This window comes from Malaclemys terrapin, chromosome 4, assembly GCF_027887155.1.
Source record: "Malaclemys terrapin pileata isolate rMalTer1 chromosome 4, rMalTer1.hap1, whole genome shotgun sequence".
Taxonomy (NCBI): domain Eukaryota; kingdom Metazoa; phylum Chordata; order Testudines; family Emydidae; genus Malaclemys; species Malaclemys terrapin.
Genome location: NC_071508.1, coordinates 115982550 through 116126728, shown reverse-complemented (window position 1 = coordinate 116126728; position 144179 = coordinate 115982550). Strand labels below are relative to the sequence as shown.

General features: G+C 44.9%; 2 protein-coding genes and 2 long non-coding RNA genes across 5 annotated transcripts in view; 2 read left to right on the top strand and 2 right to left on the bottom strand.

Annotated features, from left to right (window-relative positions):
- The window catches only part of STON2 (stonin 2), a 116093-nt gene extending 77323 nt beyond the window's left edge, over window positions 1-38770 (top strand). Inside the window, exons 5-7 of the mRNA XM_054024854.1 lie at window positions 20718-22556; window positions 31103-31305; window positions 33370-38770. Coding sequence (XP_053880829.1) covers window positions 20718-22556; window positions 31103-31305; window positions 33370-33453 — 2126 coding nt within the window. The 3' untranslated portion in view covers window positions 33454-38770. The remainder of the gene's footprint in view (window positions 1-20717; window positions 22557-31102; window positions 31306-33369) is intronic.
- A 17670-nt stretch (window positions 38771-56440) lies between these two features.
- LOC128835402 (uncharacterized) lies at window positions 56441-62592 on the bottom strand. The gene is made up of 2 exons (XR_008444646.1): window positions 61408-62592; window positions 56441-57026 (listed from the first exon to the last, which is right to left on the bottom strand). It is a non-coding gene; the product is annotated as an uncharacterized LOC128835402 (long non-coding RNA).
- On the top strand, window positions 58119-100497 carry GTF2A1 (general transcription factor IIA subunit 1). Its single transcript, XM_054024863.1, has 9 exons — window positions 58119-60631; window positions 68299-68400; window positions 73298-73496; window positions 73884-73948; window positions 78211-78286; window positions 81968-82101; window positions 82552-82869; window positions 93058-93147; window positions 95937-100497. Exons 1-9 carry the CDS (start codon window positions 60602-60604, stop codon window positions 96042-96044), a joined length of 1122 nt encoding a protein of 373 aa, XP_053880838.1. The 5' UTR covers window positions 58119-60601; the 3' UTR covers window positions 96045-100497.
- LOC128835403 (uncharacterized) lies at window positions 97327-115890 on the bottom strand. Of its 2 annotated transcripts, XR_008444648.1 has the most exons (4): window positions 115486-115890; window positions 114490-114559; window positions 103340-103442; window positions 97327-97415 (listed from the first exon to the last, which is right to left on the bottom strand). It is a non-coding gene; the product is annotated as an uncharacterized LOC128835403 (long non-coding RNA). The 2 variants fall into 2 exon arrangements; XR_008444647.1 differs by lacking the exon at window positions 115486-115890 and having other exon boundaries at window positions 114490-115388.
- Between the last annotated feature and the right edge of the window lie 28289 nt (window positions 115891-144179).

Genomic DNA, 144179 nt, shown 5'->3' with positions numbered 1-144179 from the left:
CCAGCAGCAGCTGCTGTTCTTCCTGCCCTCAGCTGGGAGCCTGATTACAGTTACTCCGGTACTGGTGACTGGACACTGTCTGGTCCCTTTTCATAGATTATAGGACTGGAAGGGACCTCGAGAGGTCATCGAGTCCAGTCCCCTGCCCGCATGGCAGGACCAAATACTGTCTAGACCATCCCTGATAGACATTTATCTAACCTACTCTTAAATATCTCCAGAGACGGAGATTCCACAACCTCCCTAGGCAATTTGTTCCAGTGTTTAACCACCCTAACAGTTAGGAACTTTTTCCTAATGTCCAACCTAGACCTCCCTTGCTGCAGTTTAAACCCATTGTTTCTGGTTCTATCCTTAGAGGCTAAGGTGAACAAGTTCTCTCCCTCCTCCTTATGACACCCTTTTAGATACCTGAAAACTGCTATCATGTCCCCTCTCAGTCTTCTCTTTTCCAAACTAAACAAACCCAGTTCTTTCAGCCTTCCTTCATAGGTCATGTTCTCAAGACCTTTAATCATTCTTGTTGCTCTTCTTTGGACCCTTTCCAATTTCTCCACATCTTTTTTAAAATGTGGCACCCAGAACTGGACACAATACTCCAGCTGAGGCCTAACCAGAGCAGAGTAGAGCGGAAGAATGACTTCTCGTGTCTTGCTCACAACACACCTGTTAATGCATCCCAGAATCATGTTTGCTTTTTTTGCAACAGCATCACACTGTTGACTCATATTTAGCTTGTGGTCCACTATAACCCCTAGATCCCTTTCTGCCGTACTCCTTCCTAGACAGTCTTTTCCCATTCTGTATGTGTGAAATTGATTTTTCCTTCCTAAGTGGAGCACTTTGCATTTGTCTTTGTTAAACTTCATCCTGTTTAACTCAGACCATTTCTCCAATTTGTCCAGATCATTTTGAATTATGACCCTGTCCTCCAAAGTAGTTGCAATCCCTCCCAGTTTGGTATCATCCGCAAACTTAATAAGCGTACTTTCTATGCCAATATCTAAGTCGTTGATGAAGATATTGAACAGAGCCGGTCCCAAAACAGACCCCTGCGGAACCCCACTCGTTACGCCTTTCCAGCAGGATTGGGAACCATTAATAACAACTCTGAGTACGGTTATCCAGCCAGTTATGCACCCACCTTATAGTAGCCCCATCTAATTTGTATTTGCCTAATTTATCGATAAGAATATCATGCGAGACCGTATCAAATGCCTTACTAAAGTCTAGGTATACCACATCCACCGCTTCACCCTTATCCACAAGGCTCGTTATCCTATCAAAGAAAGCTATCAGATTGGTTTGACATGATTTGTTCTTCACAAATCCATGCTGGCTGTTCCCTATCACCTTACCACCTTCCAAGTGTTTGCAGATGATTTCCTTAATTACTTGCTCCATTATCTTCCCTGGCACAGAAGTTAAACTAACTGGTCTGTAGTTACCTGGGTTGTTTTTATTTCCCTTTTTATAGATGGGCACTATATTTGCCCCTTTTCCAGTCTTCTGGAATCTCTCCCGTCTCCCATGACTTTCCAAAGATAATAGCTAGAGGCTCAGATACCTCCTCTATTAGCTCCTTGAGTATTCTAGGATGCATTTCATCAGGCCCTGGTGACTTGCAGGCATCTAACTTTTCTAAGTGATTTTTAACTTGTTCTTTTTTTATTTTATCTGCTAAACCTACCCCCTTCCCATTAGCATTCACTATGTTAGGCATTCCTTCAGACTTCTCGGTGAAGACCGAAACAAAGAAGTCATTAAGCATCTCTGCCATTTCCAAGTTTCCTGTTACTGTTTCTCCCTCTTCACTAAGCAGTGGGCCTACCCTGTCTTTGGTCTTCCTCTTGCTTCTAATGTATTGATAAAAAGTCTTCTTGTTTCCTTTTATTCCCGTAGCTAGTTTGAGCTCATTTTGTGCCTTTGCCTTTCTAATCTTGCCCCTGCATTCCTGTGTTGTTTGCCTATATTCATCCTTTGTAATCTGTCCTAGTTTCCATTTTTTATATGACTCCTTTTTATTTTTTAGATCGTGCAAGATCTCGTGGTTAAGCCAAGGTGGTCTTTTGCCACATTTTCTATCTTTCCTAACCAACGGAATAGCTTGCTTTTGGGCCCTTAATAGTGTCCCTTTGAAAAACTGCCAACTCTCCTCAGTTGTTTTTCCCCTCAGTCTTGATTCCCATGGGACCTTACCTATCAGCTCTCTGAGCTTCCCAAAATCTGCCTTCCTGAAATCCATTGTCTCTATTTTGCTGTTCTCCCTTCTACCCTTCCTTAGAATTGCAAACTCTATGATTTCATGATCACTTTCACCCAGGCTGCCTTCTACTTTCACATTCTCAACGAGTTCCTCCCTATTTGTTAAAATCAAGTCTAGAACAGCTTCCCCCCTAGTAGCTTTTTCAACCTTCTGAAATAAAAAGTTGTCTCCAATGCAGTCCAAGAATTTGTTGGATAGTCTGTGCCCCGCTGTGTTATTTTCCCAACATGTATCCGGATAGTTGAAGTCCCCCATCACCACCAAATCTTGGGCTTTGGATGATTTTGTTAGTTGCTTGAAAAAAAGCCTCATCCACCTCTTCCACCTGGTTAGGTGGCCTGTAGTAGACTCCTAGCATGACATCTCCCTTGTTTTTTGCCCCTTTAAGCCTAACCCAGAGACTCTCAACACTTCCGTCTCCTATGTCCATCTCTACCTCAGTCCAAGTGTGTACATTTTTAATATATAAGGCAACACCTCCTCCCTTTTTCCCCTGTCTATCCTTCCTGAGCAAGCTGTACCCATCCACACCAACATTCCAATCATGTGTATTATCCCACCAAGTTTCAGTGATGCCAACAATGTCATAGTTGTATTTGTTTATTAGCACTTCCAGTTCTTCCTGCTTATTCCCCATACTTCTCGCATTTGTATATAGGCATCTAAGATACTGGTTTGATCTTTCCTCCCAGTTTTGTCCTGACTCTCCTTTCTCTCTGCCAATATAGCCCACACTCCCTCTCGTTTCCGACCCATCTCCCCGGTCTCCATGTTCCCCACTTACCTGTGGGCTTTGCTCACCTGTCCCCGTCGAACCTAGTTTAAAGCCCTCCTCACTAGGTTAGCCAGTCTGTGTCCGAATAGGGTCTTTCCTCTCCTCGAAAGGTGAACGCCATCTCTGCCTAGCAGTCCTTCCTCGAATAGCATCCCGTGGTCTAGGAAGCCAAAGCCCTCCTGGCGACACCATCTTCGCAGCCAGGCATTCACCTCCATGATGCATCTGTCTCTGCCCGGGCCCCTACCTTTGACAGGAAGAATTGAAGAGAATACCACCTGCGCTCCAAACTCCTTCACCCGTACTCCCAGAGCCCTGTAGTCACTCTTGATCCGCTCAGTGTCACACCGCGCAGTATCATTTGTGCCCACATGGATGAGTAGCATGGGGTAGTAGTCAGAGGGCTGGATAATCCTCGACAATGCCTCCGTAACGTCTCGGATACGGGCCCCCGGCAGGCAGCATACCTCCCGAGATGAAATGTCAGGGCGACAGATGGGCGCCTCCGTCCCCCTCAGCAGAGAGTCTCCGACCACCACTACCCTACGTTTCCTATTCGCAGTGGTGGCAGCAGACTTTCCAGCCTTAGGGGTACGAGGCTTCTCCTCCTTTACTGTAGGGAGTGATTCCTTCTTTCCTGTGTCAAGAAGAGCATAACGGTTACCTATAACCACGGCAGGAGGGTTCGGAGCAAGGGTGGAGCACTGCCTGCTGCCAGAAGTAACCAGCTGCCGGTGTCCACCCTGAGCCATCTCCTCCTCCACCAGTGGTGTATCAGCAGTCCTGTGTACTGGGACAGCTACCTCAGCTGTCTCCACATGGACACTGTCGAGGAATTGCTCATGGATACGGATGCTCCTCAACCTAGCCATCTCCTCCTGTAGCTCTCCCACCTGCTGCCTGAGAGATTCCACCAGCAGGCACCTCTCACATTGGATGGTCCCCCCAGCCTGGATATCAGTAAGTGGAAATTGCAAGTTACAGTCTTTGCAAAACCACACCAGGATCTGGGTAGAGGCATACATGCTTAGGCACTCTGTCTGGCTACAGGCACAGGTGGAGGAGACAGTAGCAGTGCTGGCACAGGTGTTGCGGGTCTTCCTAACCATCGTAAGCCTCCCTCTGTCAAACTCCCGTCTGCAGCCCCCTGTCAGCTGAAAGGGTTGTTTAAGCGAAAAGTTATGAATGTAGTTGCTTTATAGGTATTAAGGGGAATCAAGAGAAAACAGATGGAACTGGCAAGGGACCCTCGCCCCCTTCCTGCTCCCCTTCCAAACTCCCTTGCGAAACTCCCTGTTAGCAGCCCCTGGTTGCAAAGCTCCCTGGTCGCTTGTGCGCTGCTTTATAAAGCCCTGGCCTGTATGAATGCCCCGCCCACTGATGAAGGCTCAGCCACTTACCAGAGGCTTCTAGCTTTCAAACCTTCCAACTGCCAGCCACAGCACACGGTCCTTCAAACAACCAAAACAAACAAACAGACTGACAAACACAAGCTCAGCTCACAGCAAGTAACCCTCAAACACAAACAAACACACACTACAGACAGTCACTTACCCCAAAAGGGTGCTGTATTGCTCCTCCTTCACCTGGAGAACTCCCTTGCGAAACTCCCTGTTAGCAGCCCCTGTTCGCAAAAGCCTACTGGACGTTACTGCCTAGGTTACCATCAGGGCCTTTAGGTCAGCTAGATGTGTGCCTCTAAATGCTTTGTTCCCAAGCACAGTGGATTCATGGGGTGCCATAAGCCAGGGCTAGTCTGAGTGGGAGAATTGTGGAATTCTGTCCCAGAAGAGGTTAAGGCATGAGGCTTGACACCTGAGTGGGTGTCCTCAGAGAAACCAGGAAGGAGACAGAGGGGCAGCTAGTCCTGTAACCTGGACAGCTTCCACCTGTGTTGAATTACAGGTCCCACTCTTGCCAGTGTAGATGCAGCAGAGTGAAAGATATCTATCACTAACTAATGTCCATGCTAAGTCAGCACCATCGCGATGAGAGATTAGGAGGGCTTGGCTTTGCTTTTTCTCTTCTTCTGTCAGTCCCTATCAGTCATGTTCCCTCAGAGCAGCTTTCTGCCTACACAGTGTGAAAGCCCCAGGAAGGCACTTGCTCAGTGACAGGCTGCAAATCCTGCACTCTTAAGGAGGCCCTGATTGGGAGAGAGCCTCACAGGTCAATGGAGAGAATCCTCCTCTTCCTTCAAACTGCCTGCAGGATCACTGCAAAGCAAGCACAGATGGGAATGCCATTCAGACCTGAGCTCAGCCGTCCAGATATCCAGACTGATCAGGTCTTTTAAGCTGTAACTTGTGTGTCTGCAGAAAGCAGCAGTGGACAGTTGACTCTTCTTCCATCAAGGCCCATTTATGTATTTTTCTTTCTTCTTGGCTCAGAGGAAAGAGAGGATTGTGCCAGCATAGAGTGCTGCCTGTTGCCTAGACCTCTGCTGCTGTCTGAATCCCCAGGGAGAATAGAATGAGAACCCCAGGCTAAGACTCCTGGCTAGAGGGAGGTAGGGCAGATGATCTCTACTATTCTGTCATCCCTCTACCTGTGCAAAGAGAGAGAGATGATTCCCAGTTATGGCTGGGGGAGGGGCATATGCAGGGCTTCTCTCTTCCCAAGGGCATGGCCCCTGCCCACCCTACTTCTGCTCCCACCCTTCTTCCCTCTGGGCACTTTCTCTGCCCTTCTACCCTCCCTGCCAGGAATGCTCCCCTGCCTCTAGACAGAGTTTCTTCTGATCCTGCATCCAACCCTTGCCCTTACAAAACCTGCTGCCACCACAACACAAAGATAAAAACACCCAGTACTCGCGCTGTCACTTTCCCTGGTGGGGCTGCACTGGGGCTAGGTCAGCAATGAGAAAAGTGCTAGTGTAGACAAGGTCTTAGCATAATAGCCCATTAGGAGCTTGAGTTCTCTTGCCATCACTCACCTGGGACCAGTCTAAGTTATATCTGGGATGGGTCAATTGTCAGCAGCTGTCTTTGTGATTGCAAACTGTTGTGGGTGTCTCGTTTAATGGATTGGACTGCTGGAAATATTCTAGACCAAATTAGTCACCACAAGGCAGCATACATTTGATTTGAAGGATGAAGTCAGTTGTTTGAGAATTGAGTGCAAGTAACTTGACAGTGTTTGTAACTGGGCTAAGTGAGCCCCAGTTGTATGGCATAACCTGAGTGGAAAGTGTGTTAGGTAACTTAGATTGTAAATTCTTTGGCCAGGGATTGGGCCTTACCTATGTTCTGTAAATTGCAGTGTACATTTACAGTACAATATAAAGGTTTTGGCAATAATCTTGAAAATTTCACTGTTACATTGGTCTTAATGTACCACCTTCTGGCCAGTTTATAGAAACGCACTGAGTTGATCTACAGAACAAACTGGATACTGTGCACTCTAGGTAAATATGGCAGCCTGTGAACTGATCACTCAAATTGCAAAATGAATAGAGAGACACTAGTAACTAGCCAGATTAACGGACAGACAGTTCTGCAAAGCTGTACACCTGAGATGGAGTTCTAGTGCATGCAGGAGTCTAGATGGAGAAAAGAGGGAAAACTGCTTTGGAATAGTTGGTGCAGGTCCAAAAGAAACCACACTATTATTATTACACAGTCTTGTCCCTGTTGTGGCACTTGACTTGGATACTTATGCTTGAGAGAGAAAATCCACCAGTATTTCAACCACAAGTTAATGTGCTAGCTATAGAAATCACTGGGTGAAAATCTATGATGTGTGTTATGCAGGAGGTCACACTAGATGTTCATATGGCCTTAAAATCTAGGAATCTTTTAAAAGCATTAACCACCTTGTCCCTGAACTGGGTGAACTATGGGCTTGTGTTCACCAGAGGGATATAAATTCTACCATGCACTAACTGCCCCATGTGGACCCTGCTGGTGCACACTACAAGCTCTCCAGTGTGTGTTTTAATGTAGTACTGTTTGAAATGGGAAGCTTTTAGTGCATGCCACCAGCATCAATATGGGCCAATATGGGTGACACGCTAGTGCACGCTAGAATTTACACCTCTGTGGTGCGGACTAATGCACTAGTAGACAAACCCCCAGTCTCATTTGGAATATGTAACTAAAATAGTAAATTTGATTAAAGGGTTTATTTGAAACTCTCCTTGCCATGTATCTTGATCTTTTGCTGCAGTCTCGGACAGACTGTTCTTCAGAATTATATTTCAAAGTAGTTTGTGTGTCTTTGCTGCATCATTTGCATTGGTTGATTAGTCATTGACCAAGAAATAAATTATTTTAATTTGGTGGGTTTGGGTTTTTTTGGCTTGGTTGGATGTTTCTGTTTCACTATAATCCATGTTGAAAACATTAGTGCAACTTCCATATATTTGTACAAAATGCATTATGAAATGTATTTGGAAAGTAAATTTGCTAAATATAAAAATCTCTTTTAGGGTTCTAGTTTGCTGGATTTTGTATCTTATAAATGTCATTTTTTTTAAGGCCAGTAAGGACCTCATCTGACCTCTTGCATAGCACAGGTCATAGAGCTTTGTCTATTAATTCCTGCATCCAGCCCATTACCCTTATGCCCAGAGCATGCTCCCAGAAGCAACTTGAGATGAGGATCAACATGGGGGCAAGGTGAATATCATGGTTTATAGGTTATTGAGATGCTACTTTGTGCACTCCATGGTTATTGCTGAATTTAGAGTTCTTTATCATGGCGGACGGCTTACCTTCTCAATAAGCACAACATAATGAAAATAGTCATCGTTATTAAACTTAGATGTGCAGGAAAACTGTAAATTACAAAACCAGCCTTGTGTTCTGAAACCTTTTCTTTAACCATGGAAATATTCACCGGGTTGTAATCAAACTGTGTTCTGCTCATTGACAAACCTTTGATTTTGTTAAATCAGTATCCCCAGCAGAACACAGACAAAACACAAGCACCAGAAAGGAAGAAGAGGAGGACAAGGAAAGAATCTCTGTTACTATCATATGTGGGTGGTTGGTTGGTTGTAATGTTGTTTCAGGCCTGCAGCTGTGACAACTCCCTAGGGCAGTCTGATGTTGGTCTATTGAAGATAAGGTCAAGCTGTAATTCTGAATCAGAGATAAGGTCTAGTTGTTGAGAAGCACTTCCCTTCTCTTTTCTGGTAGCAGAAACTAGCAGACACTATGTTAGATAAGAAGATCAAGACCAAATTTGGGACTGGCTAGAGCAGGGGTCCCCAATGCGGTGCCCGCCGGGGCGTCTAAGTGCGCCCGCATACTGGCCAGCGGACAAGCATCCGCCAAAATGCTGCCGCCGAGCAGCGTCATCCAGAGGCGTTGCCGCAGAAATGCCACCGATTTTCAGTGGCATTTCTGTGGCGACGCCTCTGGCTGCCGCAGCTCGGTGGCAACATTTCAACAGTGACGCCTATTGATGTTGCCGCTTGTCGGTGGCATTTTGGCAGATGCTTGTCCGCCGCCACAGTCTTCCGTGGCTCGTCGTCTGGCGCCCGTGTGACGAACTGGGACTGTTCTCACGGTGGTCTGTGAATGCTGACAGGGGAGTGTGCTGGGATAGTCTGCATTGCAGGATGGGATCTGCCCGAGGGCGCATACCTGAGTGTGTAACATGAGAACCCAGGAAGGGGTTGAAGGGGAGGCGACTCCTTAGCCCGGGAAACTGAACAAAGGCTGTGGGAGGGGTCGCTGAAGGAGAGTGCTGGAAGCAGGCAGGGAGAGAGGGCTGGGAGGCAGAGATGGCTCTGACCCCCCAAAGGGGGGTGGGCTGGCATGCCCTGGGACCCCAAGCTGGACCTAACTGAGGGGGTCCCTGTTGTCTGTGCCTGCAAGACCTGTCTTGGACTGTATTCCTGTCATCCAAATAAACCTTCTGCTTTACTGGCTGGCTGAGAGTCATGGTGGATCTCAGGAAGCCGGGGGTGCAGGGCCCTGAGTCCCCCAATACTCCGTGACAACTGGTGGCAGCGGTGGGATGTACTGCACCCCGTGGATGGCGCTTCCTGCGGTAAGTGACTGGGGAGCAGTAAAACGAAGGGGGATTGACGGGGACCAGGCCGGCTGAAGAGTGGGAGAGAGACGGTTATTACCCCTGGGAGTGTGTGACCAGCGAGAAGGACTTTTGCAGTAACAGGGTCCCCCGGGGGGATCGCAGCGAGTGGTCCCAGGGGCGGAGGAGTCTGCAGCTCGACCCTGGCAGAGAGGCGGTGACCTCGAGAAGGGCTGGCACACTAGGGGTCCCCCTGGGAACTGTGGGGAGCTGTGAGCACACAGGCCGGTGAGTGGCCAGCAGGAAGATGTATGCCAAGCGGCTTAAGAGCGACCTGGTGGAGCTGTGCAAGCAGAGGCGGCTGCGCATTGGGAGGCTCACCAAAGAACAGCTCATTGCCCAGCTGGAGGCGGAAGATCGCGCGAATGAACTGATCCCTGTGTCTCAGGGAAGCAGCCTGGCAAATGCAGCGCAGGCACCAGTATCTGTCCCAGCTGGGAGTGGTCAGCCGGCTGCTGAGGGCTTCCCGAGACCCCTCCTTCCTATGCCTAGGGGAAGGGTGGGGAGGAGCCCAGCAAATACCGAAGGCGCCGTGACCCCCCCGGCCAGCAGGGGGTCCCCCCGGCGAAGCCCGCCGGCCAGCAGAGGATCCTCCCGGCGGCGTTCGGCATCCGGGGAGCGGAATTGGCTGGAATGGGAGAAAGAGCTAAAACTGAGGGAGCTGGAGGATCGTGAACAACAGAGACAGCATGAAGAGAGACAGCGTCAGCATGAACGGGAGGAGAAAGAGAGACAGCATCAGCGTGAAGAGAGACAGAGACAGCATGAACGGGAGGAGAATGAGAGACAGAGACAGGAGAATGAGAGACAGCGTCAGCATGACCTGGAACTGGCGAGATTGAAGGGCGGCGAACCCCCGGCTGCGGTGAGTGAGGGGGGACCCAGGACTGCACAGAGCTTTGATAAGTGCATCATGGCCCCATACAAGGAGGGGGAGGACATGGATGACTTCCTGGAGGCCTTTGAGACGGCCTGCGAGCTGCACCGGGTTGATCCCGCGGACAGACTCCGGGTCCTTACCCCCTTACTGGACCCCAAAGCCGTGGCATTGTACCGCCAACTGGAAGAGGCAGAGAAAGGGGACTACGAACTATTCAAAAAGGCCCTGCTACGAGAGTTTGGGCTGACTCCTGAGATGTACCGGGAAAGGTTCCGGAGTCAGGATAAAACCCCTGAGATCTCATATCTACAACTAGCCGCCCGCATGGAAGGATACGCCAGCAAGTGGGCTGATGGGGCCCAGACGAAGGAGGACCTGGTCAAACTGCTGGTACTGGAGCAACTGTATGAGCGGTGCCCATCTGACCTGAGGCTGTGGTTGGTGGACAGAAAGCCAGAGAACCCGCGACAGGCAGGCCAGCTGGCCGATGAGTTCGTAAAGAGCCGGTCAGGAGATAAAAGGGAGGAGTCCCAAAGGAGCAATCCCACCACAACGCAGAGAGAGAGTCACCATGGGACCTCCCCGTGGGAAAATACAGAAAAACCCCATCAGAGGGGAACATCCGGCATCAGGACCATCCGACCCACTCAAGGGGACCCATGGGACATGGGCTGCTACCACTGTGGCCAAAAGGGCCACATACGGGCCCAGTGCCCCAGGCTCAGGGACAGACTGAGCAGGCCGAACCCACAGAGGGTTGACTGGGTAGAGACCCAGCCCGGCGAGAGGCAGCATTCCCAGGGAAGGGGGGCTGGCAGGGTACCACCTGCTAAGGAGGGAGGAGAGCCCCAGGCTAGCTTCTCTGGGGGGCCAGATGCTCCGGATTCAAAGTTCTCCGTTTACAGGGTTGGCGCGGGGCTGTCCCTGCGGAGCGAGTGCCTTGTTCCCCTGGAGGTGGATGGGAAGGAAGTTTATGGTTACTGGGACACAGGCGCAGAGGTGACACTGGCCCGGCCCGAGGTGGTGGCCCCAGATCGGGTGGTGCCCAACACCTTCCTGACCCTGACCGGGGTGGGCGGGACCCCATTCAAGGTTCCCGTAGCGAGGGTACACCTGAAATGGGGGGCCAAGGAGGGCCCCAAGGACGTGGGAGTGCACCACCATTTGCCCACCGAGGTGTTGATGGGGGGGGACCTAGAGGACTGGCCCAGCAGCCCCCAGACCGCCTTAGTTGTGACCCGCGGTCAGAGCCGGCGAGGGGCACTGCGCCCTGGCCTTGGGGGGGGTGCCTTGCCTGAGGCGCGGGACCCTAACCTGGTGGGGAGGGAACGCCCAGGGACGCGGCTCAGGGAGGCTGCAGCTTCGGACCCAGCGGGCGAGAAAGAGCAGGTGGCCATCCCCGTCCCAGCTGCTGAGTTCCAGGCCGAGTTACAGAGAGATCCCTCCTTGCGGAAGATAAGGGACCTGGCCGACCTCAATGCGGTACAGACCATGGGACGAGGTGGCCGGAAAAGGTTCCTGTGGGAGAAGGGGTTCCTGTACCGAGAATGGGCTCCCCCAGGGAAAATGGAGTCAGGGGGGATCAGAAGGCAGCTGGTGGTACCCCAGAAGTATCGCCGCCAGCTGCTGTGCCGGGCCCATGACATTCCCCTCTCAGGGCACCAGGGAACCTGGCGTACCCAGCAGAGGCTGCTACGGAGCTTTTACTGGCCTGGGGTCTTTGTTACTGTCCGACAGTACTGCGGATCCTGTGACCCCTGTCAGAGGGGGAGGAAGGCCTGGGACAAGGGGAAAACAGCTTTAGGACCCTTGCCCAGCATAGAGGAGCCTTTCCGGAGGGTGGCCAAGGTTAAAAGGGCGGCTCTGAACCAAGAGAGCCCAAAGCACAGACCTCCAGACTGGAGCGCTGGGAGAAGACCACAGCCCAGTTGGAGCCCCAGAGGTATGGGGGTGGGAAAAGGGCGCAGGCCGCATAAACCTTCCCACATGCGAACTGCGAATGCCATCAAGCACCCCCGACCTAAGGGGGGGCGTGAAACTGGAGGGGCCTGGTGTAATTCTCACCAAGGAATGGGAGGGATGCGGGGGCATCCATGGGAACGGGGGTAGGTTCGAACTTCCCCGGGTCACTGGCTAAAGTGACCCTGCTCAGTTCGGTCTCGAAGGGGGGAGAGATGTGACGAACTGGGACTGTTCTCACGGTGGTCTGTGAATGCTGACAGGGGAGTGTGCTGGGATAGTCTGCATTGCAGGATGGGATCTGCCCGAGGGCGCATACCTGAGTGTGTAACATGAGAACCCAGGAAGGGGTTGAAGGGGAGGCGACTCCTTAGCCCGGGAAACTGAACAAAGGCTGTGGGAGGGGTCGCTGAAGGAGAGTGCTGGAAGCAGGCAGGGAGAGAGGGCTGGGAGGCAGAGATGGCTCTGACCCCCCAAAGGGGGGTGGGCTGGCATGCCCTGGGACCCCAAGCTGGACCTAACTGAGGGGGTCCCTGTTGTCTGTGCCTGCAAGACCTGTCTTGGACTGTATTCCTGTCATCCAAATAAACCTTCTGCTTTACTGGCTGGCTGAGAGTCATGGTGAATCGCAGGAAGCCGGGGGTGCAGGGCCCTGAGTCCCCCAATACTCCGTGACAACTGCAGATCCCATCCTGCAATGCAGACTATCCCAGCACACTCCCCTGTCAGCATTCACAGACCACCGTGAGAACAGTCCCAGTTCGTCACAGCCCGCCAGACGAAAAAGGTTGGGGACCACTGGGCTAGAGTATGTTGGGAAAATCAAACAAACACCATGGCCTGCATTCTATAGGCTTTGACACCCATTATACCTGAACATCTGAGCAGACAGAGAAAAAGAACAAAAGTAGCTCTATGCCTTGCATGACTGAGTCAAAGTGACTTCCATCTGAACCTGAGTCCCTCTGCAATATGAAGAACACTCCGCATCAGGAAGATTATTTTAGACATATACTACATTATTATTTCTATAAATGTTCTGGCTGCCTATCCCATAGGTAAGAGAGAGAAGGTAGGTGAGGTAATATCTTTCATTGGACCAACTTCTGTTGGTGAGAGCGACAAGCTTTTGAGCCACACGGAGCTCTTCTTCAGGTCTGTAGCTGTGACACTCGGAATACCTTTCCTAGACCTGAAACTAAATTGTTCTAACTTGGGTGCCCAAATTTAGGCACCTACATTAGTGGCCTGGTTAAGCACAGTGGAATTTCATACCAAACCTGCAGCAGTCTTAATCTGAAATACTGAAGAGTCCATTCCCTGCAGTGGGCTAATGACTACTTAAGTATGGTTCCAATATGTGGATTAATGTGAATTAATCATGACAATTCTCGATAGAAGTAAAATTGCCTAAATGGCTTTTCCAGATTAATATCAGCCCTGTTTCAAATACAGGTGAATTTCATAACAGATTAATTTCATTTGCATTCAGTAAATTGAGCACTAACTTCCTCGAGGTTTGCTTCATTTAATTTTAAATGTAAGACATCACCCAGCACAGTAGACTCTAAACTGGAGACCAAATACAATTAAACTTTGGGTCAACATCCCATTGCTAGATTGCAGCAGCCCTAAACCCCCAAGAATAGCAAATCCTGTATCCACATGACTATTTTATAAGGGGCAATTCTGCCTCAACCCTTACGTGGCTTAGAAGTTCCCTGACGCACCAGCACTGGTGTGGTTCCACTATACAGGACAGGGCATGGGGGGAGAGACAGCATTTCAGATGCTGCCGAGACGCCCCCCAATCATTTACCCAGAGTAGAAGAACTAGGCCTGCTCCAACTCCAGAGCTACAATAGCCATCACAGCACAGACCTGCTGCTGCTCCGTGGCTCTGCTTTGGGACAATGCTGACCTCACCTACTTCTAAGAGAGAAACTAAGAGATTTAAGGCCTATTGATTATCACCCAGGAGTTTTGGGGAATGGCTTAAAACCACTTAACCAATCCATGCAGGAAACCTGGTTCAAATTTTGTTTTGGGAACTAGATTTGTGTTGACGTGTTCCTAGACTGTTTAAGAAATGATTTGTTTCAAAACTGTAAAGGCATAACATATACTGAGATTTTTCAAGGTTGCCTTGTTTTTAAATAACATTGAGTTAAAAGACTACTGAAACAGGACTGTCAACTGCACAGTAGCTTTCCATGAACTTATAAAAAACCCACAGGACTCTGAAGGGTGGGTTGTAGCTTTTGCTGACTTTGTTGGCACCTTGACCAGTGATGTCAATGAACATAGAGGGAGCTCTGCTCCTCAGAGGGTTGGGTCTTCTGTACAAAATTGCTTGCAGCACACAGGTTGGGCACTTCTGGCACTAATCTGTGTTGCCTCCATTTGGAAGTTTACAGAACTTCCAGATCACCTACTGGAGTGAATAGCCGGGCATGCTCACTGATCATCTTAGTACATGGGACTTTGATCTCAAAAAGGATACCCAGGGAAATAACCATCTATAGACTCCACATGCAGCACATGAAAAGATAATCCCTGCCAGAAAATATCATAATGCCACTATATAAATCCATGGTGCATCCATGCCTTTAATACTGTGTCCACTTCTGGTTGCCCCATCTCAAAAATGATATAGTGGAACTGGAAAAGGTTCAGAGAAGGGCAACAAAGATGATCATTGATATGGAACAAATTCCATACAAGGAGAGACTAAAGAAGATTAGGACTCTTCTGCTTAGAAAAGAGACGATTAAGGAGGGATATGAATGATAGATGTCTATAAAATCATGAATAGTGTGGAAAAAAATGAATTGAGAATTGTTGTGTACCCTTTTCCACAATACAAAAACCAGGGGTCACCCAATGAAATGAATAGGCAGCAGGTTTAATACAAACAAGAGGAAGCACTTTTTCCACACAATACCCTATTAACCTTTGGAACTCATTACCATGAGATGTGATTGCCAAAAGTATAACAGGATTCAAAAAAGAACTAGATAAGTTCATGGAGCTATTGGAGCTAGATAAGTTCATGGAGTCCATCAATAGCTATTAGCCACGATGGTCAGGGATGTCAGTCCCATGCTCAGAGCGACCCTAAACCTCTTCACTGCCAGAAGCTGGAAGGGGAAGACAGGCGTGGCTCATTCCGACTGCCCTGTTCTGTACGCTCTCACTGAAGCTCTGATACTGGCCACTGTCAGTCTGACCCAAATATGGAAATTTGTATCTTCTTAGGCCAAACTCAAACAAATGCCCAACAATCTAATGCTAGATTTCACCCAGCTCCTCTTTATCTGTGCTTTTTTCTTTTCCTGTCAGCTTTTATTTACCTATAAGCAATATCACCTTTGTAAATGGCTTCCTCAGTACTGGGTTGATTCACTAAGGCCAGATCTACACTGGATTTTTTTCTCAATGTAATAACGTCAGTTAAGCGTGTGATTTTTTTTTTGTTTGTTTTACAACATTTCTATACTGACAAAAGCCCTAAAGAAGGCATAGTTATAGCAGCAAAAAAAAAAAAAAAAAAAAAAGTGCTTTTCTCAGTGTAGCTTATTTTGCTTGAGGAACTGGCATAATACCGGGAAACCTTTTCTACTGTAGACTAAGCCTAAGTGATCTCCAAACCCAGCACCAGTGTTCAAGGCATTCATGAGAAGCATATATTGCCATCCAGGTTTTCCAAAGCAGTATATAGTTCCTTTGTGTATGGTACTGGCACTTAAGTTGTTTATTATATGCAATGAAAATCCACGCTTTTACATTGAGTCCATTTTCCAGAGCAATAATTCTATTCAGAGCTCTCTTCATTTCAAAGGATTTAATGCCTTCAAGAGCTTCTTCCTACCTATGTGACACTAATACTACCAAATCTGTGAAGAGTTTACAAGGCATCAATTCCTCAGGCAGCTGCCTGGCAGCTATTTTTCCCAGGTAGAGGTAACATGATACTCTAAAAGAGAGTTCAGACCAAAAAAAAAAAAATTAAATAGAGAAAAATTAAATGAAGCAATAAAGCAAATCAATGACTCCATTCCCATATAGTGAATTATAAGAGGCTTGGGGGACACAACAAGATGTTCCATTTGCCACCTGTTTTATTTTTTATTACCATTCTTATTTTATGCTGAAATGTGAAGCCTTTTGCTGTTGCTATTTGCTGACCTTGTAGAGTCAGTGCAATAGTAAGAAACTCATGGAAGGTGCAGCAATACAGCAAGGGCCCCTCTACCTGGACATTTAATAGCACAGTAGAGACTTTCCCCTAGACTGCCCAGATTTTTAGTGGCATGGCAAGGATGTTCTACCTGGATATATCTGGCAATATTTGGCAACTGGGCTGGAGCTATGGCATGATGCCTTCTGGAAAGGGAATTCAAGCAGTTAAGACATTTTAATTTTGGCTAACGGTATACCTATAAAAGTCATTTGCTTTCCAGAAACAAAGCACATTAAGCAAGAGAGACAAAGGGGCTTGATTGCTTTATTTTGACTGCTTTTTATTATCTTTAGTGCAGAACTAACACTTCTCATTTTGGATTCATTCTCTGTCAGGTCTTCTGCTCTCTGTCAGCAAGTCTTGATACATTTTGTGCAGTGGAAATATTAATGTGCTTAAATCAAATCCAGCTATTCCTGCAGGATGGTTAAGTGCTGCTCTTATCTGTTCAGCGAATAGGATACTCTTTTAGCCACACCTCTCAAAGTGTCACTGTATTGAAGGGTCTCTCTCACTTTCAATTTAGAAATGCTGATGTTTTGTAACTTGGAATGAAAAAATTCCCTTCGTGTTTTAAAAAAATGGTCACACTGATTCATAAATTCATCTAAATTAGAAATGGAGACAACCCCACAATATATTGGTCTAGTGCAGGGATAGGCAAGCTGATTTTCAGTCTCACTCACATTGCCCGGGTCCTGGCCACCGGTCCGGGGGGTCTCTGCATTTTAATTTAATTTTAAATGAAGCTTCTTAAACATTTTAAAAACCTTATTTACTTTACATACAATAATAGTTTAGTTATATATTATAGACTTATAGAAAGAGACCTTCTAAAAACATTAAAATGTATTACTGGCACGCGAAACCTTAAATTAGAATCAATAAATGAAGACTTGGCACACCAATTCTGAAAGGTTGCCGACCCCTGATCAAGTGACTCTAGTTCAGGGGTCTCAAACTCAATTTACCTTAGGCCAGTGCCAGACCTCAAATCCTCCCAGCAGGCCAATAATATCACTGAAGATAGTGTTCAGAAAAGAAAACATTTATATTGTATTTTTTTATTTTGAATTTCTTAGAAATACTAAAACTGTCATACAACTTTATACAATTCTTCGCTTGCCAGAGAGTTTTTAGTGTTTGCCAGACACCTGGCAAAGCTTCAGTTCTGTCAGTTTGTGGATGTTTGGCCTCAGTGACTGAGCAGTTGAAACCTTCAGGATTGCAGAAAGGTGTGCATCAGATAGTTGTGTTCGGTATTTTGACTTGTTTATATTCATTGTGGAAAAAAGTGACACTACCGCCAAGGCTGACTCTGCCTGGCAACTAATGATGCTGCCTCCATGGCTGACTCTGCCCTGTGACTAGTGATGGTATCTCTATCCCTCTCCCCCAGCCAACAGGAGCTGCGGGGGGCGGCGTCTGCGTCTCTCCTCCACGGGCCGCAGTGGGGAGGTTCTCAGGCCGTAATTGTAAATGGCCCATGTATTGGAGCTTCCACACCACTTCCCTTGGGAGTCTATTCTACAGGCTAGCACATCCAGTTCTCAGAAAGCTTTTCCTGATATTTATCCTACCTTTTCTTTTTCTTAATATTATCCCCCTCCACTTAGTTATAGCCATAGAGCCCAAGCTAAATAATTTCTCTCCCTGGCCCATGTTTACATTCTTCAAATATTTGTAGACAGTGATAATATTCCCCAACCCTTTAGTCCTTATTAGCCAAGCTACGCCTGTTTAGCTCTCCTCATCAGTGTAATTCTTCCAGCCCTTAAACAATATTTATTCTTCTTCTCTGAACTCCCTCCAGTTTAGCAACTGAACACTGTATTTAATTTGATTTCAGAGTAGGATAAAGACGGCCTATTGCCTCCCAGCTCCATGATGTGATCTCTTTACAGAGGACCGGAATCAAATACTAATTTGCTCTGGTTTCCTCCTAAAATAAAATAATCAAGTCACTTAAAGTTATAAAACTACCATTTTTTAAAAATAATTTTGGCTGCATTTTTAGGCTCCTGTATCACAAAAGCAGCTTTGTTTTTAAAAAGTCCTGCTTATACCCTGTGGGAAAACTCTGACAGATGTTCTTTTTAGTGGGAGTGCTGCCTGTATTTCTTTCATATGAAATCAGGATCTCTGTTCATCTGCCACTCGCCACCCACCTGAAGTCCTAATCCTCTGTGGCATCACAGTTGGATTCTGCAAGGCTATGATACCACAAATGATGGATTATGACCTTAGATGGGAAATAAGTCTCAGGACCAGGTGAGCTCATAAGAAACAAAGACCCTGTTTGAGTGTAAATGTCACCAGTCATAAAAGAAGCAAGAAATTCTATGTCCAAGATTACTGGAAAATTGTAAGCCTCTTCACTACATCTTTATACTCCCCTTGCTCTTTCTCCAAGCAGCTATATGCTTGCTGGCTGGCCACTGAGGAGAGAAGCTACTTATAGAGAGGTTTAGCAGTGTGGGACTGGGGACTAGAGAGCAGAAGGCCAGTTCCCACAGAGGTCAGTTTTGTACTTGGTAATTTAAAAAAAAATGCTTTGGAGCTGGTTTGGGGGAAGGGTGTGGAAGTGAAAGTCACTCTTTCCCCCAAAATCCATGTATAGACCTGGTGAGGAAGCTTATTGAGGGAGCATCCAGGATCTGCCACCCCTCCCAGGAGCAGGAACTGTGGTTAGGATTTGTATAAGAGTTCCATCTTATGTGCAAAGCTAAGACTAAGACCTGGTTGAATGTGCAGGGTGAGGAGGAAATCTCCTGATAAACTGAGATAGTGACTCTTTCTTTTATAAAGCACTTCAAGATATACGGAAGAAAAACATTGTATAATTATTATTATTATTATTTTATTATTAAACTGGGATCTGAAAAGCTAGTTGGATTCTTTCTTCTTCATACACAATCACCAGTGATCATGATGATAATGCTCCATATGTAGATCTCAAGGTATTTTATTTTACAAGGTTGGGTAAGTGTCATTATCCCTTTGTACCGATGGCGTAAGGGAGGCCCAGAAATGTGAAGTGACCCAGGGTCACATAGTCACACAGCCAGAACTAAAACCAAGGTCAACAGTTGGAATCTAAATTTAGCTCTCAGATTTTGCTGATATGGGTGAGGCAGATGGGAATCAAGCTCTCTCTTTCAAGGGGATGACAGCACTTTAAATGCTTGCTTTTGTCTGTGCAGTAAGCAGATGTGACACAGAAGTTGCCCAGAGTGCAAACATAGGCAGCACCTAAGTGTGGTTTTTACAGTCTCTTTTCTTGCACTTCAGAGCAATGAGTTTTGCAAAGTACATAATCTGCATTTTGATGCAAATTTAAGAGGTAAGGATGTTGACATTTTTGTATGTTAAGTATGGTGCAGCAGCAGATTATAATTCCAGACAGGATGCCTATCTTTGGGAGCAGCTTCTGTGATCCTGCTCTCCAACCCAATGGAGATTAAATGCTTCTGCTCTCAGAACCTTCCCAGTTGTGTATCTTCTTTATATAAACACCACCACACAGTTCACAACCACTGGGAGCATCTATTTGGGAAACATCCAGGACTGGAATAGCAGGGGGTAGTGCAGGTCAGGACTGAAGTGCATTGACAGAGCTGTGTATGGGGAGCTCAGGTCTAGAAAAATAGAAGCTGTTACAGGCCAAGAATGGTGTGTCAGACTAAGAGAATGTGGGGAAAGATTGCACAATACAGGCCTAAATTATGCCTTTCTTTAACCATTCCTACATCATTAGTTCATAGCTTCCCTGAGAAGCACTTCACAGACATCTTAGGGCTGATTGATAATTCTCCACAGGGCAGGCCAAGTAAACAGCCTTGTTGAATGTCTCCTGTGCAATGAATGTCATTCAGGCACCTTTTCCAGTGCTTATGGTCTTTCCCCATGTGCTTTAATGCTAACAGCAATAGAGCAGCCGAAGCACATGGAGATGGAGTGGGAGTGGCAGAAAAAAGACCTTCCACCACTTTTACTCCCTCTTCCCATTGGATTCAACAACCTAAAAGCACATGGGGGAGAGGGAGCAGAAGGGAAAGAACAGAAAGAGAAGGAACAAGAGAGAAATGAGGAAGAGAAGGAACAAAAGAGGAAAAAGGAGAGAGAAGGAATGAAAGGAGAGAGAGGGAGTAAAGAAGAAAGCTACAAAGAAAAAAAATGACAGAAAAAATGACTGCAATATGGTAGGTGTTTGTTTTCTCCTTTTAGGTTTTGTTTTGTTTGGGAGAGAGGAGGAAGGTACAATCCCTGCTATCATTCCTATTTTCTTCATTTGTCTCCTGCTGCTTCTTTCTACCTTTGTCTCTCTGTCCCTTTGGAGGTGACTGACACCGGGTCCCTCGGTAACTCTTATCAGACTCTTTGGTCTTTCAGCCAAGTTGTTTGACCAGTTCCCTTGCACAGCATGCGAATTAGCCCATTTTGTACATGCAAACTACGGTGCCCACAAAGTTTCTCCTTTAGAGAAAAGAACTAGTTAGCTTCAGACTAATGGACTGAAATTTCCATTTTCTCTCTTTCTCTCTCTTTAAAGACAATTCCTCGTCTTTCCAGGAAGATGAAGAGGTAGATATGGAGGCTGTCAACTGGCAGCTGAACAGCACCCCCATGAATGGGCACTCTCCAACCCCAACCACAGCTCGTTTCCCCAGCTGGGTGACTTTCGATGACAATGAAGTCAGCTCTGCTTCCCTCCAGAACCTTTCTCCCTTGAAACCAGACACCCCGCCAATAGCAACGCAGACTGCAGATGTGAACTGTAATCTTGCTGCATCCTTTAAGAAGAGGGAGCGCCCCAAGAGCACATTGGTGGACCTCACTAAAGTTCAAAAGCTAGATCTTTCCTCCTTAAGTAGGCTGCCTTCTGTTGGAACACCCCCCTGGAGTGCTACTAATCCCTTCCTGGATGAGTCTCTGAGGGATGTCCAACCCTCACCCATCAACCCGTTCAGCTCATTCTTAGAGGAACGAGATAGGCGTTCCCACAGCTCCTCTCTCTCCAGCGCTCCAGGCCAAAGCCAAAGAGACTCCCTTATTATCCTCTACCAAGAACCTGACACCATCAGCTTTGATGAGTCAAGCAAAAACTTAACCCACACAGATGCTGTCGAGCAGCTCAAGCAGCTCCAGATTGGGGATCCAGATCACCTGAGCAGCACAACTCTACCTGATGATGACCCCCTGATGCCATTTGAAGTGGATGGCACATTGTTGAACTTGGCCCCATCTCAGCCCAAGGATGGCTGGCCAATGATGCTCAGGATACCAGAGAAAAAAAACATCATGTCATCTAGGCATTGGGGGCCAATCTACGTCAAGCTGACTGCGAGCGGCTATCTACAGCTTTTTTATGAGAAGGGACTGGAGAAGCCCTTCAAGGAATTCAAACTTGAGATCAGTCATGAGATTTCAGAGCCCAAGCTCCAAAACTATGATGAGAATGGAAGGATACACAGCGTGCGTATAGACCGCACCATCTACAAGGAGAAAAAGAAGTATCAGCCTAAACCAGCAATCAGCCACGCAGCAGAAAGGGAACAAGTGATAAAGCTAGGCACTACTGATTATGAAGACTTCCTTAGTTTTATCAGCGCAGTTCAGGATATACTAATGGACTTGCCAGCCTCATCAGCAGATCTGAGCACAGTAGGATTAAACTATCAAGAGGAAGAAATCACTGTTGATGTCAAGGATGAGTTTCATGGCATCTTGGCCAAAGGAGACAATAGGATTCTCCAGCATAGCGTGCTGACACATATACATGTTCTCAGCTTCCTTTCTGGCCTTTCAGAATGCAGACTGGGCCTTAATGACATCCTTATAAAAGGGAATGAAATCGTTGCACGGCAGGATATTATGCCCACCACTACCACTAAGTGGATTAAGTTGTATAACTGCCAGTTTCATTCATGTGTGGACGAGGAAATGTTTAACAGCTCCCACGTTATCCAGTTTAATCCCTTGGATGCCTGCCGATTCGAGCTGATGCGGTTCAGGACTGTGTTTGCTGAGAAGACTTTGCCTTTCACTCTGAGAACAGCAGCCACTGTCAAAGGTGCTGAAGTAGAGGTCCAGAGCTGGCTGATGATGTCCACTGGGTTCTCCTCCAACCGTGATCCTCTAACTCAGGTCCCCTGTGAAAATGTGATGGTCCGCTACCCAGTGCCAAATGAATGGGTGAAAAACTTCCGCAGAGAAAGTGTCCTGGGAGAAAAGTCTTTGAAAGCCAAGGTGAACAAGGGTGCCAGTTTTGGATCAACCAGCGTGTCTGGTTCTGAGCCGGTAATGAGAGTAACTTTGGGAACTGCCAAATATGAGCATGCCTTTAATTCCATTGTATGGAGGATAAACCGACTGCCTGACAAAAACTCAGGTGAGTAGAGAGTACTGTGTCTGAGTGGATAAACTTAAAGGAAATGTATATTTTGGGGGCTGGGGGACATTGGCGTTACATGGTACAGTGGATAAACCATTGTCCTTTTGGAAGGTTCAAAGGGGCATCAATTGCATGAAATGGCTGGTTGTCTTACTCATCCTAACAGTGGTTTAATGTGTCTCACAAAGAAACACTGTTTTTGACAAAACCATTTTGGTGTAGCCACATGCAAATATACCTTCCAACCATGGTTTTGTCGGTGCATTCTGGGACTCTTGCCTAAGCTTTCCCATAATGCACTACACTGTTTCTGAGAACAGGTACTTTTTGGGTAACTTCCAAATGTAAGGCACTGTATTGTGTAATATCAGAGGGACCAGCTGAATCACTGTAGCTCCAGCCCTTGTGACTTCCTATCCACAATGTTGTAAATTGCACTGGTTCATCAAGACCTGAGACAAAGATCTCATTGCATGTGTTGCAACCAGAGCTCATAACATATCAGGTATGGCAGTTGTGTGTGGACATAGGGCACTGTGTATACATTACAAGCTAAAAGTATGCCATGCAACAACTTGTGGCTACATCTTTCAACTAGTGTGGACAGGGACTAAGACCTGATTTAACATTTAAAGGGACGTTATCAAGGTAAATCATATAACTTAAAAAACCTGTTCTGCCCTGTATTTTTATAGTTATACCTTTAATTATTAACATTCAAGTAATCTGCAAAATCTAATTTACTTTTTACCACTATTACCATTTGTTCACTTTCTGCCCTTCACCCAGCTTGGGCAGTGAAATTTGACCATATAGTTTATTTTCTGTTTATAGAGAATTACCCTTTCTGGTTCCCATGCCCTTGGCTAATGCAATTCTTTGCATAAACACTGTTTAAAACACTGACTTGTTCCTGTAGCTGCCTCACTGGTCAGGTTCCTGCATGTACTTTTTCCCTAAATGGGAGATCCATGATGCTCCAGACTTGGTCCTTTCTGAGAACATCTGTTCTCATTTGGCAGGAAGGAAGGAAAGCATTGAACCAGGTGCTTTTCACCTTTTGGATCACTTTTTAGCTCAATAAGGAATCCACCACAGAGTACAAACCTGGAGAGACATCACTCTAACAACAAATGAGGCTTGGAGAGTTTACTTTGGAGGAGAGACTAGAAGCTAAGAGTAGGGGGAATAAAAAGAAACATCAGGATGAAAGACTAATCTCATGTCAATAGCAGCATCCCTGGAAAAAGCCATACTATCAGCCTGACCCTAAACACAAATAATTATGTGCTTGCTAGGAAAATCCCACTGTGCTGCCTGCATGACCCTTCAGGTCAGGGGATGAAGTTCAGTGACAATTCTTCTTCTCTGGTACCGTCCATGTGAGGATCTCAGTGTGCTTTACAGACATTACAGGGGGGAAAACTGAAGCCCACAGAAATTAAGCATACGTCTGCGCTTCAAGATGGAAGGTGCAATTTCCAGCTCAAGTTGACATACCCCTGCTAGCTCTGATCAAGCTAGCATGCTAAAAATAGAGTGTAGCCCTGGCAGCGGGAGGGGCTAGCTGCCCCAAGTACATAAACATCCAAGTTGTTAGGCAAGTACTCAGGGTTGCTATCCCTCACACCACCACAACTATGCTCTATTTTTAGTGCACTAGCTCAGTCATTAGCCCAGTCATGTGTCCCTGAGCTGGAATTTACACCTCCAGCTCAAAGTATAGACATAACCTTAAGTGACTTGTCTAAATTCACACAGCATGTCATTAGCAGAATGCTCACAGATTCCAGAATTCTTGACTCTTTTGCTTGCTCAAACCATTAGTGATGCTCCCTTACCCACTTTCACCTTATGTGAAATGTTAACCCAAGTCTCCAGTTCTTTGTCTTTGTCTCTGTCTGTAACCTTACATCTGCCTCCCAGCAGGGGAGGATGAAACTGAAATGCAGTCCCTGCTGTTGGGGCGTCTTCCCACACAGTACTGAGCAGTAGTGACACATGGGTGCTAACTGACTGTCTGATACACCTGGGAGGAGGAGGAGTGCCCTGACTGCAAACAACCCCTCCTGTCAGGTCACATTGTGATTTGAGGGAAAGGAAAGGGGAGCAAGCATTATGACATGGCCACTGTATCTATGGGAGGTGGTGTGGGCGGGAATCCTAAAGTATTGGTGGAGGTACACCTCTACCCCGATATAACGCGACCCGATATAACACGAATTCGGATATAATGCGGTAAAGCGGCGCTCCGGGGGGGGCGGGACTGCGCACTCCGGCGGATCAAAGCAAGTTCGATATAACGCAGTAAGATTTTTGGCTCCCGAGGACAGCGTTATATCAGGGTAGGGGTGTATATTTCTTGACAGCACTTATCCCATGGCTCTAGATCAGGGGTAGGCATCCTATGGCACCCATGCCAAAGGCGGTGCGCAAGCTGATTTTCAGTGGCACTTACACTGCCCGGATCCTGGACACTGGTCCAGGGAGCTCTGCATTTTAATTTAATTTTAAATGAAGCTTCTTAAACATTTTAAAAACCTTATTTACTTTACATACAACAATAGTTTAGTTCTATATTATAGACTTATAGAAAGAGACCTTCTAAAAACATTTAAATGTATTACTGGCACGCAAAACCTTAAATTAGAGTGAATAAATGAAGACTCGGCACACCACTTCTGAAAGGTTGCCAACCCCTACTCTAGATGCTCGGAAAATACAACAAATTTTTAAAAAATACACAGACAGCTGCCTGATTGAAGCCACCCACAACAGTCACCCAAAATATAATAATAGAGACCCACCCATCTAGCCACCCACAAACTTCAGCCCTTACCAAAAGGTGGGCTTTGCTGCATGCCCTGAATGTTGACAAATCCAGGTTCTGGTAGACCAAAAAGGGAGGGCAATTCCACTTTCAAGGACCCCCATGGAAAATACTGTGCAGCAGCCCCCGCCAGTTTAAATCAAGGGGGATTTAGTTGCCTATCCTTACTGACTGCCACTGAAGGTGGTATTGGAGGGGGAGAGTGGTGGGTGGCTTAGGTAACCAAGTCCTAAACCATTTTAACCCAGTGTTCACTTGCAGATCATAAAATCCAAGCACCAGTCTCTAGGAATTATTCCTGTAGCTTCACTGCCTTATCCCAACTTCTTGTCTTTGTGGTTCCTGATATGAACAGGCCCTATGCTCTTCAGCTTTATAACCTGCCACCAAGGTCATCTGCGAAAGCATCTGGGCCATTTGCTTGTGGCTACAAATTCAAAAGCATATGACTGAATCAAACAATCCATGTATTTAGCCATGTGTTTTTCTCTTGGAGGTAACTAATGGCAGGATTCTACAGAGTATATTGCTGAGCTTCTTCACAGAACAGCTTGGTAAACTCTGTTGCTCTTCTCTGATTCACAATGAACTTGTTGACACTGGCTGATAAAGGAGGCCTGTTTATAGGCCCCGCAGAGCCTCAGTCACAACTGGATGTGATTCAGTACAAGAGAACTAATCTGTTTTTACCCTCTAGACCAGGGGTTGGCAACCTTTCAGAAGTGGTGTGCCAAGTCTTCATTTATTCACTCTAATTTAAGATTTTGTGTGCCAGTAATACATTTTAATGTTTTTAGAAAATCTCTTTCTATAAGTCTATAATATATAACTAAACTATTATTGTATGTAAAGTAAATAAGGTTTTTAAAATGTGTAAGAAGCTTCATTTAAAATTAAATTAAAATGCAAAGCCCCCCCGGACTGGTGGCCAGGACTCGGGCAGTGAGAGTGCCACTGAAAATCAGCTTGCGTGCCACTTTTGGCACGCGTGCCATAGGTTGCCTACCCCTGCTCTAGACAGTGGAACAAAATAGTGTTAAGAAAATATCCATACAGAGGCTTCATGATCATGGGAAAAAGCTGTACAAACAAAGCAGAGGTGTGACCCAAACCAGAATCTTGGATCTAGATATCCTGAACTGTGGAGCAGTTTGGCTATGGATCCAGTCCCAAGCATGCTGGCTGGCCCAACCTGTAAAGTGGGCCAAATTAAAACCCTAGATCTCACCACTTCTGAACTTTGGGGACAATTTAGAACCAGGTCCCTTCCAAACATGGCAGCTCAAGCCCATTTCTGAAACACAAATAATTTTCAATATGGACTTTATTGTGAGGAGTGAGTTATTGAAAGTGAAACTGAGGTGTTTGTGCCTCAGGGAGGCAGGAAGCTCAGAAGAGGATAAATCTGTCTGATGTCTTCTCGGTTTTACTACAAACTTTATCTGTCTTTCAGGTTGAGGAGTCTGATTGGGTGTGGCCAGGGAAATAGAAGTATAATGAAGTTATATTTTGTGACCCCTGATCAATTAATGACTGCATGGGTTCCATATATGTCATAATAACTTTGTGTATTTTTTTGCATTCACAGACATTTCACTTATATAACATAAGTGCTAGACATTTGAGTGGGCACCAACAGTAAATGTTTGAATGATGTGCACAGTGAAATTTGCATGTACTGTTACTCATTATTACTACTAGAATTGATTAAATAGTTTAAAAATAAATGACACCTTCCCCCCATGATTTATTGCTTAGTTCAGTTGTGCAGAGTTCAACTGACTACAGCTCATGGGGTCATGTTATGTGTAAACCAACATAATTTAGGCTAATTTAGGGACTGATCCTGCTCTCTTTGAAGTCAGTGGGAGTTTTACCATTGACTTTGGTTGGTGGGAGTTGGCAGAGGCCCTTAGATTGCAAGTTTTTCACAGCAGGGACCACGTTTGTTTTCTCTCAAGTGCATCAGTGGCATTCTATAAACAATCAAACACTAGTTCAAATAAATGAACATTATGTTTGTTGTGATAGTTAAAGACCTTCCTTATTTGTCCTGTTGCCAGACAAGTAGGTTCAATGTTTAGTTTCATTCTCATGATGTTACACAGTGTCCGAGTTTTTTTATTATAGGTGGGGCTAGTTGCACCACCTATCATTTAGGTTGCTTGACATTTCCTATTACGAGACCCTGTTTTGACAAACTTTAACTGTTTGGGCTTAAATTTTTACATGCCAGGTGTCTTCCTCTGGCTTTTTTTTTTTTTCTTTTTTCTTTTTCCTTTTAACTTCAGCCAGAGAGGAATCAGAGAAAGAGGCTAGGGACTCATCCATTGTTTAGCCTATATTAAAAAATTATTGAGATCCTTCCTCTGAAATGCTCTAGTGACCCCCATGCTTTGAAGCAGGGATTTCAAAATTGGCAGGGAGTGCTCTTTCTATCAGGGATGTGCCATTTACCATTCACATGAAAATTCACCATCCCTCCAGATGGTTCAGCATTCTCTGCTCTCTCTGGCCAGACAGTTCCATTGGCCTTTGGAGGTGTGGATGTAATGCTGCCTCCTATCCACGTTCATCTCCCTTTCTGGGGTGTTTCTGCTGACAGAGGTTTTAGGAGAATACAGTCTCTGTGCTTACGGGAGACCGTAATTTTACCCAGCCACAACATATACAATGTTGGGAAAGATTCCTTGTCTCCCCCTCTCCTTGTGCATCCATGCTGTAGTCAGACACAGCTTGTTCCTTAACCTCTCTGTGCTTCAGTTCCCCCCACCCCAAACAGGAATACTTCCTTACCTCACAGTGGTGGTCTGTGGATTAAATATAGATAATGGGTACAATTTTCAAAGCGTCTAAGTCCTGTTTTCAAAAGTCAGTGGGACTTAGCCTCGTAAGTGACAAAAGGCCCAGATTTTTAAATGTATTTACATATTATTTTTGAAAATGGTACTTAGGGTATGTGTCTACACGGCAGTAGGGAGGTATGTTTGCAGCCACTGTAGGCATACCTGAGCTAGTTTGTCAAAGCTTAACAATAGCAGTGAAGCCACAGCAGCACCAGGATTTGAGTATGTACTCAGGGTCCAAGGCAGGCAGGGCTATCTCTTGCAGCCGGTCATGCTGCCACAGCTTCACTGCTACTGTTACTTGAGCTAGCTGTGATCTATCTGGATCAGAGCTAGTTTGGATATGTCTACACTAGCTACAATCACACCTGTGGAGTGTAATGTAGACATGCCCATAGGCTACATCTACACTGCAGCTGGGAGGTGTAGTTCCCCTCTCAGCTAGATGTATATGCACTACTCTGCTCAAACTAGTGCACTAAAAGTAGCAGTGTGGCCATGGTGGCACAAGCAGCAGCTCGGGCTCACCGTCCAAGTACATACCTGGGATCTTGGACAAGGTGGTACTTAGGCAGTTAGCCCAAGCTGCCACAACTACACTGCTGTTTTTAGCACACTAACACAAGCACAGCGTACCGATCTGGGAATCACACCTCTCAGCTGCAGCGTAGATGTAGCCAGAGTCTCCTAAGTCATTTAGATGCTTTTTAAAAATTGTCTGCAAAATGTTTTGAAGATGAAAAGCCAGAATTAATGTTCAGCGGTGTTGAAATTATTTATTTTAAGTCCATTTATTGGAAAAAATAAAGTCATATTCTCCTTTTCTTTGCAACACAAGGAACAAATGAGTACCATATTATTTTAACATTTTGGGGGGTTCTTTGTGCTCTTTTAAATTAAACCTTTTCCTCCTCCTCCTGAAGCATGTCCTTTGATAGGCTCTTGACTTAATATACATGGAGAAGACACAACCCTTAAACCTTGTGCTCAGGATGGAGTCAACTGGAGTTTTCTTGGAAACCTGCTTCCAGTTGCTTTTCCATTATGGAAGAGCAAAGCCATTCTGGGTCCTTGAACCCCATTAGGATCCTTGAACCTTGACCCAAAACTTCCGTCAAGGCATATTTGAAGTCTGTAAAAGTTCAGTTAACACCCTTGTTCTTCATTGTTTTTCGTCTATGCACACCCCCGTCCAACTGAAGATGGGAACACCAGTGCATTCTGAAGAACCTGTTTGTGCAGTATTTACTGTACGTTTATACAGTCCTTAGCACAATGGGACCCCAACCTGACTGAAGCAATATAAAATATTTATTATTATTATTGTTTATTATTTATTAATAATAATAATGTTGTTATTTCTGGTCTGACCAGAAGCAGCATTTAACTTAAACTTCATTAGGAAGCCTTTGTGCATGACTGAGTAGTGTTTGTGCAGTGCTTTGAAAATACCAAATGCTCTGTGGATGGAATTCACCCCTCTGAAGAGGGACTTGCACAAGGTCTATAAATCCCACTTAAGCTCTATTTTGAGGGCTGAAGTGAGACTCAGAGGTGCTTAGGCATTGTCTAGTGCTAGCTCTCTGCACAAGGGTGAATTTCACCCTGTCAGTGCTAAGAGTTAGTACTATCATTGAAGATACCCTGCCTTGCTTTGCAGGCTCAGTGGGCTGGATATTTTGGAATAAACTCTGGGTGTGCTCATTGTTTGGGTAGTTGTCTGAACTGCTGGTCTTCCAGGGCCCAATCCTGCAAGCCCATCACGTATGGTACTCCCATTCTGCTCCATGTGGAGGGCTTTCAGGCTTCTTTCCACTCTTACTTCACAAACCCAATCTCCTGCATTCCTTTTTAGCTTCTCAGTGTGCATCTTGATCACCTGTATAAAAGGCAAATGCTCCCATAGTGATTGCAAAATGGATGGTTAGAAATTAAACATCACCATGCACAACCAGGTGGCCAGAGTCTTGTGTCATGCATGGATTTGTTTTACTTAGACAAATGTAAGAATAATAATCATGCTTAGGATCAATCTAACACCCTTCAGCCAAGGTTCTCAAAGTGCTTTTGAAAGATACTATCCTCATTTTTGCAGATGGAAAAATTGAGGCATAAAGAGGTTAAGTGACTTGCCCAAGTTCACAGTGAGTTGATGACAGGCAGGAATAGAACCCATATGTCCTGTTGGTCAGCCTGTGCTCTAATGACTAGACTACACTGCTTTCCAACATGCCAGAGGGGACAGAAAACAAAATGTAATGCTCACAGATCACTACAATTTTAAACTATCACTTACATTGCCCTTTTTAAGGAGTGAGTATTGTGTACGGGGATGGAATAATGAACTAGAAGTTGGAATTCCTGGGTTCTGTTCCTAGCTTTGCCATTTACTTGCTGTGTGACCTTAAAGAAATCATTTAATTTTTTTTATTTTGTTTTCCTATCTATAAAATGGTGAAAAGGCCAATGTGATCCTCAGATGAAAGACATCATTGGACTGTGTACTGCAAGATCCTGCCTTTGGCTGTGCCCAATACCTGATGCGTCAGAGGAAGTAAAAAACTGCGCAGAGTACACCAGTGCTGTACATGGAAATAGGTTGGAGAATTCCTTCCTGATCCCTGTGGTGACTGGTTTATACCCAGAATTCTCATTCACTGAAGCCACTCTAGAATGATCAACTATCATCCCTGCAGCTTGTTTACTTTAGTCATCTCTGGAAGCTCCAGCTGCACTGTAGCTATTATGACTTCATAACTTACCCAGGCAGATTCTCTGTTTACCCCTGTTTTAAGATGCTTCTTCCTAGGTGTTGCCCTTATTAATCTTCACAACAGTTTTAAGTTTAATTTTCTCTCTCTTCCCAGCTTCCGGCCATCCCCACTGCTTTTTTTGCCACCTGGAGCTTGGCTCTGACCGGGAAGTGCCTTCCAGTTTCGTCCGCTATGTGAACGTGGAGTTTGACATGCCCACCACTTCGGCGTCCAAAGCCACTGTTCGGTCCATTTCTGTAGAGGACAAGAGTGATGTCAGGAAATGGGTCAACTATTCAGCACACTATAGTTACAAGGTAAAGTGAGCAGCCGGCAGACACTGCGGCTAACATAGCTGTTGCATGACTCATTTTTCTTTAGATGTATTTAATGCTGGTGAAAGAGATGATTTATCAAGGTGACACAGAGTCAGAGGTGGGAGCAGAACTCTTGACTCTCAGCCCTGTGCTTAGACAATCCTAACTCATCGTGCTTTGAATTCCTGTATCCATCGCTGCCAAACAAGTAACTGTTGAGCGACACAAGGTTTCCCCATGCTTTTCTGTAGGAGTAGTACACACCTTTCTTTCTAGCTTCAGCAATTTTGCAGGTATTCTAGTCAAAAGTAAATATTTCAGTACTTTTAAATTGTGATGGGCTAATTCCTGAGCTGGCATAAATCAGCATAGCGCTATTTGTTTCAGTTGAACTACACCAATGTGCACCAGCTAAAGATGTAGGGTAAAATCTTCAAAAATGCCTAAGTCCCGTTTTAGAAATGACTTTCAATGAGACGTAGGCACCTAAAGGCCAGATTTTTAAAGGTATTTTGGCACCTAAGTATAGTTGGTCAGGAATTTCTCAACACTTTTTTCTTTCTTTTCTTTTGGGGGGTGGGGAGTGAGAAGGGGGCAGATTTGTCAAAACCAAAACTTTTTGTGGAAACGGACCAGTTTTGACAAATCTTTTGTCTGGAAGTTTTCATGGGTCTAGGATGGAATTTCTGGTCAAAACTAGGAGAGATTCCAAAATAACCAATAGCCTGATTCAGAGGGACTTAGAACCTGGGTTTTCCACACCCCAGGCAACTGCCATAACCACTGACCTATAGAGTCAGAATGTGTTTGTCTCTGTTTCAAAGTAGGGAGGGACTAGAGCTTCCCGATTAAATGTCTGTAAGACTTTTTGATATGGGCAAAACAATATATTTTTTCTATAACCTTGTTTTCAGAAACGATGGAACCATTTTTGCTGAAATTTTCTACAACAAATTCAGCCTGAGGCAGATACTTGGCATGTAAAATTTCAGACAAAATGGTTAAATTTAGGCAAAGTTGCTAGCAGCTGAAAACAGGGTTCTATAATGGAAAATGCTGGACAACCTTAACTAAGGTGGTGCTATCAGCTCTGCCTGTAATAAGCCAAGAGGAAGTAGAAAGATCCTGGTCTCTATCATCACTCCTTCTGGGAACCTAAGGGAATGGACAGCTAGAATCTTGGGCATCCAGGACTTTACTATTGTTTTACATCATTTTGCTGGTGCCAGTGTTTGGTAAATCAGAAATACTTAGAGAGCAGGCTGTGGTGTGCCACAGAATTAGGTTTTCAAACACGTTTTAAAAGGGCTTTCTTCTCCCAAGAGTGTTCAGCCCAGCATGTTGACTTTATTTATGACTATGCAGAGATTGAGTGTTTATACACAGATGGATCTGAACTGTTTTTATTTTACTCTTGAATGTTTTTAGTGTGTTAAACTGTATATGTTTCATTGTAAAATTTCTGGGATACTGTTGTAGATTGGTGCTATTTAGAAATACAGTTACTATTATTAATTAACAATATCAGATATGATCAAAACAAGAATCTCTAATCTAAACCCCTTTGAATTTCAGGGAGGCGTGGATTCAGAACTTATGATCAAAGTCTTCTGCAATTTTAGATTGTGGGTTTGGATCTAAAACCAGAAGGGGGATGATATCAGTATCAGTTTGACTGTATCCAAAGTCACTCACGGACAGTTCTTTTCATGACGTTTTGATCCTAAGTTGTGAGAAATTGTACAAAATTGCTGTCAGTTTGGATGAAACCACTGAGATCTGCTCAAAAGATTGAAGCATTGTTCAGTCTCTAAACTCTAGCCCTCATGTGACCTCAAACCTGAAATTGAAAACCCTGTACTAAACTTAATCCAGATCCAGAGCCCCATCCTCAGCCCATATCTAATTATAACCTGTGGTTGAGAGCAAGTAATTTCCCAGCCTCTGTGATAATCCAGAAGTTTGTGGCCTGAGAAGAACATAAAATCAGAAGCTGGTTAGAACTTCTTGTTCTTTTCTTTCCTTTTTCAGTACAGATGTTTCCCCTCTTTTCTTTCTTGTCAGGTGGAAATAGAACAGAAAAAGAACTTGAATCTTGATCTGAAGGGAGCAGAAATTGAAAATCCGAAGGAATGTGCCATGCAGTGAAGGAAGACTTGTCTGCAAGACCCATGGGAGGAGCAGTAATGTCAACGGACCCAGCTGAAGAGAACTACAACACCTAGCTTCTGCTGTAAGAAGTACAAAGCAGTACTTTTTTTTAAAAAATGCTCTTCAGTGTGACTGTGTCTTGAGTTTCCTGGCTCACTATGATCTGTATTTTGGCAGGAGGTTCATTGACGGTTTATTTGGAAGAGCTTAGGGATTTGCTGGAACATTTTAAATTCATCCAATGTATTGACAGAAAGACTTACACTACATTCAGGCCTGCCTTCCTTTCTGCTTCTTCACCATTTACCTTTCTGCACTGAAGTATGTTATGTCGACAACTGCAGCCAAAACAAAAAGCAACCCTGACCTCACTTACAGTCTTCTCCTATCATTTGAATGTTTTCTTGTAAACTGGTGGTTTGGTCATCAGCAGAGCCTTTCCTTGTGATCTGCAGAATAAAACCTTTTGAGAGCTAAGCAATGGGGGAACTGGGGACAGGGGAAAAGTGGTGCATGAAAAGGTCTTTCTTTTATGAAATAGTCAACAGAATAAAAATTTTCCTACATCCAGAACATAGTGAACACCAAGGAAATAAACAACAAATAATATGGCTGATTATCTGACTCTTCCCAATCAACTTTTCTTATCTCATCCTCTAAACCCAAACACTAAAGTAATGCACATTTTAATAGGATCTTGACTAGTCATGAGAAAAATTCATTTGTTCTTAAGGTTTTCACTTGCTGGTCAGGTTTATGCCATTAGCTTGATTGAACATGTGATAGCTGCTTTTAATAGAGAGTGTGCAGTGTATAGCATGAATAGGGCAGGGGCATTACTGAGATTAGATCATTCCTGCCTAGAAAGATATCTGAGGGAAATAGATTTTATTTTAACATTTTCCTGAATGGTTAAGTAGACTGGTTACTGGTTCATGTTGTTTGGACAGGAGGATCTTGTGTTCCCGATACTTTGGAAGTCATTATAAGAAGTAAATGTTGTGTGTTCCTGTCCTTGCAATACAATGTTGCTTTCAGGTTTCACCCTAACAGCAGGGCCGGCTCCAGGCACCAGCTGAGCAAGCTGGTGCTTGGGGCGGCAGATTGTTCAAGGCGGCATTCTGCTCAATCCTAGGGCGGCACGGCCGCTTTTTAAAATTTATTTATTTTTTGTTCCGCTCTGGCCGCCGTGTAGGGGGCGGCGGCATGGAGAACCAGAACGCCCTGCAGGGCAGTCCTCTTCCTTCCCTCCACGCCGACCAGAGCAGAGCCCTCGCAGCAGGCAGCAGGAGGCGGCGCAGCGGGAGGGGCCGTGTGGTAGCGCCCCCGCTGTAGCCCTGGCCGCCCCCTTCTCTCTCTCTCCCGCCCGCTCCCTCCCCCCTCCCCTCCAGCAGGTCCCCTTGCACCCGCGCTCTGGCCGTGCCGTAGGTTTTTTTTTTTTTTTTTTTTGCTTGGAGCGGCCAAAAAGCCAGAGCCGGCCCTGCCTAACAGTACTTCCTAATCCAAGAAAGCCTACAGTGTAACAAATGTGTGTACTGTAGACACGATTATCTTTTCAATCACACACTAACTGGGACTAAAAGCACCTCTATCACAGTGAACTAAGGAAACCTCCTCTTAGCTGAAAGTAGTAGCAAGTCCCTCCCTTATCTTTTCCCTAGACCAGACTGTAGAAGGCAAAATCACTCATTCAATACACATTGCAGTTGAGTTGTAAAATGTTTACAATACCTAATTTTTACAGTTGTGTATCTAACCTCTTTGCTCCCCTGCCCAAAAGTAATAATTTTTGATAAAAGAATAGTAACTTGTTAAATCATTTATCTTTTTAAAGGGATACTGTTGACTTAAATATCATACATTTTAAAAAATCCTTATGGTATTATTAACAACATGCTAATTCATTAAAACAGAGCGACTTTTAAAATTCTAAATTTATTTTTCATATTTGTGCGGCTTTTTACATTTTGCATTTCACTCAGTTTGGGTCATGGAAAATAGACTTTCATTTTGGTCCCTGGTTACTTTCACTGTCATTTCCATGAACAGTGTTGCTGTGTTCAGGTTTCAAATGCCACACGGGATTATTTACATTTGGACTAAAAATTGTTTTCATTAAATTTTTTTTTAAAATTGTGAGACCCCTTCTAAGGCCCTCTTTTTATATGCACCTAAATTTTAAGCCTAGAGTAATCTGATGATGTCCTTTTAAAATCAAAATGAAAAAAGAAAGGCTCATCTTTTTCTTTAGGTAGCAATAAGGCTACAGTATCTATGGCAAAAGAACATTTCTAAAAAATAATTCAGGACCCGATCCTTCAAAGACTTATTACTGGACATGGAGCTTTCAACTGCAGGTAGTCCTAGTGAAGCCCAAGAGACAGCTCCAAGCACTTCATTTCATAGTAAGTATTTGCAGGATCTATCTGTAAATGGAAACACTCATACCCACCTTTGTAAAGCATTTAGGGAGCTGTGGATAAAAAGCACTTTTGAAGTGCTAAGTATTTATGACATAGGGTTGCATAAAGTTAGAAACATCCAAACAGTCCCTGACACTGGGGTGAAGGAAGATTCAAAATCTGAACCCATATCCAAATTTCTTGATTGACCCTTACACTGGGCTGGCTAGGAACTTTGTGGCTCAGGTCCATCTCTGTATAAAATAAGAATTTCCTCCCACTGTTCCTAAAACTCAAAACAAACTGTTGTTCAAAAAAGTTTAGATAACTTTTGTTCCCCTTATTTTCTATTTTCACTGTTGTCTCTAGAACTCCAGTTTCTGGTAGGGTGACCAGATGTCCAAATTTTATAGGGACAGTCCAGATATTTGGGGCTTTGTCTTATATAAGTGTCTATTACCCCACACTGCTGTCCCAATTTTTCACACTTGCTATCTAGTCATCCTAGTTTCTGGTAAGGCCCAGAAAGAGAAGTAACAAAATACAAGAAGTGAATGTGTTCTCAGGATGTTATTTAGGAACTATCGGAAAGCTCATGTGAAAGAGACTGTTCTTATTAAATTCCTAGCCCAGATTTGCAGACCCAAGAGGTTTGGCTACCTTAGATCAGTATATGAACTTTTGCATGCTTTCGCCAACCTCTGAACATTTGGAAATGCATCCTAGTGACAGTTAAATATAAGAAATAATTAAGCAACAAGATTTGACAGGCCTTGAACAGAGAGGGAACACAGTTCCCCTTCTCTATTTTATACTAAGAAGTTTAGCATGTATGGAAGTCCAGCCACAGGACAGATACTTTCCAACAAACGGGATGATGGAGACTCAGAGGTTTCTGTTCTTGCTTCATTTCTCTCTCTCTCTTTTTAATTCAAAATAAGTTAATGAAACTAAGACTATAAGACTGATTCTGATCTCACTCATACCGGTGTAACTCAGGAGTAGCTCGTCAGAAGCCAATTGGAGTTCAGTGGATGAAATTGGGTTGTCTATTCTTGAAAAACTATTTTAATCCCCATTTGATTTCTGCAGAGCATCCTTGATACTTTTATATTTATGCAGTCAGATTTTCCAGAGTTCAGCACCAACTATCAAAGCCAGATTTTCAAAGCAACTTGCCTCCCTATTAGGCAAGAATAAATGGCCAGATTTTCAAAAGAGCATTGAGTGCTGGACTCTTTTGAAAATCTGGCTATAAGTGTTGCAAACTGGGGGGCTACTAGATGGTGGGAACTCTTTAAAATCTAGCCTGAGGGCTGAGCACTTGAACATCTGGCCTTTAATGCCTTCAGAGGGCTACACTGTCCTTGTGCGAATGGCACTCTGTCTTTCTATCTCATTCTTTCTGCTAGTGCGCAGTTATGCATGGACCATGTTCTCCATTCACAGGGCACACCGCAGTAATTAGGATAAAGTACTGGTTGGGTAGGGGGGAAAAAATCAAAAATTTCATCAGACCTTAGAACAGCAGAAAGGATTTAGACGCAAAAGGTTTGTATGATAGGAATAATTATTCCACCTCTGGGAAGAGGTCCCTTTAAATGCCTTCTATTAGGTACACCCTTTGTGGGTGACACAATCTCTGCCCTTTGATTTCCCTTTGAAGTGCTTATAGTTCTGGAGTGCAACATGCAAAAAAAGTGCCTTCAGTGCACCTGTACATTTATTTCCTGAAGCTATTTCCACTCTGACTCTCCTGTTTTCTTTTTCAGTTTCATTTTTGGAGACTAGTGGTACTTGGGGTGCAGTGTGGTTGCTAACGATTTTTTGGGGAAAATCCACACCAGGTTTTAGAGAAACAGACAACATTTGATCAGAGTGATTGGAGACTAAAGTCCTCCCCTTAAAGCTAAACTACTCTTACTGATACATATTATATTTAATAACTATAGATATTGTGCTGATAAGAACAAAGGAAAAAAAGGCAAATTCATCTGAAAAATACTCCAACAGATTGACGATACCTGCTGCATTTTAAAGTTATTCAAAATTAAAATGATAATCCCCGCTAAAGACTGAGGAAATTTTAGGGCTCTTCACTGCATGCATTGTCATCTGATCAGTGCTGAGATATCATATCAGCGTGACATACATTATCTTCTGGCAGGGAGCTGGCTGGAATACCTACTTGACAAGACAATCCAAGACTTAAAGGAGCCACATGTCCTCTTGACTCATGAGCTGCCAAGAGTCCCTGATTACCTCACTACTGATGAAAGGATCGATTTCATTTGCAAAAGATCCTGAAAGTGAAAGAAGGGGCACCAGAACCAGTAAAGTCCATCTCTGGAGCCCAATTACGCTGTCAGTTGCTTGCAGGAAACTCTCATTGATTTCAGTGGCACTTAGCATACCTGATGTGTTACCTTTATTCTAGGGGTTGGCAGATTTTAAAAGATGATATGCCTAGGTCAGCCTTTACAGATTTAGCCTACATGGTTTTCATCACTCTAGGAATTAACGGAAGCCACTAATCAGTTGTTGAGGAAATACACACCGTCCGCTGCCATTTAGCCTAAAGCAACCTGCTGTGAGCTTTGAAGCCTCCTGGGACAACAAAATTTAAGTTGTTCCTAACCTTCGTTATGCCTCATCCATCCACACAATTCAGAACCTCTTGCACTATTGTGATGGACTGATCTGATTATTTTGTAACATGTTCCTTTCTTTTTGTTTTGTAAAATTGGAAAGTCTACACACTGGCTAACTCTGTAGAGGTGGTTTAATTATGTTGTGATGTTGTTGGTTTTTTTTAGCAACTCTGGAGTGGGATATAATTTTTGTTTGAACTGTGGGAAAACTGTTAAATAAATGTAAACATAAAACAAAATCCTCATATTTTGATTGTGAAATTGAAGTTGTGTCCTGTATCCTCAATATCCTGCTGCTCTGAGCACGCTGTGCTATCAACCAAGGGCTCCCTCTAGGAGAACTGTTTTGAGAGGTACAAGAGGGGACATAACCTGGAAATAATGGGGTGATACAAAGAAAGGGAATATTTCAGCTGAATAACCAGTGAGATTGGTTAGACTGCGGGATAGTATCCAAGGGAAATGCTAGGAGATGTATCACTTAAGCCTTTTAACGGATGCACAGAGCTGTAATGATATAACATAGGGGAAAATCCTGTATTTGTGGGTATAGTCAGGACCAGGTGACCTGCTCTAAGTAGGTCTTTACCATCTCTAATTTAGAAGCTGCAAAAGGGCATGAATAAACATGAGAGCAGCATCTGCCTTCCCAGTCCCCAGCACATTTTTAAATGACATGAGGAAGACTTCAGGGAAGGCAGGGAGGAGAGGAGTGCCTTAATGAGAGCATTTGAGGCTGTAATTGAGGTTAAAGTCCTGTTTACAAAGGCCTCTGCCGTAATTCTTGGGATGTTTTGAAACTTGGAGAAGCCATATCAGTTGAGTGCGCTGCAGCTTCTGCCAAGGTCACTGGGGCTGGTGCCCCTGGCTGTTTCTCACTCCAGGCACTTCCTACATCAGACTGAAGACCTTGGCTGTTTTATAAGCCAAAGAAAACTAGTCTTCACTCATAAGGGCTGTTCAGCCACAAGGCTGATTTGCTATCATCCTTCCCAGTTCCCCCAAGTATGTGGTAAAACTGAGGGGAATTAAATCAATGGTTTTCTAGTGTAGTGCAATAGAATTACATGTGGAACGATTCCACACAGCTGCTGTTCAAGCAGCAAACAAGCCATTAGGTGAAGTCCCTTTAGCTAGGGTTACCATATTTCAACAATCAAAAAAGAGGATGGGAGGAGCCCCGCCCTAGCCCCGCCCCTGTCCTGCCCTAGCCCCGCCCCTGCCCCTTCCACTCCCTCCCACTTCCCACCCCCTCAGAACCCCCAACCCTCCCCCCCACTCCTTGTCCCCGTGATTGCCCCCTCCTGGGACTCCTGCCCCTAACTGCCCCCCAGGACTCCACCCCCTACCTAAGCCTTCCTGCTCCTTGTCCCCTGACTGTCCCCTCCTGAGACCTTCCCCACATCCTAATTGGCCCCCTAGGACCCTACCCCCTACCTGTCCCCTAACTGCCCCAACCCTTATCCACACCCCCACCCCCTGACAGCCCCCCCCAGAACTCCTGACCCATCTAAACTCCTCTGCTCCCTGTCCCCTGACTGCCCCCTCCTGGGACCCCTGCTCCTAACTGCCCTCCAGAACCCCACCCCCTACCTAAGCCTCCCTGTGCCTTGTCCCCTAACTGCCCCCTCCTGAGACTCCCCCCACCTGTACTCTGACTGCCCAAAACCTTACACCCCCAACCCCCAGACAGCCCCCCCCCGAACTCCTGACCCATCCAACCCTCCCCCTGCTCCCTGTCTCTTGACTACCCCCTCCAGAACCTCCCTGCCGCTTCTCTGATCCCCGGCCCCCATACTGTGCTGCAGAGCAGCGCGCTCGGCAGCAGGGGGAGGGGAGCAGGGTCGGAGCTCCAGACTGCCGGAGGCCGAGGCGAACGGCCGGCCGGCGATCTGCGAATACAGGGAGGGGGAGGGAGGGAGAGAGAGGAGGGGACTGGTCTCAAGTTGCAGGGGAGAGGAGGGGGAAGTGGAGGAAGGGCTCAGGCTGCCGGAGCCCCGTGCGAGTGGCACGATCCAGCCGGCTGCCCTGTAAGCTGCGCACGCTCTGCATGGGGGGAAATCCGGACATTGACAAATTCCCCCCGGACGCTATTTTTAACTCAAAAAAGCCGGACATGTCCAGGGGAATCTGGACGAATGGTAACCCTACTTTAGCAGGCAACAAGATGGAATGTTGGAATCAGAAAGTTCCATGGCAGTTGGAATGGCAGTTTACTTATTTATTTAGAGCTACAAAGACAGTTGGAAGTAGTAGTTTTGGGTCAGATGGTTGGTGTTGGACATGGACGGGTGAGCATGGCATCCTAGTAACACATGCGAACAATATTAACAATTAGAAATGTGTGGACAGTTTTAAATGACACAGTGGGAAGCGTAGGGAGTAATAGGCTCCTGTAACAGAGCTTTCAGTAGCCAGTCGAGACATGCTGAAACATCACCTACAGGACGTATTCATACAAGAGCATCATCACATCATGTGTCCAGGCAGGAGCCTATATGCCACTGGAGAAGAGCAGTAAAGTCCATAGCTGGTGAGGGAGGACAAAAAAAGCTGTACCATTATCAGTAATCCTGGTTCCCTGGATCCTGGCCTCATTTGCCTGCCTCAGCTATTTAAGATTCTGAATAAGATAAAAAACAGCAAAGGATCAAAAGCTAAAATCCTGAATCTTGTCTTGGAACCCTGTTAAGTCAAGGCTGCAGTCCTTTGTCTAGGAGATTTGTCTTAGCATGATTTGACTAACATAATTCTCAGAAAAAATAACTGTCCACACTGGTCAGGGAAACTGCTAGAAGTCTCTAATAGCCATTGCCATGTTTAAATGTGGTAATTGCTGGCAAGGTTTCAATCATCAGGGGCAAAAATAGCCTTATGCAATCCCAATCTGTGGTGCAGCAAAGCAGGAGGCAGCTATGCCATTGGCTGCAGATGCCCTGGTATGTTAAAATGGAGCTATAAGCACTGCAGGAATACTGGGATGCACAAATGCAAAATTCCTTTTCTGAATGTGGAGGAGGGTTCAGAGCCCTTTAGTTCAGGGGCCTTGCAATTGCTGCAGCAATGACATAAGGGCTGGGGATCTACTGCTAGGCTAACAGAGCCTAAAGAGCTTTTGTGACGACTCTTTTACAGCTGTAGGTCAAACTGGAAGGAGAGGTTGAAAATTGCCAAAGACATAAGAGAGGAGAAAGTAATTTTTGAGTAGAAGAAATCCCTTGCAAAAGATTCCTCTCTCACTTGCCTCTATGAAGGTAGAGAGACTTGTTAGGGCATGGTCAGTTCCCCAACTATACCAACAGGGAGAGTGCTCAGGTTAAAAAAATAAATAAAATAACACAGAGGAATTCTCTCTCCAGACTTGACAGAACTACCTATGAGTTCTGACTTCTGCCCAGAGCAGTAGATCCACTGCAGGAGAAACTGCAGACAAGAAAACTAATTTTGACTTTCAATCTTAACATGAATTGGTCTTAACAGGACAAATATGGCTTCCTACCTGTCTGTCTCCCTACCTTTGAAAAAGTTTTGTTTGAATCAGACTTCTGAAAGCAGGAATAAAATCTTTTTTTTTTTTTCAGGCAGCTATCTATCCTTTTTACAGGAGGAGAAAATAAATGTTGGAACCCCAAGTTTTCATAGTAGTTGAGAAAGCTGTTCTGAGAGAATGATGTAGAGGGTTTGTGGTGGCAGGGGAGTAAAGGAGAGGAAAACATGGCAGGATACTATGAGGTTATAATCTCATCAGAGAAATTTGATATTGTTTCACAAAGTCCTATGACCAGGCCAGAGACTGAGTGCCCTGGAAAATGTGACTGAAGGAGCTGCAGAATCTGCCTGTCACTCAAAGATTGACACTGGCAATGAAGGACAAGGCAAGTGAAAATTCAGGGCAAAAACTACAACAAACTTGAGGATTTGTATACCAATATAAATGGAGTTGGACCTGCACCACCACATAGTCAAGACTGATTATTGGATGCTACAGTGATAGGTGCACTAAAAGATATCTTAAATAGACCCAGATCCAACTTTGAGAGTGTCCAAATTCTGGGGTCTTATCTCTGTATTGTATAGAATGGGTTTGGAGATTGAGTACTAATTAGCAAAGGGAAAAGCAAATTAGAGTAACAGAATTTAAATGTGCTTTTATTTTATGTGTTTTACCCTGGGGGACCAAGGCATTGCTCCTGAGCAGGAGACTGGGAGTTGGGATTCTAATCTTCAACCTACCACTTACTCAGTGAGCCAAATTCTAAGATGACTTTGCACCCCTTCATGGGGTTTCAGGAAGTATAAATTAATGCAGAATTTGGTCCTGTGAGACCTTAAATGTCAACTGGGCCCAAATTTTCAAAAGTGGGCATTAATTTGGGTTACACTAACAGCCATAATGAGAAGGTTATCCTTACTATATAAAACGGTTGAGATCATTTGGTCACAGTGCGTGGTAGGGATGCTACAATATATAATAGAAACAAATTCATTCTTGTACTGGGAATGGTTTGTTTCTGAACTATCCATCTGAGATCTCCTCCCGCCACCTTGTGGCCAGATTCGAAAACTGACATTCCCTCAATGTGGAAAAGAAATGGTATTGTTACGAAGCCACTGTGCAGATTGTAACTAGCTTCCTGTTATTAGCAGGGAAATCTTTTGTGTATGATTTTCTGCCTAGAGAAAAGTTTCGTTTTTATTTAAAGTTGGGGGTAATTGAACAAGACAATCCCAAAATATGCCAGTTTGATACATCAGTGGTAAATCACATCTGCTTGCATTTTCCTAATTGTTCTTTGACAAGTGTGCGTCCTGACTTGAAGCCACATCTACTGATTCTCAGCTGTGTCCTTTAGCCACAAGATCATATTTTCCCTGCCATGTCCCCAGCAGACTTTATAAAATTTGCAGTGGCCTTTGCATTCTTTACTCTGAATGTCTCTGCTCATTGGCCTTGGCGGTCTCTGCTCCTTAGCAGTCTCTGTTGACATCAAGATGAAATATTGCATGTTGGGACATGTTGTGTCTATAAGGACACGTGTATTGTTTCTTTAAATTGGTAGCAGAAAGCTAGGCAGGAGGGTGCTGGGGAAAGTTCTAGGCAGACGTTTTACAGTGAAGTGGAAAGAGTGAGTACAGTACCTTGAAAAATAACGCTGTTGTGCTTATTCTAATAAGGTTCTTATTCAGGATTGGAAGAAAGTGACTCATTCTGTGATTCTTCACAATTGTCACCTGACTGTGTCTTCCAGCCTCACTTCCATAATCAGGTGGCCTTAGCATTTGGCAAAGGGACCATGCTTTGGTCACCCCTGGTTTCATACAACTGGTTGAATGATGCAGGCAGAGGACTTTAAAACTGAAGTGATAATGTAACTTCTGCTGCTTCACATATAAGATGTTAACCTTCAGCTCCTTTGGCAGCCAGCCAGTTAAAACACTGAAGGCAGCCAAGCCAGGCCCAGTGTACACACACCCATTTAGATGCTGCCTAGGACATTAGTTTCAGTGATGAAAATGAATGCAGTTCAGGTAAAGTCACTACTAATGCGTCAAATTATTTTCCACTGAACAGAACACCAAGGCAATAAAGGTGACAAGGTTTCCTGCAGCCAGACAAATGCCAAGGCATTTATTGAAAAGAAAGGAAACTATGGTAAGATTTTCTTCTCCTCCCCTCACAGAAGTTCAGGAGGCTCAGCATGCAGCCTGTGGGGGAGGAGATAAAAAAGTGACTTTAAACTGCCTTTGCGCTACCAGTATTTTGGAACAGGCTGTACCTGCCCAGACCTTAATGTAACTTAGGCTGCTCTGATTTATGATCTGTATCCCAGGGTCTCCTGTGTACCTTGGGAAGCACAGAATAGTGATACTGTGGTGTGCATGCAGCATGTTCTCACCACATGCTCTCTCTCTCTTTCCCCTTCCTTGGCCTGCCCCGACATACAGTCTATCCTGGGGCAAGGAGCAGGATTAATGAGCCTTTATGCCAGAAAGCCCCCCATGCAAGGCATATTCTTAGTTACTGCCCCCTTTAAGGTCCCTTTGTACTGCCAGAGCAATGTAAATGAGAATCAGACCCTATGATGATGATTTAGTTGGGGTTTGTCCTGTTTTGAGCAGTGGGTTGGACTAGATGACCTCCTGAGGTCTCTTCCAACCCTAATCTTCTATTATTCTATATATGGCATGCCTAGGGAAACTAATAATTCTAGCAGATCATAAGTCAATTAGTTAACACTTTGTAGTATGGCTAACACATCTGCAAATGCGGGTCTAAGCATTCCAGAACACAAACAATTAATGAGTGTCTAGACTAGCATTTACAAAGATTTTAGTTAACTTGAGTTAACTGGAAATCAATTAAACTGGAGTGATGACAGGATCACAAACTTTAGTCTAGATTTAGCATGTGAGGAATCCTGCCTCATCTGGCAAGGTCCTTGTGGCAGACACACTAGACAGTGGCTGGGCCAAATGCAATGATGATGTGTAAGAGAAGGTGTAAGTTACATTTAAATAAGCAAGGACCAGATTCTTCACTCACTGATGCTAGTGTAAATCAGGAGAAACTCTATAGCAGTAAATAAATTATACAGATGGCAAAAGCCTCAAGGCCCTGAGTAAATATGTGTAAGGGAACCTAAGGGCTTGTCTAGACTAGAGAAATTTGCACTGGTGTAACTACATTGTAACATCACTGCAAACCTCTCATGTAGAGACACTGAACAGAAGCAAAACAAGACTTGCACCAATGTGACTTACCCTGGTAACTTACACTGGTGCTGCACATCTACACAGGAGATTTGCCCTGATTTAGTTACACCTAGGCAAAAACCCCAGTATACAGTAATTAAGTTGATTGGGTCTACACTACGCTCATTGTGTTGGTGGAGTGCGTCCTCATAGCAGCACTTGTATCGTTGCAGAGAGCAGTGTGCCCTGGGTAGCTATCCCACAGTGCAACTTGCAGCAGGGGTTTTTGGGAAGGGCTTGCAGTGCCTCATGTAACCAAAACATTGTCGCAGGGGGAATGGGAACATAGCTTCAACCTCCCATGATGCAGTTTACTTCCTCCCTCTCTCCTTTGATATCAATGACAAACAACCCATACTTTTTCACCCTTTTTTTCAAAAAGCTGACTTAGTTGCATGTACACCATAGCCCGAAAAGTGAGGACCCCACTCAGCTGTGCAGTCTTGTTGTGAGCATTACAAACACCTTGCATCTTTATCCTGAAGTATTTCTAGAGCCAAGACAGGAGCCACCGCGTGGAACATGTGATGTCCTTCAAGCAGCCCTGTTGCAAGCCATAGAACAAAACAATTCCCAGTTGCTGCTGGCAGTCATGCAGTAGCTGAACACAGTGGAGCACCATTTCTGGTCCTGGGAAACAAGCACTGACTGGTGGGATCACACCATTATGCAGTTATGGGATGAGGAGCAATGGCTGCAGAACTTTCAAATGTGGAAGGCCACTTTTCAGGAGCTTTCCCCAGTTCTGAAGCAAAGCAACACTAAAATGAGACCTGCTCTGATAGTGGAGAAGTGAGTGGCAATCACTGTTTGGAAGCTTGCAATGCCAGATTGCTACCGGTTTATTTTTTGGAGTTGGTAAATCCTCCATGGGAGTTGTTGTGATCCAAGTGTGCAGGGCCATTAATCGATTCTGCTAAGAAGAGTAGTGACTCTGGGCAATGTGCAGGACATGGTGGATGGTTTTGCAACAATGGGGTTCCCTAACTGTGATGGGGCGCAGACCACCTTGGCGCCAGACCACCTTGCCAAAGAGTACATAGAGTCCCAGAGGCATTCATTATCTCATTGACCATGTCATGGTCCATTCTCTTTTTCCGTTTTCTAACCTGCAGAAACCTCTCCACCAGTGTGGAGGATAAACTGAAGGCCAAGCTTTCCACTGTAAGGCATGCACAGCACAAGGCAACCATTGTCAGTGCATACTCTGGGTCTAGTACAAAATTGCTATGTAAAAATCACTCCCCTTATTTCACTGAAGTATCCGGATAATCTGAGTATGGCCCAGGGACATGGGTGATGGGCCTTGTGCTGCAACTTGTGGGTAACCTGCACAAGAAGTACATGTGGGCAGGTGGACAATGCCCCCTCCCTTTAGCAACATGTATGGTGCACAGAGACTGGGAACCAGTGTTAAGACTCCCAAAGTGCAATCTGTGGCCGAGGCGGCTCTGGGGTGGAGGTGGAGCTGGGGGTGGGGGAGGGGGAGAGTTTGCGGCCACGAGAGAACACAGAAACCCCCGCTTCCCTTGATGCTTCTGTTAGCAGTTGCCCTGGGCTTGCAGATTCTTAGGTCAAGGCTGTCCCCTGCCACCAAAACCACAGGCATGTTACGGAAACCGTGGTTGAGGGACCCGGAAAACACCATGGGTGGGAGAATCACATGCTCTATTGGTTGTGGTACAAGCACTTGTAATGAAAACTTCCACCATTTCCTCTAGGTGACCCTGTGTGATATCAGTCTCTTGAGGGTAATAGAGGTGGCAGGGGAAGAGATGTTGCAAGTGTCTGGGTATAGACCTGGTCCTTATGCTGCTATACTGTGTACCTCAATGATGCCACCAGAATTAATACTAAAGTGGTGTGGGAAATTGTCCTATCATGGTGGAAGAAATAAGAAATCTTCTGCAAAGGATTGCAGAGTACCTTCATAAAAGTTTCCTGAAGATCTCCATGGAGGATTCCTGGGCCATCCCAGTGCACATAAACAATCTTGTCTGAGGAGCACCCTCTGCATAGCTGGAGTGGCAACTGGGAATCAGATACCCACTGCATCTCAATTTTTCTTCATATTAAACATAAAATATATGAGCATGATTGGAATTGTATATTCATCAGAGGTTCCTTCCCCAGCATCACACTCTACCACAATGCTATCCTGCAACTGGCTGGACTGCTCCAGGGTTAAAAATAGTCCTGGCTCTCAGGGAGAATGGATTCCCCTCTTGTCTGCCTCCCATTCTCCTCCTCTTCCTTGTCCAAAATCTCCTCATTGTTGCCTGAGATGGCCCAGGATTCAGACTCCTGTGAGGTATTCACGCTGCATTTGGAGGTAATGGTGCAGTCACCGCCAAGAATCACATGCAGCTCATTGTAGAAGCGGCATGTCTATGGTGGAGAACCAGAGTGACTGTTTGTCTCCCTTGTCTTCTGGAATGTCTGCCGAAATTCTTTGATTTTCACACGGCACTGCTGTATGTCCTGGGTTTAGCCCTTCTCCTCCATGCCCCGTGCGATCTTTTCGTAGATGTCTATGTTTCTACAGCTGGATCGGAGCTGCGCCTGCACACTCTTCTCCCCATAGACCAATAAGATTCACCACCTCCTGTGTACTCCAGGCTGGAGCACGTTTGTGGCATCGAGTCACCATGATCAGCTGGGCTGGTGAGCTCTCCACACTGATCAAACATGAAATGGGAATTGAAAAGTTCCCAGGGCTTTTACAGGGGAGAGGCTATTTCTTGTGTACCTGACTGCTGTGCAGCGGAGTTGAAAACGATCATTAGAGTGGTCACAGTGGAGTATTGTGTGACACCTCCTGGAGGCCAATTCAGTCAACTTATACAACGCTTCATCTACATTGCCTCTCTGTCAAGCCATCAACATCAAATTAAGCGCTACACCTCTCACAGAGGTGGAGTAACTAAGTCAACGTAACAGGTGAGTTAGGTCAGCGGAAATGACCTGGTACTGTAGATGCAAACATTATTAGGTCAACGTAAGGCAGCTTCCATCAAACAAAGTTTATAGTAGGACTGTCAAATGATTAAAAAAATTAATCGTGATTAATCACAGTTTTAATTGCACTGTTAAACAATAATAGAACACCAATTGAAATTTATTATAAATATTTTGGGTGTTTTTCTACAATTTTCAAATATATTGATTTCAATTACAACACAGAATAAATAAAATAAAAATAAATTAATGGAGATATCCTATCTCCTAGAACTGGAAGGGACATTGAAAGGTCATTGAGTCCAGCCCCCTGCCTTCACTAGCAGGACCAAGTACTGATTTTGCCCCAAATCCCTAAGTGGCCCCCTCAAGGATTGAACTCACAACCTTGGGTTTAGCAGGCCAATGCTCAAATCACTGTGCTATCCTTCCCCCCCCCCCCGTGATTACTTTATATTATTATTTTGATTAAAATATTTGCACTGTAAAAAAGATAAACAAAAGAAATTGTATTTTTCAGTTACCTCATGCAAGTACTGTAGTGCGATCTCTTTATCGTGAAAGTCAACTTACAATTTTTTTTGTTATATAACTGCACTCAAAAGCAAAACAATGTAAAAAATTTAGAGCCTACAAGTCCACTCCACCCTACTTCTTGTTCAGCCAATCACTAAGCCGAACAAGTTTGTTTCCATTATGATTTATGGGAGATAATGCTACCTGCTTCTTATTTACAATGTCACCTGAAAGAGGCATTCACCAGGCACTTTTGTAGCTGGCGTTTCAAGGTATTTATGGGCCAGATATGCTAAACATGTTGGAGGTGATCTCTCAAAATGAAGTGGGCAATTGAGGGTTACATGCATTACCCCTTCTGCTTAACAGTCTGTCCCAATTTGTATTTAGCTCAGCTGCTCAGACACTGCTTCCTTCCCCAGACCTGAAGAAGAGCTCTGTGTAGCTCAAAAGCTTGTCCCGTCCACCAATAGAAGTTGGTCCAATAAAAGATATTACCTTACCTACCTTGTCTCTTTCATATCCTGGGACCAACACAACTACAACAGCACTGCAAACTACTGTTAGTTAGTACATGTTGGCTAAAATGTGCTAACATCACACTTTAAACCCTCATCAAGCCAAGGCCTTACCTAAACTTGAGTTCCCTCCATGTTCATCTTTACTCAGATGAGTAGGCCTATTGATTTCAGTGGGACTGAATGAGTAAAGGTGTCAGAATGGAGCCCTGAAATCCTTACACCATTTTTACTCAGACAAAATAGGAGTCACTGGGAATTTTGCTGAAGTATAGACTGTGTCAAACTCTGAGTAAAACTTCAGGATTGTCCCCTATCTGAACAACAATCAATTGATTCACCACTCAAATGCAGATACCACTTGCCATTATGCAAACTAAAATGCAAGAAGGACCTGCTTTTTGAGCCAGTGACCATATTTTCATTGTGTACATGTACAGTGGCTAACACAATGGATCCTCTAGGGATTACCACAATACAAATAAACAATCATTCTAATTATTGTATGTGATTTCCAGATAGTAGTGGGGAGAAACTAAAATTCTGATGGTGAAGAGCCTGCCTGTGAATGTGTCCCCTACTCTGTGGGGTGAAAGAACACCCTCAAGTAGCATCAGTAGCAACCCCGTGACAGCACATTCCTTCGATACTGCCCAGACTTTGTGCTGTTTAAGTGACAGATTAGTCAAACACTCAGGCCTTGGCTACACTTGCGAGTTACAGTGCAATAAAGGAGCCCCGGGCGCGCTAGCTCACTACCCGTCCATTCTAGCGAGAAACGTAGAGCGCTCTGACACCGTGGCTACAGTGCAGCTGGTACTCAACCTCAGCGAGTGGAATAATGTTTGCTGCACCCCTGCTGGAGCGCCGCGGCACCAGTGTGGATGCCCTGGTCCTATAGTGCGCTCTGATTGGCCTCCAGAAGTGTCCCACAATGCCTGTTCTAGCCACTCTGGTCATCACTTTGAACTCTACTGCCTGGCCTCAAGTGACCAACCATCAGACCCTCCCTTTAAATTTTCTGTGAATTTTGAAAAATCCCTTCCTGTTTGCTCAGCCAGGTGTAGAGTGCTATCAGTGAATCTTTCCGGGTGACCATGCCTCCACGCGCCAGGCGAGCCCCAGTATGGAGCAATGGCGAGTTACTGGACCTCATCAGTGTTTGGGGTGAGGAAACTGTCCAGTCCTAGCTGCGCTCCAGCCGTAGGAATTACAATACCTTCCGGCAGATATCAAGGGACATGATGGAAAGGGGCCATGACCGGGACGCACTGCAGTGCAGAATTAAAGTGAAGGAGCTGCGGAATGCCTACCACAAAGCCCACGAGGCAAACCACCACTCCGATGCTGCCCCCCGTGACCTGCCGTTTCTACAAAGAGCTGGACGCAATACTTGGGGGCGACCCCACCTCCACTCTGGTGACCACCATGGACACTTCAGAGTCCAGTGCAACAAGGCAGGAGGAGGAGGAGCAAAGCGAGAGTGAGGGTGCTGAGGTGGAGGAAGACACCCAGAATCCCTAGATGCATGCAGCCAGGAGCTGTTCTCAAGCCAGGAGGAAGGTAGCCAGTCGCGGCGGCTGATGCTTGGGGAAGGACAAACACCAGAGGAGGTTCCCAGTAAGCGGCTTTTATTTTGGGAAGGAAGTTATTCGGTGTGGGCTCTTGGGGCGAGGAGGGTTAGGGATGCATGCATGCCTAGATGTAGAATAGGGTGTTGATGTGCTCTCTCACATCGTAGTAATCGGCCTCAGTGATCTCTTCAAAGGTCTCATCCAGAACTTGGGCAATGCTCTTGTGCATGTTTCTTGAGAGAGCCACTGTGGTCCTTGTCCCAGTCTGGCTAACTTGTCCACACCACTGTGCCGTGAGGGGCGGGGGGACCATTGCTGCACACAAGCAAGCTGCATATGGGCCAGGGCGGAAGCCGCATTGCAGTAGAAGACCCTCCCTTGCTTCCCAGGTCACCCTCAGCAACGAGATATCTTCCAGGATGAACTCTTGTGGAAAATGTGGGGACAGTGTTCAGTATAGGGGCCCCCTGCCACTGTTGGCTCTCCCGAAGGCACAGAAACCCAGAGGACAGTATGGCCGTGAAACAATCAGTCACGCTTGACGCTGTGCTTACTCACCATTTTGGGGCTCCCGTGGGTTATGTGCGCTCGCTTTGGGACGGGAAAATTATGCTATTGTGTAGACTGTGCTTGCCCTTAAGTACAGGGGAATCATTGCTCTGTCTGGTGTGAACAATGCTGCCTCTGTTAAGTGTTGCATTTTGCCTTTACAGATGCAACCTTGAGATCTCAGCCATCCGTGTTATCATCAGCTGAAAGACTCCAAAGAATCAGAAAGAGGCCACGTAGAAGCAAGGAACTTATGTTGCATGAAGTACTGCAAGTAATGAAAATCAAATAGTGCAGGAGTGGCAGGAGAGTGAAAGGAGGGTCCGCCAGCAGAATGTGGATTGCTGGCACCAAAGCACGGAGCGGCTGCTAAGCATCATGGAGCGCCAAGCAGACTCGATACAGGCACTCGTAGCAATGGAGGTGGAGCATTACCGCCCCCCCACAGCCCTTGTCCCAAAACTCTCTCCCTTGTGCCCCCATATCACCTCCAACCCACTTTCCCCACCAGCTGCCTCCAACACCCGTAGCTTCACTACCCAGCCCTGAAAACTACGACCCTTACCCACTGCACTCAACCCTTATCACCATGCAGTATAACCATCCTGAAGTGCAGCACTCATTGCACAGCACTCCAAACAGGACATACACAAATCTGTGATTGTACCGTTCCCCACCCCTTTGCCCTTTCTGTTTCCCAAGCAGTTGTCTCTTTTCAATAATTGGATTTTTTAGCTTTGAAAACATTATTTATTATTGCATAAAGTAAAAGATACCTTAGCCCAGGAAAGAAACAGGCACTCAAGTCAGTGTAGCAAACACAGATTCCTACTAACTTTGGAACCACTGCACTTCACTCCCGTGCAGAGCACCAGACATTACTGGTGGCTTTCAGCCTCAAATTGTTCCCTCAAGGCATCCCTAATCCTTGCATCCCCATGCTGGGCCCCTCTAATAGCCCTACTCTCTGGCTGTTCAAATTCAGCCTCCAGGTGTTGAACCTCCGAGTTCCATGCCTGAGTGAATCTTTCACCCTTCCCTTCACAAATATTATGGAGGGTACAGCACATGGATATAACCGCAGGGATGCTGTCATCGGCCAGGTACAGCCTCCCACACAGAGAGCACCAACGGCCAAAAGCACACTCCACAGTCATTCTGCACTGGCTCAGCCTGTTGTTGAACTGCTCCTTGCTGCTGTCAAGGCTCCCTGTGTAGGGTTTCATGAGCCAAGGCATTAAAGGGTAAGTGGAGTCTCCAAGGATCACAATGGGCATTTCGACTTCCCCTATGGTGATCTTCTGGTCTGGGAAAAAAATCCCGGCTTGCAGCTTCCTGAACTGGCCAGTGTTCTGAAAGATGCATGTGTCATGCACCTTTTTGGGCCAGCCTGCATTAATGTCAATGAAACACCCACTGATCCACAAGTGCCTAGAGAACCATCGAGAAATACCCCTTCCAATTAACGTACTCGGAGGCTAGGTGGGCTGGTGCCAGAATTGGAATATGCGTGCCATCAATCGCCCCTCCGCAGTTAGGGAAACCCATTTGTGCAAAGCCAGCCACAATGTCGTGCGCATTACACAGAGTCACGGTTCTTTTGAGCGGGAGGCGATTAATGGCCCTGCAAACTTGCATCAACACAATTTCAACGGTCGACTTTCCCACTCCAAACTGGTTAGTGACCGATTGATAGCTGTCTGGAGTTGCCAGCTTCCAGATTGCAATAGCCACCTGCTTCTCCACAATCAGGGCAGCTCTCAATCACGTGTCCTTGCGCCGCAGGGTGAGGGCGAGCTCCTCACACAGTCCCATGAAAGTGGTTTTTCTCATCCGAAAGTTCTGCAACCACTGCTCGTCATCCCAGACTTGCATGACGATGTGATCCCACCACTCAGTGCTTGTTTCCCGAGCCCAAAAGCGGCGTTCCACGGTGGTGAGCATGTCTGTGAATGCCACAAGCAAACTCGAGTCATATGCGTTACTCGAGTCAATAGCGTCGTCGGAGCTCTCACTGTCACTTTGGATCATAAGGAATAACTCGACTGCCAAATGTGATGTGCTGGCGAGACTCGTCAGCATAGTCCGCAGCAGTTCGGGCTCCATTCCTGCAGACTGAAAGGGAAGACAGAGTGTGCAGTACAAAAAACGTTAAAAGATGGCGCCAAATGTGGATGGAAACAAAGGGAATCCTGGGATTCGAACCAATGCATTATGGGGCGTTGGGACAGGACCCAGAATGCCCCGCACTCCACGCCCCCTTCCCACAAGCCACAGCGCCAGAATGGGAAGAGATGCTCCATGGGATAGCTGCCCATAATGCATCGCTCCCAATGCCGCTGCAAGTGCCGCATATGTGGCCACGCCACAGGGTGGACAGGGTGGACAGACTGCAGCGCTTTCCTTACTGTGCTCTCCGAAGGCGGGTTTAACTCACAGCACTCTACATTGCAAGCGTAGCCATGCCCTCAGACTCCAACTGTTCTGAATCATCACTGTTCAACTGATGATGGGGTTCTGGCAACATACAAAACTTCATTGGCTGTGATCCATGAACCCCAGCAATAAGGAATCCAGGTAATAAAATAACTGCATTTAAAAAGCAGTTAAGACTCTCACCACACACAAGACCCTGCATCAGTGGATCTGAGAAAGGATTTTGAGCTGAACAGCATGCTGATAAATGGCCTTCACTGATTACTACAGGATGTTTCAGCCAGCAGCTGCTTTATTCAGCTGTCCAAATGAGCAATCAATATGTTAGCTATTCTTAATGCATCTAACAGTGGTTTCCAGAGTTAAGGGAATATATCATGTTCCTCAAAACATCACACAGCTTCATTGGGTAACTTCACTATATGATGGAAAGATGATGCTCTTTAAACATTGTAATCTGATCCTATGGTTTGGTATTGGTTTCTCTGAGTTTATATAAACCCTCTGGATTTATTGTCAATCCTTCACTTTTGCAGGACGGCAAATGAGAGTAAAAGAGCTGAAAATAAAGCTTTTTAAAAAAAGGGAAATTAAAGTTGAAGATAATTTAAGAGGGAGACTCTGACTTATGTAATGTCTACACTACAAAATTATGTTGACCTAAATAACGTCGACATACAGCCACCATAGTTATTGTATTGCTTGTGCAAGTGCACAGTACACTCCTTATGTCACCGGTGCGCATCATCACCGGGAGCGTTTGTATCGATGCAGAATGCAGTGCACCATGAGTAACTATCCCACTGTGCAACTCACCACCATCCAGCACAGGGTGTTGTGGGAAGTTTACACAATGCCTTCTGGGGCTGAAATGTGTCATGTAGGGGTGACTGGGAGCAGGGGTTCCACTTCCCACAATGCAGTGTTCTCCATCCCATAATTTCATCTGCATCCCATAATATTTGATGCCTCTTTTCAAAATCCCCGCAAACTTGCATGTCCTTCCTTGCTGTCCACCTTCTCTGACAGAAGCATGGAGCCTGCACAGCTCTGCACTATTGTCATGAGCATTTTAAGCACAGGGTGTCTGATCCTGCAGTATTGCAGAGCTGCAAAAGGGGGACATGACAATTTCTTGGAGGCTAGATTGCTGTGGGCCATAGAAAGAAACAATTCAAGGTTGTTGGCAGCATTCACGGAGCAGCTGCAGACAGTGATGTGCCAGTTCTGGGCCCAAGAGACAAGCACTGACTGGTTGGATCACAATGTAATGCAGGTTTGGGATGACAAGCAGTGGCTGCAGAACTTTTGAATGCACAAGGCCATATTCCTGGAACTGTATGCCAAATTCGCCTCAACCCTCCAGCATAGGGTCACCAAAATGAGAGCCACACTGGCAGCTGAAAAGCAAGTGGCGATTGCACTGTGGAAACTTACAATGCCAGATTGTTACCGGTCAGTCGAGAACCAATTTGGAGTCGGGAAATCCACCGCAGGGATGGTTGTCATGGAAGTGTGCAGTGCCATTAATTGACTGCTGCTATGTAGGACTGTGACTCTGAGCAATGTGCAGGGCATAGTGGATGGTTTTTCAGCAATTGGGGGTCCCAAACTAGGTTGGGTGCTAGACGATACACATATCCCTATTTTAGCACCAGACCACCTTGCCAGAGTACATCGACAGAAAGGGCTACTTTTCCATGATAATACAAGTGCTGGTGGATCACCACAGATGCATTACCGACATCAGTGTGGGCTGGTCAGGGGAGATGCATGACGTGCACATCTTTAAGAACCCAGGACTGTTCAGAAAGCTGCAAGCAGGGACTTTCTTTTCCCCCAGCATATCCTTGGCTGCCATGGCTCACGAAGCTGTACACTGGCCACCTCGACAGCACCAAGGAACAATTCAACTACCAGCTCAGCAGGTGCAGCATGACAGTTGAATGTGCCTTTGGTCATTTGAAAGGTCTCTGGCATAGTTTACTCACAAGATTTGACTTCAGTCAGAAAAATATCCCAATGGTTATATCTGCCTGCTGTGTTCAGCATTATATCTGTGAAGCAAAGGTAGCGCTGGCTCGGGCAGCTTGGCTCTTAAACAGAGCCGAAGTCTGAGTCCAGGGAGGAGCAGAGCAGCTGGAGCCGGGGAGGAGAAGTGCCCGGCTGGGGGCGCAGGGTCCGGAGGCATAGGGGCTGCCCAAAGCCCGAGTGCTACCGGCTTCATGGTTTGCCGGGCAGCCTCCAAGACCCTACACCCCTGGCTGGGCGCTTCACCTCCCGGGCTCCAGCTGTGCTGGGGAAGCGCCGGCCGGGGGCGCAGGGTCTGGAGGCTGCCCAGCAAACCGTAAAGCCGGTAGCGCTCGGGCAGCCCTTTTCGCGTGGCTGGGAGGGAGGAGGGGGAGTTAGGGCAGGGACTTGGGGAAGGGGTGGGGAAAGGGCGGAGTTGGGGCGGGGCTGGGGTGGGAAAGGGGCGGGGCTAGGGCCTGTGGAGTGTCCTCTTTTTTTATTTTTTAAATATGGTAACCCTAGTCCTGCTCAGCACCAGTCAGCATATGTTGTGAACTAATAAAGATGAATTATGTTCCAAAAAATAGAATTGTATTCTGTAACATGCGCCAGGAAAATAAAACACCCATTTAGCACTTTATAAACCATAATAAATTAAGGGAACAGAAATTATGAAGGGGAAAATACAGTCATTTCCATTTCAGGTACACATACACCAACCATGTCTTTCACAGGTCAGCGTATATGCAGTTGTGATTGTCTTTAATGTTCCCCACGGTGGAGTGGTAGGGGTAATGCAGCAGCCCTTGATGCCATGTGGAATGTTGAGGGGAGGTGTAGGGAGGTCCAGACATTGAGTTGTCTATAGGCTGCAGAGGGCGGTCAGCACAAGACTCTTGAGCGCAGGTCTACCAGAGTCCGCAACATCTCTGTTTGCTGCCTGAGAAGAGCCATTATGTCCTGGTGCATCTCCCTCTCCTTTTCCTGCTTGAACTCCCGGGCCTTTTTTCTAACCACTCTTGCATTCTGCATGCTGTCTGCAAGGGTCATCCTCCAGGCCCTGGTGTCGTTCTCTGATGCAACATGGCAGCATCTCCTGGAATGTGTCATCCCGAGTCCTCTTCTTTCTCCTCCTTATCTGGCTCAGATGTTCCATGGGTGTGGAGGGAGTGACCCTCAAGGCCACAATGGCAGCAGCTGCAGCTACAATACAGAAAGGTACCATTGTCAGTGTATTCACGACAAAAATTGAAACTTAGGAAACTGAACTCACTCCCCTTGATCCCAGAAAGTTGTAAGCACTACATTCTCACTTCCCCTTGGAATTGATATAGCACGGTGTTAGGGTTGTCAGGCATCCATTTTTTGACCGGAACACGCAGTCAAAAAGGGACCCTGGCGGCTCTGGTCAGCACCATTGACCGGGCTGCTAAAAGTCTGATCAGCGGCGCAGCAGGGCTAAGGTAGGCTCCCTGCCTACCCTGGCTCAGCACAGCTCCCAGAAGCAGCAGCATGTCCGGCTTCTAGGCTTAGGGGCAGCCAGTGGGCTCTGCACGCTGCCCCCACCCCAAGCACCGGCTCCGCAGCTCCCATTGGCCAGGAATTATGGCCAATGGAAGCTGCGGAGGTAACGCCTATGGATGGGGGCAGCACACAGAGCTGCCTGGCCACACCTCCGCCTAGGAGACACCCAGAGGGACATGCCGCCGCTTCCGGGATCCGCTTGAAGTAAGCACCCCCTGGAGCCTGCACCCTGAACCCCCTCCCACACTCCAACTCCCTGTCCAGCCTTGAGCCCCCTCCCGCACCCAACTCCTTCCAGTAGCTAGAACCCAGGGGTCTGGCAATCAGGACAGGGGATGGGCTGTTTGTGCTGGTGCTGCAAGGGGCTGCTAGCCATGGAGGACTCTCGGATCTAGCTGCACACACGTATCCCCCTTCATGCCACTGCCAGTCCAGCAGAAGATGAGCTGTGTTGCACTGCAGCAGACAGGGGCGGCCAGGAGAGAATGGGGTCTGCTGGCCCCCTGGGCCCCAGTTGTGAGTAGCCAGCAAGGGGGTGTGGAGAAAGCATGGGGAGATGACAGTGCTGAGGAATGCATGGGAGCATGGTAGAGACAAGAGACACAGTCCCCCTAGAGACAGAGCTTAAGGTAAAAGCTTTGGCTGCTTTGCATGGAGTGGAGGAAACCAGGGGGAACTGGGAGGGATTGGGGGAGAGTTTGGGGTGGGGAGGATGGAGCAGAAGTGGGTAGAACTGGGAGGGGGAGGCGGCATCAGAGTTGCTGAGGGTTGGAGCACTCTTGGGGGATTTAGATCAGAAATGGGAGCATGGGGAGAGTGGGAACGAGTTGGAGCAGAGCTGGAGGGAACTGAGAGGAGGTCTGGGGGAGGGCTTGTGGGGGCCTAAAACAGGGCTAAAGGGGTGGATCAGGAAAGGGGGGGCAGGAGGAGTGACTGGATTGGGGCTGGGGGAGTTGACAACTGGACTTAAGGAAGCTGGAGGTGGGTAAGGGAGACCTGAAGGGGGCTGGATCAGAACTGGAGGAGAATGAGGGGGGCTGTGGGGATCTGGGGAAGCCCTGTCCTGGGTGGGGAGCTCAGAACAGGCATACTGAGAGCCACATGTCAAGAACACACTGCTGGATAAAGAGTTGGGAATGGGCATGCTTGATGTATGTCCCAGGATCTCAAGCTTTCAGGAATTGGGATGGGACATCCATTGAGATGAAGGCAGAAGTTCACACATCTCAGAGCTATTGTTTCAAGATGTATTCGTCTCCATGGAATGTTCTGATTCAGCTGAGACTATCACAGTGAGATGAATGGGTCACTTCACATCTCTGAGCTTCCTATGTTTTCAGGATCATCCTGTGCTGGGGATCTGATTAAAGCAGTTGATAATGAATTATTAATTTCATACACAGTTATAGCAGAGCACCAGCTCTGCTACAGTTAAGATTGAGAAAACTTTTTTTATGTTTCTTCTACATACTCTAAAATCTGCATGCATGCTTGGATTGTCTTGAAATGTGCTGTGACTCGGGGCAGAGGGGGGCTAAATTAGGGTTAGTGGTCTACATTTGGGGTCATTTGAGCAAGAGATTACTGAGGCCTTGGCTACAGTCGGGACTTCACAGTGCTGCCGCAGCAGCGCTGTGAAGCGCGAGTGTAGTCGCGCCGCCAGCGCTGCGAGAGAGGTCTCGCAGCGCTGTATATACTCCACCTCTCCGAGGGGAATAGCTTGCAGCGCTGCGAGCTCCGATTACACTGGCGCTTTACGGCACTGCACTCGCTGCGCTCGGGGGAGGGGAGCGTTTTCACACCCCTGAGCGCAGCAAGTTGCAGCGCTGTACAGCACCAGTGTAGCTAAGGCCTGAGATATAGTCCCTATCCCACCCCTCAAAGAAAAACAGATGGTGACAGGTTCTACCAACATTATTTGTGCATACCTGGCTTCTAAAGTTTTAATGGGTCAGAAAGGGGAGGGTGAGATTAAAATAGTGGCAGGAAGAGAGGGGCTATATGTGGCGATGGATGGTGGGAAGAGAGACACCAGTCTTCTCTCACATGCTTAAAGTTACTGTAATCAATATGTAATAAAACTGTCAAGTTCTTGGGGTATAGACCACATCTAAGATTTCTTTCACTACTCCTGTTAGCAACTACATGCTCCAAACATTTCAAAACATGATCATTATTCCCATTCTAGGATAATATTTTTTATTATGTGTATAACTGTAGCACTGAAGAGAACTAGTCATGGCCCACGACCCCACTGTACAAACAAAGAGCAAAAAGATAGTCCCTGGCCCAAGGAGCTTACAACCTAAATATAACACGAGACAAGACATAAGTATATATCCCTTTATTAAGTGTTATCCTCTATAAAGTAACAATGAATAGCCTTATTAACCTATTTTAAAATCTTATTTTGCTCATAGTTTCAATAACGTGTTCCGGAAGTTACTTCTGTGGGTTAATTATGCCTTGTGTAAAAACGTATTTCCTCTTGACAGTTTTTTTTTTTAAATTTACCCCCACTCGTTCTCATGTTGTTCCTATGCACTATGGAGACAGATGTCTCAGACAAGCAGGGCTAGATCCAGAGATCAGCTGCTAGCTGCTAGCAGATTATGATATATACTGTGATGTGAGAGAGGATACTAACAATATTCAGTGTCACAGTCACGGCCCCTATTCTCCAGTGTGTTGGACTATGTACACCTCCCGAGTTCTGACACCTCGGTCAGGGAGCTCCCGGCCAATGGCAGGCCGAATCGCTGCGCGTGTCCGGAGGTCGTGGCGGTGGCCCCTAGGCTACAGCGCTGGGCAGAGGCACTAAGAAGGCAAAAGAACCTTCTCTTCCGCCTTGGTAGGTCTGAGCGCGGGAGCATGTAACGTGACCTCTCCGCCACTTCCGCCTCAGTAGATGTCATGGCGGCGGAGCCAGCCTCACACGTGACCTCGGGCGGGCGGAGCTCTGTCCCACACGCTCTCGCGCGCAGCCTCGCTTCCCCCCCGCCCGCGTCCCCCTCTCGCCCTGGCCGCTCGCGCAGCTGCTCGGCTCTTGCTATATAAAGGGGCGAAGCGGGCAGAGCGGGCGGCTGGTGGCGGCGGCTGCAGCCCGAGGGCCGGCGAACGAGGCCGGGCGAGGCCGCGGGGCTCCCCGTGTGCCGGGGCGGGACGCGCGGGGCTCGGGGGCGGGACGCGCGGGGCAGGTTTATTGTTTTAGGGGCGACTCCGCCGCGGTGGGGGTGTCCCGGGGGGCTCGGGACATGGCGAGCTCGGCTAACACAAACCCCGTGGTAAGGACCGGGCCGGGGGGAAAGGGGGGCCCTGGGCGGCGACACAGGCGGGGCTCAGAGCCCCCCGCCATCCCTGGCTGGCTCCGCCGCGGGAACGGCCTGGCCGGGGCAGCGGGGCATCGCCCCTAGCCAGGAGCCAACTTCTGCTGAGGCTCTCGTGGAGGCGAGCGCAGCCCCGAGGCGCCGGGACCCGCCAGAGCCGGCGAGGTGGGACGGGGGCTGGGGGAGGCGGCGGCGTAGAGCCGATCGGCGGGCAGGCAGCGTCTCTCCCAGTGAGGAGCCCCGAGGCGGGCCGAGCCTGGGGCGGGGGGAGCCGGGTAGCTCCGCCATCAGGCTGGGGAGGGGGCGAGAGGCTCCTCGGGGGATGCGAGGGGAGATGCTCCTGTAGAAGCTAGGCGCTGCCTCCCGCGCCGGGGAGCGGGGCGAGGCGGCGGGTGGTGGCATGTGTGGAACCCAGTCTGGCACTGCTGGAGCCATTTTATGTAGCTTTATAAGAAGGAGGCGATGGTTGAAAAGCACTTGTCCCAGCCCTGCAGACTCAGCTGACGGAGGAGAAACCCCCCTCCAGCCTCGCCCAGAGGCAGAAGTAATTAAAAAAAAAAACTTACCCCTTCCTTTCCCCCCCCCCCGTGTCTTCTGCACTCTCAGGTGGCTTGTTTTACTTGTATTCACATAGGTGTGCAATAAGCAGTCACATAAATCTGTGTAGCCACCAAGCCCCACCGATCACTTCTTTCCCTTCCCCTCTGACAAGAATAAACCATCCACAAGCCTACCCCCAAAAAGCTGCCGACAAACCCCGAGTCCGGGCGGTTACGGTGCAGGCTTGGCCCCCTTGTTTGTGTCTCTGTGAGATCCATCATGGCTTCCCCTGCCTTTCTGTCTCCCTGCTCCTTGTGTTCCTCCTCCCTGTGGCTGCCCTGTTTATATAGAGCCATTGCCGCTCTCTAATATAGACTCTGCCAGGATGGGAAGGTGCTTTCCAGCCCCACGTCACCGCCTCTCCATTTAAACACCACATCAGCCTTTAAATAGGGAGAGAGCTGCTGGGAGGTGCATGCACCAGAGGCAGAGACTGAAAGAGAGACAGACACGATCTCTTTGTCACTCAGTCCCTGCTTTTTCTGCTTAGCTGTTAGCTAGAATACCCTCTGCAGTTGTCTGCTGCTCTTAAACCCAATTGCTGGAGCTGTGGGATTGTAAAGTAGCAGTTGCTTGTCTCTGTTAGTTTATTTAGGGGGATGTTCCCCTTATTGATTTAATAATCTGTTGAATTAAATAGCTTTCTTTCCTTTTTGTGTGTGTTGTTTAGGGAAAGACAACCAATCCCCCACCCTGTTTTGAAAGTATTCTGGAGTCCTTAGCTATTGAAAGCAGTGCAACAAATAACTAGTATATAAATATGTCTGCCCTATTAAGTGCCTTTTCTGCAGGGGTAAAGTGGTAGCTGAACTAAAATAGTTCTTAGCCAGTATTTTATAGAGAGAAGGTGGGATACCTATTTTATGATACTTTGCAAAAGTTTATTTATAGCTGTGAAGCTATACATATTTAAAATGTTTAAATTTTTGTAATAGATTGTAGGCTGGACTTCTGTAGTACTAAAATATCTGTTCTAGGTGATAAAGCCGATGGTTATACAGACATGTTATTACCCTCCAGGAAAAGCTAGAATTTGTAAAAAGTTTTTCATAATTCTTGTGGATGTAATATCAAAACCAGTATTATAGGCAAATTTAAAAATATTTATATATTTAATATTTATAAATATTAAGTGCCAGGTAGCCAGCCCTTTATATCCTAACAGAGCCAGGCTTATATAAGTGTAAAGTGATTTCTGTGACCTTTGTATTTTCTTTTTATTTCGGTTTCAATCACTTACGTTAGTCAGTAATTCTGTACATTGCAGTTTATTATATATTCCATAAGCTGCATGCAGTGTTTGCATATGAGGATCTGAATATAAATGTCAGCAGACCCTTCAGAAAGCACTGGCTGTACTCTGATAGTTTCAGGTTTTTCATAATTCTTGTGGATGTAATATCAAAACCAGTATTATAGGCAAATTTAAAAATATTTATATATTTAATATTTATAAATATTAAGTGCCAGGTAGCCAGCCCTTTATATCCTAACAGAGCCAGGCTTATATAAGTGTAAAGTGATTTCTGTGACCTTTGTATTTTCTTTTTATTTCGGTTTCAATCACTTACGTTAGTCAGTAATTCTGTACATTGCAGTTTATTATATATTCCATAAGCTGCATGCAGTGTTTGCATATGAGGATCTGAATATAAATGTCAGCAGACCCTTCAGAAAGCACTGGCTGTACTCTGATAGTTTCAGGTTTTTTTATTTTTTTACAAAAAGGCCTCCTTCGGTTATAGATCAAGTGTAGTATCTGTCTTGTTTCATCTCACTATATAATAAGCTGAAAGCAGTATAGAAAAGAAGGCATTTATTCTGAAAGTGCTTGCAAATATTGGTGTTTCAGAGCCTCACTAAAACTTGAATTCTCTGTTGTACCAAGATAGTTAGCTGCACCTGTCTACTAAAACAGCACAGCGATTGAAAGCTGTTAGAAAACAACTATGTCTGGAAAGTTCAGTTTGTAGCAATAAAAGATTAATCAAAATAAAACCTTAAAATGTAGCTGATTGAGGTACAGGCTAAAAAGGGGTAAAGGGCAAGTTCTCTGTAGGATTTTATTTTTCATTTAAGACTTGACCACTAAAGATAGTTTAGACACTGGTGCAGTTAACTTTGTGGAGTTCAGGTCTGAGACTGGTAATAAGCCAGATATTTTAACCTTAGCTAGCACAGTACCGTGAACAGAAATATTCTCAAAGAACATGACCAGTTTATAGCTTTAATATGTCAGTTTTGGGCCCTAAAATACTACTGTACAACATTTTTTTAATGACAGGTTTCAGAGTAGCAGCCGTGTTAGTCTGTATCCGCAAAAAGAACAGGAGTACTTGTGGCACCTTAGAGACTAACAGATTTATTAGAGCATAAGCTTTCGTGGACTACAGCCCACTTCTTCGGATGCATAAGGTGCCACAAATACTCCCATTTTTTTAATGTTTCACTGTAATTAAATCACCATTAACAGTTTTCTTTCTGCTAAAGAGAAAATAAAAGCAAGGATTCTATAGTAGATTGTTATAGCTAATTTGTAATAAAAGGACTCCAACAACTTAAAACTTGGTCATTAAAAAAAAAAAAAGACTTAAATGTAGCTTCAAGTACTGCTTCTCTCCATGCACCACCTGCCAGTTCCTGTGGTTTTACAATTACATTTTACTGTTTATTTTAAAAGATGTTATTTCTCTGTCCTGTTCTTAAGTAAAAGAGCTACACAGATTGGGGATATGAATTCATCAACTTCCTTTCGTATAGGGGAAATTGTGAAAGCAGCTATACGCAACATGCAGTCCAATGCATAAAGTATACAAACAAACTTCTAATCTTCTAGTTATAGGAATCTTAGTTGTTGCAAAAATAAGTGTTAAAGAAATTTTAGGTTTCAGAGTAGCAGCCGTCTTAGTCTGTATCCGCAAAAAGAACAGGAGTACTTGTGGCACCTTAGAGACTAACAAATTTATTAGAGCATAAGCTTTCGTGGACTACAGCCCACTTCTTCGGATGCTCCCTTTTAAAGTAAAAAAAGCATCCCTTTTAAAGTAAAAAAGTAATTTAAGAAATTTAAGCTCAAATGGCTTGTAGCATTTAAAACAATTTGGTGGTGTTTGTTCTTTGGATTCTAAAATGTAGTGTGTGCATCTATAGCTTTCTTTTCAAATTAATTTCTGTCACAAAGTGCGAGGAGACAAAGGGGTTAAAATTTCTCTTAAAACCAATTTGTTCCATTCCCAGCAGAGGGAGCACTAGTTCATAAACCTTCATATAAAGTTGTTGGTTATATCATCAGTTCTCATATCCAAACAAGTAAATGAGAAAATCTGAGTGGTGTTAGTTTTTCTTAAGCTGTATGTAGCAATTAGGACAGAGCTTGTTAAACACTTGTTTATCATTCTTGTGTTTTGGGTCTGCATTCACCTATAAATGGCTGAGATTCATTATAGTACAGACATTAGAAGGGAGGTACTTCCATTAATACAAAGTGGGTGAAAGCATTCTAATTTTAATTGCCAACTTATAAGTTTCTGTTGCAAGCCATGTTCCTTTATTGTCTGTATTTCTCAAAATTGGTCAGGCAGTGTGACTTATATATAATATGTCTAAATCAGGGGTGGGCAACCTTTCAGAAGTGGGGTGCTGAGTCTTCATTTATTCACTCTAATTTAAGGTTTTGTGTGCCAGTAATACATTTTAATGTTTTTAGAAGGTCTCTTTCTATAAGTCTATAATATATATAACTAAACTATTGTTGTATGTAAAATAAATAAGGTTGTCTACCCCTGATTTAGACATATTATATACAAGTCCCACTGGTCTAAATCATTAGTTACCCCAATAAAAATAATGAATAATGCTGTGGCAGCTGGCTGTTCCAGCAAATTACTATGGTAAAGTAGTCAGATCATTGATTTTGAGGTAAAGATACATTTTTGTGAGCTTTATAATCATCTCTTCCTTTTTATACATACTAGTCAATTTATGTAACTTAGGTCCTCTCTTGAGAATGCATGCATCTTTATAGTTGGCATTCTGCCTAACATGTATAGTCAAAGAAAAGGATGTGCATGAGAGAAGTTCTTTACAAACTCCTATCTCATTTGGGACCTGAACTGGAAAGAGCAACTAAATGAAACAGGTTTCTGTTCAGATGTTATGTTTCCATTATCTTTTTGACTGAGCATGAAAATTCAAAAAAGATTAGAAAGGGTTCCAGATGAGTAAAATTCTGTCCAGGTCTGTTCAGTAATATGATATCCAGGATTGACTTCTGAGTGAGCAAGCAGTATTTGGAAGGAATTTTCAGATGTAATTCAAATCTGGGAATTTAAATCATGTGTACGTACACAAATCAAAATTAAGAACTCTATAGACGTAATTGCTAAAAGTAACTTGTTAATTTTCATACACAATGCTGATTTGAAATTAAATTCATATTCTATGCTTCTCTGTATAGGTCAGAAGTTGAGGCTGTGCTGGATATCCTGCTCTTTAGGTTTAAAAGTATTGAAGGGAACACATTGGTGTTCCTGAATGCCCCAGTATGGACAGCTCTTAAAACAATCATTGCTGCTGTAGAGGGAATTAGTTCTTCTGAGCTGGACAGTTAACAGGGTACATGCAGTGGCACTGGAACAGTTTTTATAGTGGGGGTGCTGAAGGCAGAAACCATGTATTTAGGTTGTTTTTACTACTTCAGGGTGGGGGTGTGGCAGCACCATCAGCACACCTAGTTCTATTCCTTATGGGTGTATGTAGGGGGAACACTCCTGATGAGTCCAGAATATTTTTCTGAATCAATAATGGAATGTTGAAAAATTAATGTGTCAAGGACATGATAAAATATACAGGGGAAAACCTAAGAGATAACTCTTCAAAAACTATTCTTTATGGTAAAGGAAGAAAATATATATTAAAACATTTCCAAGCAGGGATTGGGCTATGAAGTTGCTGGCTATACCTGAGCATTGATGTTTTAGCACATAACATTACAAAGGTTATATTTATAAATTTCTTCAGACTTGTTGGGGGACTAAGCTCAGGGAGAGGGAGAAAATGCTGGTTAAAATATTAGGGCTTTCTTGTTGTCATCACCAGAGCGCATTTAAAGTATTCTGTTGATAGGACCAGCTATTCATTTTGTCCACTCTGAACAAGATATTTAGGCTCCAGTTCTGCAACCAGTTACATATGTTTTAACTTCAAGTGTGTCAGTAGTCCTGTTGACTTTAGTGGGATTATTCATGTGCTTAAAGTTATACATGTGCATAACTGTTTGCAGGAGTGTGCCAATGTCATTTTCCAAAAAGTAACATCTCTAATACACTTAGTAATGATGTGCAGAATAGATCAAGTAGCACATCTCAGATTGTCATAAGGTGAGTCCAGTTAGTTTACTGCAGAAAATGTATCTCTAATTTTTTATTATTATTAAATGGAATGTCTTGCTTTCCATCTGTTATGAACTGAGTCTCAAAGTAAACACAAGATCCCATTAACACTGGTTGACATTTTTTTCTTGTTTTAAATTGTACACTGCTTAGAACTAAAGTACTAATGCTGTACAGTTATCTACAGTTTTCAAGGCTTGTTTCAAACATTCATGTGCATATGTACATTTAACTAATACTTTGCTGAAGGCTAACATATAAGTACACAAGGCTTTTAAGCCTAAAAAATAAAAAAAAAAAAGTAGAGAAGATGACTTTAGAAGGTGCTTTGGTGCATATTGCCTGTATCAGAGATAGAATATTGAGCTTTAAACTCATTTGCTATAAACTGGGTCTCCCAGGGCAATACAAGACAAGCTTATCCCAGTATTTCAGATCAAACCCTTTATGCAGAGATAGGAGTAACAGAATGGTGGATTGTCATTTTTCAGCTACTTGGTTTATAGCAATATATTTTAATATTGAAAAGTGACAAATTGATGGCAAAAATATCTTTGAAATTTAAGATAGAATTCGGTGTTGATAGAATGACACTAGTGCAACACCTTAAGAGATTAGGTGAAGAATCTTCCTCTGCAACTTTTCCTATATCCACTTAATTTTGAGTTGCACCATTCCTGGACATCCGCAAAGCAAACATTACTAGACATCCGCAAAGCAAAAATCTGTATATGTGGAAGTTTTGTGATATGGACCGAGAGGGATTTGCTAGATCACTTACGTCGCTTGAGACTGAATATAATCTGAAACTAGATCTTCATAGGTGAATGATGCATTTGTTGTAAAGAAACATGCTGTAAAACTTCACTACAGCTTTTGCTAGTTTTTCCCCTGCATATCTTAAGTGACCAAACGTAGTATATATCTTAAAATTTTTCTTTGTATTTGATCTTTGTTATGAACTAAAAGTATTGGAGTCTGTTTTTCAAAACACTTTGCCCCTTTGTTGTTAAAGAACAGTAAATTCAGTAGAAGTTCTTTTATACATACTGTATCATCTGCTAGCCTTCAGCTTGCATATGGAGTTTTTTTTCTTGTGTGTTTGAACATGGATCACTTAAAATAATTCCTAGCTGACCAATATTAATCAAAACTATGTAGTAGTGTTAGATACCTTGACGGGGATCCTCTCTAGTAGCTAATATAACCTGTTTACAGTACTGTGCTGAGCAGATGTTGCAAATAAACAAGTGTGTCTAAATCCTAAATATATCTTTAAAAAATTAGGAGAAGTTAGCACTCATAAAGGTGCTGGTTTGGAGCCTGATGTACTCATTCTGTAAATGAAAAGAGGCCAGGGCACTTAGTGGTAGTGTGGACTTCCTCCCATTGACCTGCCAACGTGCCTCAGCCTTGAATTGGCGGTAACACCTTTGAGGGCAAGAGAGAGTAGTTCATCTCTTTGCTCTGTCCATCTTTGGCCTTTCTAGTGAGACTGGCTTCAAGGGTTGTTATGGTATCTGGCCTTTTGAAAGCATTCCTTCGGAGTTTTTAAAAAATCTGTTTAGTTAACGTTAATACTAGAATATTAAGTCTCTTATGAAACAAGCAACCCTTACTAATAACTTTGTAAAGCCTAAACTGTACAGGTCCGTAATTGAAGATGTCATCAATGATGTCCGAGAAGTTTTTCTGGATGAAGGAGTAGATGAACAAGTCCTTTTGGAACTCAAAACAGTAAGTTTTAGTTGGACTCGGAGTATTTACAGCTCCATAACGTACTAACCAACCTATGACACAGTGCTTACTGCTCCATGTAGTAAAAAATAGTGAATTTTCATTATCTAAGCAATGCACTCATCCCTTTGATATATAACTTGAGTTGCTGCTATGTATGGTATAATCTTCCTAAGTACATCTTAAATGTACAGTGAATTTGCTCTTTTCTCCACCTTCCCCCATTATGCACTTTGCTGTATTTGTTGCACCTCAACTTGTATCAAGTTTACAACAGGGATCATGTTTCAGTGTGGGCTTTGTGTGGATTTTAAGGATCTAACTCCTTTAAAAAGTTAAGGTAATGAGGCAAAGTTTCCCATGATGGTTCAGTTAGGGGTCAGGTGAATTGATTTAAATCTGAATTATTGAAATTGCAGATTTTAATTATGATTTAAATCAGCAAATGGGAATGAGTTAAATAATAAATGTAAATCTTGATTTAATCTTTTTGGTTCTTTTCCTAAAGAAAATTTGATTCTTAATGGTTGGTAACCAATAAAGCATGTTGATTTGCAACTAAATATACTCTAAGCTAAATTTGGTGCTTCATTTGCTAACCAGGAGAATACACTGTATCTATGCACATTTATTTACAGTTATATATAGCTCATCTTACATTTATTCAGATTTAGTTTTTTCATATTTTATTATGTTAGAAAATGTGAATGATGCATTTGTAAAATACTAGATTATTAATTTTTATTTGTGATTTATGTCAAGCTATATTTGGATGAAAATTCAAATACCATGTCTTTCAAGAGTTTAGAGCTAGTTGATCTCATCCACTCATATTGAGTTTTATTCATAGATTGGCAGAGGAACACAGGTTTTCCTGCTTTTTTAATTCCCATTTTGTTTCTTAACTTTGAATGAACTAGTCACTGAATTGAACTAGTTGAATAAACTGAAATGAAGAAGATATTCTCTCTGCACCTTCAGAAAAGGCTATCATTGTGAAAAGTTGGTTTAACACATAACATACTCTGGTTCCAGCTGCTTAGCCAGTGACTTCCCCAAGTTCTGGGGTTTGACTTTTCTAAAAAGCTTGCCAACAAACGTAATGCTTGAATTTTTTAATTAATTTTAATTATTTTAATAAATTATAGAAGTTTAAGCCTAATAGGTGGTCATAACTTCAAATTTAATATTAAATAGGTTTATTTAAAAAAATCTGTATTTAATTTAAATACAAAAATCCAAATATTTATTATAATCTTTTTTAATTCATCCTGAATAGGGGATGCCTTTCTTTTCTCTCTTCTCTTTGTAAGCTGAAGAGTTTCATTGTAGAGTGCTCCTCTTTTCCAAATCTAATGACTTTTGCTTTGCAAAAATATCCCATTTTCTGACATGGCATGGGATAAATTGCATTGTACACATCTGAGGAGGAGAGGCTGAGGGACCATCACATCACCAGAATGCAAACTGTGTCCCGTGAACCAAAATTGTGACATGGGGTTGCTACCAGACTAAAGGATATTTTGTCTGATGCTTTTCTTGATGCTTCTCAAGTACTTTCCTGAACAAGACAAGCCCTGAAACATCAAAACAGAGAAAAGGACAGCAAAATTGGAGGAAACAGTGAAAAGCAGGGGATGGTAGTACAAGAGGTCTGAGACACAAAGCTCAGATACTATGGTGGTAGAAACAATTAAATTGCTATATAAAACCAGGGTTCCCCTGCGCTAATGGGAGCTTCTGGAGAAGATAATGGATCTTCCTTGACTCTTTTTATCTTCAGAAATTCTAGAATGAAAAATGTTGACACCTGTGGTGAAGACTGCATGCTTCTGGTGAGAGGAAACTAAAATGGAGGTAGAGGGGGTGGGAACTGAAGGATAGGAGCTACCACTTTATCTCTGCTTCCCTGCTTCCTATATGTGGAGTTATAAGGAGGGTGATAAAAATCAATGATTTAAAAAAAAAATTATTTTTTTGTATTTAAATCGGATTTTTTTTGATAAAATGCTTTTTGAGGGAAAAACCTATCTAAAGATAGCTTTAATTAAGATACATTATAGCTCAAAGATATCTCATCATGGAATAGGGATTATAAATTCTAATTCTATTAGGGTTACCATACATCCGGTATTTTCCTGGACATGTCCGGCTTTTTGGTAATCAAACCCCTGTCCGGGGGGAATTGCCAAAAAGCCAAACTTGTCTGGGAAAATACCTGCCGGGCACTTCCCCTCCTGCGACTGCTCTGCTCCTCCCCTGACTCTTTGGCTCTGTTTAAGAGCCAAGCGCTCCGGCTTCGGGCAGCCCCCTTGCCTCCGGACCCTCCACCACCGGAGCAGAGCAGCTGGAGCCCGGGAGGGGAAGTGCCCAGCTGGTGGCTGGGGTCCAGAGGCATGGGGGCTGCCCAAAGCCGGCACGCTCAGGCAGCTCGGCTCTTAAACAGAGCCGAAGAGTCAGGGGAGGAGCAGAGCAGACGGAGCCTGGGAGGGGAAGTGCCCGGCCGGGGGTGCAGGGTCCGGAGGCATGGAGGCTGCCCGAGCGCTACCAGCTTCACGGTTTGCCGGGCAGCCCCCAGACCCTGCGCCCCCGGCTGGGCGCTTCCCCTCCCAGGCTCCAGCTGCGCTGGGGAAGCGCCGGCCAGGGGCGCAGGGTCTGGGGGCTTCCCGGCAAACCATGAAGCCGGTAGCGCTTGGGCAGCCCTTTTCGCGTGACTGGGAGGAAGGAGGGGGAGTTAGGGTGGGGACTTTGGGGAAGGGGCAGAGTTGGGGCAGGGCTGGGGGTGGGAAAGGGGCGGGGCCAGGGCCCTGTGGCGTGTCCTCTTTTTTTTATTTTTTAAATATGGTAACCCTAAATTCTATAGTATGAGACAATATATTCATGTAATGTTTAAGAAAAGTTTTGTAAATGAGTTCCAGTAGTTCATGGTTTAGAGACCCAATTTTATGGGGTTCCAGGGGCTTCTGTATAGATTATTTAGGTTAATCTTTCTATCTACCCAATGGGACTCAGTGCTCAGTCTAGAAGATACCATCAGAGATGCTTAGTTTTGCAGTTCTCAAACTGTGGATTTGTCTCCCCAGAAGTAACATGCTTGTTAACAGTAAAAATGTTTTTAAATAAATAAATAATATATAGAGGTGAGAAATAACAGATCTCAACCCTGTTGTCCCTCTGCAAATTTGTGTACACAAAGTCAATCCCTTACCTCTCTCTAAAAGTGAAAAGTTTCAAAAAGTTCAATGAATAGATTGTTGGGGCGGAATAAATCTGGACAAGGAGGAGAAGTCTGGAGATAATTTTGAGAAGGAAGGGACAGACAGTAGAAACAAAATTGAAACTGTTTGAGCAGCATATTCCAGAAGTCTTGAGGTCTTTCTGAGGATAACTTTCATTGATTTGAGATCTACCATACCATTCTCTCACTAGAAGGGAAAACCTATAATGGCAGCAGGCTGTAAAAGAGACCCAGTTTGGGAATAGAAACCATTCAAGAAATGTATGTTTGCTGCCGATGTTTTAAAGAATATCACACCAGTGAAATGGTGGAAGTCACTTAAGCACTTGGATTCAGAGACTCTTGAAGCGATATCACTTTTAACAGCAGTAGCTTTTTCTGCCGGTGTAGAAAGAATACTCCTCTACCCCGATATAACACAACCTGATATAACACATTCGGATCTAATGCAGTAAAGCAGTGCTCGGGGGGGGGGCTGCTCAGTCCGGTGGATCAAAGTAAGTTAGATATAACGCGGTTTCACCTATAACACAGTAAGATTTTTCTGGCTCCCGAGGACAGCGTTATTTCGGGGTAGAGGTCTGTTTTCTTCCTTTGGACTAATTAATTCCAAATTGAGAAATCACTTGGGACCTGAAAAAGCAGGAAAGCTTGTTTTTCTTTTCCAGATTATGAACAAACAGGAAAATGAAGGTGAAGACTGGGTTAGCTGCTGAAGCCAATATTTTAAGTTTCTCATGTTGACCTGGCTGACAGTCGATTTATTTTTTGTTTTTGTTTTTTTAAAAATTCATTAACTATTTTAGTTAAAAACAATTTTAACAAACTGTGGAAGCAGAGAAAAAACAAACCTGATTTTAAAAAAACTTGAATGTTTAACTAAATTCAAAAATTCATATGCTTGTTTTGTTAAAATATTATATGTCTGCTGTTGAAGAAAAAAATTCAGAATACATAATGTTGTTCTTGTTAACTAAAACAATTTAAATGTCTGTCTGGTGATGTTCTCCTCCTAATACAGCATAGCAAGAAAATCCTCCAAATATTAATAATCACCTCCCAATGACTTCATAAATATCTGCTTCAGTTACCTTTAGTAAATGAAATAACCAAACAATCATTCATTTTCTGATATAACTGTAAAACTAATCTGAAAAGTTTTCAAAATTAATGACTTTAAAAATGTATAGTGTGTACCTTCTAAAAATGAAACCTACATCTACCTAAATCTACATCTGAGTTGTGAAGAATATGTATTAAGGTTATAACAACCAACAAGAATGCACTTTTATGTAGGAATCCATGATTAAATCAAGTCTTCCTGACTAGTGATTTAAATCATGATTTAAATCAATTTGATTTAAATGAAATCCACCGTGGTTATAAGGATGATCTTTCACCTGTGGGAGAAGAAAGGAATGTCCATGAAAGTTAAATTTAGAATTATAATTCCCTTGGACTATTTTTTTCTTCTGTTGCTGTGTGATGCCTCAGGAGAGGGGCATATACCCAACCTACATATGCCCAAAGATTTTGTGACAAAGTAGAATGTACAGGATAAATAAGGACCAATTTGAATTGCAATATTTGTAATAATTCCAATCCTACAATTTTAAAATGACACCTATTGATAACACGTTTTCTTTCTCTCAAATACAGCTGTGGGAGAACAAGCTGATGCAGTCCAAGGCTGTAGATGGGTTTCATTCAGAAGAACAGCAACTTTTGCTGCAGGTTCAGCAGCAGCAACAGCAGCAGCAGCATCATCACCACCATCATCATCATCATCCACAACCACAGCAGACTGTGCAGCAGCAATCCCAGACACAACAAGTCCTTATTCCTGCATCCCAGCAAGGTCAGACTGATTCTCTATTGTGCCTACATGAAACTCTCTGTGGTTTCAGCAGACCTCATGTTCCTTGAAATTTGCAGAGTTATACCCTTTTATTTAAATACCTGAAACAAGGTTTGGTTTAAGCAGCAGTGTCAAAGAACAGGGAAGCTAAAGAAAGTTGCTGAGGTCAAATCACTATGGATTCAGTTAGGATTGCCATGTCACCTTCCTGGGATTCTAATGTAGGTCATCACTACAGTAGAAACATGCATATCTGTGGAGTGCAGATATTTCAATGTAAAGAACAGCTGGTACAACCACATGCTTTGAATCGCTAGTCCCTTACCTCCTTCCTGTAACTTTTGTCCAGATCATATAGAATTGATGTTTTGTTTCTTTTATTTGTAGCACCTCAGCAGCAGGTTATTGTGCCAGATTCAAAGCTGATACAGCACATGAATGCATCAGGCATGGTAAGACTCAGAATTAGAACTTTGTACAGTGCTGTAATGTATTTAAATAGTGAAGGTAAAAGTCTGATATGAGCCATCTCAAATGCCAAAAAACAAACCAAGAGATACTAGCAGAAGATGGCTCCTGTCTCCCTGATTGCTAGGCTGATAACACATGAGCTATTTATCCAGGGCTTGCAATCGACATTACCCAAAAGAACCATAGTAGTGTGAATTCATTGTTTCATTTATTATAGTGCTATACATATTTAAACAGTATGACGGGAAATATTTAGAGTGAATTTGGTTGTGTGTAATATATATATTCTCACAGCAAAATGACTGACCAAGTATTTTTATTTTATCAACTGCAGTTGGTTAATAACATAGTCAAAGCATCCTGATTGATTAATAATTAAACTACACAGTGTTTTAATATCGTGCTGCAAAGAGCCACAGGAGACGCATTAAAGAGACATTTGCGAGTCTCAGTCTGAATATCTCTGGGTTAGACTAAGATTTTTTGAGGATCAGCTAATACTGATACAAATCTGTATGACAACAATCCCAGGAGGGAATGACTTCACATGTGGAAAATACTGTTACCCTGGTGCAAGTCTTATGTTGTATTTACCAGATGAAGAATGACATTGCTCAAATATTATAAATAATAAACTCATAAAAATAATGATACTGACTGTATAGGAGTTTGAATCTGCCTTTCTGGTCATTATTTATTTCAACTCATTTGTTATTGCAAAAGTAAATTCACAACTTTTCATCCTAACCATTTATCTATTCCTTACAATTTTGTTTTTGTAGTCTAACTTTGTCTCTCTTGCTTGACATCAAGTTTAGGCTATTCTCTTGCAGCCCAAGACAACCAAAACACAATCTGTGCAAGTTAAATTCAGTTATTTATTTAGATTTAGAACTCCATACTAAAGAATATCCATCTAAAGTAAATTTAAAAGCACAATAAATAAAGTTGCACAATTAAGGCAGCAGCAATTCATTTGCTCATTGTCAGATAGTTTGCTGATCTTCTCTTCAAAAGCCTAGATGCACTGACTAAACAGCATGATACAAAGGCTGAATGAAAACTAAAACTGACTTCTGCCTCACTTTCCTTGTAAATTCCACTGAATAGCAGCAGAAACCGGATTTTGCCTGTTACCCTGCTGAGTTTCTTCTCCAGTTCTCATTCAGTTGAGCCCAATACTATACTGTAAAAAGAAAGTTTATGTAGCTATTTAAACGTGCTCTTCTTAGCGTGCCGCCTGAAGCTTTTTAAAAAAAACTACAAAAAAAACCCTACTTTAAGGAATCTGTCCAATTAGGGCTCTCTAAAAGAAATGTTTGACTAAAGAAAACTCTTAAATCTGTACTGAGAATGGATCAAGCAATCACAGCTTGTTTATTTTAAAGGCAAGAAAAAAATCAGAACATGATGTAGTAGTGTCCTTTCCCCTGTATGTCAGAAGATGTGGGGTAAAGGGACAGCAGAAAAGCACTAGCTTGCTTCTACTCAATGTCACCCTCCGGGAGGTTCTGATTAACAATTACATCAGTCTGCCAGTAAAGGGAGATCTGATTCCTTACCAACCAGAAACAGACACACAAGGTTGGTGAGGTAATATCTTTTATTGGACCAACTTCTTGTGTCTCTACTATCATGGGACCGACACGGCTATAACTACACTGCATAAAACAAGAAATGTGCATTTTTACCCAATAGTAAAATTTAAATCCATTTTGCATTTTAATTTTTCATCAACATGAAAAATGCAATAGTATCCTCCAGCATTTCAGGTATTACTATTAACATTCTGTTTAAACTTAAACCTATAGTAGGGCTTGGTAGAATTGTCAAACTGCCCAAAGTTTGATTTGGAGTGACATTTGACTGCTAGTTGGAACTGTTTTTGACAGTCAGCATGGGTGAAATTAGTTCTGATGTCATTTTTTAATGTTTATTTTTTGTACTAAGATGAGAGACTGGGATCATATGGACTAAAATCATTCATTTGAGGTCGATTTACAGTTCAAACCAAGGTGGACCCATGTGTTAATTTGCAGACATTAAGCATGACTTTCACAAACATCTTCGCGTTTGGTCCAGAATACACTTTGGTCACTTAGTTTAAACTTTGAAATAATCCCCAAATGTTCTTAATATCTATTTGATCCTTTTTGTTTAAATGGTCAAGAGGTGTCTGTCATGAATTTGTTATGACAACTGTGTGTGTTCTGTTTAGTTTTTATATTACTGTGTAGCTTCACAGTAAAATCAAATCTAGTATAACGAACACATCTGTGTTGCTTGTTTAAGTTGTTAAAAATAGTGAACACAAGGTATTGATGCAGGCTCTCAGGCCTTAATTCTTTATGCAGACAATTATCTGAGTTCAGCTTCCTCAGGGCTGATGCCTTTAGCCGTTGACCTGCTTCTTGGCTGTATCCCAAGGCTAGCTAACTGCGCCAATGTAGTCATTCAGCCTCCTAAAATAAAGCCTCTCTGTAGCCGCCATGGCCTGTTGTGTTGAGGAATAATTCTGGTTTTAGAGAGTCTTAAAGAATAACAACAAATTTGTCCATAGTTTTCTACAAATCAGGTTGTCTTTTAGATGCAATAAAAATAACTTCAAATCCAGAGTCACTTGCAGAACTTACCTTTCAGTGCTAGGTTGCATTTCATTGCAATCCATTCCAAGAATTTTCTTGGCATCAAGAAAAGATTGTACTGCTTAAACTTTATCCCAATACTTCTCTGTTGCTTTTATTTTTGTGGAATGTTTCTTACCTGAGCAAATATCCAAACTCTTTTGGTTTATTTAATAAATAAAAAAAAAAAAAAAAAAATCAGAGTTCTCAAAGTTCAGTGATTCTGTACATTTTACTTCACAATATTTTAGCCACGGGTGCCGGAGCCCTCCCAAAAGTGGGGGGTCAGGAACCTGATTCCCACCCTCCCTGGCCAAGCCAGAGCAGGGCCAGCTAGCCCTCCCCGCCATCCAGGGAGTGGGGTGGAGGGGAGGCAGCCCCCTGCCGGTGTCTCCAGCCCCCAGGTTCCCCACCCCAGGCAGGTGGAGGGACCCAGGCTCCCCACAGCTGCCCGTGCAGGTCTCCCCTACCCAGCTTTGGCTGGTGGGGGGAGGCCCTCGGAGCCATAACCCGGCCATGATAAGAGCTGGGCAGGCAGCTGTGGGGAGCCGTGGCACACTTTCCACCTGCCCTGGGTCAACGCCGCGGCTCCTCACAGTCGCCCACACGGTTCTTACCGGTGCGAGTTGTGGATCCTCTACCTGTGCTTGGCTGGGCAGGGAGTGGGGATGCAGGCTGAGGGCTGCTCTCAGCCCCCCCCGCACTCCGAGCAGGTGGAGCGTCCACCACAGCTGCCCGGGCTCCCGGGCAGGGCTCCACACTGGCCTGGTGCGGGGGGTAGGGCCTCGGGGGAGGGGGGGAAGAAGAGGGGAAAAGGGCATGGTGCACCCCAGTGAAAAGTGGGAGGGCCCTTGTGCTCACCCCCCTCCCGTCCCCCCGCCCCAAAAGTTTGTTGCCACTGATTTTAGCTTAAACTTAGCATAGATGATCCAGGAAAAGATCACACATGACCTATTTATTGTATTCTACAATATGATCTTGTCTAGAAAACAGAAATAATTGCACTATATTCATTGAGTATGGTGTCAGTTATCAGATGATTATATGTTGTCTTGATGTTCTTTAGGAAACTCGTAGGAACTTACTTTCTTTTACCCTGGATATTGGCATTATTCCAGGATTTGAACAATTAACTTTAAGCCTTGAGTTTTTTTCTATTCTATTAATCAGATAATGTATTCAGAGAGGCTGGTTAACTTTAACTTGGAGAGCTGGGTGTAGAGCTCCGCTACTCAACAGCTGGCCAGCAGAGGGAGCACAGATGAACAAAACTTATTCCCAGAGCTTTTCTGGCAAACTTGGAAATAAAGCAGAATTGAGTTGACTTGTGATGCACGTAGAATGAAGGGAGACCATCAAAGCAGGCAAATAGAAATCAGAAAGATTTTGCTTCTATGATAGCTAATATATGCATTTTATACTATTACTCATCTTCCTTTTAACATCACAGAAACTTGCTTATGAGTAAATGTTGTTTATCTATAGAAGCTATGGTGATTGTGTACATTTGTCCTACTTCACCACAACAGATGCTTATTCTTTAATCCTCAGCTAGTGTGTTGTGATGCAAAGCATTGGCAGTAATGCTGGCTGTTAAAAACAGGTCTCTTATCTTTCAGAGTGCAGCTGCCACAGCAGCTACGTTGGCTTTGCCTGCTGGTGTTACTCCTGTTCAGCAGATACTTACAAATTCAGGTACTTACTATAACATTAAATGGATTATAGACAAGCTATTTGATTTGCAAATCGTAATTTATTACATTTAATGTGAAACATTTAAAAATCAGGAAGGAGTTTTGTAGTAAAGGGAGTCTACCATACAGTTCTTGAGGTATATGTATTACAGTGCTACTTTACCAGCATAAAACTTTAAAAGATTTTATTTAATACACTTCCAACAGTATTGTTTTTCAGCTATTTACTATTTGAAAATATAAACATTATATTAAGAGACGGCTTTAAAGACTGCTATGTTTAATGAAAATAGTTTGTCTGAAATAGTAAAGTTGAGGTTAATAACAGTGTAGAAATCTGATTCAGAGCAGAGGTGAAACTTCCAGATCTTAATACAAGGAAAAAATTCCTCTTTTAGTTTTTCAGGAAGACAAGTGTATACCATAGTATCAATCACAAATTATTTATGTCATGGCCAGCGATCTTTCTCCACCTATGAAGTGCTGCCCTATAGTTAAAGACTATGTTTTAGTCACAGGTGTTTTAGTAAAAGTCCTGGACAGGTCAAGGGGAGTAAACAGAAATTCACGGCCCGTGACCTGTCCATGACTTTACTATATACCCCTAACTAAAACGGGGGTGGGAGGGGGCAGTCCAGGGGCACCGTGGATGCTGGGGGGCGTGGGGTGTGCCCTGAGACCCTGCTGGTGCTGGGAGGGGGTGCACAGCGGTGCACAGCCTGGAACCCCCGCTGGTGCTGGGGGGGAGGGTTGACAGGCTTCCTACCCAGCTCTGCATGTCCCTGCAGCTCCTAGAGGGAAGGGCGGGCAGCGGCTCTCCGCGTGCTGCTCCCACCACAAGTGCCGGCTCCGCAGCTCCTATTGGCCAGGAACCGCAGCCAATGGGAGCTGTATGGGCGGGGCCTGCAGGCGTGGGCAGTACGCGGAGTCCCCTGGCCCCTCCACCTAGGAGCTACAGGGACATACCGGTGGGAACCAGGGAGCCTCCCATCCCAAAGTAATGCCACACCTCTGCCCCTAGCCCAGTCCCCCACACCCTAACTGCTTGGGCAGCTCCTGAGCCAGCACTGGCCACTGCAGAAGTCAGAGGTCACGGAATCTGGGGCCTCCGTGACAGACACACAGCCATACCTATAGTGTTTTCTCAAATGGAGGGGGAGGGTGGAAATGCACGGATTCCTAGGGAGATTGTGCTCCCAAGGTTCAGTTCTTTACATGTGTGGATCCTGACCACTGAGTTTATGCTGTAGATGGAGTCAGGAAGCTAAACCCGTTCTTAGCAGGATATGATGGAGGTGAGGGTCATCTGGATATCACTTCAGTTCCTCCTTTTGTCTTTCTGATAAGAAAGTGGAAGAGTTGAAGCTGGGGTATGTTTTGTCTGCAACTTTATACCCATTGTACAGAGCTGGTGACCATCTTTACAGGCATCTCAGCTGCAATGAGATGAGACATGGGACTATTGCATGTTGTCTGTGAATTCGGGATAAGGTGGTAGGACTGTGCCATGGGTAATGAAAGAGACGGGGATAAAGAGAGACTGTATCATGGAAAGGAGGGATGGAGAAAGAATTGCGTAACACTCAGACTGAAAAGAAAAAGACACACAATACATGGAAAGAAAAGTAGTTTAGATATTATGGAAATCAGGGACATGCAAGAACCTAAATAACAGAAAGTGGCATTAGAGAAGGGAAAGGAAGATGAAAGTGAACAGACATAATAAACTGTTACTTAAAGTAGTTGATGCTGACATTTTATAAAGAAAAATAAATGAAGTTAGAGGATGTATTATATACAGACTTGTACAAATGGAGCTCAAACTTCGAAGTTGTAAGTTCCAGAGGCAGGGAAGGTTCCCCTTCTGCTCTCAGTACTAATCTGTCCTTGCTAGGCTTTTATCTACAGAGCATAAGGATATTGCTGAAAAGCAATTTAAATATTTTTTGCTTCGGAATTCGTTCTCCACTTGCAAAGCCCATCAGTTTTGGCATCATGATAGTCTTGTTGCCTGTACTTAGGATCAATACTGCAATCTATCTACCCTTCCCCTGTGCTGTGGATTTATTCGAAGGGCAGTCGCAGCAGTTAGTTTGCATTTTCTTCAGTCACCTTTAAAAATGTGAGCAGGTAACTATAATAAAAGCCAAATATAGAGTATAAGTATATACTGCGTTTGAATTGCTCCCCCTCGGAGCATTTGCCCTTCTGACTCCTGGCACATGAAACCCTAGAAGCCCATTCCAAAACAGTCAAGGACCAAGGGCTTGAGCTCTTCTTTAACCATTCCCTGTCCCCCTTAGTGCCCTCAGAACAAATTGCCACACTCCCTATCTACCTTAATCTAAAGCTGTCTCCTTACTCCAAATGTTAGAAGTAAATTTAAGAATGTAAGCTTAGAATATTCACATGTCACAACGCTGTCTAACAGCCCTGATGAGGTCTGCAAGGGACAACTTGAAGTCAACCAGGAGGTAAAAATGGCTGGGAAAACAACAAATTGTGTTTTTTTTTTTTTGTTCGAAAACAAATCCAGTAGTTTTATTATGTAAAAAGACCAATCTAAATTGTGAAGTGTTTTCTGTCTGAAACAGCTTTTAGTGCTCGCAGTCATGGTGCTTTTGTGGGGGAGATGCAGAGCAAAAGAATCTTTGAAATTATTTTCTTTTGGAGTGAAGGCCTAGTATAAAAAGCCACTCATACCTGCCTTCTTATACCTTTTGTTTGTCCCAGTCATGGGTCAGCAAATTTTATCTCCCTTGTATCTCTGTTTTCCTGTCAAGCATAGTAAAGGTGGTGAAACTGAGAAACTGTAGAATAGCAAGAGACACAACTATATTTTACAGGATTGTTTGCCATATACACAAAAAATGGTATTCTACACAGTGCGACTGATCATCTTTTAAGGTAAAAATATTATTCCCTTGCCACCACCACCTCCCAAAAAAGTGGAATGGATTTTATCAAATTTCTAAAATCCTATAGGAGTTGTTCTTCTATTGGCCTCATCTTGGCCTTGTCAGAGGACAGAAATTAAAGAATTAGCTATCCTTTAGTGCAGTCAATGAAGTTAGTAGACTCAGTGGAAAAAATGCTTGGGCTTTTCACATGTTTTGTTAAAAAGAAAAAGATAGTTTCCCAACACTGAAATGTACTCAATGCTGGAATACAGCATCTGTTTAACAGCGGATAGAAGCCTACACAATAGGATATAAAGTGTAATTTCTTTGGGTATATCTACATTATTGGCTTCTGTCCTTTTAAACAGGGACCTTGCAGAAACATGAAATACACTCTTCATATGTAGGGAATGAATATTCAGAAGATTGCTGTGCTGCTTTAGTGAGTTAATCTTTGGCCTCATGTGAGACCTTGTATCACCTGTTAGCAACCTGCCTGTTGTCTCTTTCCTAAACTACTCTTGCCTTATGCCCTTTGTAAACATATGGTTGGGTTTTAGAGTCCTGTCCAGAGCTTTGAAGACTTGTTGTTTTGAAGCTGTAGATGTGGTGTGTTTAAAGTATTAAAAATAATAAAAATTCTCAACCTGTTATTGGTGGAAGTGTAAGATGAACTTTCTATCTTAATTATGCTCAGTCTTTTTCCAGGTGACCAACTTTAAAAAAGATGATAATTTTAGATGTGGATTTTTACATTTTAAGTGGTTTTGTTTTCATTGCAGGCCAGATCCTGCAGGTAGTTAGAACTGCAAATGGAGCTCAGTATATCATTCAGCAACAGCAGCCAGTGGTTCTACAGCAACAGGTTATACCACAGATGCAGCCGGGTGGTGTACAAGCTCCTGTTATACAGCAGGTAAAGAGGGACATTTTGAATAAGTGGGCTCATACTTAAAACTAACCCAGTAGGAAGGTTTTCCAGTTGTTCGCATTTTTAAGTACAAGGGTGTGTGTTCTTTTGTTTGAATTGTATGCCAATAATGGCTCTGAAAAATTGACAGAGCTTCATAAAGAAATGGGGATTTAAAAAATTTATTTGATGCCTTAAAAAAATCCGTATCTTTGGTTTCTGTGCAGGATCTTCCTACCTGATCTGCATCCAGTGTTAACTTTAAAAAAAATTGGTATCACAATATTAAAAGTGAAGTTATAAAAATCGTTGTTTACTTTTTTGTGTTTGATAACTGTTTGTGATTGTGTTCTTTGAAGTAGTATAAAGAAGTGACAGGTTTCAAATGTTTTCAGTAAGTAATTATTTTGTTAGTATTGTGTGTGCACGATTGCTAATATAAAATCCTTTTGTCAGGTTTTGGCTCCTATCCCTGGAGGGATCTCCCAGCAGACAGGAGTGATTATTCAGCCGCAGCAAATCCTATTTACAGGGAACAAAACACAGGTCATACCCACAACAGTGGCAGCTCCTACACCGGCACAAGCACAGATTACTGCTGCCGGTCAGCAGCAACCACAGCAACAGGCGCAACCACAAGCACCACTTGTACTCCAAGTTGATGGAGCTGGAGATACATCTTCTGAAGAAGAAGAAGATGAGGAAGAAGATTATGATGATGATGAAGAGGAAGACAAAGAAAAAGATGGAGGTGAAGATGGCCAGGTTGAAGAGGTAAAATTTGATAAAATGTTTCTAAAAGATTAGAAAATATTTAGACTTTAATGTTGACCTTTCCATAATTTTGAGGCAAATACCCAAAGTTTAAATAGGGAGTAGTCAGAGCACAGTACAAGTTAGGAACTCCAGATTGCTAATTTCATCTGATAGATTTTGGGAGGGGAGGTGGTCTGTGATCTTGGGCAGGTCTACACTACCGCTTATGTTGATAGAACTTAAGTCACTCAGGAGTGTGAAAAAGCCACACACCTCCTCCCCTGAGTGGCACAGGTTACAGCAACCTAAGCACAGTCCACACTGAAGTTACGTCGCCTCTCACGGAGGTGGAATAATTATGCAGATGGGAGAGCTCTCTCCTGTTGGCATAGAGCGTCTTCACCAGATGTGCCTCAGCAGTGCAGCTGCACCAAAGTAGCACTTCCATGTATTAAATTTAACTATTGCAAACGGCTTCATAAACATCTTCAGCAATGAAGAGATTATAAAAGAAATAGTAGGGCCCAGAATCAAGTCGCAAGTGGCATCCAGTCTTAATGTGAAGAAACCAAAAGATGGAGATTCAATCATTTCTCTTGTTCCATTGGTTAATCACCATCGCTATTAAAAACTTTTGCCTAACTTCTAATTTGAATTTGTTTGGCTTTAACTTTCAGGTGTTAGTTCTTTTTATGCTTTTGTCTGCTAGATAAGAGCTCTTCAATAGCCTTTATTTTCTCTCTATGAAGGTACTTAGGCACTGTAATCAAGACACCGCTCTTCTTTTTGATAAACTAAACAGATTGAGCTCATATGGCAGGAGATTTAAAGGTATTTTCTCTTGAGCTCAAATAATTTTTATGGTTCTTTTCTGCGCCCCAATCCACTTTTGCAACATCCTTTTTAAAAAAGTGGACTCCACATCTACGCAGCATTCCAGTATCAGTCTCATTTTTGTCATATACAGAGGTAAAATCACCTCCCCACTTCTACTTTCCCCTCTTTATTCCCTCCAAGGATTGCATTAGCCCTTTTTGCCACAGCTTTGTACTGGGTGCTTGTGCTCAGTTGCTTGTCCATTGTTACCCCTAAATTCTTTTCAGAGTCATTGCTTTCCAGGATACAGGATTCCCTCATTCTGCAGGCATAGCCTATATTCTTTATTCCTAAATGCATAACTTTGCACCTGTCTTTAATAAAATACATTTTGTTTGAATGGACTCAGCTTACCAAATGATCAGGATTGTGCTGTGTGATTGCCCAGTCATCATTATTTACCACTCTGCCAATCTTTGTCTGCAATGTTTATCAGCAGTAACTTTATATTCTTCTTCGAGTGATTGCTCATTTGCTTTCCACTATAGGTGTGCGTGCTCGCTATGTGCAGCGGTGCCAGAAGTTTTCCCCCTAGCAGTACCCGTAGGGAGCGCCCCTAGTAACTCCTGGAGTGGCGCCTCCGTGGCGTGGTATAAGGGGGGGCTGTGTGCTCCCCCCACCCTCAGTTCATTCTTGCTGCCAGTGAAGGTACATTGGAACTGCTCTGCTCCAGCTTGGCTGCAGCTTCCCTCTTGGACTCTGTTAGTTAATGGTTAGTAGTACCTGTAGTTGAAAGTAATTTAGTTTAGAGTTAGTTTAGTGCGCCTGGGTCGGGGCATGCCCGGTGCCCTGGGCTTTAAGTTGTGCAACACTTGCAAGCAGCTGATGTCTGTGAGTGATCCATGCGCGGACTATTTACGCTGTCTGGGGGAAACCCATCTCAGCGATTGCTGCTAGATTTGCAGATCCTTCAAGCCTCGGACCAAGAAGGAGCGGGACATTTGGCTCCAAGCCATTTTGATGGAGTCAGCCTTGACTGTGACACCGTTGCGCCACTACGAGTTGGCACTGAGCACTACGGCATCCTTGTGTGGCGACCCTTCGGTGCCTTCCACCAGCCGGCACCACTCCCTGTCAACGGGACACTCCAAAAAGGCTAAGAAGAGGTCTTCTTCACCGAGACGGGTGGAGACTAGACCCACGTTGGGCAGTACTCGGTCCCCATCAGCCTTCCGGCCTCCAACTCAGGTTGAGTGGAGTAGCCCGGCCCACTCTGAGCCAACCTCCCCGGATGTCTGGGTGCCATCCACGCTGGAGGCCCTGCAAGCGGCCTGGGACTTTGTCTCTGCCGGTACCAGGGGCACCGCCACCATTTGCTCCCCAGTCCAGAGGCAAGCCACCACTTGGATCCCTGCAGTTGCCGACTGGACGGTACCATTCACGGTCTAGGGAAGGTTCCCGACACCATTCCCCGCTCAGCGACCGCCTTGTGCACAGTCCACGCCGGTCCCCATCAACCCCCACCAGGTTGTCTGGCTGGGTACCGACTGGAAGGGATTCCAGGCACTGCTGTGCCTCGAGGGACTGTAGACCTCATGAGGAAAGCGTGCCCCGTCGGTACCAGGACAGACGGCACCAGAGGTTTTTGTCTGCGAAAGCCCTTCGCGGTACGGGCATTGATGCCGTTCCCGTTCTTTGTCTCGCTCGAGGTCCCTGCCGTGGCACTGCTCCCGTAGTCCCAGGGGTCGATCGCCAGCACCTCACCATCGCGGATCCGCCCATCAGAGCCAGTCGCGGAGCAACTGCTACTGGCGGTACCCCGTTCCTCCATGCCGGGATCACGGTCCTATGGTTGGCACCGTTCCCAACACCACTGCTCGTCCCGGGATAGCAGCAGATTGTATGCCAGTCCGGCCTCTCTTTGCAGTCGTCAGTCAATGGGCCAGGCTAGTTAGGCTGAATAGCCTGCTCTGCCAGTGCCACAGCAGATGCAGTGGCACCGAGCTCCTTGGCCGACACCATGGTACCAATGGGCCCCGTAGCCCACAACGCAGCCCCCGGTGGTGGCTCGCTTGGTGGCCGAAGCCTTGGAGAGATCGTCGGCCTCCCTTTCTCAACCTCCCAGGAAGGAGTCGGTGGAGCGTTCATCCCCGGTCCTGCGCCCGGAGGGGGACCAAGCGGTGGACCTGCGGCACTGGTGGATACTCAGAGTACTGCACCCCATCCTCATCCTCCCCAGATGAAACGATCACGGCCCCTCCTCCGCCTGTCCCGCAGGAGGACTCTAAAGCCCACCAGGAACTGTTGAAAAGGGTAGCATCAAGCCTCAACCTTCAAGCCGAGGAGGTGGAGGAACCCTTGGACTCCCTCTTCCACGTCCTCTCGACTTCAGCACCGGGCAGGGTGGCTCTCCCACTCCATGATGGGGTGGCAAAGATCTTGAACGCCTTGTGGCAAACCCCGGCTTCCTTGCCCCCTATCTCTAAGAGGGCAGAACGGAAGTACTTCGTGCTCACCCAGGGGCATGAATACCTGTACATCCACCCTGCCTCCAACTCAATGGTGGTTGAGTCGGTCAACCACAGGGAGAGGCAAGGCCAACCAGCCCCTACTCCTAAGAATAATGACTCGAGAAGGCTGGCTCTATTTGGGAGAAAGGTCTATTCGTCCTCAAGTTTCCAACTGAGGGTGGCGAACTACCAAGCCCTCCTGGGGAGATATGAGTTCAATTTGTGGGGCTCTCTGCCTAAATTCGAGGACTCCTTCCAAGAGCGTGACAAAAAAGAGTTCAAGGCTTTGATGGAGGAGGGTATGGCTGCTGCCAGGGTTTCCCTTTAATCAGCCTCAGATGCCGCAGATATGGCTGCAAGGTCTATGACCTCCACGATGTCAATGAGGAGGGCGTTGTGGCTCCTGTTGTCTGGGTTGTCCAGCGAGGCACAGAACTCCTTACAGGACCTTTCGTTCGATGGCAAGGCCCTGTTTGCGGAACAGACAGACGTGAAATTGCTTGTCCTGAAAGATTCCCACACAACACTAAAGACCCTTGGCATCTGTCCCAGCCCTGGCCAGGACCAAGTTTAAGCCGCAGCAGGCTCCCACCCAAGCCACCCACTCTAAATATGAGCCCCCCCTTTATAAAAAGTCTAGGGGCTATAAGAAACACCCACAGAGGCAATCCCAGTCTGCACCCCAACCTGGGCTCTCCAAGGGTAAACAGGCAGGAAAGCATCAGTTTTGATGAGACGCCCTGGATGAGATCATACCAGGGATCCACCCGCAATAAAGTTTCCCTTCTCCAACCGGTTGTGTGCTTTTCTCCCCGAGTGGTCGCAGCTGACCTTGAACCAATGGGTCCTTAACACCATCTCCCGGGGCTACACCCTCCAGTTTACTTCTATCCCACCCACTCACCCACCATCCTCATCCCTCTTCAGGGACCCTGCTCATGCAGGAGGTGGGGCGGCTCCTTGGCTTAGGAGCGGTGGAGGTGATACCAGCGGAGTTCAGACACAAGGGGTTCTACTCCCGCTACTTCCTTATCCTGAAGGCCAAAGGTGGGCTCAGGCCCATCCTGGACCTGCGAGGCCTGAACCAGTTCTTGGTAAAGCTCAAGTTTCGCATGGTCTCTCTGTCCTCCATTATCCCATCCCAAGGACTGGTACGCCACCTTCAATCTACAGAACGCCTATTTCCACATTCATATATTCAAGGGACACAGCCGTTTCCACCGTTTCACATTTGGGCAGGAACACTACCAATTTACGGTCCTCCCGTTTGGCCTGTCCACTGCTCCCAGGGTATTCACAAAGTGTATGTCTGTGGTAGCGGCCTAGCTCAGACGTCGCGGGGTCCAGATCTTCCCCTATCTCGAAAAACTGGCTGGTCAAGGGGAGCTCCAGGTCGCAGGTACGAGATCACGTGACGCTCCTCTTGTCCACGTGCGCCCCTCTGGGCCTGTTGATAAACGACAACAAGCCCACGTTAGTTCCGGTGCAGCGCATAGAGTTTATTGGGGCAGTTCTGGACGCGACGTCGGCCAGGGCCTTCCTCCCACCGGACAGATTCGAGACCCTAAGGGAGCTGCTCAGCACAGTCACAAGGTTCCCCGTGGCCAAAGCCAGAGCATGCCTCCAGCTCTTGGGTCATATTTTGGCATGCACATATGTGGTTTGCCATGCCAGACTCAGGATGAGGCCTCTCCAGCTCTAGTTGGCCTCGGTGTTCTCCCAGTCCAGAGACAGGATGGACAAAGTCCTCACAGTGCCTGAACCAGTGATTGCCTCTTTGCGATGGTGGTACTCCCCGGGGAACATGCTCTATGGGGTCCCATTCAGGGGCTGGCCCCCATCCGTGGAGCAGGTATCTGACGTGTCAGACATGGGGTGGAAAGCCCGTGTGGGGAAAGTTCAGACCCAAGGTCTGTGATCCGTGCAGGACCTTGCCCTGCATATAAATGTCAAGGAGCTCAGGGGGGTCCATCTGGCATGCGTGGCCTTCTGCTCACACCTGGAGGGCAGAGTGGTCAGGGTTCTCACGGACAACATGGCCTCAATGTTCTACATCAACAGGCAAGGTGGGGCCCACTCCTCTGCCCTCTGCCAGGAAGCCTTCAGGCTGTGGGACTTCTATATAGCCCATGATATTTGCCTGGAAGCCCACCACTTACAGATGCCCGGAACTCTCGGGCGGATCGCCTGAGCTGAGACTTCTCTCAGCATGAGTGGTCGCTGCACCCAGAGGTGGTGCACAGGATTTTCCAAACGTGGGGCACTCCTCAGGTGGACCTGTTTGCGACACAGCAGAACCGCTGGTGTCCCTGCTTCTGCTCGTGGGGGGGCTGGGCGGGAGGAACGTTATCTCCAATGCCTTCCTCCTGTCCTGGTCGGGCCACCTTCTCTATGCCTTTCCCCGATCCAGCTGATTGTCAAGGTCTTGGAAAAGATAAAAACGGACAGGGCCCAGATCCTCCTGATCGCCCCGGCGTGGCCCGGGGAACATTGGTACAGTACTCTCACGAGCCTGGCAGTCGCCCTGCCGTGGCCGTTGCCATACCGTCCAGACTGCTATCCCAGAACCAGGGCCGCCGCCTCCATCCCAACCTAGCGGCACTCCACCTCACAGTGTGGCTGCTCAATGGTTAGGCCAGGAGGAGAGGGCTTGCTCAGAAGGGGTTCAGTACGTCCTCTTGGAAAGCAGACAGCCCTCCACACGTCAGGCCTACCTGGCAAAGTGGTCTCAATTTTCCCCATGGGCAGCTGATAGCCTGTGGCTGCTCCGATTCAGCTCATTTTAGACTACCTCTTTCACCTTAGAGCCCAAGGCCTACCGCCCTTGTTTGTCAGGGTGCACTTGGCGGCCATTTTGGTCTTCCACCCGCCGGTGCAGGGCCTTACAGTATTCTCCCATGCCATGGCTGGACGATTCCTCAAGGATTTGGGTCGTCTCTTCCCGTATGTTAGGCCCCCAGTCGCACAGTGGGACCCAAACTTCGTGCTGACCAGGTTGACAGGTCCCCCGTTTGAACCGCTAGCTACATGCTCCTGGCCGCACCTCTCGTGGAAGGTAGCCTTCCTGGTGGCAATCACATCCACTAGATGGATCTTGGAGCTCCGGGCCCTGACCTCTACACGGTGTTTCATAAGGATAAGGTCCATCTCCGCCCTCATCCTTCGTTCCTCCCCAAGGTGGTCTCTGCCTACCATATGGGTCAGGACTTTTTCCTGCCGGTGCTCTATCCCAAGCCCCATGAGTATAGTGAGGAGCACCACTTCTACATGCTGGATGTGAGACGGGCTCTGGCTTTTTACCTAGAACGTACAAAGCCATTCAGGAAGTCCTCGCAGCTGTTCACCTCGGCCGATCTCCACTTAGCGGCTCTCCAACTGGATCACCTTGAGTATTTGTACCTGTTATGACCTGGCGGGAGTCCCCCCATCGCTGATTCTGAGGGCGCACTCGACTAGGGCGCAAGCCTCATCGGCTACCTTTCTGGCCCATGTTCCCATCCAGGATATTTGTAGGATTGCCACATGGTCTTCGGTTCACACGTTCACCTCGCATTATGCGACCGTCTCCCAAATCAGGGAGGACGCCAGGTTCGGCAGGGCTGTACTCCGTCCTGGGTGTCTGTGAACTCCTACCCACCTCCAACAGATATAGCTTGGAATCACCTATTTTGGAATACACATGAGCAATCACTCGAAGAAGAAAAGACAGTTACCTTTTCTGTAATTGGTGTTCTTTGAGATGTGTTGCTCATGTCCATTCCATATCCTGCCCTCCTTCCCCTCTGTCTGAGTTGTCTGGCAAGAAGGAACTGAGGGTGGGGGGAGCGTGCAGCACCCCTTATACCGTGCCATGGAGGCACCACTCCAGGGGTCGCTAAGGGCGCTCCCCTACGGGTACTGCTGGGGAAAAATTTCAGGCACCAGTGCACGTGGCAAGCACACACACCTATTGTGGAACGGACATGAGCAACACATCTCGAAGAACACCAGTTACGGAAAAGGTAACTGTCTTTTTACTTCCAGATCACTAATGAAAACGTCAAATAGTATTGGGCCTGCTGAACCCACGACCCCCACTCAGTAATAATTTCCCATTGAAAGCTATTTTTTGAGATCTCTTACTTGCCCGGTTGTTTATCTATTTAATGTGTGCTCTATTAATATTGTACAGTGCTAACTTTTAAATCAGAATGTCATGCAGTGCTAAGTCAAATGCCTTACAAAAGTTTGTAGTACATCTACAGTTACTTTTATCAACCATCAGGGTGCATTTGATTTACATCACTAGTCAGGAAGACTCGATTTAATCATGGATTTCTATATCAAAGTACTTTCTTGTTGGTTGTTATAACCTTAATATACATATTCTTCACAACTCAGAGGTAGATGTAGGTTTCATTTTTAGAGGGTACACACTATACATTTTTAAACTGTGATTTATATTGAAAACTTTTCAGATTAGTTTTACAGCTATTTCAGAAAATGAATGATTGTTTGCTTCAATTACCTCTGGTAAATGAAATAACCAGATAGTTCACCTCCCAATGACTTCATAAATATCTCCAATTCAACAGGTTAATCATTACTATTTGGAGGATTTTCTTGCCATGCTGTATTAGGTGGAGAACATCACCAGACAGACATTTAAATGTTTTATTTAACTAAAACAACAACGTTATGAAGTCTGGATTTTCTTCTTCAACAGCAAACATATGTCTCTTGCTTCTCACATTTATCTCCAGACTTCTTCTCCTTGTCCAGATCTTTTCCGCCCCCAACCATCTTCTATTCATTGAACTTTTTGAAACTTTTCACTTTTAGGGAGAGGTAAGGGATTGATTTTGTGTACACAAATTTGCAGAGGGACAACAGGGTTGAAGTCTGTTATTTCTCACCTCTATATATTATGTATTTATTTAAAAACATTTTTACTGTTAACAAGCATGTTACCTCTGGGGAGACAAATCCACAGTTTGAGAAGTGCAAAACTAAGCATCTCTGATGGTATCTTCTAGACTGAGCACTGAGTCCCATTGGGTAGATAGAAAGATTAACCTAAATAATCTATACAGAAGCTTGTGGAACCCCATAAGATTGGGTCCTTAATCCATGAACTATTGGAACTCATTTACAAAACTTTTCTTAAACATTACATTAATATATTGTATCATATTATAGAATTTCGATTTAAATTAAAAAAATGATTTTTTAAAAAAATCATTGATTTTTATCCACCGTCAACCATACTCGTAATCTCACCAAAGAATGAAATCAGCCTTGTTTGACAAGACCTATTTTCTATAAGTCCTTGTTGACTGTCATGAACTATGTTCCTGTCTTTTAATTCTTTATCAGTTGACTCCTGTATCAGCATTTCCATTCCCAGAATTCATATCCGGCTCCCTGGAGTATAGTTACCTGGGTTATCCTGCTTGGCTTTTTTGAATATTGACAAAATATTAGCATTGTTCTAGTCTTCTGGAATTTCACTGATATTAAGATTTATTAAATATAACCATCAGCAGACCACAGATCTTCTCAGCATTATGTTGCTCTAGCCTCTTTTCACTGTTGTCAATCTGCTTTATAAGGAACTCATTCCAGTTCTGTGCATCAGATAGCTCACTTCAATACACCCACCATCTGTGAGAGTGGAGGAGGTAGGGCATCCTCTGGTATAAAGAAGCATGTTTTCTTTCTTGGATTGAAGGGAATACTATACCAGCTAATCAAGAGCTAATATGGTTGATGGGGTTTAAACTTGCCTTGCCCTGTGCCTCTTATAATTAACCCATAAAATGAGAAAGCAATGGCGAGGGAGTGTGAGAGACTTTTTAGGAAAAGGATGTCATGTTTTCAATAGTGATTTATCAAGTAGCATTTAAAATACATGCTGTTTACATAAGATTATAAAAACGCATTCAAATGTCACTGGAGCTTTCTCAGTATAGGCAAATGCCAAAGTCATTTTGGAAAATGGGACGTGGGCACAGTAACATTTGGAGCTGCCCTGGGATAATTTATGAATACTGTATAATGTACTGGTTATTGGGGTGTTTACTGTATGACTACATTGGCTTAGCTGAACAAGAACCTGTCTGATTAACACAGAAAGAAAAAGAAGGGTTCAAGATAGGCCACCCCCAGCAAACACTACAATTGTTAAGGGACCATGTCAGAAACATTGGCTCTGAGGACTCTTGTATAATCTCCTGCTGAGTCTAGAGGACTGGTTTTAACCAGAAGGGCTTAAAGCCCCAAAACACAGAAGAACAAAAAAACTATAGCAGGGGGGTTGTTGTCGGGGAGCCAGACTGAGACACAGGTATCTGGAGATGCTAGGCCTGCCTAGGTTACCATCAGGGAATAGGTAGCTTTTGGGCAAGATAAACATGCATGTAGGCTATTTATTTCTTAAAAGCTTTGTTCCAGTTGGTAAAATAAACAATACTTTTGGTTTAAGAAGGCTGTCTGCTCACTATATTCACCACTAGTCACTGTCTCCTAAAGGGAAAAAATGCAGGTGCCCGAACTCAATCAGACTAACTAGGTAAGAACAGTTAGTATGTAGGATACGGTAGCCCAGATACAGTCTGGGAATGGGAGAATTGTGAACTTCCAATCAAAGATCGGGTAAAGGCGGAGACCTGACAAGTGAGGTGGTGCACTCTAGAGAGACCAGAAAGGGGACAGATGTCAAGCTAGCCCTATAATCATGACAGGCATATCAAGTTTTATCTCAGAGCTTCATTCTCCCCGCACTGAACCCGTCATTCATGTTATAACCAGAGCTTATTTTCATGCAAATGATCAAAATATCTATAATCTTTAATAGATGGGAGTCAGTTTATGATAAACTATTTGCAAATGTTTCTTTTAGGAGCCCCTTAATAGTGAAGATGATGTGAGTGATGAGGAAGGACAAGAGCTGTTTGATACAGAGAATGTTGTCGTATGTCAGTATGATAAGGTAAAATCTCTAAAAACAGAATTTATATGAATGTTACTTTTCCTTGTTCCTCTTTCTCTGCTCCCCATCAAATCATGAATTTAAGCTGTATTTCGGTGTGTGTATACATGAGGCTATAAATATCTTAATGTTTAGTGTGATCTGATATTGTATATTTTAACATGTGAAAAGGATTGGTGAGATGTTCAGCTGGATTTCCCTCCTTCGTTGTTTGGCTGAAGATTGGGTTCATAGGACCACAATGTATTGATTACATGAAAAAGACTCTTTTTACAGTGGAAAAAACTAAAACTTGAATGAATTTTTTTTTAGACTTTTAAAAACAAAACAAAACAGGAAAAACACCTGAAGTTGTAATGTTCATTTACAGGGTCCTAGACCCTGCTCTAATTGCAGATTCAATATGAGGGTAGATAGGCTGGTTGAATTTTGTTCCTATATTTTCTGGTGTTTTGAAGTAGGTTAGTGCTTAATCTTCTGAGCAGTATGGTTCTTCTCCATATGTTCCAGTTTTGGGCACTGCACCGTTTAACAATTTCATATGTGAACTACTGGTTTGGATAGCTTTATTAGATTCTTCAGAGGATGGGGCACACTTAATTAGACTAGAATGCAAATCCTCATTACTTGGCCAAGCAGGTTTCCACAAATTTACCTGTTAACATTTCAATCTGGTGCTTTTCACTTCAGCTGTCATCTTTAATGATTTTTGGCTAATCTTGTGTTAACATACTAAGAGAATCCACCAGAAAGTCTTCAAAGTAAAATAAGCGCCTCTGCCTGGCAAATAATAAACACTGGACTCTTTGAAAACGTGAAACTTCACTTTCCTTTTGTGGAGGATAGTGATAAGTTAAGCTATTTGCGTGAGCGAGAAACTCTGGGGGGTCTTGGATAGTCACTACTCAGAACGTGACACACTTCCTTTTACATTAGTGTTGTCAAAGAAAATATCCTTTGGGCAGCTGGGAATCTGGAAAATTGTGTGCTCAGGTGTTCTCTCGTTTACTATGTTGATGGGTGAAATATTTTGAATGGATGATGAAAACCCTATTTATCCCTAAAATTACTATGTATGTTGAGCTAGTTGGACGATTAATGTAATTTTTACCTTTTAAGATGCATGTGGCTAAACCCGCTTGCCTGGTACAGTTTGGCCAGTGACTGTACACTTAAATACTATTTGGAATGAAAATAGGCCTGCAGTAGAACATATCATTTTAATCAAATTTTTACAAGATACCAGATATCCCTTGTGTGGGCATATTTAATTAATCAAGTCAATGTATAAAAGAAATAAATGTATACTTCATGTAGCTTGCAGCCAAAATTGAATGATCAGTGCTTTTAGTTGTACTGTTCTCACTGTATTCTGGGAATGGCCAAGTGTTTAGTTTTATTTTGTGATTCAGTTGATGATAATTAAATTCACTTAGTGACTCGTTTTTTCTTACTGGTTTCCATAGTTACTAGTTTCTCTTGTTGGAGAGTCCAGTTCATTCTATTTTTATTTTAGACTACTTTTGCCTTAGGTGTCTCTTTATTGTTGTTACTGTTTCCTAAGGGGAAGACTTTTTTCTAAGGCACAAAGGCTAGTCAGGAACCCTGCTCCTTCTTTGAAAATCTCTCCTTATTTGTATCCTAGTAATATCTGGAGGGATCAGGGCAAGGCATGCTATACATCAGGGGTTCTCATACTTCTTCTTTGAGGCCCTCCTTACATGCTATAAAAACTCCATGGCCCACCTGTGTCACATCTTCTCGTTTTCTGCATATAAAAGCCAGGGCTGGCGTTAGGAGGTAGTAAGCAGGGGGCACCACAAAGCTAAGTTTCTCAGGCTTTTGCTTCAGCCCCAGGTGGCAGGGCTCCGGGCTTCAGCCCCATGCTGTGGTGCTTCGACTTTCTGCCCTGGGCCCCAGAGAGTCTTAACGCTGGTCCTGTTTGGCAGACCCCCTGAAATGTGCTTGTGGCCCCCCAGGGCCCTGGACCCCTGGTTGAAAACCACTGCTATACATGATGAAAAAGCAGCCCCGGACAGATTGCTTTTATTTTAGGTTTTGGTTTTTTTAAGTTATGTCAATTTTAAGCAAACTAATGAGGCATTCCCAATATAGTAGAACCTCAGTTACAAACAGACCTGTCAACTGCACATCTCCTTTGGAACTGGAAGTATACAAGCAACAGCATAGACAAAAAAAAGCAAATAAAGTACAGTACTGTGTTAAACATAAACTACTAAAAAATAAAGGGAAAACAGCATTTTTCTTCATAGTAAAATTTCAAAGCTGTATTAAGTCAATGTTCAGTCGTAAACTTCTAAAAGAACAAATAACATTTTATTCAGAGTTAGGAACATTTCAGAGTTAGGAACAACCTCCATTCCTGAGATGTTAGTAACTGAGGTTCTACTGTAAAAATGGATTTCTACATTCCCCGTTCCAACAGGAAAAGGGTATTCATTCATGTTAGAGATGGATAAAGATTAAATTACCTGCCTCGCTCTACCATAAAATGTGTTATGTGCCTTGGATTTCACAATTATTATGGATACGGGGTTTATTTATGGCTCCTGTGGGAACTTGCCCTTGGCTAGAAAATGAGCCACAAATGCTTCCAGATGTGCAGTAACACTTTGTGTTTTATGTCAGATCCTGAGTTTAGATCTCCATACAGTTATGTGACCAATCATTATCTGGATTTTCGTTTCCTAACTTGTCAATTTAGTCCTGAAGTTGCTACTTGTTTCTGATTCAGAGTACTATTTCAGTATGTATATTTTGTTTTTTAGATCCATAGAAGTAAAAACAAGTGGAAGTTTCACCTCAAAGATGGCATAATGAATCTCAATGGAAGAGATTACGTATTTTCCAAAGCCATTGGAGATGCAGAATGGTGAAGTTTTTAAAACAAAAAACTAAAAAAAAAGAAAAATCAGAAAAGGTTGAGACTTGGACATAAACTTCAACCAAAACTTATGTCTGCACATCAGAAAAGAACAGTACAAACAAAACTACCGCAGCAAAGGTAGAACGTGGCAACATAGACACTACTACAAATGGGCAAGCCATGGGACTGTAGCAGCTAGCATTGTCTGGGATACCTTAGGGATATCTTAATTATCAATTCTATATACAGGTACCTGCAGCTGGTAATTAGCATGTAAGGCTTTGTCTCCCCCTTCCTCCCCTTGGGTTAAGGTTTTAAAATTTCTTCCACTGAACTGAAAGAACTCTTCCCTTTTGATATACTCTTAGTCTGACAATGCTTATGTGAACACACATCTTTGTTTTGAACACTTCCTTTTGGTAGTGAGGGTGGTCAGAATATTGTTTGAATGGCATGCAGGCTTTGTACAGAAGAGTAAGAATTAAGGTGATACATTTTAATTATCTTGTATAACAAATATTTTTAATTCTGCTATAGTCATGTATAATTTTAACTACAGTTTTTTCTCAGTTCTTCTCCCATAAACAAATTCTCATGCCTAGCAGTTACAAAATGTAAAATGATTACTTATATTTTCCAGCCATTTCAGTTTGACACAAATTACTCTTCCTTTGAAAAGTGCTGAGCACCTGTAGCTCCTTCTGAAAAATCAAACCACTTACTTTATTTTTAAATATACTCTTAGCATTTGAAGTGGTTCAGCCTGATGGAGCTCAGAGGACTCTGTGGTAGCTTTCCTTCATTTCTTTAAAAGATCAGGGTCTTGGAGACCTTGCAAATGAAAACTCCAGGTATTGTGATCTTAGTGTGTGCATTCCTCTCACCACTTACAACATTTACAACCCAGGCATCCATGAATATTGTTGGACAAATACTACAGGAATGACTATAAATTGGGTAACGGAAGGTTTTATAATACCTTAGCTGAAGTTCTGCTAATCAGGAAACAGAGTTTAATTGTAAAATACCCCGTAATTTTTAAGTATATTCTTATTGACAAGTTAAGATGTGTTGCAGGTAATCTGTTTAAAATCTCCAGGTGACATGCAATTTTGGTGGGCTTTGTTTTTGTTCTTTTTAAAAGAAAGCATCAGTGAGGAAATAGTTTATTTTGTTAGAGTAATGTAAGCAAAAAATTAAAATAGTGTATCTTAGTAATGCAAAAATTAAGTCATCACATATGCTGAACCCTAACGTAATTTCAGTGGTCTGAAAATGACACGTCATAAATAGCAAAAGGCTTTTGCTGTTGAGGGCAAACACATCTTTTCTTCATGTGGTGGTTCTACTTGCAATCAGGCTTTCAGGAATGGCGTCCCTGCTGCAGCGGAGAAGAGGGAATTGGAATTATAGATCAGACATTTCCAACGAAGGAATGAGCATGCTTTATGTGGCTTCCCATTACAACTTAATAATGTTCTTACTAGCTACCTGAAAAGCAATGAAAAGAAGGCACAGGAAGGCAAATTTAACTCAAATTAGGGAGAACTGCAGAAGCAGAGACTTTACCCACTACTTCTTGGCTTTTGTTATTGCAAAATGAAACTTTTAAAATTGTTTTTAACGAAATCACAAGTGTATTTAATCAGCACTGTATATTAACTGCCTTCTGTTTCCCTTACCTGTCTTTCTTTACTGACCTCCAAGTGCATTCATAGTCTCAGTAGCTTAAAGGAAATTCACAGCACATTGCAAGGAAAAAATCTGAGCAGTTACATATGTTTTTGCACCTGTGGTGTCACTAAATAGAAGGAAATTGTCCTTAATTCACATGTAGAGCCATATGTTTATTAGTAAACCACCTGGTCTGCATACATTGTAAATGTCATTAAAGTTCAATTTCTGGTGTTACTAACTCATAGGTAATTAATGCTGTAATCATTTTAGGATACAAATTTGACTCTGGACTTCAAGGTATCTCAAGCTGAGTGATGTTTTCTTTTTCTCTGTACAAAGCAGAAATTTTGTGTTTTTTTTTAATGTGCCACTGTACTTTTAAAGCCTATGTGATTACAGTGAAATCAATTACTTATCAACTAATTATTGCCCTTGCTTCTCTTGTTATCTTTGAGTAGTGTTGATGGCTATCACGAGTAGATTCATATCCTTTCAAATTACTTAAATGTGGACTTAGAACAAATCCCATATGCTGCACAAATGAACCAATGAAACCCCTTTAGCTACAGATTCCTGTTTATACTACTGGAACCCAGATTACTGTACAAGATATTTAGTCTTTCTTACATTTAGAGTCCTTCACCCACATGTTTAGAGCAGACATTACATAGCCTCTATTTATTTTAAGGGATACCACAGCTTTAAAGATTACTTAAATTTAGTTAATCTTGAAGGACGTTTAGAAACCATCTGTACATGCACAGTGTCTTGCAAATTAATTATGGTATGCTTGGCAGATGAGGGTTTTGGTCTTTTAATACAAGTACCTGTGAAAACTTCTGAAAGCCAGTCAAATATAAACATACCAAACTGTGCTCTTATTGCTATGTCAAGTGTTCCTTTTTTAAATCAGAAAGCATGTTTTAATTTCATTTTATTGTAGCAGCTTGCTGTAAGAATGTAGTTTGCTTAATTTTATTATTGTACTTGAATTTTAATCATGGTTTTAATGTTGTAATTGAACAGACCATTTCATTAGGTTCCATAGAAACCATTCCTTTCAGAGAGCAAGGGATTCCCATGTTCGTAGTTTTTAAATTATTAATTTTTTTCCTTGAAAGTAGAAAATAGACTTTTCATTTAAATAGTTAAGTATTATGAAGGCAATTAACGGTTTCAAGAGGGCTTATGTTTAGATTTGCACAGATAACAGAGCACCTTTTTTGACTCTAAGATGGATAAAATGGGGATGATAACTTCATGGTTAAAATATTAACCATGAGGGCTAATGGAAAATTACAGAGCAACTGGACAAAGTTGGGAGTCTTGTGCCTTCTCAATTTGCAGATATTCCTGCTTTGTCAGCATGATGATACTCGAGGTCTATTGGATTCCTGAGACGGTAGATGTCCTGCAGTGCTTCAGTCATAAACATTTTAGCTCTAATTATATTGGCTTTTTAGTGTGTGCAATCATTTAATAAAAACATCAAAGTTGAAAAGGAATAAAAATGTTGTTTGCTAAGAAGATAATAGAGACTTAGTCACATAAGGAACTTTATATTGGACTATTTAAATAAAATTTATAACTTTATTCTCTCCTGCCCCCAATGTTAGTGGCAAAATGTCTGAGGTTCCATCCACCTTTTTCCTGCATTGTAATTACAAGTTGCTTTTTGACCTGAGTAATTTTCCTAGCAACAGACCGTGATTTTACAAGTATAACTATTTTCATCGCAGGTTTATTCTCAAAGGGAATAGATTTGCTTCTGAAGCACAGTTGGTGGAAAAGAGCAAATAACATATTAAATGTGATATAACAGTTTTGTAACAATGTGTTTTTTTTCTTTTCTATTTTGATGCAGTGTAAGAGTCAAGTAAACTTTGCTGGGTTTTAGTTTTGTTTTGTGAAAGTAACTGTATCATCCATCAATACCCAAAAGCAATTATGTCACCATAAAACACTACCAGGATAAAAATTTGTTATTCCAATGCAGGAGAAAAATTAGACCCTTTTCACTAAAGTTCACTTTGAAGTTTGTCTTCCATTTGAAAAAGTTCCTTTGTTGTTGTTTTGCAGAATGCAATAAAATGTTTTAGACCTGTGGCTTTAGGATACTGCACACTGTGGATTTTTATTGGGTCGCCTTATACAGCTTTGCAATTTTTTATAAAGATTTAATTCAGAATTGTTTCAGATTTTGAGTTTAGTGGTTACAGAAGATGGGGAAACTTGTATGTTGTTACATTTGTGTCTTTAGTCTTGGTTTCCTATTATTCAGAGTGCCTGGGGCATATGTACAAGCCAGGCCTTTTTTTCCTGCAAATCAAGCTACTGTTGCCTACTTTTTCGTGGTTCACTTTTTAAAATTCAGTTTGGATTGGATATTGAGGACAAAAAGGAACTTTTTTAAACAGGAAGAACTATTTTGGATTAGCTACGTGTGTAGCCATCTAAAGTTCACTTGTTCCAGCGTGCATTGGGTACTAATAAAAATATGGGGAAGGGGAATATCCTTTTTTGCTGTTCTGAGCTACTATTGTCAACTGCTGTTGTACATATACTGTTATGTGTAAGGGGGTAAATATATTTATTATGTTTGTAAAATTCATTCTGTACAATTGCAGATCAAGGTTGCTCTTCTGTGATATACAGGATATTATGTTTCAAAGGCCATGCTTGGAATACAATTAGAGAACTTAGTATTTTGATGTACTAAGACCTATTTTAAGTTTAATATTTTGCCTTTGCAAAAACTTTAATTAAAGATGTTATTTAAAAAATAAGCTTGCCATTTTATTTACTATTTTCTGATACATTAACTACTTAGACATACACAATTGTTTTAACTTGGACAGGATTCTGTAAGTATTTTCATAATCTAGTGAATTTTATTCAAAGCAAGAAAAACACAAATGTTTCCCTTTTAATCACTGAGGTGAACTTACTGTGTAGTCTCTTCCATTTACATGGCTCACAATGTTATGAGAAGTCAGCTTCTCATTTTGAGGTTGGAGGTTCAAATCAGCATAAAGTCTTCTTTTGCTGGTAACCTAAGCAAGACTTACACCATGACCTTTAGCGAAGGAAAAAAGCTAATCAAATAGCCCAGTACACCTAGATACTTAGTCTGAAGAACTGGAAATGCAAGATGAGCTTTGGATGCAAAAAAATTTTCTGAACATAAGTGATATAGCTTTGGCAAATGTATTTCACTAGTAAAGTCAGTATTTCCAACCTGACCAGATGGCATATCTTTAGTCCTTGGCAAAATGTAAGTCTCTTAAGGCTAATGATTACCGTGTATCAGCATCATTAAGCATATTTTTAGATGATAGGACTCCACTCCAAAAGAAGTATTACTAGGGCTGTCAAGCGATTAAAAAAAATAATAGTGCGATTAATCGCACTGTTAAACTATAATGGAATACCATTTATTTAAATATTTTTGGGTGTTTTCTACATTTTCAAATATATTGATTTCAATTAAAACACAATACAAAGTACATTGCTCACTTTATTTTTGATTACAAATATTTTGCACTGTAAAAAACAAAAGAAATAGTATTTTTCAGTTCACCTAATGCAGCTACTGTAGTGCAATCTCTTTATCATGAAAGTTGAACTTACAAATGTAGAATTATATACAAAAAATAACTGCATTCAAAAATAAAACAGTGTAAAACTTTAGAGACTACAAGTCCATTCAGTCCTATTTCTTGTTCAGCCAATTGCTCAGACAAACAAGTTTGTTTACATTTGAAGGAGATAATGTTGCCTGCTTCTTGTTCACGTCACCTGAAAATGAGAACAGGCGTTCACATGGTACTGTTGCAGCTGGTGTTGCAAGAGATTTACATGCCAGATGCTCTAAAGTGTCATATGTCCCTTCATGCTTCATCCACCATTCCAGAGGACATGCGTCCAGTCTGATGACAGGTTCTGATCAATAACAATCCAAAGCAGTGCAGACTGACACATTCATTTTCATAATCTGAGTCAGATGCCACCAGTAGAAGGTTGATTTTCTTTTTTGGTGGTTCGGGTTCTGTAGTTTTTGCATTGGAGTGTGGCTCTTTTAAGACTTCTGAAAGAATTCTCCACACCTTGCCCCTTTCAGATTTTGGAAAGCACTTCAGATTCTTAAATCTTGTGCCAAGTGCTGTAGCTATCTTTAGACATCTCACATTGGCACCTTTGCGTTTTGTCAAATCTGCAGTGAAAGTGTTCTTAAAATGAACGTGCTGAGTCATCATCCAAAACTACTATAACATGAAATACATAGCAGAATGTGGGTAAAACAGAGCCAGAGACCTTCAATTCTCCCCCAAGGAGTTCAGTCACAAATTTTTTTAATGCATTATTTTTTTTAACAAGTGTCATCAGCATGGAAGCATGTCCTCTGGAATGGCAGCTGAAGTATGAAGGGGTATACGAATGTATAGCATATTTGGCACGTAAATACATTGCAGTGCTGGCTACAAAAGTGCCATGCGAATGCCTGTGCTCACTTTCTGGTGATTTTTAAAATTAGAAGTGAGCAGCATTATCTCTCGTAAATGTAAACAAACTTGTTGTCTTAGCGACTGGCTAGACAAGAAGTAGGATTGAGTGGACTTGTAGGCTCTAAAGTTTTACATTGTTTTGTTTTGAGTGCAGTTATGTAACAAAAAATCTACATTTGTAAGTTGCATTTTCATGATAGCGATTGCACTACAATACTTGAATGAGGGGAACTGAAAAATACTATTTCTTTTGTTTTTTACAGTGCAAATATTTGTAATAAAAAATAAAAGGGAGTACTGTACACTTTGTTGTATTCTGCGTTGTAATTTAAATCAATAGATTAGAAAAAGTAGAAAAACATCCAAAATATTTAATACATTTCAATTGGTATAGAATATTCTATTGTTTAACAGTGCGATTAAAACTGCAATCGTGATTAATTTTTTTAATCATGATTAATTTTTTTGAGTTAATCGCATGAGTTAACTGCGATTAATTGACAGCCCTAAGTATTACATCTAGGAAGAATGTACCCAATACCTATAGAATGGGGGACTGTATCCTGGAAAGCATTGACTTTGGTCACAGTGGACAAGCAACTGAACATGAGCACCTAATGGATGTTTTGGCAAAAAAGCTAATGATCCTTGGATGTATAAACAGGTATACAGCATTGGTGAAGCCAAAAGAACATTACTATGTAGTGTATGTAGAAGTGTATGGTTCTGGAGTCCACATTTTAAAAAAGTATGCTGAAAATTTGAGTGTGCGCAGAAAATAGTGACAAATTCTTAGAAAGCTAGAACAAATATCTTTCCTTGTAAGGAAGGATAAGATTTTATAATGGTGAAAGTTTGTTTTTTCTTCCCATTTTAACCCCCACTCTCCTTGCACTCTTTATTCTCAGCTGCATTTAGGTGCACAATCACAGGGAAAAAGTAAAATACTGTTATGTTAAAATTCACACGTTTTGTTCTTCCAGGTGATTTTTCGCAAAATGCCTGTGCTGCCAGCTCTCATTTTAGGCATTTATTCTCACTGTGCTGTTGCTGATTTGAAAGGCAGAAGGTTGAAGTAATATAGGAGATAATATGCTTTGGGATTTCATGGGATAATACTTACCCATCTGGTTCAGTCCATCTCCAAGAGCAACTGGATACACTGGAGGTGGCAGAAAGATTTTAGACAAAGGAACATTCTTTCCCTGAAGTCTTCCTGCTGGATGCTGCAAATTAGAAAGACACCTGTTGCTGAGTCTAATTATCTTTTCTGTCATTTATACTACTTGCTCTATAACAGTGTTAATGTTGCTGTTATATGTCCAAAGGCCTAGGATACAGAGGAGCTATAGTGGTGAAGCAGCTGGGGAAAGGAAAGTGAAATCTGAATGGTAAAGATCTGCACTTGCAGGACAGTTTGTAGCTCTGTCAGCTTCTGCTTTAAACATTATTTCATGGATCAACTCTTTGTTCTTTTTCCCTTTGAGAGAAGAGAAGGAAGAAGAGAAGATAGTGATCAGCCATAATAAAAATAACCCAGTCTCACAAAGTGGAAAACAATCTATGCTCCAACTGGTAAGCTTGATCTGAGATGAGTTTGATTTTCATGTTTTGAAAGAGAAGGACTTTAAGTCTGAGACTATAATGTTCATGCTACTAAAATTATATGCTCAGTTTATCTTTACTGACTGCTTCTGTGTAAAGAAAAACATGCTAGTATAGAAGCGTAATTACTAATCCTTATAATAGGAGTCATCAGCTCCCAAACAGCCCATCATCCACAATGATCTTGGTCTTCAGACAACCTGTGCCAGATGCGGAGAGGGAGGAAACTTGAGTGCTGATAGAGGAAAATGGAAACAGACAGGATGAAACAACAAATTCCTCTATGTTGCAACAGAATTAAAGGACAATAGAATCTTCCTATCAACCTCTACTGATTACACTGGTCTACAATTTTTGAGACGTCATCTGCTTCAGAGATAAAATGTGCTATTTATTATGTATTTTGATGTGCTGAATTCAAATATGACAATTAAAACAACTGGCTACTGTTTCTAAGATATTTAAGTTTTTACATTTTATGTCTATGTATATTGTGTAGATAGTTTTAATCATAAATTGTAAATCTAGGTCTTTTCATGTAAAGCAACCTATACACATGATAATATTTCACCTGTCCTGTTTATGTAACACTTTAAAAATCAGCAAAAGGGTTATATAAATAAAATTTATTATGAAACAAAAGGCAAAAAACTATTATGTACATAGTTTAGTCCTATTTAGTGTCTACTCGGCGCTTCTTGCCTTATCTCTTGTATTCATTAAATGGACCATCTCTTGTGACTGTCCAGCAATAGTCTGCAAGCATTGATGGACTCCATTTGCCCTGATAGCGTTTCTCCATTGTTGCAATGTCCTGGTGAAATCGCTCGCCGTGCTCGTCACTCACTGCTCCGCAGTTCGGTGGAAAAAAATCTAGATGAGAGTGCAAAAAATGTATCTTTAGTGACATGTTGCAACCAAGGCTTTTGTATGCCTTGAGGAGGTTTTCCACCAACAACCTGTAGTTGTCTGCCTTGTTGTTTCTGAGAGAATGTATTGCCACTAACTGGAAGGCTTTCCATGCCGTCTTTTCCTTGCCACGCAGTGCATGGTCAAATGCATCATCTCGAAGAAGTTGACGAATCTGAGGACCAACAAAGACACCTTCCTTTATCTTAGCTCCTCTTAACCTTGGAAATTTTCCACGGAGGTACTTGAAAGCTGATTGTGTTTTGTCAATGGCCTTGACAAAGTTCTTCATCAGACCCAGCTTCATGTGTAAGGGTGGTAACAAAATCTTCCTTGATTCAACAAGTGGTGGAGGCTGAACACTTTTCCTCCCAGGCTCCAATGACTGTCGGAGTGGCCAATCTTTCTTGATGTAGTGGGAATCTCTTGCACGACTATCCCATTCGCAGAGAAAACAGCAGTACTTTGTGTATCCAGTCTGCAGACCAAGCAAGAGAGCAACAACCTTCAAATCGCCACAAAGCTGCCACTGATGTTGGTCATAGTTTATACACCTCAAAAGTTGTTTCATGTTGTCATAGGTTTCCTTCATATGGACTGCATGACCAACTGGAATTGATGGCAAAACATTGCCATTATGCAGTAAAACAGCTCTAAGACTCGTCTTCGATGAATCAGTGAACAGTCTCCACTCGTGGATTGTGAACGATGTTGAGGGCTGCCATCACACCATCGATGTTGTTGCAGGCTACAAGATCACCTTCCATGAAGAAGAATGGAACAAGATCCTTTTGACAGTCATGGAACATGGAAACCCTAACATCACCTGCCAGGAGATTCCACTGCTGTAGTCTGGAGCCCAACAGCCTTACTCTTGGGTAGTTCCAAATCCCTGACAAGGTCATTCAGTTCACCTTGTGTTATGAGGTGTGGTTCAGAGGAGGAGGATGGGAGAAAATGTGGGTCCTGTGACATTGATGGTTCAGGACCAGAAGTGTCATCCTCTTCCTGGTCTGACTCAAGTGAGAATGATTCTGGTGCATCAGGAACCGGCAGTCCTTCTCAGTGGGGTACTGGGCGTATAGCTGATGGAATGTTTGGATAATCCACAGTCCACTTTTTCTTCTTTGACACACCTTTCCCAACTGGAGGCACCATGCAGAAGTAACAATTGCTGGTGTGATCTGTTGGCTCTCTCCAAATCATTGGCACTGCAAAAGGCATAGATTTCCTTTTCCTGTTCAACCACTGGCGAAGATTTGTTGCACAAGTGTTGCAGCATATGTGTGGGGCCCATCTCTTGTCCTGATCTCCAATTTTGCAGCCAAAATAAAGGGGATAGGCTTTCTTAACCATAGTGGTTATACTGCGCTTTTGTGATGCAAAAGTCACTTCACCACAAACCTAGCAGAAGTTATCTGCACTGTTCACACAAGTACGAGGCATCTCTGCTCACTTTGGCTAAACAGAAATGTGTCCCTTTGCAAAACCAAACACTGACAAATGAGCACGACACTATATGATTTCTAGAGCTGATATAGGGCAATTTGTTCAGCAGAGTGATGTAAGCTTCGTTATGATTGCATCATCTATGACTTCTAGGAATAACATGATGCAATTCATATGTATGACGCAATACCAGCTTCAGATTGCATCATTCATTGTTTTGCCTAAAAAGCAAGTACTGTCCAAACCCAGTCATAGATTTATTCATAGATCCAGTCAAAGATGTATTTTAGTCATTTTGGGGTTTAAATTGAGATTCCTTCCATTTATAACTTACTTATCCTCCGCCATTCCCAAGTCAAGGGTCATATATACTGACCCAATAACATATCTTGAAAACTAGTCAACAATTTTAAGCATCATTTTCGTTCTCAGTGACCCAGAATTAGTAAAGTTTGACTACATTTATTTCAGAAGTATTTTGGCTGTAGAGCAGTGCTACCAAATCCAGGGTAGTAAACTGCTTCAATTCTGAATGTCTACAGACTGCATCAGAACAACACGCAGCACTAGGTAGTTTGAAGAACTATCATCCTACTTTGCTGAAAAGATTGTGCATATTCAGGAAGACTTCTCAACTAGCATAGATCTGCTCCCCCTATACCAAACAGTCTCATTTTTCCTGGAGTTCAGTACATTGATTCATCAAGAAATATTGAATGCCCTAGGAGTATCGACACTATAACAGTGAATCTTACCATGCTCTTCCTGACTTGTGAAGTCATGAGCAATAGTCCATGCATCATTCATTCAAGTAAGGACTCTTCCCTTCCTCCAATCACGCAATAGTTCAACCAACACTGGAGAAACTCACCTCAAATACATCCGTTCTAGCCAACTACTGCACAGTAACAAAAACCTCCTTTTCCTGAGCAAGCTTATAGAAAAGCTAGCCAAAGGACAATTCTAAGCTTATCTAACTGAAGCTAATATTCTAGGCCTGGATTCAGGGCAGGACGTAGACTGAAACCACTCCCATGCTGCCCAGCTATGAAGGATCTTAGGCGTCCCTAGCAGGATGACTGTCCAGTTCCCCAGGAAGCCTGTCTGACAAAGCTCCTGGGCTGGTAAGCTAGGCAGTGCAGGTGATTTCCAGGGAGCACAGTTTGTGCTGGAAACACCTAAAATGTCCCTGCAATTAAATACTTCAGAATTTCAGTCCCATTTAAAAAATTGAGGGTGTTCTTTTTTGGAGAGGGGAGGGGGGCTTTTTGTCCTAATTAGGATTAATTTTTTTCTGAAAGTTTTTGTTTTGTTTTTTGTTTTTTGGCTCAATGGAAATTCCATTTTCCAGACAGCTCTTCTCTGTAGTGTGTCAAGCCAAGAATCGGGTGAAGGCTATGCAATAAAAAATGTTTCTTTAACCTATAAATTCCTTGGCACATATTCACTATATATCATACAAGGCTAAACATGCTGTTAGCCCTGAAATAATAGATAGCAGGTTTATACCCAAAGTGTTAGTGACTGCTAGTAAAAGCACTTAGCTCTATAGGGAGACATGGAGCTGTTTACATAACACTGAAGCAATGCCGCTAGGTGATGTGCTACTAAAGGTGCCATCATTTGGATGAGAAATGTAACCATGGCCCTGACCACTGCAGATCATTAAAAATCCAATAATTCTTCGAGTGATTACAAATGTCCACTCCACTGTAGGCAAGTGCACAACCAGCCTACAGTTGAAGGAGAGGCTCGAGCGCCCTCTGCTGCCACATGCTGCTGTATGCAGGTATAAATAGTGGAACCAACCCTGAATCCCACCGTTCCCCCTTGTTGGAGCCATTACAGCCTTGCTATTGCAAGTTATTCCCTCATTCCTTGTAAAATATATCCAGTTTTTGGTTAGTGTAGTTTAGTGGTTCTCAGCATATTTACCATTGTGGGCCACAAAGTGAAGAGGCACAAATCTCATCTAGGGACTTGGTACCTCATTCTGCAAGATCCCTTGTACCAAAGCCTTCTAAAGGCAAACTATCTGGGAGTGATACTGCAAAAAGACACTCTCCAAAACAGGCTTCAGCTAAAAAGGGGTCATCAACTCCAGAACCTAAGTAAGGTCCAACGAGACTGATCCCTGAACTATCTAATACAGTTTCTTTGCGTTATCTCCTGTACTGCGGAGATGAATTATGTTATGGGTACCATCAACAGTGGAGGCATACGCAGCAGCTAGAGAACTACTTAACCTTTTGGTGCCAGTTTCTCCAGCAGTGTAGGAAGTCTTTCAACCAATACTGGTGCCTAAGGATCCCACTCTAGCTGCTCGGAAGCTTGCAGTGCCAATACCTTCTATGCTTTCCTGGCCTTGGAAGACTGTACCGTTAAGGGGCAAACCAGCTGTGATTTCTCTGGAACCTCCATCCCTGGGCTCTAGTTGTTTCTCTCAGTTACAGTCCGCTTCTGCCTATTATCAGAAATCTCAGACTTTGTCTTTTTCAGACTCAAAGACTGGGTTCTCTGTCACAGCCTAAACAGGATATGCAACCTTCATTGGGAACTTATGCCCCATGGTTTCTGCAGCAGCCTCAGCAATGGCCACAAGATGAGGGACAATGGTCCGGTCAGGGATGGGTCCCAAGACCATGTCAATGGCCTTTTTGGTTGCCGTGGGTTTCTCCTCTCCCCCCGCCCAAACTGCCACACCTTCTCAGTCACCTCAGTCTGTCTCTGCAGGTGCACATCAAAAGCATCAGCATAGAAGGAAACATTTTCCTATCATCAATATTGGGGCTTGTGTCGAGCAGGTGGAAGCCACCCTAGTGGTTCCTCCAGCAAAGAAAATACAGCAAGCTCTGCTATATCATCCAGGTGCTTCCTCTTCCTCTTCACCAGATGAGGTGGTAGAGGCAGTGAGCAACTGTTCCGATGATAGAGCTCACTGGGACTTGTTAAAAACAGTTGCCTTGGTCCTGAATATCCAAGCTAAAGAGGTCTATGAGAAATCCAGAGCTGGTGGATATTTTGGTTTCAGCAGTGTCCACCAAAAAAAAAAAAAATGGTGCTATCCTATCTCCTAGAACTGGAAGGGACCTTGAAAGGTCATAGAGTCCAGTCCCCTGCCTTCACTAGCAGGACCAAGTACTGATTTTGCCCCAGATCCCTAAGTGGCCCCCTCAAGGATTGAACTCACAACCCTGGGTTTAGCAGGCCAATGCTCAAACCACTGAGCTATCCCTCCCAGGGTGGCTCTCCAGATTTAATGAGGCTATTACAGAGCTAATAAAGGCATTATGGCAGATCCTGTCTCCGCCCTCCCCCAACAAAAAGAGTGGATGGAAGATATGTCCTCTCTAAGGGATTTGAGCATCTGCGCACACGTGCCCATTGGCCTTAGTAGTTGCCACAGCTAATCAATACAAGAGGCAAGGACACCAGGTATCAACACCAAAAAGGAAGGACTCTCAGAAATGGGATCTTTTTGTTCGGAAACTTTATTCTACAGCTCAGGATTGCAAATCACACACACTCCTCAGTCACAATGACCTCACTTTATAGGATAATATATTCAAGTTCAAGGGTAGGGTACCAGACTACTGAAGACAGGAATTCACTGCAATGGTGGAGAAGGGCAAGCTAGCGTCCAGAACAACTCTTTAGGCCAGGTTGGATGCAGCTGACTCAGCAGCTGATGTCATGGCATCTGCCATGAAAACCGGTTACTCACCTTTTGTAACTGTTGTTCTTTAAGATGTGGTGTTCATGTCCATTTTAGGTGTGTGCGAGCCCACATGCGCAGTCATTGGAGATTTTTGCCTTAGCAGTATCCATAGGCCGGCAGTGGCGCCCCCTTGAGTGCTGCGCTCATGCGCTGGTATATCAGGCTCTGCTGACCTGACACCCTGTTAGTTCCTTCTTGCCATCAACTCCAACAGAGGGGCAGGAGGGCGGGTAATGGAATGGACATGAGCAACACATCTCGAAGACCAACAGATATAAAAGGTAGGTAACCACTTTTTCTTCTTCGAGTGCTTGCTCATGTCGATTCCGTTCTAGGTGACTCACAAGCATTGCCAATGGAGGTGGCTCAGAGTTCACGGTGTTGCAGCTTGCAGCACTGCCCTGCCAAAGCTAGCATTATCCTGGGTCAGCGCATAATGGGATGTAAATACGTGGACAGATAATCAGGTAGCAGCTCTACAGATCTCTTGGATCGACACCTAAGCCAAGAAGGCCTCTGACGCTTGTGCTCTAGTCAAGTGCACTTTGACTATCGTCGGTGGAGGCACACTTGCGAGCTCGTAGCAGTATAGAATGCAGGCTGTGATCCAGGACAAAATCCTCTGAGATGACACTGGGCGACCTTTCATGTTGTCTGCCGCTGCAGTGAACAGTTGTGTTGACTTATGGAAAGGCCGTGTCCTGTCGATATAAAAGGCCAGCACCCTCCGGACATCCTCAAAACTAATGCTTCTGGCCCCTGGAGTGTTTTGCTGGACTGGGCTGCATGGATGAACGGGAGGAAGAGGGGCAACAGTCGCTGAAACTAGCGTCCCTGTCCCTTCTTCTTGCAGGCCCCTGGTGAGACTGTCAAGGCTTAGGCAGCAGGGATGGCCAGAACCGCTTCTTGTAGGCTGTGGTGTATGCATTCATAGCGAGCGAAGGGTGGCCCTGGTGTCCTTCAGCCAATGCAGCCCCTCATCAGTCTGGTCTGAAAAGAGACCGTTCCCATCAAACAGGAGGTCTTGGATGGAGTCTGCATTTCTTGGGAAAGACCTGCAGTCTGAAGCTAGGAGCTGTGCCTCATCACCACCGCTGACGCAACCTCCCTGGCTGCCGAGTCTGCTGTGTCCCATACCATCTGGAGGGAGCACCTGGCAGTTTTGCCAGTCTGAGCTGTGTGGGTGAGCAGGACGAAGAGACGCGACGGCGGCTGAAACTAGTCTATCTGTCCCTTCTTCTTGCAGGCCCCTGGTGAGACTTGTCAAGGCTTAGGCGTCAGGAGCGTCAAATTCTTGGGACAGCCCCAGTGGAAGGGACTCCTTGAACTTATGGAGGGAATCCCATAAGTTAAAGTTGTAATGGCCCAAGAGGGCCTGATGGTTTGCCACCTGGAACTGCAAACTGGCTGTTGAATAAATTTTTCTTCCAAACAGATCCAACCATTTTGTCTCTTTATTTTTGGAAGTCAAACTGGCATGCCCTTGTTTGTCTCTTTCATTGGCCACAGAGACCACCAGTGAGCCCGGGGGAGGGTGAGTATAGAAGTACTCGAACCCCCTGGTCGGGACAAAGTACTTCTTTTCAGCCCTTTTTGAGGTGGTAGGGATGGAGGATGGAGTTTGCCAGAGACCCTTGGCAATCTTAAGGACACTGTTGTGCACCGGTAGTGTGGCATGGGTTGGGGTGGAGGCTGACCAGATGTTAAACGAGGTGTCCGTCTGCTCAGCCATTTTCTCTACCTCCAGGCCCAAGTTCTCGGGCACCCGTCGCAGCAGGGCCTGATGTTCTTTGAAATCGTCTGGCGGCTGGCCCTCGAGGGTCCCGCAACCACCTTATCCATGGACGAAGATGATGATTGTACCATCGGGGCAAGTTCCAGGGCATCTTCCACCATGGGGGAGGGAGGCTTTTAGGAGTGGGCGATGTTCCTCCGCTCCGACTACTGGGTGTGCACCGAGCCCGGTGCCGATGGTGCTGCCAGCTGCTGCTCTGAGGCGGTGGCCGATGAGCGGTGAGAAGGGGGCATCGCCACAACCAGCATTCTTCATGCGCCCCAATAAGGCCACTGCACCGGCCACTGGCCGTGCTGCCAAGTCAGCGCCGTCGACGTCAACGCAGCCTCGGGTGCCCATTTGCTCTGATGGAAACTAGGCGAGGGGCTGAATTGGGCTTCTGTGCTAGAGGAATCCTCTTCCAGTGACCACGGTGGGGCTGTCGACACCTGGGTCTGCTTGCTGGACGTTGCCGTTGGGGACCGGTGCCTGGAGCAGGGTGATTGGTGGCCAGTATCAAGGGGACAACTGGGACCTGTGCCTGCAAGACGATCTGCAGGAAGGTGAGCAGTTGGTAGTATGGTGACTGGCATCTTGCTGTAGGTGATCCATGTTTAGATGGGGGGAACCGGGACCATGGCACTAGAGCTTCGTCTCTGGGGATCAGTGGTGCTCCACTGTCTCCTGAGAGATCTTAGCAGCTCGCTTACCCTCGTGGGTAGCCTTTCCTTGTTCCTGGGGCACAGGCTGAGGCCTATGCTCTCTCAGCGCTGGGGGAGCTTGTGAAGGCGTCAGTGCCGCTAGGGTTTTGGGTCCCATGCCGCTCCCGGGAGTCAGTGGTGGACCTTTCACAGGGCTAAAGGCCCCGGCTGGAGGGGTGCAAGCGCGTGGCTCCGGAGTGGCTCGGTAGCCCAAAGTGGGTCCTTTGCCCAATGTCCCATGGTCCTTTTTGCTCAGTGCTGGGGTTTAAACTTCTTTTTGGGCACCGGTGATGGGGAAACGGTGCTGGGCAGAGCCCAGTCATGGGGCACGCTGCGCGCCGAGGTACTCAGCAAGTCCTGGTGGGGCTGCATGGAGGCCAGACGCAGAGCGAACTCCATGAGGAGAACCTGAAGCCGAATATCCTGAGTAGGGTCAGGTGTGCTCTGTCCTTTATACCTGCATGCAGTAGCACATGGCAGCAGAGGGTGCTTGAACTGCCCTTACAGGTATCGCTGAGGGGGGGGAAATATCCAACAATCGTGTGCTGGCATGCACTCAGCTACAGTGGAATGGCCATGGGCACATATCTCAAAGAACAACAGTTATGGAAAGGTAGGTAATCGTTTCTTCTTTTAATAACGGTGGGTGTGTTAGCTTAGATAATCTGATTCAGCCTGTCAATCTAAATTCTTCTTAAAGTGTTGACATAGCCTTGTGCTTTGTTTTCTATCCTAACTTGTTGCTGTGTGCTGTTAAAGTTGCCACCTTCTGCCCTGAGGTGGCTGCATAGATGGATGGTATAAAATAATTTTAGGATGGATGGCACCAGATAAATGTTAGCATTTATTTCACCCCTGGGTGAAATACACAGCCACCTCCTCGAAGGTCACCGGCATCTGAGCTCGCTCCATCACAGCCATTTCACTTCCCTGTCCCCTGGAAGACGGGACGATCTGGAGTGAAACATGGACGTGATTGCTCAGCCTTCCCTCCGAGCGGGGCCCCCTGGGGCAGGGGCCGGGCTGGGAAGGGGCCGTGGCCAGACTGGGGGCTCTGCCCTGGGAGAGGCTCCTGGGGAGCAGCGGGAAGGGCCCTGCTGGAGATTCCCCTCTCCCGGCTGCAGCCAGGGCTCCAGGCTCCCAGCACCAGCCACCGGGGCTCGGGGATCTCGCCAGAAGCCTGGGAGCCAGAGTCACCGCAGCGGCTGCGAGTAAGGTAAATTAAAAATGACAGTTTTTAAAACAAATGTTGAATGGTGAGGTCGAGAGAACATTTGAGACTAAACTGGGAGCTACAGGAAGATAGATACAAATAATATAGATGGATTTTTAAAAACCTAAATAGAGAGACATTGTTAAGAGAATCTATTTGCAAGCAGAGCTAGGAGTAAGGGGTTTGGGTCCCATGCCGCTCCCAGATCAGCGCATCAAGTGATTTATCAGGCTTCTATAGTGAGTGGGTAGGCTCACTCCCAGACCAACTTGGTCCCAATCCCTCGAGATTCCACTGCTTTACTTTTTTCACAAGCTCTTTAATCTGGTCACAGTAGTCAGTCAAAGCAGTAAAAGTGTCTACAGGCAAGCATAGGGGTGAAAGGAGTTGGCAGGCAGGTTATTTTTCAGACAAATCTGATTGCTGATAATGTAATTACAACTGATAACTTTCATATCCTACCCCCTTAGCTCTCCTTACCCTACCAAAACACCATGAGCTTCTGGGCCCTCCAAAACTATTTACAAGACCCTGCTAAAAATGTTCATTTGCCCATAAGACTGTTTCCATTTACCCACTGCATACTGGATTGTGCCTGGAAAACACACTACAGTTGTGATGCCACTGTTTAACGGTGGAAATCCAAAAGGCTATATTCAGTCATAGGCCAATAGTCTTATTCAGTCCCTTGGCTGGAGATATTCGGATGCCCAGTATAGGAATACATTGCATAATGATTTACTTTGTAACAATCAGATTTTTTCATTTATTGGCATGTCATTAATGGGTTTAATCAGGTGAAGATTAGGAGCATGCTGAAAGTAATTATTTTATTTACCACAGATTCCTGTAGGCAGCAGCAGCAGCACATAAATGATCTATAGTACTCTTTTATGTTACTTACAAAACAGAAGCAGAGCTGTTCAAATGCCACAACGATCAGTTTTTGAACTCTCCTCTGTTTGGAGTATGAACTTGGTACAGTTTGAAAATCAGGCAGTGTCGCAATTCATAAAAAAAAAAAAATGTCCAGTCAGTGACAAGTCACAGTGAAGGTAACATTCTTGGGAAAAGCCTGCAGAGATGTCAATTAACTATTACATTATTGGTTTTCATTTGTTGTCCGTTGGTGCTAGCCACCAAGATACTTTGGTGCCTAAATCCTACTTTTTAGGTACCACTGTGCACCACAAAACTCCAGTTCAGCTGCTGTCTAACCCTGTAGGCTCCAAAGATGCCACTAAGTCAGCCTGTTCTGCCAGCCTGGGTCCCCTTTACCTGCCCTTGCTGGGTTTGGCTCACAAGCCTCTTCCAGCCAAGCACACAGGCAAGGCCACTCCCAGCTGCACAGAGAGACAGAGATCCGCTCTGGTGCCCACTCCCTTTAAGGGGTACAAACCCAAAAGTTTTATGAAATTCACCCCCTCCCTCAATGTGGAGGGAGATATGCACAACTTCTTGCCCCTCCAGTTAGAAATTACATATACTGGGTTATATTATAAATAATAAACGTATTAACGACAAAAGGTGAATTTTAAGTGAATGTAAGAGAGAATTGACAGACCAAAGCACATTACTGAGCAAATAAACCAAAGTACGCAAGCTAAGCTCAATATACTTAAGAAACAGGTTACAAAATAAAATTTCTTACCCTAAATGTTACGTTATGTCATATTCATATCATAATCATATTTTAATAAATATGGAGTGAAACATCATAGAAGTATGTAGCCTTGCTAATACCTAGTACTGAAAAAGCTGGATACAGCAGATCCTGGATTTCCTCTTCATTCCAAGAATTCTTCCCAAAGAAAACATCAAACGATGATTAGAAATCTTTTCAAATTATAGTTAGCTTTAAAATCCCCTTGTGTAAAGAATAAAAAGGATTGGTTCTAACCTTTCATTCTTGCAACTGGAAAAACTTCTTATGATGGGACTGTCACACACGAGGCCCTGAAGTCTAACAAGTCAAGTGCAGTAGCGGAATGATGCTATGTGTCAGGATTAGCCAAAGCCAATAAGATGCCTGCTGGTTCCGCCATCCTTATTTGGATCAATTGGAAGCCTATCTTGGAAGGTGGGTAACATTTTTGTTGCAGAAAAAGAACCATTATGTACCTGACAGTAACTGGTTCTTTGAGATGATTTAGTCAACATCAATCCCACTGTAGTTGTCCATGTCTGAAGAGGTCTGGATATATCCAAGGTGTAGTGTTTTCCTCCCCTTGTGTGGAATATGAATTTGAGACAAACACAGGTAAGTTGACTGATTTCAAGTGGAACTCTGAAACATCTTTGGTGACTAATTTTGCATGAGGTCTCAAAATTACCTTGCCTTTATGAAAGGACGTATATGGAGTCTTCTGATCAAAGTGATGGCTGTCAGCAAAACCATTTTGAGAGTAAGATGATGGATGAGGCACTTAGAGGGGGACTTCATAAGCCTATGATGGATGATGATGAGATCCCATGCTGGAGTAAGTTCTCTAACTGGTGGCTGAATCTGCATGAGGTTCTTAAGAAATTCTGACCCTGTTGAATGAGCAGATTGAGAGCAACTATTGGTGGATAATATGCTGAGCTTGCTGCCAGCTGAACTAAACAAGAGCCCAGAGTGCTTTAATTGTGCAAGTCATCCAGAATCTTTGGAATTGGGGCCTGCATGAAGTTCAGGGGTGTTGGACTGCCCATATCAAGAGCCTTTCACATTTAACACAGTAAGTTTTTCTCATGGATAGCTTCCTGCTCTGTGCCTGGATCTCCAATCAGTCTCTTTCTATGGACTCAACCAGTCAACATGCAGGCTGTCAGCAGCAATTTCAGGTCTGGACAGAATACTTGACTTGAATGTTGCAACCACAGGCCTGTGAGCTACACTGGGGGCTGCATGGACAGGTGCAGGAGGTCTGTCGGTCAAAATTGCCTTGGCCAGTTGGGATTTATGACAAGTCTCACCTGATCTTGTCTGGTCTTGGCAATCACCCCAGGGATTAGCCCTGATTCCACTGGAGAAGAAAGGCACTTGGCAAAATACCCGAGCTCATGCTTCCTCTGGCGAGAAAGTGTGGGCCCCTGGGCATTATCATTGATGGCAAACTGGTATTCCATCCAATGTTAGACCTATCTGATGAAGGATTTTGCAGTGACCACTTGGGGGTGGTGATGGATTATCAGGATTCATGAAGCTGCTAAATTGTTGCTGAGTCCCAGGAGGTGTGGGGCTGTCTGTTCTTTCTTGGGGCGGGGGGGGGGTGCCCAATTAAAACCTTCTTCATAGAAAACTAAAATAAAGGTGAAGAGAGGCTTTTCACAAGTGAGTTTTGAAGCTCAAGGAACAGAAGTAGGTTGACCCAGTCCAGGTTTCATCTGCTGCCACTGCCTGGGCTCTAGGACTCTGTAGGGTGGGAGGATTCCAGAGCTCAGGCTCCAGCCCAAGCCCGGAAGTCTACATAGCAATGAAACAGTCCTGAGCCCGAGCTGGCTGGCACGACCCAGCCATGAGTTTTTTCTTTGCTGCGTAGACACGCCCTTAGAGCTAATTAAGAAGATAAAACTGGTTAAGCATACATAGAAACTGTAGGAGCTCTAGTTAATACAGACATACAGTTGAAATAACAGAAAAAATCAATACGCCTACGTTTGAGAATAAGGTACAGTAGAACCTCAAAGATAAGAACACCAGAGTTAATGACTGATCAATCAACCGGACACCATGTGAAACCGAAAATAACCAATCAGGCAGCAGTGGAGACTCCACCTCTCTCCCCCCCCCCCCCCAAAAACCAACAACAACCCAAAAGCAATTACTGTACTACGCCTGTATTGCATCTTAAAAGTAGGCACCTCTGGGCTGCCTGTCCCCACCCCCACCCCCATTCCCAAGAGTGGGGCAGCCACTTACAGCTCGGAGGTGAAGATGCTGGGGCTGCCAACCCAAGGCAGCTGAAGCTGGCAGAGCAGGAGCAGCGCTGGGGTCTGTGCTGCTTTCACACACACCCTTCCCCGGCCGGGAGGGGGACGTGCTCTTTACACAGACACACACCAGGAGTGGGACACAAGCTTGCAAACTCAGTCTGACCCAGGGAAAGAAGCTATCTGCAAGGAAGCTGCTGGCGCTGAGGAGGGAGCTCAGTAGCTGGAGCTGGAGCCCGAACTGCGCTTTGTTCAGAATTACGAACATTTCAAAGTTATGGACAGCCTCCATTCCCGAGGTATCTGTAAATCTGAGGTTCTACTGTATGTACATTATAGTGGTTTCCTGCATTGTTCTTTTAGTCTTACATTGTATACACTTATATCCTTATGAAAAGGTACAAGATGCAAGCATAGCCCCAACACACATTGGTATTCAACAGATTCTGAGCTTGCATGCATGAGGCACATATGCCCCTAAAGCGGCGCACATGTTCAGTACAGTATCTCAATGAAGCCGCTTTGTTTCCCCTTGTTTATTGCTTTCTAGGGCTGGGGAAATTAGCCACAGCCATTACTAGAGAGAACAGGACAGACTGAATAAAACAATTAGTGAATATAGGGCAAAATGAGTAATTAATCATCAGACCAATTTATGTAGGGATGTGGTAAATTCTCCCTTACCTGAAATCTTTAAATCAAGACTGGATATCCTGCTCAAAGATAGTCTAGCTCTCCCAGAAGTAATGGGCTTCACGTGGACAGCAGGTTGTGAAATTCTCTGGCCTGTGTTATGCTGGAGGTCAGACTAGATAATTATGGTCCCGCTGGCCTTCACATCTATGGGGGGAAAAAACACAATTGACTCAATCAGTCTGATCTTTTGCATTTTGCAGAACACCTAGGTAGTTCCCAATAATGTTACCTAGCCTGTTTAATTGTAAAATATATTTAGTGCTGGTGAAAGATGCTAGATTAATAGATGTGGGAAATAAGGTTCTCCCATCCACAGAAGAGGAAAGGAGGCTAAGCGATCCTTCTTATTCATTGCTTTTCAAGGTACCTCTACCCCTGACCATCTCTACTCTGAGAAGGTGGTAGTTTGGCCTGGTGGCTGTTGTGTAATGTATTCATCTACCCCTGAGGAACTAAACAGATTCACCAAAATGCAATCAGTCTTTTGAGTGTTGAGTGCTACACCCCTGTTGTAGATTTGAATCAGCAGCCAAAGATGAAAGTTTATAGTCCTCATTAAAAATGTCTTAAGTTATCTAGTCCTCCTTAGCTAAACCAGTTTTTCTGAGGCTGTAATGATTTTTAGAGGCCAGATCCTCAGCTGCTACAAATTGGCATAAATCAGTTAAAGCAGGGGTCTCAAACTCCCAGCCCGTGGGCCATCTACAGCCTGCAAGCCTCCCCAATGTAGCCCACAGGGCTCCAGCAGTTTTGGGGCCAGGTCTCTCCCTTGGCCCCACCTGCCACCCCCGGGCGCTCAACAGCGCAGTGGAGCTGAGCGGTGTCTGCCTGCTCGCTCCAGTGGCTGCCGTCCTCTCCCTGTGGCCCAAGGGCGGGGCTGTGCCTCTGCGCCCTGCCCCTGCGGCCAATGGGATGCTGTGGGGGCGGTGCCTGGGGGTAGCAGCATGCGGAGGCCCCCTGGCCTGCCCCGCCTTGGAGCCCCAGGTAAGCGCCGCACCCCCTCCCGACACACCTTGCCCTGCCCCGCCCCCAAACTCCCTCCCAGAGCCTGTGCCCCATCCCCACGCCTCCAGCCCCCAAACTCCCTCCCAAAGCCTGTACCCCCTCCCCAGGCCCCCCCAAGCCTCCAAACTCCCTCCCAGAGCCCAACCTCTCCCCCTCCTGCACTCCAATCCCTACCCCAGACCTTCTCCCCACCCAAACTCCAACCCAGAGCCTTGGGCAGGTGGGGGGGTGGAGTTTTTGGGGGGCAAGTTCTGGGTGGCATGAGTGACATTGGCCTGCTGGGAGTTATTTGAGGACTGGCACTGGCCCTAAGGTAAATTGAGTTTGAGACCCCTGAGTTAAAGAGTCTAGGGAGCTGCTCTGACTTATACCAACTGAGAGTCTGGCTCTGGTTCTTGGTCACCTATGTGTGTGGTCAATATGTTCTACTGCTCAAGTGTGCTGAGTAAAATAAAACAAAAATATTAGCTTTTTCTATTTCTTAAAAACAACCCCCTGCACAGTGTTACTTTACCTACTACATTTTTATCCAGAAAAATGTTATAGCCTGCTAAGCATTTATTACATGTAGATATACAGTATTTCATTAAAGGTATTTACTTTCCACCATACCTGCGATAATTACCCAAGTGCTGTAAAGGGCAAAATCTACACAGCAGAATTTTGTTCTAATAATCTAAGGTGCTGGTAGCAAGATGCAATATGTGAGCTTTTTCGGTGAGTTGCATTTTGAAAATGTCCCTTTTATCCTTCACAGTGGTAGAGGCTGTTGCTACAAGTGGAAGAAGAAAGATGAATAAAACTGTCCTCTTGCATTGTATTACCTAATTTTCTATTCTGTGAAATTGGCTCCAGCTCAGATTTTTGTGGCAATTGAAGAGAAATATACCAATTATTTTCTTTGTATGGAGTGTTGCTGTAGCCATGTGGCTCCCAGGATATTGGAGAGAGAGGGTGGATGAGGTAAATTTTTCTGTTGGACCAACTTCTGTTGGTGAGACACAAGATTTCAGTGATCACTCTATATCTGACCTATCAGTCCTCAGCCTCAAAGGAAACCTGCACAACACTTCCAATGATAAGCCTGAGAGCTTAAATTCATAACTTTGCTAGACACTAAAAATCATGAAGTGAACAGAGACACTGGATTTATGGCTTATTCCAACAATCTATAACCCACAAACAATGCCCCCACATCCTTTCTTTCCCCCCTATGACTGGAAGGATGTTAACTGGCCACTTCACCTTGCATGGTCCCTTGACATATGTTAACTATGTATGGTACACAACCTGTTCCACCTTATATTTAGCAGTGACACTCTGTTAGGTTTGCTCTACGCTACCAACTTATGTCGGTATAACTATGTCACTCAGGGGTGTGGAAAATCCATACCACCTCAGCGATGTAGTCATACAGCCTCTTCAGGAGGTGGAGTACCTATGCCACAGGTGAAGCTCTCTGGTTGGTGCAGATAAAGGCTTCACTAAGTGCTATAGCGGCTGCAGCGCTGTAAATGTAGACAAGCCCTTAGTTTCCTGTGTATGCTCGACAGCGTGTCTCTCTCCCATCTTATTGAAAGTTGGTCCAATAAAAGATATTTCCTCACCTACCTTGTCTCTCTAATGGGGCCTGTGCTTCCTAATGGGGCCTGTGTCTAGCTATAATTATTACATAGAAGCTACAAAAAAAACAAACTATCCATTCCTCTGCTTAGCACCCTTTCAAGCTGTCCTTAGAACTTAGGAGTCCTTAGAAAACTTACTTGTGCTACACAAAAGTCCAGAAATTCACAACACTGAGTTTTAAAATAATTTTGTTCCAACAGAAAGGGTTTGGAGTGGTCACTTTACCACATGAAGAGGAAAAATCCAGAAGAAAAAAATGACTGGGCATTTAAGCTTAAATGCATGTTTTTCAGATAGTAGAACTTTGGGTAAGAGAGAGTGCTCAAATATCACAAGCAGAATGTTTTCCCAGAAGCCTTGCCTACCATCAAATTTCTTTGTAAACTAAACAAAAAAAAGTCCAATATTGTATGAGGCTCTTTAACTTTCCATCTTGGGACTGATTCCAGTTTCCCAGCTTACAAGAGCATTTAATCAAACAGATGACCACATTGGTTGCCAACAAGCCCAAGTTTTGAAAGATATTAGCTATTTTCAGTTCCCTCGCAGAATCATTGTAAGCAATATTCGTTTTCTAATATTTTGTTTGGCAACTTATTGCAAATTGTCTGCTTTTTTCTGGTTGCTCCACTAGCCAATAATGCCGTCAGCAATGTTGGTCCAGCTGTCAGTCTAGGTATTGCAGCTGTCCTTGTGCCACTCAAATACAATGTTTTTAACACTCATACAGCAGTTTGAGTGTCTGTCTCTCCCGCTTTCCCCCTTTATGGATTTGCTCTCAGTTGTTGCATCTCCGAGACTGGAATGTATGACCTTAGTTGTCTAGGGGCTGGGTATAACCCTGCTATTGTGTGTTTGAATTACAAACCATGGTACTGCCAGTCCATGAAAAGCCTTACTCCCATGTGCCCCCCTCCCCAGGCTTGCTTCATGTATCTGACATGCTGCCTCTAACACTGCATCCATCAGAGAAATGTAAACCACACCCGTAAACGTAGCCAGTTTTAAGCAACAGTCTCAGAGGGGCATAAAGGTTTTTTTTCGTCTGCTTTGGTGTGCCTCCCTGCCGCATGAAATTTGTATAACCCTATTTTGATCCTACATCTGTAATGAGCAGCTTCATGACTTCTTGTAACAGTGAAAGGGAAGGTTTTTGAGTTGGTTGCTCTGTAGGTTAGGCTCGGAAACTAGCTAACATTGGGTGTCTCAATAAAACTGACCCAATGCAGACTTTGGTGGTGAAGTCACAAAGAGCTGGCTTGGTGAGTGTTCAGGGGCCACTGTATGAGCATCTCACTCAAGTTTTGACTGTGGAGGACACAGTAGAGCCACCACTACACAGTAAATAACTCAACCCAACATGGACATTTTTGTGCCTGTTGGTTTGTGACTTTGTGGCTGCTTTGGGCTGTCCCAGTAGCAGCTGTGGCCATGTGCACTTTTTCACCCACAACTCGCTGGAAGAGGCATATCTGTCATACTTCTCCTCTATGTTACCGCCAGAGCAGATTGCTGCAATGTGCTCTATGGTCCTCTCACTTGGCAGATTTTTCCTCAAAGGGAATGTATGCCACTGGAGCACCATAGTTTGAACTGATTTCCATTTATGGATGCAGTACCATGGGAGTGGGTATTTGATGTCTAAAGCCCTAAAATGGTTTGTGTCCTATGTATTTTGCCCTGTGTGGTAATGTGGCATTCACGTCAGAGCAGGGGCTTGAGGGACTGGCGGTCTCATGCTCTGAGGGGTTGTCAAGGCTGCTTCCCCACTTTGAACTTTAGGGTACAAATGTGGGGGCCTGCATGAAGACCTCTAACCTGGCTTTTTACTTACAAGTTTGAAATATGAGAGACTTGTTTAGAAAGATGGGGAGAACCTGAATTGATGTCTGGTCCCTCTCAGTCCCAAGAGCAAACAAACTCCCAAGACAAAGAGCACAAACAAAAGCCTTCCCCCCCTGCCCAAGATTTGAAAGTATCTTGTCCCCTTATTGGTCCTTTGGGTCAGATGCCAGCCAGGTTACCTGAGCTTCTTAACCCTTTACAGGGAAAAGGATTTTGGAGTCTCTGGCCAGGAGGGATTTTACAGTACTGTACACAGGACAGCTGTTACCCTTCCCTTTATAGTTATGACACGCCCCCCAAATCACAGATAGTGTTGGACGTCCGGTTCCACACTGGCTGTGATTTCTTCCTGGAGCTCTAGGAGAAAACAGAGTTAATAAGACACATGTACCTTTAGACATACTACTGATTATATAAAAACTAACATGTTCCATTCCAAGAACAATTTTTAACCAGTTGACTGGGAAACTTTCCTGGGAGAGAGCATCAGCCACTTTGTTAGAAGCTCCCGAAATGTGTTGTATTTCAAAATCAAAATCTTGGAGAGCTAAACTCCACCGAAGAAGTTTTTTGTTATTCCCCTTGGCGGTATGAAGCCACTGTAGCACAGTCTGTTTGTAGTTGGAAACGCCGTCCCCAAACATATGGGCGTAGCTTTTCCAGCGCGTACACAATGGTGTAGCATTCCTTTTCGCTGATTGAGCAGTGGCTTTCCCTCTCAGACAGTTTCTTGCTGAGAAACACAACAGGATGGAATTCTTGATCCGGTCCTTCCTGCATTAAAACTGCTCCTACGCCCCGCTCGGACGCATCTGTGGTTACTATGAACGGTTTGTCAAAGTCTGGGGCCCTTAGCACAGGGTCAGACATGAGTGTTGCCTTAAGCTGGTTAAAGGCCTTTTGACACTCATCAGTCCACTGAACTGCATTTGGCTGTTTCTTTCTGGTTAGGACTGTCAGCAGGGCAGTGATTTGGCTGTAGTGTGGTATAAATCGCCTATAATATCCGGCGAAGCCTAAGAAGGATTGGACCTCTTTCTTTGACTTTGGAACCGGCCACTTTTGGACAGCATCCACTTTGGCCTGTAGGGGATTTATAGTTCCTTGATCCACCTGGTGCCCCAGGTAAGTCACTCTGTTTTGGCCTATTTGACACTTTTTAGCCTTAACAGTTAGTCGTGCCTGCCGGATGCGCTCGAAGACTTTTTCCAGGTGCTCCAGATGTTCTGTCCATGAATCAGAAAAAATGTCCACATCATCGAGGTAGGCAACTTCAGATTCTCCCAATCCCGCCAGGAGATCATCTACAAGTCTTTGGAAGGTGGCGGGTGCATTTCGCAACCCGAAAGAGAGTACATTGAATTCATACACCCCTGCCTGGGTGACGAAGGCTGACCTTTCCTTAGCGGGTTCATCTAGTGGTACTTGCCAGTACCCCTTGGTTAAATCTAAAGTAGAGATGAATTGGGCATGTCCCAATTTCTCCAATAGCTCATCTGTGCGTGGCATTGGATAGTTGTTAGGACGAGTTACAGCATTTAGCTTACGGTAGTCCACGCAAAAGCGTATTTTCCCCATCTGGTTTGGGAACTAGAACCACTGGAGATGCCCATGCACTATTAGAGGGGTGGATTATACCCATCTGTAGCATGTCCTGGATCTCCCTTTGTATAGCAGTTTGGGCATGAGGTGACTCCTGGTAAGGTGGGGTTCTAATTGGATGAGCATTACCTGTGTCAATGAAGTGGTATGCCCGTTTGGTCCGTCCTGGAGTGGCTGAGAAAATTGGTGCAAAGCTTGTGCACAGCTCCTTGATCTGCTGTCAGTGCAGACGTCCAAGGGTCGCGGAGAGGTTCACCTCTTCCACGCCACCATCCCTTTTTCCTTCGTAGTAGACACCTTCAGGCCACTCCGCGTCATCTGTTTCCTGGGCTGTAAACTGGCAAACGTTTAATTCTCTGGAATAAAAGGGCTTAAGAGAATTAACATGGTATACCTTAGGCTCTATGTTGGAGGTGGGGAGGCTATGAGATAGTAAACAGCTCCTAGGCGCTCCTGGACCGTGAATGGTCCTTCCCACGATGCCTCCATTTTATGGGCCTGGAGCGCCTTTAAGACCATGACTTGGTCTCCTACTTTGAAGGACCGTTCTCTGGAATGTTTATCATACCAGGCCTTTTGCTCTTCCTGAGCATCCTTTAGGTTTTCTTTAGCAAGGGCTAAAGAGTGTTGGAGGGTGCTTTATAGGTTGCTTACAAAGTCTAGAATGTTAGTTCCTGGAGAAGGTGTAAACCCCTCCCATTGCTGCTTCACCAATTGTAATGGCCCCTTAACCTCGCAGCCATACACAAGTTCAAATGGTGAAAACCCTAAACTGGGATGTGGTACAGCCCTGTAGGCAAAAAGCAACTGCTGCAACACTAGGTCCCAATCATTGGAGTGTTCATTTACGAATTTACGTATCATGGCCCCCAAAGTTCCATTAAACCTCTCCACCAGACCATTGGTTTGATGGTGATAAGGGGTGGCAACCAAGCGATTCACTCCATGAGCTTCCCACAGGTTTTTTATGGTCCCTGCCAGGAAATTAGTTCCCGAATCTGTAAGGATGTCGGAGGGCCACCCTACCCTGGCAAAAATGTCTGCTAATGCCTGGCACACACTTTTAGCCCTGGTGTTGCTTAAGGGTACTGCTTCCGGCCATCAGGTAGCAAAATCCATGAAAGTCAGTATGTACTGCTTTCCTCTGGGTGTCTTCTTTGGGAAAGGACCCAGAATATCCACAGCTACTCGCTGAAATGGGACTTCAATTATGGGTAGTGGCTGGAGAGGGGCTTTAACCTGGTCTTGGGGCTTTCCCACTCGTTGGCACACCTCACAAGACCGGACATAATTAGCAACGTCCTTGCCCATTCCCTCCCTGTGGAAGGATTTCCCCAACCGGTCTTTTGTTCTGTTCACCCCAGAATGGCCACTGGGATGATCATGGGCTAAGCTCAAGAGCTTTACCCAATACTTAGTGGGAACTACCAACTGTCTTTGAGGATGCCAGTCTTCCTGGTGTCCACCAGAAAGAGTCTCCTTGTATAAAAGTCCTTGTTCTACAACAAACCGGGATTGGTTAGAAGAGCTGAGAGGTGGTGGGGTGCTCCGTGCCGCCGCCCAAGCTTTCTGAAGGCTGTCATCTGCTTCCTGCTCGGCCTGGAACTGTTCCCTTGATGCTGGAGATATCAGTTCCTCCTTGGACTGTGGACTGGGGCTTGGCCCCTCTGGAAGCAATGCAGGTGCTGGGGCTGTTTCCATTGACTGTGAACCGCTGTCCGCTGGTGGTATTTCAGGCTCTGGCTGAGCCTCTTGGGTAGGGTTATCTGCTGCTTCCACCAGTTCAGGCTCTCTGGTGCCCTCTGGCATTGGAGTTGTAGACGGGTTTGCAAGCGCTGGACTCAGTGCTGGCAATGGTTCTGGTGCTGATTGCGTTGCCAGTTCCGGTTCTGGGACTGGCTTTGGCTGGGTCTCTGGGATTGGATCCACTACGGCTGTTGCAGTCGTTGGCAGGGGATCCGGTTCCACCACCTTTGTTTGGGTCTCTGGTAACACAGACGGGGCCCTGATGGATGGCTCAGGAACAGGGATGGGGGTGCAAGCTTGCTTAGCCTGGCTGCGGGTGACTATTCCCACCCTCTTGGCTAGCTTCACATGGTTGGCCAAGTCTTCCCCCAGCAGCATGGGGATGGGATAATTGTCATAGACTGCAAAAGTCCACACTCCTGACCAGCCTTTGTACTGGACATGCAACTTGGCTGTAGGCAAGGTTACAGACTGTGACACGAAGGGTTGAATTGTCACTGGAGCCTCCGGGTTGATGAGTTTGGGGTCCACTAGGGATTGGTGGATAGTTGACACTTGTGCCCCAGTGTCCCTCTAAGCGATAACCTTCTTTCCGCCCACTCTCAAGGTTTCCCTTCGCTCCGAAGGTATGAGAGAGACATCTGGGTCTGGGGATCTTTGGTGTGATTGGGGTGTAATGAACTGTAATCGGTTGGGGGTCTTGGGGCAGTGAGCCTTTATATGTCCCAGTTCATTACATTTAAAACATCGCCCTGCTAAGGTATCACCGGGGCGATGTTGGTTGGTGGAGACTGGTGTGGTGGGGTGAGAAGGCGTCTGGGGTTTCCCTTGGGATGTAGGTGGGGCCTTGGGTTGTCCCCGGTGGTAAGGTTTGGTTTTGGGTTGCCCCTTCTGATATTCGCTCCAACTGCTACTAGTTTTTTTCTTTTCTGCCACCTCCACCCATTTGGCTCCAATCTCCCCCGCCTCGGTTACAGTTTTGGGCTTCCTATCTAGGATGTACCTTTCTATTTCCTCAGGAACACCCTCTAAAAACTGCTCTATTTGCATTAGGAAGGGCAACTCTTCCGTAGATTTAACATTTGCTCCTGATATCCAGGCATCCCAATTTTTCCCAATGTGGTAGGCATGTCGGGTAAATGACACATCTGGTTTCCACCTTAGGGCTCTGAACCGCCAACGGGCATGCTCGGGTGTTAGCCCCATTCTGAGTCTGGCCTTGTTTTTAAAAAGTTCATAACTGTTCATGTGTTCCTTAAGCATTTCAGCCGCCACCTTTGCTAAGGGTCCACTGAGCTGCGGCCTCAGCTCTACCATGTACTAGTCTGGAGTGATGCTGTATCCAAGGCAGGCCCTTTCAAAATTTTCTAGGAAGGCCTCAGTATCATCGCCTGCCTTGTAGGTGGGGAATTTTCTGGGATGGGAAGTGGTACCTGGAGAGGAGTTGCTAGGATTGGCTGGTGTATCCGGCCTAGCCCTTGCTACTTCCAGTTCATGCTTCCTTTCTTTTTCTCTCTCCTCCATCTCTTTTTCTTTCAGCTCCATCTCTCTCTTGTGGGCCTCCTCTTTGGCTTTCTCTTCTCTTTCTCTCTGCTCGGTCTCGAGTTTTTTTTAATTGAAGCAGTCTCTGATGTTTTCTTTCATTTTCTTCTGCTTCTAGTTTGGCCAGTTCTATTTTGTTAGCTACTTCTTTGGTAGTCATTTTCCTGTTTTCTTGTGCTGGGTCACACCCCTCTGCAGTTGACTGAAACTGGGATGTACTCAGCTCAGGCTGTTGCTGAGTTAACAGAGACTTTCTAACTAGCTAGTCCCGAGGATGTAAAAAGAAAAAAAAACAATTCAGCTTGTAAATTCCTTTTACCAGTCGTTTGCTCATTAATTGAACCCTTCTCTTAACAAAGGCCCTTGTTAAAAAAACTTAACACCTCTGCCTTCAGGCAAGGAGAGATAAGATATGCATCTACCTTCAGCTCTGCTTTCCAAGCAGTTAGAAGGAAAAAAAAATCTTACTGGCTTTTGGGTTTAAAATGAATCCCACCGCTCTGCCACCATGTCAAGGCTGCTTCCCCACTTTGAACTTTAGGGTACAAATGTGGGGGCCTGCATGAAGACTTCTAAGCTTAACTACCAGCTTTAGATCTGGTCCGCTGCCACCATTCCAAAAGCTAATTCCCTTCCCTGGGAAGCCTTGAGAAACCTTTCACCAATTCCCTGGTGAATACAGATCCAAACCCCTTGGATCTTAAAACAAGGAGAAATTAACCATCCCCCCCTTCTTTCTCCCACCAACTCCTGGTGAATACAGATCCAACCCCCTTGGATCTAACAACAAGGAAAAAATCAAACAGGTTCTTAAAAAGGAAGACTTTTAATTAAAAGAAAAAGGTAAAAATCATCTCTGTAAAATCAGTATGGAAAATAACTTTACAGGGTAATCAAACTTAAAGAGCTCAGAGGACCCCCCCTCTAGTCTCAGGTTCAAAGTACAGCAAACAAAGATAAACACTCTAGTAAAAGGTACATTTACAAGTTGAGAAAACAAAGTAAAACTAAGATGCCTTGCCTGGCTTTTTACTTACAAGTTTGAAATATGAGAGACTTGTTTAGAAAGATGGGGAGAACCTGGATTGATGTCTGGTCCCTCTCAGTCCCAAGAGCGAATGCACTCCCAAGACAAAGAGCACAAACAAAAGCCTCTTCCCCCCCCCCCCCCCCAAGATTTGAAAGTATCTTGTCCCCTTCTTGGTCCTTTGGGTCAGATGCCAGCCAGGTTACCTGAGGTTCTTAACCCTTTACAGGGAAAAGGATTTTGGAGTCTCTGGCCAGGAGGGATTTTATAGTATTGTACACAGGACAGCTGTTACCCTTCCCTTTATAGTTATGACAGGGATCCTGTTGGCTGGAATTCATTCCCCATAGCAGCATAACACAGCTTGCATTTGCTCATGTTCAGGGGACTAGCTGTATTTCCAGACTTTTGCTGGAAGGGGTAGGGTGAGTAAAGATGGCTGGAGGAAAGGGGAAACAGAAGATTTGTTTGTTTTGGAGTTTTAATATGCCCAGTTGAGCAATGTGAATCTTGGATCTATGATTTTGTAAAGAGGTCTGTCAGTGTGCGTCATTGACTGAGCCCACTTAACTGCCTTCTGTTCCAGGGCATGATGAGGGTCCTTTGGAGACTGAGTCCTAGCACCACAAAGCCTACATCAAAGCATAGTGTGATGTTATGTTTTCAAAGTCACTGTTGGGGGGGAAGAGAAAGAGGTGCTTAGTAGCTTGTAAGTCAAATTAGGCTCCTGCATCAGACAGTTCAGTTTCACTGTGAGCCAGTAAGCACTTGATTACTGAATGGCTTTAGCATAGAGGCTGTCTGGCATCCCTTGGAAAAAACAAAGCCTAGATTGCTTCGCTATTCCTGATCAGCTCACAAGAATTACCCGCAAACCAACAGGGGATGAAGCTTCATTTTAATATTTAAAAATGGAGATTGGTCTACGCCAGACTCTACAGTTCATGAGCACCTTTCATATAGCAGGATTTCGAAGAACCATCCAGGACCCTTAACACTTAAATTGTCCTGCAAAAAGAGAAGTGAGTTTGCATTTGGTTTGTTTTTACATGCTCCTAATAAGCACCAAGCCCTAATTTTAACCTCAGCGACTTTCTGCATCTACAAATTGGGAAGGGGGGGGAGCTGTTTTTAAGATGGATGAATGTAATATGCAGCAAAAATCTCTCATTTCAGTTGCTGAACTCATTTAAATTTACTCTCCATCCTTTTCCTAGCAAGTGTTTAAGAATCACCCTTATCGCCCTCCTACCCCATGCCCCCAAAGCCAACACCACCACCTGCCATCATCTTACAGGCCGCACACTTTAACAGAAACAAATGTTCACTTTAACAGAGAGAAATGCTTCGTTCTTCTTCGAGTGATTGTTCACGTCCATTACACATTAGGTGTGCGCGCGTTGCGTGCACGGATGTCGGAAACTTTTTCCCTCAACGGCTCCCGTCGGGCCAGCAGGGGTCCCCCTCCCCCCCGCTGCTAGAGCGGCGCCCCGCTCTAGCGTATATATATCCCTGTGGGCCTGACCCTCCCTCAGTTCCTTCTTACCTTCCTTGTCAACGTTGGAACAACTCTTATCTCTCGCCTGAGAGTGTCCCTTAGCGTTAGTAGTATCAGTGTTAATGTTAGCAGTTATCAGTTCTTTAGTAGATAGTTAAGCTCCTTTGTTTTAGATGTTTGGTCAAATCCCGACACCAGCCCTGGGTGGCGGGGCATGCTGCACGCCCAAGGCTTCAAGGCTTGAGCCACGTGCTGCAAGCCTATGCCGATCAGCAATCCCCACGACTTGTGTCTCCATTGCCTGGGGGAATCGCACCAGAAAGAGCGCTGCAAGATCTGTAAGGCCTTCAAGCCCAGGACTAAGAAAGAGAGAGACTTTCGACTTAAGCAGCTGCTCATGGAGGCTGCATTACAGCCCTCCACTTTGACGCATCCGGCCGTGGCACCGTCAGCCTTGGTGCAGAGTGCCCCGGCATCGGTTCGTGATCCTGAGCTGGTGGGGCACCCTAAGCCTACGGCACCGAAACAACAGGACCGCCCCCGGCACCGGTCGTCTTCGCCGACAAAATCTAAGGGCCAACCCAAGGCCCGAGGACGCTCCCCACATAAAAGGGTAGCGCCCGTGAAGACCTTGAGTGCGCCCAAGGGCATTGCTGCCCCAGGACAGATCCCAGTGCCAGTGGCTCCAGCGCTGAAAGGCCCATCAAGCCCCGGGATAAGCGTATCGAGTGAGGAGGAAGGGCTGGAGGAGCTTTTGGAACAGCCCCCCACGCCGGACACATTTGAGGCAGCAAGGGACCTCATCGAATTGTCCACGGAGAGCCCCCTCCAGGCCAAAGACAAGCATCCGGAGCCGACACCGAGACTGCCATCCAGAGGCAAGACGGCAATGGTGCGCCCATCACAGTCACCATCTCGGCACCATTCATGGAGCCGATCCCGGTCGAGTTCCGCCTTGGGGGACTCCCGGCTACACCTCACAGGTGTCTGGCCCTAGCAAGCGTCCAGCGTTCCCCGGCTCCTTATTCGAACAGGCACCGGGACATGTCAGTCATGCGATCCCCAAGACCAACCACTAGCAGTCGTTCCCAGTCCCGAGGACACCGGTACCGGTCCCGGTCCAGGTTGACAAGGTGCCACTCCCAATCCTGGTCACGGAGAAACCACTCTCCGACCCCGGACCGGCACTGTCCCACGGCACTATCGTGGCCTTCAAGGTCACCGTCCGTGGTTTTTAAGGCAGACTCGGGCCGTTCCAGCAGCTATACCCACAGGGCACCAGCCAGCAGGGAACACCAAGCCGCTTGGCACCCACAGTGGAGCCCGCCAGGACAGTGGCCATTCTGGACTCTGTGGGCCTATCACCAGCAAGGCCCCCCATCCAGGGCCTCGAGATCCGGCCCCTCAGGACACTGGTCCCGCTCCCCGCAGGGGTGCCCCTCCTCTCACAAGGAGGCCATGGTCTCCAGACCACCGGAGCAAGACAGAGCCGGCACGACACCGGGCCCGGTACTGTCTCAGGCCCGCTCAACTGGACAGACTCTAGAGGAGCTTCCAGCCGGTGAGGAGTTGCAGGAAGGGTAGAGGAGGAAGCACAGAAGGCCTTAACCTCTTCCTCCTCGCCAGATGAAGCCGTGGCAGGCACGACAGTATCAGGCCCTCCCCTGATTGACCATCGGGTGCACCAGGAACTACTCCCCGAGTAGCCCTCAATTTGGGGTTGCAGGCGGAAGAGATGGTAGAGCAGGAGGATCCCATGGTGGACATCCTAAGCCCTGAAGGCCCCTCCAGAATCACGCTCCCGCTCATAAAAACGGTACAGTCTAACTATAAGACAGTATGGCAAACACCGGTCTCCAGTGCACCAACTGCGAAGGGCATAGACAGAAAGTACTTCGCCCCCTCCAAAGGGTTCGACTTCCTTTTTTGTCACCCGACACCCTGTTCGCTGGTCGTATCTGCGGTCAACCAACGAGAGCGGCCTGGCCAGCAAGCCCCAGCCCCCAAGGCCAAGGAGGCAAAGCGCTTGGACTTGTTTGGTAGAAAGGTCATCTCGTCCGGGGGCCTCCAGTTAAGGATTGCTAACCAGCAAGCGATTCTGGACAGGCACAATTTCAATTCTTGGGCATCAGTCTCCAAGTTCAAGGATTCCCTGCCCGAGGGTTCACAACCCGAGTTCGCAGCCATAGTGGATGACGGGAAGGCGGTAGCCAAAAACCTCTCTGCAGGCCTCCCTTGACTCCACGGACACAGCTGCCAGGACAATCGCGTCAGGAGTGGTGATGAGGTGCTCGGCATGGTTACAGGCTTCAGGCCTTCTGCCTTCCACCAGAGGTGCATAACACCTTGCAAGACCTCCCGTTCGAAGGGTCAGGCTTGTTCTCGGACCAAATGGTTGCCAGACTACATAGCCTCAAAGACTCCCTAGCAACCCTCAAGTCGTTGGGAATGCACACCCCAGCGACACAGAGGAAACCTTTTAAGCCTCAACCGCCGCAGCAGAGACAGTACCACCCTCGCCCCAGGCAGGAACTGTACCGCAGAAGGGGCAGGGACAACAGGCGTAGGCAAAACAACACGCCTAACCAAGGCCAAGGCCAAGGCAAGCCGCAGCCTGGCAACAAGCAAGGATTTTGAAGTTGCGATCGAGGACAGCGTACCGACCCTCATACCGGATCCTCTCTTATGTTTCAGGGACTGTTTGTCCTATTTCTACCGTGCTTGGGTCCTTCGCACGGTGGAGGTGGGATACACCCTTCAGTTCTCCTCGCCCCCTCCCTCCCAGCCCCCAGCCCCGTCCCTCTTCAGGGACCCCTCTCATGAGCAACTCCTTATACAGGAGGTGTAGGCCCTCCTCAGAGCAGGGGCGGTGGAAGAGGTCCCTCCAGACCTAAGAGGGAAAGGGTTCTACTCCAGATATTTCCTTATTCCCAAAGCAAAAGGGGGTCTCCGCCCTATTTTGGACCTTGGCAAACTAAACAAATTCTTAGTGAAGGTACGCTTTCGCATGGTCTCCCTTGGTGCTATTATCCCATCCCTGGATCCGGAGGATTGGTACGCTGCCCTCGATATGAAAGATGTGTACTTTCACATCGCCATCCGCCCTGCTCACCGGCGGTTCCTGCGTTTCATCATCAACCAACACCATTTCCAATTTACAGTCTTGCCCTTCAGCCTAGCAATGGCCCCTCGAGTGTTCACAAAATACATGTCCGTGGTGGCAGCCTTTCTTTGAAAAAGAAAGATGCGGGTATACCCGTACTTGGACGACTGGCTCCTCGCGGGCAGGTCAGAGGACGAAGTCCACTCACACGTGGCACTGGCATTACAGGTGTTCCACAAGCTCGGTCTACTGGTCAATGTGCCCAAGTCCTCACTGATCCCCACGCAGAGACTAGACTTCATAGGAGCAGTCCTGGACTCGGTGGAGGCACGAGCAAGTCTTCCAGTTCACAGGTTCCTGGCCATTCAAAGAGCCATAACCTCCATTCAACAATTTCCCACTACCATAGCCAGATGCTGTATGCAACGCCTGGGACACATTGTAGTCAGACATGCCAGCCTGAGACTCAGACCATTACAGCTGTGGCTAGCCCAAACGTATCGCCCCAGCAGAGACCCCTTGGACCTGGTAGTGACAATCCCAGCTTGGGTATCGAACTCCCTCCGCTGGTGGCTCGATCGACAGCAAGTTTGCGGGAGCCTTTCGCTGCACCGCAGCCCACCCTGACGCTAGTAACAGATGCGTCAGACCCGGGCTGGGGGGCGCACTTAGGGGACCTACGGACCCAGGGCTTATGGTCCAGGGAGGAAAAGTTGCTCCACATCAATGTGAAGGAGTTAAGGGCAGTTCGCCTCGCCTGCCAGACCTTTCACGCTACCATAGAAGGCCACAGCGTGTCAGTTCTGACAGACAACGCTACCGTCATGTTCTACATAAACAAGAAGGGCGGGTCCCGATCCTCTCCCCTCTGTCACGAGGCGCTCCTCCTATGGGACTTCCGTATAGCCCACTCAGTCCAATTGGTGGCAGCATATCTTCCGGGGGTCCAAAACGGGTTAGCAGATCACCTCAGCAGGTCGTACCACATGCACGAATGGACGCTGAGAAAGGATGTCCTGCATTCAATTTTCCAGAGGTGGGGTTTTCCCCAGGTGGATCTATTCGCCACCAAGGACAACAGCCAATGCCCTCGGTTTTGTTCATTCCAGAACTTCAGCCCAGGCTCATTGGCAGATGCCTTCGCGATTCAGTGGGATGGGAGCCTGAGGTATGCCTTCCCACCATTCCTGCTCATCCACAGGGTCCTGCTCAAGACCCGCAGGGACAAAGTGACAGTTATTCTCATCGCACCGGCGTGGCCACGCCAGCATTGGTTTACGACCCTGCTGGAACTGTCATCGACCACCCCAATTGCCCTACCCCTGCACCGAGACCTCATCACGCAGGACCGGGGTCGCCTACTCCACCCAAACCTACAGTCACTATATCTCACGGCGTGGAATCTCTCTGGCTAAACGATACGGAGAATAGGTGCTCCCACCAGGTCCAACAAATTCTCCTTGGTAGTAGGAAGCCCTCCACAAGAGCGACCTACCTTGCCAAATGGAAGAGGTTCTCCCACTGGTGCGAGCCTAATCACATACAGCCTCTGCAGGCCTCCATCCCATCAATACTGGACTACTTGCTGCACCTCAAGCATCAAGGGCTCGCCCCCTCCTCAATTAAAGTGCATCTGGCCGCCATATCGGCGTTCCACCCGGGAGAGTTGGGTTTTTCGGTATTTTCCAACCCCACAATATTCCGATTCCTCAAGGGGCTGGAAAGGGTGTTTCCCTACTCGCGCCCGCCGGTCCCTACATGAAACCTTAACCTGGTCCTAACTAAACTCATGGGACCACCCTTTGAACCCCTAGCCTCTTGCTCTCTCATGCACCTCTCATGGAAGGTAGCGTTTCTAGTGGCCATTACATCGGCTAGGAGGGTATCGGAGTTGAAAGCCCTCACTTCGGAACCCTCTTATACAGTTTTTTATAAGGACAAGGTGCAGCTGAGACCGCACCCCAAGTTCCTCCCTAAAGTGGTCTCACAATTTCATATGGGGCAGGACGTTTGTTTACCGGTGTTCTTTCCCAAACCCCATACAGACCCAAGCCACCGTAGCCTGCATACCCTCGATGTCCGTAGAGCCTTGGCATTCTATCTGGAACGGACCAGGCCATTCCGCAAGTTGACACAACTGTTCATTGCCATTGCGGAGAGAATGAAAGGCCAGCCTATCTCGGCTCAACGATTATCAGCATGGATTGTGCTTTGCATCCGCACATGCTATGAGCTCACCAAAGTACCAGCCCTGGCGATCAGGGCTCACTCAACTAGGGCCCAAGCATCCTCGGCGTCTTTCTTGGCACAGGTTCCACTCCAGGAAATCTGTAAAGCGGCCACCTGGTCGTCGGTACATACATTCACAGCCCATTACGCAGTCCATCATCAGACCAGAGAGGATGTGGTGGTTGGCAGGGCTGTGCTTCAATCAATTGTTACTTGACTCCTACCCTCCTCCAATGGTAAGCTTGTGAGTCACCTAATGTGTAATGGACGTGAACAATCACTCAAAGAAGAAAAAACGGTTACCTACCTTTTGTAACTGTTGTTCTTCGAGATGTGTTGTTCACGTCCATTACACTTCCCACCCTCCTTCCCCTCTGTTGGAGTCACCGGCAAGAAGGAACCGAGGGAGGGTCAGGCCCGCAGGGATATATATACACTAGAGCGGGGCGCTGCTCTAGTGGCGGGGGGGACCCCTGCCAGCCCGATGGGAGCCGCTGAGGGAAAAAGGTTCCAACGTCCGTGCACACAACGCGCACACCTAATGTGTAATGGACGTGAACAACACATCTCGAAGAACAACAGTTCCGAAAGGTAGGTAATTGTTTTTTCTGCCTGGCTGCTGTCATCATCCCTGGTTGCAATACCCTCTTCCCTAAGGACCATTAAACTATATTTCCCTTTTTCCACTGCCATAAGTATTCCATGGGATCCTGTTTCTACTCAGTAAGCCTTCTCAAAAGTCACCTGTGCTGGAAAAAATCCCCTGCCTATTTTATTTGAAATCTGATAATGTTAAGAGCTGCTGTAACAGTGCTTTAAACGGGGACTCATCAAAAGGTGCTTTATATACGATTAAAAAGCTTTTCTATTTTTCCTGGCTGAGCATTAGGAAAGTTGTTAGTCCCTGGGTGGATCTTATTTGGGAAATAGTTACAGTGCCAATTTTTCTGTGGCTGCTCTACCAGGAAGAAGGTGGTTTTGGTTAGCAGAAGGTAAGACAGGTCAGCTCAGCAGAAAAAGGAGCTGAGATGCTTCTTGTGCTCTTACGGTGAGACACCTATCCATCCCTCGGTTCCTGAACTCTGCTGTATTACTGTTTATATTATGGTCCTCTCACAAGGCCAAAATCAGGATCAGGGCGCCATTGTGCTAGTCACTGTACAACCACAAAAGATGAGATGACCCCTATCTCAAATAGCTTCCAATCCAAATAGACAAAGGATGGAGACAATAAGGATACAGCACTCAGAGTGTACAGTTTGCAAACATCCTTGGGTTCAGACATTCAGTTGGGGTGTTAACTCTACAAGCTAAAGCTGGCAATTTAACATGCAGTTACGTTCACTGCTGATCATGTCAGCAAAAAAAGTCCTTGTAACCTGCTTATTCAACAATTTTAAACTGCTTCCTAGGGTCTGCTAGGTGCCACAAGCTCTAAATGTCCCTTTGCTCAGCTGCCAAAAACCTTCTAGCTTTCCTGCTGACAACTTCTACCACACAGTTCTGAATTTGCCTACAGCTAGTCTATTTCTTCAAATGAGGACTTACTAAATTCGGTTTGAGCACATTATCCTAGGAGAGAGACAGAGGTGATTGGTTCACTTGTCTGAGAACATGGCATAATTCTTTTTTGTTTGATGTGGGGTTTTTTTACATGTTCTTGACACCTTACCCAAATCACATGAGTGGTTGATTGTCCTTGGTAGCTGCCAAGGAAATACTAATGTGATGGAAAGCAATAGGATGAAATTAAAGGAAGGAAAATTTAGGCTGAGCAATGTGAAACAAGCTTGTTTCCTTGAGCAAGGGTAGAAGCACCATTGCTTGAGATATTTTAAACTTAAATAGACAAAGTACTAGCTGATCTACTGGGGTGGGGGAAGCCAGCCCCACATTGGTAAGGAAATGCACAAAATGAGCTATCATACATGGTCTCATCTCAAAGGTCTTAGATTATAAGGCCTTGAATGGAAGAAGCTGAAACAAGTTAGTAGTAAAGAAGGAAAAAACAAAAATAGAAGAGATGAGTCTCCTGTCTTAGGGGGAGCACAACAGAGCACTGTCTGGTGGTGAACTATACAGAGAGAGCAATTAATTTTCCTGCCCAATTTCCTGGTTTCCAGGACTAAATCGAGGAGCTATATAGCCATGAACAAGATGGAAAAAGTGAGTTTCCTAGGGTCATGATAGCAATTCAGCAAAAATGACAGAGGAAAAAAAGCAATTTAAAAAATGTTGCAAATTCACTACATCAGATTTTTAATAAAAATTCCATTATGAAGTCTTTTGAGAAAACTATTTGACATCTACAAGAATGAAGTAGACTGCCATTTGAGTGAAAGAAGGATGTCAGACACGCACCAAAACCATAGGCATAGAGAATTAGGATTTGGGAAGCATACAGTACACCTCCTAAGCCTAGACAAAGGTAGGCAGTGAAACAGTTTTAACCCTCCTACTGAAGCTCCTTTTTGTGCTGTAAGATGCTCACAGACTTTTAGGCCAGAAGGGACCATCATGAGCAGTTAGTCTGGCCACCTGCACATCGCTGGCCACAGAACCTCATCTACCCACTCCTGTAACGAGACTCTTAACCTGTGGGTGAGTTACTGAAGCCCTCAAATTATGATTTAAAGATGTCAAGTTACAGAAATGCCACCATTTACTCTATTTTATACTTCCAAGTGATGGCCCCCATGCCCCAAGCTGCAGAGGAAAGCAAAATGCTCCCAGGCTATATGGCAATCTGACCAGAGGGAAAATTCCTTCCCAACCTCAAATATGGTGGCCAGTTGGACTTTGAGCATTTTAGTAAGACCCAAGAGCCAGCCACATGGGAAAGAATTCTCTGTAGTAACTCAGAGCCTGCCTCATCTAGTGACCCATCACCAGACATTGGGGATATTTGCTAATAGCTGTTGCACAGTGGCTACATGCCATTGTAGGCAGACCAATCATAGTAGCCCATCATAAATTTATCAAGCTCAGCATAGGCAATGGGTAGCCAAGACCAGGACAGGCTAAGCCTCCCCTGACCCAGGCTGTGGCACCTGACCACTCGCTGCCCCGAGACCCTGCCTTCCCTCCCCTGTATCCGTAAGCTGGCAGGGGGCGCTCAGCTCCACCCAGCAGCCTGGTACTTGGGCCCACCGGTGGCCAGGGGCAGCATGGGGTGGCATTCGGGCTGGGGATAGAGAGGGGGGCAGTGGCCCGGGGCGGTGCTGGGGCTGGCCGTTCCAGAACTTCACACCTCTGAGGGTTAGACATCTTTATCTAATTTCAAGCCTAAACTTGTTGATGGCCTGTTTATATCATTTGTTCTTGTGTCAACACTGGCGCTTAACATCACTAACTCTTTGCCTTCCCTGATATTTATTCCTCTGATATATTTATAGAGAGCAATTGTATCTTCCCTCAGTCTTCATTTGGTTTAGGACTAAACAAGCCACGCTCTTTGAGTATCCTCTCATAAGGTAGGTTTTTGAGTTCTCTGATCATCCTAATAGCCCTTTTCTGCACGGGGTTCCAGTTTGAATTCATCTTTCTTTAATATGGGAGCCCAGAATTGCACACAGTGTTTCAGATGAGGTCTCACTAGTGTCTTGTATAATAGTACTAATGCTTCACTATCGCTGCTGGAAATACCTTGCCTGACGCATCCTCGGCTTGCATTAGCCTTTTTCACAGCTGCATCACATTGGCAGCTCATAGTCATCCATGATCAAGCAATACACCGAGGTCTTTCTTCTCCTCTGTCGCATCCAACTGATAAGTCCCCAGCTTATAGCAGAAATTCTTATTAGTTGCTAAATGCATGACCTTGCACTTTGCACTATTAAATTTCATCCCATTTATTTTATTCCAGTTTTCATAGTCCTCCAGCTCTTCTTGTATGATATTCTGGTCCTCTGCCATACTGGCAATACCTCCCACCTTTGTGTCATTTGCAAATTTTATTAGCACACTCCCACTTTTTGTGCCAAGGTCATTAATAAGACTCATCCCTGACAAACTACATTAGCAACCCCCCTCTAATAATCTGGCACAAGAGGCAGTCTCTATGCTCTTTTCTGTGCTGGGATTTCAAGCCAAGGTAGACATAATTTACATTGGTGTATTATTTGCACAGGTATCTCTTACTCTACTGTCTAACTGGGATTGAATTTTGAAATCTGAGGGGTTAAGCCAGGGATCGGCAACCTTTGGTACGTGGCCTGTCAGGGAAATCCAGTGGCGGGCCGGGCTGCTTTGTTTACCTGCAGCATCCACAGGTTTGGCGATTGCAGTTCCTACTGGCCGCGGTTTGCCGTTCCAGGCCAATGGTGGCTGCAGGAAGTGGTGTGGGCCGAGGGAAATACAAAGCAGAAACACCAGACTTTGCATACGTAGTAAGGCATTATCACAGATCCACTTATACTGGACAAAAATAGGTGCCACGACAAGCTACCTTTCAGCTATCCTATGCCAGTAGTGGGTCAAAAACCATTAGATGGGAGGGCTTAGGCTGGTGAGAGGTGTTTTTTTGGGGGATCTTGACAAAGTTGCCAGGACTGTACTCTCAAGCACCAGAGACTAATCCAACAGGGACTGTAGGAGTGCAGGCTACCAGGAAGGTGGCACTGAGATCAAGTTCAGAGGAGAAGCAACTTCTGAGAAGAAAATCTGAACAGGGATCTGTAATAAGAATTTCCTGCATGTAAGGAGCTAAAAAAGGCACCACTAGATCGATAATAACTGAATTAATTCATGGGTTTACTTGTAAGCAATAAAGGAAGAGTTCATTAACTAAGTTTGGAGTGGAGCTGTTCAAAGCACCTACTATATTTATCAGCCTCCTTCTGGTGCCAGCATCTTCGGAATAAAGGAGCAGAGTGAGAGGTGACACAATATAACATTTCCAAAGGAGAAGTTTGGGGGTGGCAGCAGTTACAGGATCCCGGCGTGTAGAAAACCTGGGGTTACCACAGTTGGTGATAAGAGAACTGGAGAGAGTAGAAACCGAAGAAATGGATTGGCAATTTATGAACAAGAGTGGAAAGCAAGCTAGGCATTCAACCTAGCTACAAGTATCAAATACTTATCAGATACTCAGTAAGACAACTTTCAAGGAACCTGTGTGAAGGAGAACAGAACAAAAAGCTGCAAGGGAGGTAACTGACAGATTAGATGGTTGACCCTATAGGCATTAAAGTGCCTTCAGCAGCACTTGGTTCTGAACTATGGTACACTTGGCAAGCTACTAGTATCTGAGAAGTTTGGTGAACCTTAATTACATTACCAATCTCCCTGTAGGAAGGAAAAGTTATGTACATAATGAATAGGGACAAAAGGGTTTATTGAAGTCTAAAGATTTCTTGACAGAGAAAAATATAAACCCTTAAGCAACTCATGAGAAAGTTTTAGACCTTGACACCATGCACTCAATCATTTATGAACAAAGTATTTTATTGGGAAACAAACACTCTTTTTAATAATAAAAATCCCATAGAAACACCACCACTAAGGACAATTGTACAGTATGGGAAATAGACCTCATGTTACATTTGAAAAAGCAGTTATCAAATCAGTACATACACTATACCAAAACTGGCAAAAGAGCATCTGATGAAGTGGGTTTTAGCCATGAAAGCTTATGCCCAAATAAATTTGTTAGTCTCTAAGGTGCCACAAGGACTCCTCGTTGTTTTGACTACATCAGTAACCTAAGAAGAATGGCGGAAGATATCTGAAATAGCATGAGCTTTTACAACAATCAATCTTTGGCAACCTCTTATCTAAAATCCATAGGATAGACATTCCCCTATAGCTTTTAAATATCTTTCACCAAGTTACACTCAACTTATTGAAGAAATACAAAGCAGACACACCAGACTGAATACACAATAAGGCAGTACCACAGATCCACTTATACTGGACAAAAATAGGTGCCAGGACGAGCTACCTTTCAGGTATCCTATATAAAGGAGATTTTATATATATGCTTAGTAGGAAGGAAATGGGATCCAAAAATCAGTACAATGGCATAGAAATGTACCCTATATTAGTAATTGCAAAGGAATTCATATTGACTAACAGAACTTCTGTCCTCAAGCCCACCGACTATATGGTATGTGGATCTCTTCAATGAACCAGTATTTTCCTGTAGAACAAGTTATGGAGCTTGTTTAAGTTAAGTAAAGTGATCTTTGGTATCTGTATATATTTTAAAATAACTGTTCACCCCTGTTTTTCTTTTCCTGTTGAAGATGAATATGATTTGAGATAGGGTTTTTTTATTTTTACAATTCCACAGAAGGAGACCTAAAGTTTCCATATATTACAAATATGTAGTATTTTCCTTTGGACTGGATTGTCTTATCTTCTATTTAGCTAATAAACACACACACAAAGGTTTGCCTGGGACCTAACTCCACACCCTTTGTGACACTTTGGTTGCACAAAGGGCACAGACAGCTGCCCTAACAGGTCAGCTGGTGAATCCCCTTACCTAGAGGGTAAAATTGGCATAGCCCACTGCACATTACCTGAGCCACATGGTGTTTCCAGCTGTGGGCAGAACATTTTGCACTCAGAAGTCCCTAGTGGAGCTGCCCCCAGGGAGCTAACAGGCACAATATAAAACAGACTTAGGCTGCTCTAAATTAGGCCAGGGCAAGCCCAGGGATTACAGGAGCAAAGAGGAAGCTATAAACCATCTTTCTTACAGTATTTTAGCAGTTCTGATTTCCAAGCCTGGGTGAAACCAACAGGTGTAGGAGTGAGTAAAAACAAAAACAAAACAAGAAGCCAAATTCATCACTGCTACAGCACTATTGGTTTTCATGCCATTACATCACAGTTTTGAGCCTACATGAGAGTACGTCACAAAGCTGGTGAATTCAGGTAACTCTGCCTGCCAGCCAAGGCAGCCATGATTTTATAATCAGGATCATGGAATTAGCCAAACTACTGGGACTGGACTGGAATAAGGATACATACAGAATTTTATACCTGAATAATTACAACTGTGGCAATGGTCCTTGAAAACTGAACAGTCACAGTAGTGGCAACTTTCCCTTATCTATTTGTGTTGCATTGCTATTGCCTTGCTTTCACTGTTAGGTGTCCTACTTCTAGGGGTGAAAGTAACTTACAGGACTTACTGGTACTGCCGGAGTCCTGAGGGGTGTGTGGCCTCATCCGGAAGAGGGAGGGCCTCTCAAGATTTAAAGGCCCTGGGGCACCGGCTGTGGCTGGGAGCCCCAGGGCCTTTAAATCAACCCGGGGCTCCCAGCTGCAGAGGTGGCTGGGAGCTCAGGGGCAAATTAAAGGGCACGGGGCTCTGGCTGCCGCAGAGCTCCGGGCCCTTTAAATCCCCACCGCAACTCTGGCAGCCGGGCTGGGGCCAGGATTTAAAGGGCCCGGAGCTCCAGCCGCCCCGAGCCCTTTGAATCCCGCCCACAGCACCGGTGGCTGGACTGGGCCAGGATTAAAGGGCTCTGGGCTCCCTGCTGCGGCAGGGAGCCCAGAGCCCTTTAAATCCTGCCCCAGCGCGGCTGCCGGAGCTGCGGCGGGGGTGGGGGGAGGATTTAAAGGGCTCTGCGGGGAGCCCAGAGCCCTTTAAATCCTTGCCACGGAAGCCAGTGTGGTCCGGCATGGCGTACTGGCTCTTGCCGGTACGCCGGACCATACCAGCTTACTTTCACCTGTGCCTACTTCTGGTTGCTAGAGTGAATTACCATCCCTCAGAGAAATTCCACAGAAATTCCCAGAGGGGGGAAACTTTAAAAATACCCAGCTGAGAGCATAGACCACCCTTTGTTCTCCTATTTGTGGAAGGGCATAACCTTTCAATTACATGGATCCCAGTGGCCCATGGGAAATCCAGGTCCAAATCCCACACATGTCTCATGTCGTTGTACCATCCCTCCCAGCATTGGCAGCATAGCTGGCTCAGTCACAGTCCCGCATCACCCTTGCACACTTTTCTGCCTTCGAGGAAGCTAAAAGGAGAGGGAGCAATGGCTAAAATAAGCAGCAATCTGCTCAGTAACTTCTGCAGTTTACCCAAAGAGCAGGTCAGGGCAGCTCTCATGCCACCACCAGCTACTTGCGCATGACAATGCACAGTGTGGCACTAGACAGTTTGCTGGTGGCAAGGGGAAGGCTATTTTAGTCACTCCCACCTTTCCCAAACAGCTCCTTATCTGCATTTTTTATATAGTTATCAATTTCTATAACATTTCTGACCAATGAGAAAAAGGTCTCTGATTTCCCCCATGTGGTACCCCCGAGCAGTGAGAGCTATGCCTGAGGGCACCCCCACATGGTCACAAGCTTTGGCTACACTACAAAGTTTTGTTAGCAAAAGCTGGGGCGGTATCAGGGCCGGCTCCAGGCACCAGTGCAGCAAGCAGGTGTTTGGGGCGGCCAATGGGAAGGGGCGGCACGTCCGGCAGCAGTTCGGTGGCGGGTCCCTCAGTCCCGCTTGGAAGGAAGGCTCTCCTGCCGAATTGCCGCTGAAGAATGAAGCGGCGTGGTGGAGCTGCCGCCGATCACGATTGCAGCTTTTTTTTTTTCCCACCGCTTCGGGTGGCAAACACCCTGGAGAGCACTCCTGCCGACAAAGTCACATTCACACTGCCACTTGTGGTGGCAAAACTTTTGTCTTTCACGGCGGGGGGCTTTTTAAAGTACCCGTGAAAGACAAAAGTGTTGTAAACAACTTTGCAGTGTAGACACGCCCGAAGTGTCAGGGCAGAACCTGATGTTTGTTTTGTT

Coding starts and splice junctions, on each gene's coding strand:
- GTF2A1 (XM_054024863.1), top strand. CDS start 60,602: ATGGCGAGCTCGGCTAACACAAACCCCGTG. Junction 73,949..78,210: donor ACATGAATGCATCAGGCATG/GTAAGACTCAGA, acceptor CTTATCTTTCAG/AGTGCAGCTGCCACAGCAGC. Junction 93,148..95,936: donor TCGTATGTCAGTATGATAAG/GTAAAATCTCTA, acceptor TTTGTTTTTTAG/ATCCATAGAAGTAAAAACAA.